Raw genomic sequence first — 118,282 nt, 5'->3', positions numbered from 1 at the left:
CACACAAAAGTTATAAACCAATAAATTTGGAAAAAGGGAGCATTTAGCGCTTCAAATGCAACAATGCGTAATTGGCATAACCTCTTCCGGATTATTGGTCTGTTGCAGTCAAATAGAAACCTACTTCAACTCCTTATTTGAAGGCTGAATAAACTTGTACGACATTAACCCCCATTTCACCTCACCTTGTTGTGGTGATCTGTAATGGTCAGTGGTAGGGCTGGGACGGGTACCCGGGTCGGGGGGGTACTGAGTAGGACCCGGGTACCCACACGACTACCAGGATCCGTGGTTAGTCACAGGATATATTGTTTATGACAAAACTTGTCTAAAACTCAATGTCACTAATGTTCCCATTTCTTTCTGACTATGCACGCATTCCTTCTGACTTTTATATGTTTGAAAAAAAAGATAAAACTTCATGCAGTCAGCTTCCGTGTATGCATGACCAGTTCGTTTTACACGTGTATGTAAATACATTTTGCCAGAGAAACAGTCAAACATTACCCAATCGGACAGTTTGTAGCTATCTCTTGAGACCTACAGCGGGTACCCGGGTAGGGTCGTGTACTAGCGGGGTGGGTACACGGGTAGTAAATTTTGACTCGTCCCAGCCCTTATGACCCGCATACCACACTGCCGAGTCCCCAGTCTCAGCTCGACTGTGTATAGCGAGCAATCAAGAAAACTCGAACTCAAACCAGACACCATCACCAGAGACCATGTAATAGATGGTCTCTGCTATCACTTATTTCATGGTCTCTGCTCAAACCAAATATAATCTGCCGAATGTCCTCTAATGTTGGCTGATAACACACTGAACATTTCTGAAAATGTATTCTTTTAAGCATGCCAGAATTTATTAACAGAATTTATTAACGGCTGCTACAGCTATCTAAAAAAAAGATGAGAAGTTATCAGGCAAGGTATTATCCGCACATTTGGTGTTGACATCATACTGATATAAGAAGAGAAATAGTTTACAAATATTATGTTGACACTTGTTAAAATGTGCCTGCATTAAATCTATATTAAAATTTTGACAACAAACACACCCCTCAGATATCTGGGGCCACCGGAGCTGAGGCCGGAGCAGTCACGTGATAGATTTCCGATCACGTGACTCCTCGTTTAGCTTGCACCAGTATCATGGATGATTACTTGGTTATGTGATGCTTAATGATAGCTAGTTTACAGTGAAGGGCAGTGAAAAATCTAAGGGTTAAATATGTCTCTATCTAAAAACGTAGTAACAACAATCCGAGAGTACAATAATGTAATAGACTACTGGATGCATGTTTGCATGTCGGAGGTATGGGAAGGTTCTGTGGTGTAGTGGTTATCACGTCTGCTTTACACGCAGAAGGTCGCGAGTTCGAACCTCGCCAGAACCTCTCTATTTTACACAAAATATTTTTATTTTCAACACGACAGTAAAGCGATGTTATACAAATAACGACTGATAAAAGACAATTGTTGTCTATATTTATCCGTGGTAGATAAATTATTACGTTTCCAATACGTTTGTCTATTTTTCAATATGAAGGTCAAATTTTAAAATTTGAACTGAGCCCGTCTTATTAGTCAGATCTGTACCGTATATATATATATAGGCCCTAGCCTTGGGTTTTCCCTGAATTTAAGCGCCCAGTTCGGTGCATTCCGCTATTCGCTCTTGAATCCACTGTCTTCATAGTAACGGTTTTCCTCAGGATTTATAACAGCGGTTGTGCTTGGCGAGGCTCCAGAACAATCTGCGCGTGTTTACAACGTCTCTCGCAGAGTGAAAGTTCGACACTACTAAAACAGGTCGCCCCGTAAGAACCGTTCTCTGACGTCAACTTTGGAGACACACCTTCCTTCGTGCGAATAGTATGGCAAACGTTAAAGGTAATTTTGTTCATTTATTTTGGCTACGTTTTTACATACACGTATGAACGAATGTTTATTTAATGCAACAGCCAGCAGAAGGACATGGCAGCTCAACTTCAGGAGTATATTGGAGCCATACACGTGTCGTAGGAGTGCCCCACAGACATGTAATGCGTCTTCCTCCGACCCGTTCAGCTCGCGCCTGCATATATTTCCGGGTTATAGCGAAAACGGCACCTCAGCAAAACGTCAATGGGCGAAAACGGCACCGATTGGCGAAAACGGCACCTCGACGCAAGGGAAAACGGCACCTCGACTCGAGCGAAAACGGCACCGTATTTTTTTTACCTTGGTCAAATAAATGATATTAAACTTACATTGTAACTTGCAAGCACCATGCTGGAGCCCCTTTCTGCCGACATACCAGAGAATGTCTACGTACATGTGTATATGAACATATTTACTTAAAAGGTGAGGTGAAATGGGGTTTAACGTCGCGTCCAAGATTATTGCACTTATATAGCGACGTGCATGTACGTGTGTGTGTTTGTGTGGCTGCTTGTACTAGTCCGGACTGATGCCGATTTATACCATGTCGCAGTTTAACATGAATACCCCACTCAGACACAGTATACTGACTCCGAGCCGACCAGTCCTTGTTTTAGCCCCTTAATGTCGAGCGCCAGACAGGGTAACAACAAGTGCCATCTTTTAACGTCTTTTGGTATGACGCGGTCGGGGATCGAACCCCGGACCTTCCGCTCTCCGGGCGGACGCTCTACCACTAGACCACGAAGGCGGTCTATTTACTTAAAAGAGTAAATACAATGTAAATCACTTAACAAATACTATGTAAATAAACCCTATATTTACTTATCTCTGAAAAGAGGAAATGTAAATACACCACTAATAAAATACCATGTAAATAAACCCCTATGTATTACTACAAAAATCGTTTTTATCGTTATTAAAAATAGAGGTGCCGTTTTCTCCAGAGAAATCGGTGACGTTTTGCTGAGGTGCCGTTTTAGCCTGCACCCATATTTCCACTATTATCGTGGATGAATAATTCGGTATGTGATCCCAGTTTATATAGTAAAGAAACTATAAGAATTAAAGATGTAATACAGACAACCCATGCAAGTGTAGACAATGCGAGTTTGTTAGTTATAACTATTAGTTACATGGTCTTGTGAGTGACGTCATGTTATTTAAGAAATAACTCGCGATCTTTCAGCCTTGTGTTTAGAAGTAAGTTCAATTGCTTGTTTGTTTGTTGTTTAACGCCGCACTCAGCAATATTCCAGCTGTATGACGGCGGCCTGTAAATAATCGAGTATGGACCAGACAATTCAGCGATTGACACCATGAACAACGATCTACGCTATTGGGATACGATGACATGCATCAACCAAGCCAGCGAGTCTGACCCCGCGATCCCGTTACTCGCCTCTTACGACAGGCATGGGTTGCTGAAAATCAATTCCAACCCGAATCTTCACGTGTGTTCTGAATAAGGTCAGGCAAGTCGGAGGTTGTTACATCAACAACGACGCACGACGTGGGGGTATGATCATCTTCCCGAGGCAAGGGAGTTACCTGACTGTAAAAGTCCAGTTTCCACCCTTGCTTAACTGGGCTGGAATTTCTGGGCTCGATCGTAGCGCCACCAGTGGCTATTACGAGTTATGCCCCTTCTATGTCCCTCCTATTTACCAATCAGATTCCACTTTTTCATATCACTTGCATTTTCTTCAAACAAAATGGCGGCGCCCAGTCAAGACGATCTGATCGATAATCAAGATCTATATTGTAATAAAACGGGTCTTACTTCGCAATCACGTGAGCACCTAGACTAAAAAACATTAAAAGAAAAAGAAGATATCTGTTGTCGCTGTGTTGGTGGTACACATGCTTTACAAATCCTGCAATCGACCGAAATCTGCACAGCAGCTGGCGAACCGGATGGCCATTTCGATACGCGAGTTTGATTGGACTATGCATAGACTCGTTTGTCGAGCCAAAATATAACTCCATAATTTCAGCCAAATTCGGCAAGTGTGGAAACTGGACTTTTAGAGTCAATGAACTCCCTTGCCTCGGAAAGATCGGATACGTTGACACCAGCCAGACACTTTAACTGGCCACTCGATGCTTACTGGTATGTTTTACACTAAACGTAAAGGTATATGGGTCTTGGTGCTTTTCAACTTTCCATCTGAATCATTTAAAACATATGACACGGCACTCTAGCTCACCTGGATATGTTGTCAAAAGTTAAAAGTGTCGATAACAACAACATCTTGATATACGTTGCTGCCAGCATTGCTATGCATAAATACTGAGGACAACTTTTTAAACAAATATGAAACAAGTAACTTAATGTCCACAGTGTTTCTAAATCTACAAAAATGAATATGCTATATGCCATGGTTGCAGTGTACATGTTGTACAAAAACTCATATACTGAACAACAAAAGTTCCTGTGACATTGAATAAGATTTAATGCAAAGTTATGTTTTTTACCAAATCTGAAACAATTTCGGATTGCAACAGATAAAAGACTCCAGCAAGTGTTCAAATGGTTTAATTTGCCATACTGACTTCAGAAAATGGGGATTTCATAAAAAAACATGAACATGCCAAAATGTCAATTTACAAATCAGTAGCGTGTGTCCACCTCTGGTTGCGATGCAAGCAACACATCTTTGTCTCATGGAATGGACCAGGCGTCGCACAAAGTCCTGTGAGATATTCGTTGGGGCATGTTTAGAAGTTCCTGGAGTGTCTGAGGAACACGTGGTTGACTTCGAAGGAGCCGATCTATCTCATCCCACATGTGCTCGATTGGTGAGAGATCAGGGGAGCGAGCCGGCCAGGGGATGACATTCACGTTGTTTTGTTGAAGAGAATGAACAAGTCGAGCAATATGAGGCCGGGCGTTGTCATGTTGAAAGGTTGGTTGGTTTGTTGTTTAACGCTGCACTCAGCAATATTCCAGCTATATGACGGCAGTCTGTAAATAACCGAGTCTGGACCAGACAATCCAGTGATTGATATCATGAGCATCGATCCACGCAATTGGGATCGATGACATGTATCAACCAAGTCAGCGAGCCCGACCACCTGATCCCGTGAGTCGCCTTTTACGACAAGCATAGTCACCTTTTACGGCAAGCATGGGTTGCTGAAGACCTATTCTACCCCGGAATCTTCACGGGTCTGTTGAAAGGTAATGCCTGGGCCATGACGACGCAAAGACGGTAGAACAACAGGGTCGATGATCTCGTCGCGGTAGCGCTGTCCATTGAGATTTCCCTCTACCACGATCAAACGGGTCCTCTTTATTGCTGTAATCCCACCCCATACCATAACGTTGCCGCCCCGAACCGATCTTCTTCCATGACACAGTGATTGACGTAACGTTCACCTCGACGTCGGTACACTCGAATCCGTCCATCGCTGTGGCTGAGGTGAAAACGAGACTCGTCAGTGAACAGAACTTGTCCCCACTGCATGGCCGTCCAGCGTAGACGCTGTCTGCACCACTGTAGACGTGCTTGACTATGGTTCCTGTCAAAGTGGGACGTCTGGCGTGTCTTCTGGCGACGATCCCTGCACATCTGAGGCGGCGACGTACGGTTTGTGAAGATATTCATCGAAGGCCAGGGATGCTTCTTGCAGTCACTGTTGCTGGCTGGAATCGATATCGTAGGTGTGTTGTTCGAATTCAGTTGTCTTGTCGATTATTGGTTACGCGTGGCCTGCCACTCCGAGGATGGTCTCTGACTGCATTCGTCTGTTGCCAACGTTGCCAACAACACAAAATGGTGTTTCTGAGGACGTTAAATTGTCTTGCAACATCACGTTGATTCGACCCTGCTTCAAGCATACCAATGTCTCGCAGACGCTCATTTTCGGACAGGCGTGGCATTTCGTAATGTTGAATAATCGTTTACTTGCTTTACTTGATTGTAAAATACACTAAAATATTGGTGTCACAGGAACTTTTGTTGTTGAGTATATGTATATATATTTTATATATATGGGCGTGACCAATGAGACACATGCCCCCTATGTGGAACACCTGAAACAAACTTACGTGGACAGTTGAGAGACGAAGACAGGTTATAATATCCCAAAACGCGCGATATATTTTAAAATATTACATTGTCACAGTGATATTGGTCCTTTATCTGGATATTTACGGATATATTCCTAGAGCAAGGTAAGTGCCTCATATTTTCATACAACTTTTGTTGTTTTTAAATACGATATTTGCATTTTGTTTTCATTCACTTACGGTAGCAAGGTCGCGAGAGGCCCCAACGGTGACTGATCAAATTGTTCCATAAACATATCAAGCTGTTGACATCAGTTGTTTTAAAGTGCTACACTTATGGTTATTATTATTTTAAATATATATAGTAAAATAATTCGATATTAGAACATAATATTTCTTATAAAATAATAGCTTCAGATACAATTCATCTGATCATTGCATCAGATTTTTTTGAAGTTATATTTACTGGGTATTTTTAACCGATCACCGGTAGATTGGTAGAAAATGTGAGTACAGCTGATAGCTATTTCCGGCTTAGTTTACGAGAACATGTAATAATTATTAATGCATACAAAACAATGCCTAGCAGAACATAAAGTAGGTGTCGCTTCGCACAGCGTAGCTAGAATAGCACCGAACCAGTCGAAATTATTGTCCATAATAAGCCAATTTTGAATCCGCGATGGAAAAGTCGACCCATATTTCATTACTTTCAAACTTTCAAAATCCTATCAGATTGGCGGATAGGAATGTTCACCTGATGTGACCCCTAGACATCTTCCCGAGGCAAGAGAGTTAACTGACTTTAAAAGTCCAGTTTCCACCCTTGGCGAACTAGGCTGGTATAACTGGGCTCGATCGCAGCGCCACCAATGGCTATTACCAGTTATGTCCCTTCTAAACCTCGCCTATGGACCAATCAGATTCCACCTCTCGTATCACTTGCGTTTGTTTCCCACAAAATGGTGGCGCCGAGTCAGGACGATCTGATCGATAATCAAGACCTATATTGTGATAAAACGGGTCTTACATCGCGGAATGCATCAAATCACGTGAGCACCTTGATTAAAAACATGAAAAGATTTAGAAAATATCTGCTGACAACGAGTTGTCGTAGCCCATGCTTTGCAAATCCTGCAATCGACCGAAATCTGCATGACAGTTAACGAACCGGATTTCAATTTTGGTGCGCGATTTCGATTGGACTATGCATAGACTCGTTAGTCCAGCCAAAATGTAACTCCTTAATACCAGCCTAGTTCGGCAAGGGTGGAAACTTGACTTTTATAGTCCGTTAACTCTCTTGCCTCGGGAAGATGCCCGTAGAGGGATCCTCAGATCTTCAGTCTGATAGGTATCGTATCTGAATAAGGTTGCTTTGGACCCGCGAAGATCCGGAGTGTACCGACGTCGAGGTGAAAGTTACGTCAATCATTGTGTCATGGAAGAAGATCGGTTCGGGGGCGGCAGCGTTATGGTATGGGGTGGGATTACAGCAATACAGGACCCGTTTGATAGTGGTAGAGGGAAATCTCAATGGACAGCGCTACCGCGACGAGATCATCGACTCTGTTGTTCTACCGTCTTTGCGTCGTCATGGCCCAGGCATTACCTTTCAACAGACCCGTGAAGATTCCGGGATAGAATAGGTCTTCAGCAGCCCATTCTTGCCGTAAAAGGCGACTATGCTTGTTGTAAGAGGCGACAAACGGGATCGGGCGGTCAGGCTCGTTGACTTGGTTGATGCATGACGTCGCATTCCAATTGCATGGATCGATGCTCATGATGTTAATCACTGGATTGTCTGGTTCAGACTTGTTTATTAACAGACCGCCGTCATATAGCTGGCATATTGCTGAGTGCGGCGTTAAACAACAAACGAACAAACAAACAAACCAACAAGATTTCTGTGTCATTTCAGATTACCTATGTCAGTTACTGGAGAAGGCATGTGAACACGGTGATGGTGGAGTCTCGGAGATTGTTTGGGCTGTCTACCGCAACAAACCATCAGCTTACTTTGATGATATCCAAAACAACAAGGACAACCTCATGGAGAAATACCCTAAAGATAAAGGAGGGGACCCGCGCTGTCCTCTAAACGGAAGACTCAAAGGTCTGTTCTTTGGAGTGACCCTGCGTGATGGCGCTCTGCCATGGAGTTCACCTTTCGGAGACACGAGAGTAACATTGCCCCTCAGTTCAGTCTTCTATGAATCTACTAACTTGTATTTCGCAGACTTCTTCTGTATGCCTACAGGTGCTGATACTCATTATGTGATCTTGGTGATCACAAAGAATGGCTCGGAGTCCGATCGGTTCTGTAAGCAGGAGCTGCTCGAATTGGATCCTTATGACAACATGTTCCTTTTCTGGCAGAGAGGCCGATACAAGGCACTTTCCCGACAGGGACTGTGGCTAGAAGTGTTCTATACAGAGGATGTGGATATATCGGGTTTAGCGCTTACACCAACTGCTGTGTTGGGACAAGGTCATAGCTCAGGAGGAATAGGCAAAGATCCAAGTTGTCGCGTGTGTAATGTCGGGCCTGACACCAGACCTCAACAGAGGCTGCACCTCAAGGAGCAAATTGCTGGCAGAGGTGATGGAGGAGCAAATCAGAGGGAGATGGGGTATGGAGGATCAAATCAGATGGAGGTGGATGATGAAGGATCAAATCAGAGAGAGATAGGTTATTGGGGATCAAATCAGAGGGAGATGGGTTATGGAGGATCAAATCAGAGGGAGATGGTTAATGGAGGATCAAATCAGAGGGAGATGGGTTATGGAGGATCAAATCAGTGGGAGATGGTTTATGGAGGATCAAATCAGAGGGAGATGGGTTGTGGAGGATCAAATCAGAGGGAGATGTTTTATGGAGAATCAAATCAGAGGGAGATGGGCTATGGAGGATCAAATCAGAGGGAGATGGGTTATGGAGGATCAAATCAGAGGGAGATGGCTTATGGAGGATCAAATCAGTGGGAGATGGTTTATGGAGGATCAAATCAGAGAGAGATAGGTTATTGGGGATCAAATCAGAGGGAGATGGGTTATGGAGGATCAAATCAGAGGGAGATGGTTAATGGAGGATCAAATCAGAGGGAGATGGGTTGTGGAGGATCAATTCAGAGGGAGATGGGTCATAGGGGATCAAATCAGAGGAAGATTCGATATGGAGGATCAAATCAGAGGGAGATGGTTTATGGAGGATCAAATCAGAGGGAGATGGGTTATGGAGGATCAAATCAGAGGGAGATGGGTTGTGGAGGATCAACTCAGAGGGAGATGGTTTATGGAGGATCAAATCAGAGGGAGATGGTTTATGGAGGATCAAATCAGTGGGAGATGGTTTATGGAGGATCAAATCAGAGGGAGATGGGTTATTGAGGATCAAATCAGAGGGAGATGGTTTATGGAGGATCAAATCATTGGGAGATGGTTTATGGAGGATCAAATCAGTGAGAGATAGGTTATTGGGGATCAAATCAGAGGGAGATGGGTTATGGAGGATCAAATCAGAAGGAGATGTTTTATGGAGGATCAAATCAGAGGGAGATGGGTTGTGGAGGATCAATTCAGAGGGAGATGGGTCATAGGGGATCAAATCAGAGGGAGATTCGTTATGGAGGATCAAATCAGAGGGAGATTCGTTATGGAGGATCAAATCACAAAGGAGATGGGTAACGGAGCGGCGAATCAAAACCGGTGAATCATTCAGATCAGATGAAGGTCAAATGATGATTCATTCGGGGATGGTTGAAGGTACTTTCCAATCTCACTCAAATGTTAGTCTTGCTGTAGGGGAGTTACATTACACTTTCACTGTACAGTCACCGCATGCTGACTGTTACGGATGATTGAGCCCAACCTTGCTTTTTATCAATATTAAATTCTGTGCCAACGTTGAACTCATTCACCAGATGAAGGAGTAAGCATATACTCCGGAGCGTTGTGTTCCTCATAATAAAGAAGTTGACATTAATTCGCTCTCTTATGTATATCACTTCTAAATGGCACTCAAACGCTTGACATTTATGTAGATCAACCCGGCATCGGTAATTACTATTCTACATGGTTGTGGTTTTTGCCTTATGCTTTTGGCCATTGTTTAACTGTACAGATTTTCTCGAAAACCGCCATGAACCATATACAGCGCTGAAACTTGGCATACACCATTAAGGGATAAATATGTGGATCAAGTTTTAAAATCAGCATGTCCCTTGTTTTTCATTCATAGTGCGAGGTGCCCAACATGGTGACGAACTATACAGTCAGTTAGATGGTAAAGGGTTATTAAAATAATGACAAATACGTACACCTCACCGTGAACTGACAGAAATAGTTTACTAACTTAGTGAATTTCACTGTCCACCCAGACACCAAAATGTGAGTAAACTTCACTACAGTTAGTAAATGTTTGCTAATTAGACTAGTAGATGGCCGATCGTAGATTAGTAAATTTACTAATCATTTGATGTGACTATCCATCTTTCAAAGAACTACTGGTAAATTCCCCTAATTTAATAAGTGATATTTACTAATATTCTCGTCATAACCACAATAGTATATTTACTATGCCTGTCGTGAGTTTTACTGTACACTTATATAAATCCTCATTTCTTGGTAATTCCGCGCTCGCTGTTGATAATTTGCTAAAATCAAAGAAAATAACACTGACACAACCAATACAGGTGGGAAATAACATATGATGTTTTATCGTTGAAATGGTCAGTTTAACGCAATTTCAAAGACCAACCACAGAACTCCGAGTGGGCTAACCTATTTTAGCCATGGCTAACATTCATTTTAAGAACCTAAGCACCTACTGGTAATCCAGGATAAGTTGAACTTACTTACAAAACGCGTTTGAGACAAGTAGGCGGGGCACAGAATTTGGGCAAACATATTTGGCCTGTTACAGGGTGATGTGCACGTGGTGGCCATGACGATAAAATTGACTACGCTCCCGTGGACACGTGTTGCTCATGTGACTATTAAGAGGACGGCGTGACAAGTCGATACCCGAATTCTCAAAAGTCGTTTCATAAATGTTAATCACAAACAAATGAACATGTCACAGCTAGGTAAGCATGGCCAAATTATACATTCTCAGGCTCCAGAATTGGCTTCTAATGTCATAAATGTTCCGCCATTGCCATTGCCAAGTGGTGTTTGACTGATAATTTAGTCAGTTGATACCCGGCCAAAGACAAAGGAGCCATTGTTTAAGTTAAGTTACACAATACTACAAAATGTTAATGGCAGTTAAGTAAAAAATACAAGTCCTGTTTTGCTCCGGCAAAATCAACTAACCTCCCTTCTTCATTGAGTACATCTCTAAATATAGAATTGTTCTGGATCCAGTGATAGTAGCACTAGCAGCTGCGCCACCATCATTAGATCCATCTCTAAATATAGAATTGTTCTGGATCCAGTGATAGTAGCACTAGCAGCTGCGCCACCATCATTGGACCCATCTCTAAATATAGAATTGTTCTGGATCCAGTGATAGTAGCACTAGCAGCTGCGCCACCATCATTGGATCCATCTCTAAATATAGAATTGTTCTGGATCCAGTGATAGTAGCACTAGCAGCTGCGCCACCATCATTGGATCCATCTCTAAATATAGAATTGTTCTGGACCCAGTGATAGTAGCACTAGCAGCTGCGCCACCATCATTGGATCCATCTCTAAATATAGAATTGTTCTGGATCCAGTGATAGTAGCACTAGCAGCTGCGCCACCATCATTGGATCCATCTCTAAATATAGAATTGTTCTGGATCCATTGATAGCAGCACTAGCAGCTGCGCCACCATCATTGGATCCATCTCTAAATATAGAATTGTTCTGGATCCCGTGATGGTAGCACTAGCAGCTGCGCCACCATCATTGGATCCATCTCTAACTATAGAATTGTAAGTGTCATAAGTGTTTCTTAATTGATTATGTTGTTGTTGGTAAATGAGTTGGTTTGTTTCTGATTTCTTACGTTTAGTTAAGTAAGTTCCACCTCTGGCTTTACCATTTGCCTGGTAGGCGATGACAAAAGTTGGCTGGGGGCTATAGCTTAAAGTTTAGTATTAGATAAAATTTTATTCTTATTCTAAGTGGTGGAAGCAGAGATGATTTTTTATTGTAAATGTTTTCATAAAGAGGATTAAAAACACAATCAAAAACAGGATTTGATTGATGTCATATTGAAATGATAATTTCAGATAGCATTGTGTAAGGCTCATCCGCTTCCACATACAGACTTCGAATGGAAGAAGTTATAAAGGCTCCAAGGCAAATCCTCAGACCTGCATGGTGGATAGTATCTTCTTTTTGTAAATTACTTTTACATGCTCCACCATAGACGATGGAGCCGTAATCAAGTTTGGAACGGATCGGTGACCTGTGCACGTGTAAAAGGGTTGTCTGATCCTCTCCCCACTTTGAATTAGAAACTACTTTCAACAAATCGAGTGCCTTCAGACATTTACCTTAAAGGTATTATATGCGGTACGAAAGTTAGATAGAGTCCCAAAAGTCCCCAAAACATCACCACTTTGATAGGCGCACCACTAAAAACTAGTTCACGGTCCTTATGTGGTTTATATGTTTTGCAGAAATAAATACAATAAGTTTTTGAGTTTCAAGGGGCCACTTGTGAATTTTATTGAGAATTTAGTTTAAGTTGTAACTGCATTTCTGTGGTATACATATTTTTACCACGAAAAGAAATATTAAGATCATCCACGAAAAGTGATCCATCTACTGAATCACTTAAAAAAACCTTTGAAAAACTATTTATTTTAATACTAAATTGACAGTCACAATACTGCATTGTGGGACACCCTGATCCTGATAATAATGATCAGACAGGGTTGTACCCACTCTGATATAAAATGAGGTAAACGACCTCTCAAGCCGCAATCATGTAAATACTTTAAAGTGTCATGGCTCCAGGTAGTATCATAGGCTTTCTCAAGATCAAAGAAAACTGATACTACGTGTTGTTTATTTACTATAGCATTTTTAACAAAGGATCTAATAGAACTAAATGATCAATAGTACTCCTATTTTGACGGAAATCACATGCCCTGTATACATCAGTTTCATCTCGCGATCTTTATTCGTGCTTTTAGCTCTTTTCCCACAGGGGACTATGGGGTGTTACATCATACCCGAAAGCCAGGTCAAAATTCAAGTCATGATTTCATGGTCCGTCTTGTATGTTGGAAGCCAATATCCCAATATCCCAATATGGCTGAATATTGTTAAACGTGGTATTAACCCGATTACTCCCATAATTATTCCATTTTCTTTATGCACGTTCTACAATCATCTACGATCACTATCTATAAGGAGGTATATCTAAATTCATCCAAATGTATATATGTATTAAGCCAGTCCTTCACTCTTCCTTAAAGATAAATGCTAAGCATTTCCTCTGTATGTATTTATATATGTAAATATCGTTTTAATGTCAACACTGATGCAGTGAACGTACCACAGACCTAATGCTAGGATAACATTTAATCTATGAAATGAACTTATTTAAAAAAAACCCCAGTTGTTAAATAATAGTTATAAAATATAATAAAAAGGAGCAAAGAGACGTTCTTAATTTTGCCAAATATTGGGCTGTATAAGACATAGTTGTCTCAGGGTCTGTATGACAGACACACCTGATGCTTTTAAGTATAATGTTTGAGTTGAGCTAGTTGAAACAAATTCTTCATATAACGTTTTCTTGTGATTGTCATCTTTTACACAGTGTCCTGAGCCAAATTATGATTCATTGTACATAGAAATTGTGGTGAATGTAAAAATGTCCTTTCATCCATACATGGGATGAGTCAGCTCTGGTAATAGTTCAGTGAAATTAGTAGGGTCTTTTATTTAGAAATGATCACATCATCAAATTAAAGATAAGTAAGTATAGCTGTTGTAAATATTAAAATATGTTAGTGATTAACCCAACCTTGAAAATATTGAAAGATGAGTGGTAACTATTTTTGTCATTATTTCAAATTAGAATGATAGCACAGCAGGAAAGCATGGCACATTGATACACGCATCTTGTTAACCAAATAGTTTCAATGTAAGAGCAACATGTGTATCGAGAGCATAGGTTTTGTGCGTGTCTTATCCAACATTACTTTCAGAACGTGTGCATATTCTGTTTATCGACAATACATGACATAAGACGATTCATCTGGGTAAATACGATTTACTTCAGAACTAGCATAGATTACTTTAGGTTAGGGGAAAATGTATGTAATTATCAGAACTTTGGATTTCGGTAAGCGTCGTGCTCATGATCAGGGGGTTGTTTGGTCGGGTTTAAAGGATTCGGGTCCTGGCTTGGTCTTTGTTTTCGACATGTAGACGACATTTCCAGGTTTGACGTATCAATGAACAATGAACAATTGCATACTGTCTGATGCAATTCTCTATTTTGACTTGTACTGTGTGTTCCCGTGCCTTTTCGGGTGAACAATTGGCTTGCCTTTGCATGTGTTTGTGGCGGTGCCACCAGTTTATCGGGATGAGCTCGCCTTTTTGCGAGCACCCAGTGTCATTATTGTTTGATGGTGAATCATGACACATGCTTCTGATGTTGTCGGAATCGTGCAGTTGGCTCTACTTTGGTCAAGGGTTTCTTATGATAATGGAAATGCTTATGCCGCTTTTGTTAACCGATAAACACGAGAGATAATGCCCAGGAACAGGTACCAAAAGACACCTCACCCGAACGCACCACCTTTGACGGCGCTCGCGCGGTGACAAAAAAATGGTGAAACAGGTTTCCCGCCTCTGCACACAAAAGAAACACAAAATAAATGCCACGACAATCCCAGGAGCAGAGAGAGAGAGAACCATCGGTAGGGCCGAAATGGGGGCAACACAGGTCCAAATTGCCAGAAGGTTTGGTTGTACACCATTGAAAGTAGCCAGGCTGATTCAACGGTACAGGCAGACAGGGAGGACACAGGACAGGCCTAGAACCGGACGACCCCGAGTGACAACACCACTGGAAGACGGCCAGATACGGCTCATTCACCTGCGAAACAGATTCGTAACGGCAACGGCAGCAACAGCGTTGGGACATCCCATTAGCCAACGTACAGTACCGAGGAATGGTACTGACTGCTCAACATCGACGCCTGAAACTGCGATGGGCGAGGCAGGTTCGACGCTGGCAAGTGAGAAATTGGCGTCGAGTGCTGTTAACTGAAAGTCGGTTTAACTTGTTTCGAAATGACGGCAGAGAACGAGTTTATGGACGCAGAGGGGAACGTTTGGCTCCGGCGTGTATTCGAGAGTTCCATCCATTCGGCGGGGGAGGTGTCATGGTGTGGGGCGGTATTTGTGGAGATCAGAAGACTGATTTAGTAATTATACAGGGAAACCTGAACGCCGTGCAGTACAGAGACCAAGTGTTGCAGCCAGTTGTGCTTCCTTTCAGCAGGGTACATTGTTTCAACACGACAATGCCAGGCCCCATACTGCAAGACTGACTCGGAACTTTCTAAACCAGCAGTACGTTGACGTTTTGCCCTGGCCTGCCCACTCACCCGATATGAATCTATTGAACATCTGTGGCACCATCTTGACAGACAGATTAGAGCACGCCATCAGCCTCCCGTCCACAGACAAGAATTGCAGCAGGCCCTGAGAGACGAGTGGCAACGGATTCCAGTCCACGTCATAAGAGTGAGTGAGTGAGTGAGTTAAAATTTAACGTCACATCGGCATTATTTCACAGAACTTTAACCCCCTTCGAGGATACAGCCACAAACAATCTCGGTTATTAATTGATTCTATTAATGTTAAAAAATTATTTTAAAGAAACAAGGTAACAACATCTTTGCATCAGCATCAGCCATTGTGTTACCAACGATTCAAACATGGCTTGGTAACCAACAGAAAGCGATGTCGTATTGGCCCGTAGCTAGATCATCTTATAATTCGACAATTTCGAGTAAAATGGATGTGTACTGGACATACTGTGAATAGCCTGAAGACACGAAAGAGAGTCTGAAAATATACTCTTCAAAAATAGAAACTTGACACTGACTTTCAAAATGTAATATAATGCGATTGTTTCAAAATAGGACACAGAAACCATAATTGAAACACTGTTTGAAGATCAATGTACACAATGTTCAGTGTCAGGTCTACCTCTGGCTTTATCAGTTGCCAAGGAGGTGAAGACAGAAGGCGATAAGGAGAAATATTTTCAAGGTGTAAATTCGCATCAGAAATTGCAGTTTTCAACCTTATTCCAAGAGGGGGAATAAGAGAAGATTTCTTTTGGTAGAGGTCCCCATATAGGGGTCGAAAAACGCAATCATATGCAGGGTTTGACTGATTTGAAGATAATTTGGTAATATACTGTAAAGATAATTTTAGACGTCTGAGTTTTAGTGATGGCTCATCAGCCTCTACATATAAACTGTTAATGGGAGAAGTTCTGAAGGATCCAAGGCAGAGCCGTAGTCCTTGGTGATGTATAGAATCCAGAATTTTTAGATTATTTTTGCATGCTTCCCCATAAACGATGGAGCCATAATCCAGTTTTGAACGTATGAGAGATCTATATAGTTGGAGGAGGGTCTTCTGATCACCTCCCCACTTTGAATTGGAAACGATTTTTAACAAATTGAGTGCCTTCAGGCATTTAGCTTTAAGGTATTTGATATGGGATTTAAATGTTAAATGGCTATCAAAAATAAGTCCAAGGAATTTGTCTTCCTTTACAATTTTGATAGGTGTACCATCCAAATACAGTATAGGGTCTTGATGTGGTTTACATTTGCGTAAAAAATGTATACAATTTGTCCTGGCTTTAGAAAATTTAAAGCCATTTTCTAGTGACCATCTTTGAATTTTATTAAGACATAACTGCAATTGTCTTTCAATTGAATGGATATTTTTACCACGACAAGATATGTTAAATTCATCCACGAAAAGCGACCCATCTATGGACTCATTTAAGATCTTAGACAGGCTATTTATCTTAATATTAAATAGTGTGACAGACAAGATATTGCCCTGTGGGACACCCTGATCCTGATTATAATGATCAGACAGGGTTGAGCCCACGTGGACTTGAAATTGTCTGTCAGTTAAACATATGGATATAAATTGAGGCAAACGGCCTCGCAATCCAAAGTCACGTAAATCTTTTAAAATACCGTGCTTCAATGTAGTGTTATATGCTTTTTCTAAATAAAAAAAGACAGACAGTGCATGCTGTTTGTTAACAATGGCATTCTTAACGAATGACTCCAATCGAACTAAATGGTCAATGGTACTGCGATTTTTTACGGAATCCACATTGAATATTTGTGATTAAATTATTTGATTCTAAGTACCAAGTTAATCTATTATTGACCATGCGTTTAATGGTTTTGCAAACGCAACTAGTCAATGAAATGGGACGATAATTGGAAGGATCAGTATGATCACGTCCAGGCTTAGGTATGGGAACAATGATAGCTTCACGCCAGGAAGAAGGAAATTCTCCTGACGTCCAGATTTTATCAAATATTATCAAAAGGGTTTCTACACAAGATTGTGGTTAATGTTTTAAGAATTGATAATGTATATCATCACATCCTGCAGCAGTATCATGAGCTTGCCCAAGTGCAGTATGGAGCTCATGAATGGAAAAGACTTCATTGTAATCTTCCTCGTTATCTGAATTAAATTTAAAGGTTTCTTTTCCTGCAGCTTTTTGTATTTTTGAAATTGAGGGACATAGACGAGGAAGAAGGTTCAGCAGGAGTTTTATCAATTGTATTTGCAATATCTGATTTATCTGTAAACAATTGATCCCCATCTTTGAGATGGTGGATGCTTGATTAGTACCCTTACCTTTGATTTTCTGAATCATGTTCCATACCTTGAACATAGGCGTCCGTGAATTTATCTTTGATACATAATTTTGCCAAGATTGACGTTTGTTTTGTTTGAAAGTGCGCCGGGTTTTAGCATTTGCAATTTTGAATTTATTGAGATTATTCACCATTGGATGGCGTCGGAAATACCTTTCAGCCTTTTCGTGCTTTCCTAGGTTGTTTGCAATCATTGTTGAACCATGGTTTACGTATGTGAGGATTTGAGGAGGACTTCGGAATATGTTCATCAGCTATTTTAGTAAGTTCATCAGAGAAACGTTGAATAGGATCTGGAACATCAATAAAAACTTCAGGTTTTAGTTTGTTAGAACAAAGGACTTCATATAAAGCCCAGTTGGCTTAAGTAAAATTCCATCGTGATGATGGAGGAACATCAGATGGTGTTACAGATTTTAAAATGGTAGGAAAATGGTCACTTGAACAGACTGACCATTCAAATTCATTAAGTAAAGTAGAATCTACAACTGACAAAGCCAGACAAGAGTATGTTCCAGTTGCAGGATGAAGATACGTGTTTTAACCATATTTGAAAAGGCATAAATCGTTATTTAAGAAAAATTCCTCTAGCAATTTTCCTTTAGTGTTGGTGACATTACTACCCCAAAGTGGGTTATGACCATTCAGATCTCCCATGATGACATGGTTTTGGAAGCTGGTCATACTGTGCCTGAAGATCAGACTGTCGGAGAGGGTATGATGGAGGGACATACAAGGAACACAAAGTAAAGACAATATTAAATGTTAGCTGTACTGCAACAGCCTGAAGAGGGGTATTGAGAGGAACAGGACTGTGCATTATGCCCTGCCTCACCATAACAGAAGATCCAGCAGTTGCTTAATCACCTTGAGGGGAAAAACAATGGTAAGAATCATACTGTCTTAAGTCAAAATTATCTGTGTTTTTGAGGAAAGTTTCATGTATACAAAATGCTGATGGTTTAAAATCTTGAATTATAAGCTGAAGGTCATTAAAATTATTTCGAAGTCCTTTACAATTCCATTGTATTAAATTAGCAGAGCGAGTCATGGAGGTTCAGTTGCAGATCGTGATCGAGGGGAAGGTCCTCTCCGTTGAATTGCCAGAGATGGTGTGGCTTCCATATCTAGAGGTTCAAAGATGTTATGAACCTCTACATTGATAGTCAGCGGGCATGGCACCTCCATGTGTTTGAGGGCCCTTAATTATTTTTTCTTCAATTTCTTCTTTTTCTCTGTTTGCAAGGTGATGAGGTTTAAGATATGTTGTCTCAGTTCTGGTTCTGATTCTGGTTCTATCACAGTTTGTGATTCACGGGTACAAGTTGCTGTTGAAATAATGGTCTGCTTGTCCGAGACCCAGGAGATATCGGTCTGACATGCACTGTCAGCTTTTTTGAAGTAGAAACTGCAGCTGAGTATGACAATGAAGAAGGGGTTTTATGAGATTCATTTGTCACTTATTGTTTTGCTTCTGAAAAAGAGATGTTGTTTGTATATTTTAGTTTGATTATTTTGGTCTGTTTCTCATAGAAGGGGCAGGATTTTGAAGAGGACAAGTGCTCACCACTACAGTCCGCACACTTGATATTATCTGTGCAGTCAGTACTGTCATGTTGTTGACTGCAACGGGAGCAAACCTGGGGGTGATCACTAGACCTGGCCCAAACTGTTGACACTTAAAACACTAGAGCGGATTTGGTACGTACACATCCACTCCGATGTTGAAGTAACCAGCTTTAATTGAGGTAGGGATTTTAGAACGAGCAAAAGTTAGAAGGTAAGCATTTGTTTTAATAATTTTGTCTTGATCTGTCCTGGTAAATCGTTTCACAGCAGTGACCCCTTGTGATTTGAGCTCTACCGCAATTTCTTCTTCAGACATGTGTGGGACGGTAATTATGACACGAGGTTGAGTGAAGTCATTTCATGTTTATTTCCATCTCAACGTAGACAATAAGGAAAGACCTACAACATGCAAATATCACAAGCTCACTAGGTTACAATCACTGAGCAACAAAATGAAAATATATTTCTATGTACTGTTACAACAGCATACTATACACCTACACTTGATGTTTGATATTGTAGAAAAGCACAAGTTCATTGACTGTATTTGAACATTAGGATGGACGGAATTGGAGATATAAATTGACAATTACTATTTTAAATGAGACCGAAGGAATAATGTACACAGAAGTTTTGTGGAAATATTGCAATTAATGAAAATGACAATGAAATTCGGCTATGAAACTACTTTGTTACAGTTGGTCTTACAATACATATGACTGCAAGGAAAAGGTATTTCTAGTTTACAGCATAATAAAGAAAAGCACCAACACAAGCTCGACAAAGTCAGTTTGCAACAATGGAATTACAAAATCGTAGATCGATATGGATAAACATCATTCATGACATATCAATGAACTCACCCCTAGGTGACCCATTCGATAGTTGGGACTATCGGTCCGAAAAGTCACATCAGTCACCACGGAAGTTGATTTGCCTAACAATAATAATGACATAAATACAGTACAAGAAAACGATATTCAGTTTGGCACAAGTGGTACAATCGCACATCAATAACGATGACTAACTTCGTCATAATAAAACAATCCTGAGAATTAAAACGTAAATATTATGCATTGCCAGCCATGGCTAAACTTGAGTATGTTTACATTTCCTATCATGGCCGCCGCAACACAATGCGTTGGCAAAGGGACGTAACTCATGTGGGCTAACACGCACTCGAGTGAAACAAAGGACTGCGCTTATTGCGCGAAATACCATTCACTGACAGCGATGCAGAAAACGCACATCATACTCTATATACTTGAAATGTGCATAGAAGACTAAGTAAAAGGAATAAGTATACATAGTTCTACTTAAGAATGAAATTATAAAGCGGTGCCAAATCATGATTTGCCATACTTCATCAGATATTGCGAAGTTGCCACTACGGACCAATGTACAATGTTCTATGATAGACGTTCAGGCTCAATGTATTGTGACGTGGTCTTCGTGTTTTGGCCCTAGTTCGACAAATATTATATATTACCCATGAGGGCAGAATAATCGTGTGATTGGTCAAGTGAAGCCACATGACATCACAGTGCTTAATTGTTGAGGAAAATATCATATGAATGCATCCATTGTTCATGACGTCACATACTTATTACATTACGTCATTTGACCAAAAGGTTGCCTCCGGGGAGGTTTATCAGGAGGTTTGATATTCATTCATAAAAATATCCCTGAGCATCAGAACTGTCTCGTCAGGTAACCTATTCCTTATATGTTAGATCATGAGTGAGATAAAAACTATCGTCACATCGGCACTCCCGGGCAAAATCGTGACGATAAGTTATACCTCAATATGATACATTCAGACTGTATAAAAACTTGTCGACGATGGACAGTACAATTACAATACTATTTTATTTAAAATTAGTGTTAGAGCAATAAAAGGTTATAACTATTATTTAACAATACAATATAAAACCGGGACAAGCAATTGAGTTAGGTCAACACACTAGGTGCCATGAGGACTCACACAACCTCTGCTACCTGCATGGTTCAGCGGCAGGATTTACACCATCCCTTTAACGGGTAATAGCCTCCTCTCCTTCACTAGGTATGCTGTTTTACGCTTCAGTCCGCAACATTCCAGATATATCACCGCGGTATGTAATTAATAGAATCTATATGACACAAACCAAAAAATGAAAAGCAAATGAAAGCACATGCAACAAACAAACCACGCCATCGGGGCGGGACCCCGTTTTGTCACCCCTTACATGCATAGGTTACAGGAAACTTATTCTAACGCAGGGTCCTACGGTGGTAGACGTCCGAAAAGAAACGGTAAGATGCCAGAGCGAGCTATGTATTAGACGTTTAGATTACGTTTTCGGTGACTAGACAAATGTCCTCACCGCTAAAAGAAACGCAAACCATAGAAACATAGGGAGCAGTCTGTACGTTGAGAATAGGTGTTTCCAAGTAATGACAAAGCCAGCAGTCAGTCAAGTGTTACCACAGAGTGTCCCCATTCTTATCACAATATGCTGCACGTGATTTCTAAACTTTACACACTGATCCTGCACGAGACAAATGGTACACCCCGAGTCATGTGTCTATAACATCACATGTGATGCGTTCATGAGCATCGGTTCACACAACATACCAGTATGTTCGTGTGTGCATCGAACCAACGTAATATCTCTTGAATATGAGTAAATCTTCATATATTAACCAACGTGTATGGTATTCGGGTTTCTTTTGTGGTGAGTTTATTTGTAATGATGGTTTAGTATTGTACGCTCTCATTTTGTCCCTGTCAAGGTTATGGTAAAGCACAAGACGTACGTGGATATATATTTTAAACCAAAATATCAACTCCATAAAAATAGTTTTCAATCATTAATGGAAACATGGTTAAATGAATAATTAATATATTTTTAAAGAAATAAAACAGTGACATAATAACTACAGTAGTAATGAAAATGAGAGAACCACATCACCAGGGACTGAAGGGACTGAAGGGACGGACGGGGTGGCATTTTGATTGGTTAAGGAGCGTGACGACACAGTACACAACTCAGTTATTTCAATGCGTAGTGCAATCAATATCTGGGAATCCGCGCGCTTAAAATAGGTCAGCGAGTCTGACGCGAGTGCAAATACACTACATACAACATGAAATATCTCTACATTATCAATAACATACATATGTGTCAGTGTTAACATTCAAGGGGAAATCAAATAATTAATAATACAGCGCATAAATTATCAAGGTCGCAAAACACCATGCCTGTTGAATGCATAAGTCTATCGAGGTCGGTGGGTTAAGCCAAAACAAAGCTTGTTTATTCAAGCGGACTATGTACTGTGTAACTTGGCTTTTGAGGTCGACTACATGCATAAAGTGGTGTCTTTATTGTGCTTGATTCATTTCACTTATAACCATGCCAGCGGGCGGTTTGAAAGTGTATTTGTCTAACATCTATTATAACCCTTAACATACAGCATCCTTTTCTCTGTTTGATACCAGTTTACATCACATTAAGAAGTGGCTTACTTCTCAAGATGCTTACACATTACAGCGACCATTGAGATATAAATGCAAGCAGAATCGCGTAGTGGCTTCAGGGTTTAAAGACAGATGGGATATGGATTTAGCAGATCTAATATCGCTGCAGGCAATGGCGGGGTTAAATATTTACTTATTGTAATTAATATTTTTACTCGGTATTTGTGGGTTGAACCAATAAAAACTGAAAAACCTTGATAATGTCACCAGAGCTTTGAAAAAGATATTTCTTCAGGCAGATTTACCTAATATTATTCGATCAGATAAAGGTAGAGAGTTTGACAACAGGAAAGTGAAATATTTCTTAAAACAAAAAGGTATCACTTATTATGTTACACAGAATGAAACCAAAGGGTGATTCGAACTCTTAAGACAACCATGTATAGGTACAAAAGACCTATCATTACTTAGATATTTTACAAGACTTGGTATAGTAAAGTGAGACATTATCTTGTTCATCATTGTTTGATCAGTTCTAAATCTTCAGCCAGTGATAAGTCCACATGAGAGAGATATCTTTGACCACTGGTTTCATCCACTGAGTGATTTTATTATCCATTTCATTGCGATCCATGTCAGGATCTAACTGTTTCATTTTCTCTAGAATAGTTTTGAAGAGTGGTCCATTTCCAAAGTAACCAATATATCTGATGGCTCTGACAAGTCTTTCAAGGAAAGTAATTTTCCAACTATTCTTTAATTTCTTTTCAACCCATCTCTCAGTCTTTCTTTCATCTTCCACTTCCATATGACTATACAGCGAATACTAAGCTTTCGGGTCCCGTTTGGATGGATTTGAGTGGCAGCCTAGATATCCATAGAATAGGTTCATCTCGCAATCTCCCATATGACTGTGACTCCTGTTCAATTGAAATGAAGTTACTTATTTCTATCAAAATTATACAGTTTTAGGGACTAAGCATTAGTCTGAATAGACATCACCAGTTTGGAATTTGAAATTAATCTGTTTACAGTTACAGGACACCTCTTAAGTGTCATGTACAAATGTGAAAGTGGAATCCCGTCAATTAGGCGGAAGAACCTTAAAACTTTAAAATAAGCAATATCGGCAAAATATGTATGCATATAGTATCTGGCAATATACACCAAGATAACCTTCTACAAAAATAAGTTTTAAAGCTGGTTGATATTCGTTTGCTTATTTGACGATTATATAACTTGCGAAAGTATTGATCCTTTTCGGTGGAGTCTACTATCGCCTACAGTCACTTTGGCTACATAAATTGTAGCATGGTGTGGTAGTTTGCCTACACTAATAATAATACATCCCTCACTGACAAATAGATTAGTCCACTCACTATCCGTTAACGTCGCTATATAAGTGCAATAATCTTGGACGCGACGTTAAACCCAATTTCACCTCACCTCACTATCCGTTACAGGTTAAAAATTTCAAACAACATATCAAGATGAAACTTGCAACTCTCGGATCGTGTTATGTTGTTACAATGTATTTACCTGAGTATCTCTCATGAGAAGAGAGAAGCCAGCATATAATTATGCAGGTACAGTGAGTAATAGGGATTTTAGCAATAAAATATGAAGGAAAAATCTATGTTTCACAATCAGCTACGAGATATTTAAAAAAGCTACCTGATCAAACCAAAGGCTTACTCACCAAGTTGTATAACACGATATGGTCCAAAGGAGAAGTCCCAAAAACTTGGAAACATGCTGCAGTTATCCCGCTGCTAAAGCAAGGTAAAGACGAAGCCCTACGAAACTCTTATTGACCGATCTCACTCACCTCAAACATGTGCAAAGCCATGGAAGCCATGGTTACGATAAGGCTCATGCATCACCTTGAAACTGGCAACCACATAAAACCTGACCAAAGTGGCTTCAGGAAGGGACACTCGTGTCTAGATCACTTTCTAAGACTGGAAAATGATATAAAAAATTGGGGATATTAGTACGTGAACTCATTCGAAGTCACAATTGTGATGACATTCAGCCTCCAGAAAGTCACTACAAAGGGTTACACCCTCCCTGGACTTTAAAAACTCCCAAAGTTGACACTGCTTTAACATCAGAAGGCACTAAAAAAGAAAACCCAACCCTACTACGATCAGTAGCTATCACTAAAATTCAAACTACCTGGGACAGCTGGGCCCATATATACACTGATGGATCCAAGAATCCTATCAACAACAGTGCTCGTTACGGGATCCATATCAACAGCTCCAAACCTCAAGCACATTCAGTTCGCTTGCCTGATGGTCAGTCAGTATTCACGGCTGAATTGGAGGCAATTCATCATGCACTCAAACTCATACCGGAACTTCCGGAAGCAAAGGCAGTCGTCCGATCAGACTCGCTAAGTGGACTTCAGGCCATCAGTGGCACAAACTCAAACTCCAGGTCAAACACAGTCAACAATATTCTATACGAATATACAAAACTATCGGACCAAGGGCAACAGGTGGAGCTGTGTTGGATCCCCTCTCACATAGATATTCATGGAAATGAAAAAGCAGACTCACTGGCGAAGCTAGCTCTAGACAAAGCGGATACACAGCCTATTCCCTTAAGTAAACTAGAGATAAAAAGCAAAATCAAAGCCTCCATAGCAGACAGATGGCAAGCCCAATGGGATGCTAGTAAGATCGGCAGATGGCTATACAAAATTCAACCCAAGGTCCAACAAAAGCCAAACTCTACTCAAATGAAAGAAAAATTGAAATTGCTATCTCACGCCACAGACTCGGTCACAAAAAGCACTATGACAAGGTTTGTTCATCTTGCAATCAGGCTAAAACCATTGATCACGTGTTACTAGAATGTCAAGACCATGCCCCAGCCCAGGCTAGGTTAAAACAAGAATTGCAGTTAGATCCGCTATCTGTCATAGATCTCCTTAAGCCAAGCGATGCAATAGCGAAGGCCAAAATAACTCTATTTCTGAGAGATGGACAGCTACTCGAACGTATATAAACAGAGCAGCCAAGGATAAAAATGAAATCATGTCAATATAAGAAAATAGAAATCATATCAATACAAAAATAGAAATTATGTGAACACCAAACTCACAATAGATATGTGTACCCTACTCACACACAGGAGTCCCAAAGAGGGACAGGTCAGCCGAAATTGCCTAGGCAGAAGGCGACCTCTTAAACACTTAATTCGCCGTCAGACCTGTGTACACTGGAAGTGTGTCGATACCGGGTACCTATGTTGAACTTGACCAGAGACTGCAGAGGCTGAAAGATTAGCTATCAAATGGACAGAAAAAAACCCCTTGAATTCCTTGATGCTGCTGATGTGCTATTTTAATGAGTGAGACATGGTCATATCAAGTGATGTCTTGATGTCATGATTTGTAATGTTTTTCTTGTTGCAAAGTATAAATAAAATTGTTATCACTTGCGAGGGCCATTTCAATATATAACCAGCCTAACCTATTTGCTACTGCTCCTGACTTCTTCTTTTTCCACATAACCACTATTGTGGTTCAGCATTGTGTGAGAGCTAAAACCCTGTTGTGATAGAAACCATGGGGTTGTTCGTGTAACCACCCCTCCACTGCTGTCGTGAGTTCATCATCGGATCGGAAATGACGTCCACGCAGTTCTTTCTTCGAGTTTGGGAAGAGAAAGTAGTCGCTTGGTGCCAGATCTGGTGAGTAAGGTTGATGAGGCAATACTTTGAACCCGTTCCGCTTCACTGTGGCAACCGCAAGTCGACAGGTGTGCACTCTGGCATTATCATGTTGGACGACGTTTGGCAAGAATAGCAGTCCGCAAACGGTCCAGGAGATCGGAGTAGTACACTCCTGTAATAGTCTTGCCACGTGGCAAGTAGTCAATGAGCAAGACCCCTTTGGTATCCCAAAAGATGGTTGCCATGACTTTGCCAGCCGATGGTTGAGTCTTAAACTTTTTGGGCCGGGGTGAAGCAAAGCCAGTCCACTGCTTACTCTGTTCTTTGGTTTCTGGGTCATAGTGGTGTACCCAGGTTTCATCACCAGTAACAATTCTCTCCATAAAGTTGTCTGCATCCCGACTGCATTGCGTCAAAAGTGCCTGACACATTGACGCACGTACAGCCTTCTGATCATCACTCAGACATTTCGGGACCCATCGGGCAGACAGCTTCCTCATACCCAGACGATCATGCAAAATGGTATGGACACTTCCCTCTGAAATGTCCAAGGTCTTGGCCATTTCTGACACCTTCGTTCGCCTGTCTTTGACAACCAGTTGTCTCACACAGCTTCACTGGTTTGGTCATTGGTCACCTCTACAGGCCTGCCAGGGCGTGGCTCATCTTCCAGGTTCACTCGACCCCTCTTAAATTCTGCAACCCAGAATTTTACCTGTGCATACGAAGGTGCACTGTCACCATAAACATCTGACAATTCATCATGTATCTCCTTTCGCGGTTTCCCTTTTAAGTAGAGGTACCTAATAACAGCCCTGTATTCAACCTTTGACGAAAATTTGGCACAATCTACCCTTGCCATCTTTATAGATCACGTGTGTGACTTCAAATACAATTTCCTCAGTGAAACTTTGTCTATGCACGTGACATACATTGGTGCACAGCACGTGACAAACATGCAACCGTTACGATCTGATAAATAGCTTAGGCTGGTTATATGTTGAATGGCCCTCGTATCAAGGTTTTTTTTCTCAGTCTCTCATAGTGGGTCCATTCATACTGAAGGTAATAGGAGCTCATTAGTGACAGCCACTTGTGCATAACATTGTTTGGATAATGCTGTAGGCAAAGTGCACTGTAGGCGATAGTAGACCTAACCTCCTTTTCCTATACTCAGCGGTTCCTGAGCCTTGCGCTTTCCTAATTATTTTGACTAAACTTCTTACCGTTATCATTGTCTTAGTTAATGGGAAATGCGTGCGGATCAAGTACGTGCCATCAATGTAAGCGACATTGTATGATTTCGAACTTATCACGAGAATGTGTTTATGAATCTTTGTCAAATAGTGGTGACATTTAATATAGGAATAAATACGCGAAATCGCGCATGCACAGAACGGAAAATCTGACAAGGCATTAAACAATCTGCATGCGCAGAACGATTGATTTCAGTACTTCCGCTAAGCGCTTTGAGTAGAGCGTCAAGCTCGGGCCTGTAATCTAACACGCGAGAACTGATCAATGAAATCTAAGAAGTAGAAATACCGGTAGACTCTGTTGCTTGATTGACAACGTCAACGAAATGACAGTCTAAGTATGACTAATCTGATTGGTCCACCAACACGTCATACAGTATTTTTAGTGCAAACGTAAAAATGCAGGTATATAAAACGTGTACGTGACTTCAGCATTAAACCAGCTTAACCTTTCAACATGGCAGAGGGACCCAACGCTGAACAAGGTATTTATGATACTCTTTCCTCATTACAGCTTCGACAAAGGAGAGAACGTACTGTGGTCTATCCACTCACAATCATTTTGCTAAGATGTATATCCTGGAACCTGTCCTTTAGATGATAATTTCACACACCCAAAATTGAGTTTCCGGGTTAGAATGAGTCGCCAACAACGGTTGATACGCGCATAAGGATAAACGTAGTTCTGTACAATATTGATTTGATTTCCGCAGTTTCTAACTCGATTGTTGTTTGAATTTGCGTATCGTTAATCCTGAACTGATGAAAACTATTTGACAGAACCATATCCCCTCATCGGTGGTGCACGACCGAATGAGATTACAACGCGTGGTGCAATATCGGTGAATCGCCCGCGCTTAAAATGAGTCAGCGAGTCTAATGTTACACTGCCTTGTCCAGATTTGTTGCTGTGTGAACACTGAACCATATACAGTTTATGTAGTATGTCATAGGGTTGTAGTTTTGAATATATGAGTTTCGTCATGCTTGGAATAGCCCAATTGTCACTCTCTGTGACATGTTATATTTAATACAATTTGAGTTTATCTATATGATTAAGATACGTATCACATATTTATATGATGTATTCTATCACCAGCTAACACATATGCAAGACGCTGTTAGCCGAGAGGCGTTGTGTACACAAGTGTGTTTTCAAGTTCAGGCTTGTTCAAGACAGACAGATATTTTATTTACGTCTCACCTCAAATATTACATAAATATATATATATATATATAATATTTAAATAAGCCACTCCTATTGGAGTTATGAGAGACGAAAACGTTAAAATATACAAATAAAGATTACTAAAATACAAATAAATAAAAGGTAAATGTACACACAAAAGTTAAACACACTATACAGTATATCAAATATCTCTCCGTATGTTTAAAATAGCCTTGCAGGCTTTGGCAGCAACGTGTCCAACAATAGGGCTGGCGAGAATAAAACACAAGTTAACATAATCATTTTGAAGATTAAAATCATGACACACATCAATATATTTTGTTAAAAGCTCTTTACGGAAATCATTATAAACTGGACATTGAAGTAGAACATGCAGCTCATCTTCCACACAATCTGTACGATTTAAACATACTCTCTCACTGACCAGAAGGTTATTATAGCGCCCAGTTTCCAGTTTTATCGGTGTAACTCCACATCTAAATACGGCGAGAGCTTTTCTGTTTTGTCTTGACATCGGGAGTTTATTGTAGTGTTCCACACTGAAATCTTTCTTGAACTGGTTGTATAGCCTTAGTTTATTACCTCCCTTGCCTCTGACACTGTTATCCTGATTTATTGCACTTTCCCACTTTTCTCAGAACTTTTTAAAAACTTCGTCTTTGACCTCCATGGCAATACATCTGTAGTGGTAATTATTTTCTGTGGGGATAAAAACTTCTTTTCCAAGGGTTTTATATTTAAAATGAACTCTAAAATTCCAATTCTTCTTATTGTTAAAAACGTAGTTGTTAGCCCAAATAAAAACTCTTCTTGACAGTCTGTGGTCTTGCAAGGAACTTAAACGTTTATAAAACTTAGACACGGTCTCCCATTGACGAACTATTGGCGGTGTCCATCCCATGTCTCCAGACACGGCGTTGTTAGGGGTGAATTAGGGGTTCGGATATTTTGTACAGCGTTGACACAAGATAGATCGTACTGTCCCCATATCGCAGAACCATACTGTATAGTAGACCACACCATCGAATCATAAAGTTTTGTATAGGTTTCGTATTGCATACCACAAAGTGCCTTGTATTTTGATACAAGGAGGCCAAGAGCTCTGTTGGCTGACTTCGCTACCGCTTGTCCCATGCGTTTGTAAACGAGGTGCTCTGTAAGTAGTCTCATCGGTCATATTGTATGGTATTCCCTGTACAAACTTCACTTGAGGTAACTGTTCACTGATCAGTTGATAGAGGGGTTGCCATTGAGTATAACACCAGATAATGTGATCAGGTCTAGGTTGAATTAATCCTTGCAGTAATAGGTTATACAGAAAATAACTTTTGCCACTCCCACTTAGACCAACTATCACTACATTAGAAGGGATTGTAAACCTGAAGGCTTCAGCTGGTAAATGCGGCGGCGGCGGCGGTGGCGGTGGCTGTGGCTGTGGCGGTGGCGGTGTAACTGGTCTCATAGGTGGGGGTGGCGGCGGTGGTGTTACTGGTCTAATGGGTGGGGTTGGTGTTACAGGTGTTTTGGGTGATAAGCCATGGACATGCTTTTTATGACGCAGTAAGACATCTCTTCTAGAAAATGTCTTGCCACATTCTGAACAAGATGTTGACTCCATGATAGTCTATATCCAACTAACACTGTTATGATACAAGGCTAGTTCTATAGCCCCTGAATTGTATCTATTGAAGACGTTCAAAATGTCTACACCATCATTGCAGACGGGAGGCATTCTTTCTCTGTCGTTTCAAAGCAGCTTTAACTCTATTGATCCAAGCTTGTAGTTCAGACACATACTTAACTTTCAGTTGCGACATATATGATGGGTTCAGCTTATTAGAATCTTTGTTGTGTTTATTTCTTCTGTAAGCTTTGTACAAGCTGGTATGATTATACATATTTGTCCCAGCTTGTTCTCAAGCCTTGACAATGGTCTAGCTCAAAATGAGACATACGATGCTGTCTGTTTCTTATATAGCTTGCAGGTCGGCCTCAGGGATCCAACTGTTAAATTTTGTAGGATACCCCATCCATTTGACCAATGCCTCCTTTCTCCAGGTTTCTTTCTCTTTTTCGACACTTACCTACCCGCCACATGGTGTCTGCAGGTTTATCCACTTTTTGTAACTCATTCCCATAAAATGTTCCTGTCACAGGATCATCTGTCATATCTTTCTCTAGGTACACGGGTATACCACCTCTGTAATAGCGTCTGTAAAAAAAGAAGGTTTCCTCTGTCCATTTCTCCATTGATAATCCCTTTGAAATACATGTTTCAAATGGGACAGTCTCAATTGTTCATCTAGTTTGAACTTGAATGGTTTCTTTCTTTGGCTGGTGTGATCTTCAGTTTTAATATATTTTTTCAATGGGTCAATGTATTGTTCTGTCCATACTTCAGCATCATTTTCTGTTGTTATGTCATTAGGGGCAGGCTCTTTTAATGATCTGTGAGGTCTATTATTGTAATCCTTTACCAAGTCTTGTTAAATGTCTAAATAATGATAGGTCTGTTGATAGGAAAAGTACCTATACATGGTTGTCTTAAGAGTTCGAATCACCCTTTGGTTTCATTCTGTGTAACATAATAAGTGATGCCTTTTTGTTGTAAGAAATATTTCACTTTCCTGTTGTCAAACTCTCTCCCTTTATCTGATCGAATAATATTAGGTAAATCTGCCTGAAGAAATATCTTTTTCAAAGCTCTGATAACAGTATCAGGGGTTTTATTTATCAATGGTTCAACCCACAAATACCGAGTAAAATGTTAATAACAATGAGTAAATATCTAACCCCATAACTGCCTGCACTGATATTAGATACATCTGCTAATTCTATATCCCAATCTATATTACTCCTTCTTCACGATATGATAAAACTTATTTGACCCAGAAAATGAAGCTGGATATTTAGGATTATGATAGATATCAGAGTGGTATGTTTTCCAACCGTCCGCAGGCATACTTGTAAGTGAAATGAACCAAGCACAATAAAAACACCACTCTATGAATGTGTTGACACAGCTGATACCCGCCCTGCTAGTTCAGTAGAAAATGTTCTGCTATCGATATATAGGCCGTTTATTTATATAATACTTTAAACAAGCAGGGTGTTTTGCGACCTTGATAAATATACGCTGTATTATTAATAATTTGATTTCCCCTTGAATGTTAACACTGACACATATGTGTGTTATTGATAATGTAGAGATATTTCATGTTGTATGTAGTGTATTTACACTCGCGTCAGACTCGCTGACCTATTTAAGCGGGCGGATCCCCGATATTGCACCACGCATTGAAATAACTGAGTTGTGTACTGTGTCGTCACGCTCCTTAACCATCAAAATGCCATCCCGTCCGTCCTTTCAGTCCCTTCAGTCTGCACAGCCTTGGTCTTTGACTGTGGTGTCGAAACAAATTCATTTACTTAAACTGAATGTTCATCTTAATTGTTATGGACAGTCACGGAGCCGTGATCCAGAGAACAGGATGTCATTAGGATAAGAATAAAGTAATAATAGGATTACCAGAAAAACGGGATAAAACACCCAAGCCAATAAGCTTTGCCCAGTAACACCAGAGTAAGTCAGTACAAGATTGAAAACTGCCCCATAATTATGTATGACAGACTAGTCGGGTAGTGCTATATGTATATATGAAAACAAAGTTATTAAAATGAAGAGCAAAAATGTTGAAAGTTACCAATAAACGTGTATATGTGTTATATCGTCACTGCATAAATAATGAATGTTTGTCATCAGTATTAACATTCAAATACGTGATATCTGTATCTACTGCACAATGGCCGCCTCCACTAGACGAACAAACATGGCGGACACGCCATGTATGTACTATAGAAAAAACTCTAGAACAGGTGGTTAAATTTTTTTCTTAGCATTTTCATGAATGCGCTTGCAATGTATATGTCACGAGAATAACGTCCGTTGTTACTTTTAGTGAAGGAAAACATTATTTAAGCTGTTTCGAGACTCGAAAGAGGTCGTCACATCGGTGAAACAATGACACACCCCCCGTCTACAGTGATATGTGCGTTAATATTTCGTGTCAGCTCACTGTTATCACAAAATCTTATACATAATACATGGAATTAAACGACAACGTCAATGAAATACCGTTAGCATCTGTATTTTAGCAAATTTGATGAAGCAAATGTTGACGATTATGCCCCGTTTTCTCCCATTGTGAAATGGTGGTTTAGCGGAATTATTGAACGCCCAGAATCCTTAATAATGGTGTTTAATGATAGGGTCTGTAATTGGTTCCGATATTTTGCCTCTGGATTTTATTCACATGAAAAGCCATTTATTTGGCATTTGTTTTCTTATCACAAAAAGAAATTAATCCTAAATATATCTAATAAATTTGGAAACATATTGGATTAATTTCAATCTAGTGTTTCTGAACTAGATCTATGTGTGTGCTTGTTAATATGTCAGGTCTGAAGGGGATAATAATAAAGAATATGATCATAATTAATTTGGTACAGTGGCATACACATCCATGAGTATTCTATATGATGCAATATAGCCACTGGGGAATCCTGTACAGAACAACATAAAGAAGTGTGCATACCATTATCATTGAAAAGTAGATTATAATCATCATGTTAGATGAAATAGCTGTGTACGAAATTATCTACAAATTAACGACTCAATAAAAGAAGTTAAGTTATATTATTGTTCAAGCATAGGATAAAACAGTATGATCATGATGGTAATACATAACATTAAAAGTGCAAAGAAATTGTAATATTTGAGGATGAAAACTGGAAACATGTGTACATTCCACTATTTATTTGTGAACTGTTTAACTAGGGGTGATGATTACCGGTACCAATGGAACCTGTCTTGACTCTGAGTACCACAGTTTTGGGGACTTAAAGCCAGTATCAAAGCATATACTGACATCATTCAGAGCATGATATACATGTAGATCTGACAGAAGTAATACATCACATACATGTCATATGATGTTATCATTTATTCAGCCAGTGGATAAAATGATGCATTGCTCCACACTCTGATGCTTTAACAGTACTTTTTCCATACATGGATCAACACACAGTCAGTGATTTTGCTTTGAATTGAGGAGAAATCAAACTGAACTTGCTGACCAATTTTGCATTGTAAATTACATACTAACAAGTTCCTATACAGTTTATGGCAATTTTTGTTTTTGCTTTTATTCAGGACATCATGTTCATCTGCTTTGCAAATTTTTAGATTGTTCAATTTGTAATAAAAAAAACAAGATGGAATTTTCTCAGATGTCTGATTGTTGAAAACCCTTTTGAGTTCATGTAGTTTGGTCAGTAGATACATGTTAAATTACAATTATTTTTAATTTGCTTGAAAGTTATGGTTATTTGTAACTTGCATGTGTGTTCCTTAGAATGCATTATTTGAATTTTGAGAATAAATAATATGTATCATCATAACTTGGTGACAACCCCCCCCCCCCCCCCCCCCCACACACACACACATACACTCCCCCACCCCAAATATCATGTTTATGACAATAGACAGATGCGAACATATCATTATTAAACTGCTCAGCTTTTTACCAAATATGTCTTTGATAAACTACAGCCCTTGAAAGTGTGTGATTCACACATTCTCTCTAGGTTTCATGACAAAATTAGTGGCCACTTTCAGAACAAACTGTTTGATTGTCTGGATCTCAAACGTGGCATTGGTATCTAGTAGAATTTCATGACACGGTGATTTTTCCATACCAACTAGAAAACCTGCAAATGTTGTAATTTATAATAAAGTGGTTCTGTTAACCTCATGCTTAAGTGTCTTCAGTTGAATAATTTGGCCACACCATGACTATTGTCGCGTGTTTATTTTTTCATCCTGTGAAAAAGAGAATACACATGGGTGTGTATGCCACTGTACCAAATTAATTGAAAATAATATGATTAACGTATTCTTTATTATGCCATTCACACCCGACATTTATACAAAAACACACGTAGTTAAAATACACTCGATTGGAATGAATCAATTATAAATTATAAGATATATTTATGATTAATTTCAATGTGTAATAAGAAAACAAATGCATAATAAATGGCTTTTCATGTGAATAAAATCCAGAGGCAAAATCTCAGAACCAATGAAAGACCCTATTATTAAATACCATTATTCCGGATCAAAAGTGTTTATTTTTTTAGTTATTATACTCCATGGGCGCGAACTCCGCTAAACCCACCACCCTACAATAGGAGAAAATGGGACATAATCGGCGACATTTGCTTCATCAAATTTGCTAAAATACAGATGCTAACGGTATTTTATTGACGTGGTCGTTTAATTCCATGTATTATGTATACGATTTCGTGATAACAGTGAGCTGATACAAAATATTAACGCACATATCACTGTAGATGGGGTGTGTGTTATTGTTTCACCGATGTGACGACCTCTTTCGAGTCTAAATATTCGTCTAGGTCAGTGTAGCCTTGGTCAGTGTAGAGCCAGCTCAGCAGGCTGGAACTGACCAATGAAATCATGACAGTCTAAGTATGACTAATCTGATTGGTCCACCAACGCGTGATACAGTATTTATAGTGCAAACGAAATAATGCAGGCATATGAAACGTGCACGTGACTTCAGCATTAAACCAGCTTCGCCTTTCAACATGGCAGAGGGACGCAACGCTGAACAAGGTATTTATGATACTCTTTCCCCATTACTGCTTCGACAAAGGAGAGAACGTACTGTGGTCTTTCCACCCACAATCATTTTGCTAATATATATATCCTGGAACCTGTCCCTTAGATGAAAATTTCACACACCCACACGTGGGTTTCCGGGTTAGAATGAGTCCCAAACAAAGGTTGATACGCGCATAAGGATAAACGTAGTTCTGTACAAGATTGATTTGATTTCCGCAGTTTAATCCTGAACTGATGAATACTAATTGACAGAACCACATCATCTCATCGGTGGTGCACGATGACGTCACAGGAAAAGACCGAATGAGATTACAACGCGCGGTGCAATATCGGTGAATCGCCCGCGCTTAAAATGAGTCAGCTAGTCTAATGTTACACTGTCTTGTCCAGATTTGTTGCTGTGTGAAGACTGAACCATATACAGTTTATGTCATAGGGTTGTTATTTTGAATATATGAGTTTCATCATGCTTGAAATAACCCAATTGTTTAATAATGTGTGGGAATTCCCACTGACTCTCTGTGACATGTTATATTTCATCCAATTTGAGTTTATCTATAGGATTAAGATACGTAACACATATTTATACGATGTATTCTATCACCAGCTAACACATACGCAAGACGCTGTTAGCCGAGAGGCGTTGTGTACACAAGTGTGTTTTCAAGTTCAGGCTTGTTCAATCATTGTGTCAATTGTATATGTTTTTTTTGTTATGAATACTTATTGTTCAATTAATATGTTTAATATATCCATTGCGTTTGTGATTGTTGTATGGAACTTCAACTCAAATAGTAATATTTACAAGTAGTACACAATTGATAATAGTGTGATTGATGTGAATAGTCCCACATGGTAACAGAGTAATCATACAGACTGATTCACACACATACACTTTTGTTTAAACTACAGGTAAAATTCAAATAAAATGCTGAAAGATTTCAAAACTGTCCTCACATAAAAAAGAACAAAGAACTGGTATATTCTTTATACATATTTTTATAACATAAACACATATATACAATACATATAACAATATGATATGTAGAGTCACATAATTACAGAAGAGTGTTTTAATGTACAAGAGTTTAATTATTATTAAATACCCTCATCATCATTATAATTATCTTGTTCATCATCAGATTGGTTGATCAGTTCTAAATCTTCAGCCAGTGATAAGTCCACATGAGAGAGATATCTTTGACCACTTGTTTCATCCACTGAGTGATTTTATGATTCATTTCATTGCGATCCATGTCAGGATCTAATTGTTTCATTTTCTCTAGAACAGGTTTGAAATGTGGTCCATTTCCAAAGTAGCCAATATATCTGATGGCTCTGACAAGTCTTTCAAGGAAATTAATTTTCCAACATTTCTTTAATTTCTTTTCAACCCATCTCTCAGTCTTTCCTTCATCTTCATACTGTTCTTTCTTTTCCAAGATCTCTTCCTTGCAAGTTTTTAGTGTTTGTTCCTACATGTGTTCTAGTCCTTTGATTTCCCTCTCTTAACCAGCTTAATTGGGTTTATTTGCATCAACTGGGCTCAGAATATCATTTTGGTTTGCATATTCTGTGTTATCCACTTTAACTCGTTTCTTCAAGGGTTGTCCTTCATTCTCTAGGCACCAGGTTCTTACATGACGTTGAAGGTCATGATTGTTTTCAAACATAATACCACACTCGTCACAGGAAGGCATGGTCTCGTCTTCTGACTCCACAGTGTTCTCAGCTAGTTCGGAGATATTCTCCCTTTGAGTATCTGGTGTGAAAACGTACGGAGACAAATTTTGTAATAACAAGAAGATAATAACATTCATGTGATGAGAGGTTCGTGTGAACAGCTATGAGATGCGTTTATCATTCTTTGCCTCAACCATTAGGTCATCCAAAACAATCATATTGTTGTTTCTAGCATCCAAGAAGTCCTCATCGGTCATATTGTATGGTATTCCCTGTACAAACTTCACTTGAGGTAACTGTTCACTGATCAGTTGATAGAGGGGTTGCCATTGAGTATAACACCAGATAATGTGATCAGGTCTAGGTTGAATTAATGCTTGCAGTAATAGGTTATACAGAAAATAACTTTTGCCACTCCCACTTAGACCAACTATCACTACATTAGAAGGGATTGTAAACTTGAAGGCTTCAGCTGGTAAATGCGGCGGTGGCGGAGGTGTTACTGGTCTAACAGGTGATGTTTTTGGTGGTAAGCCATGGACATGCTTTTAATGACGCAGTAAGACATCTCTTCTAGAAAATATCTTTCCACATTCTAAACAAGATGTTCACTCTATGATAGCCTATATACAACTAACACTGTTATGATGCAAAGCTAATTTATATAGCCCCTGAATTCTATCTGTTGAAGACTTTCAAAATGTTTACACCATCATTGCAGACGAGAGGCATTCTTTCTCTGTCGTTTCAAAGCTGCTTTAACTCAATTGATCAAAGCTTGTGTTTCAGACACATACTTAACTTTCAGTTGAGATGGGTTCAGCTTATTAGAATCTTTGTTGTGTTTATTTCTTCTGTTTGCTTTGTACAAGACATAATGGGACCAGCCTGCTCTCAAGCTAATTGACTGGGCAAGGGTCTAGCTCAAAATGAGACAACCGATACTGTTTGTTCTTTATATAGCTTGCAGGTCGGCCTCGGAGATCCAACTGTTAAACTTGGGAGGATACCCCATCCATTTGACCAGTACCTCCTTTCCACCAGTTCTCTTTCTTTTTTTCAACACTTTCTCTACCCGCCATATGGTGTCTGCAGGCTTGTCCACTTTTTGTAACTCATTCCCATATAAAGTTCTTTTCACAGGATCATCTGTCATATCTTTCACTGGATACACAGGTATACCACCTCTGTAATAGCGTCTGTAAACAATAAAGATTTCCTCTGTCCATTTCTCCATTGATAATCCCTTTGAAATACATGTTTCAAATTGGACAGTCTCAATTGTTCATCTAGTTTGAACGTGAATGGTTTCTTTCTTTGACTGGTGTGATATTCAGTATTAATAGATTTTTTCAATGGGTCAGGGTATTTTTCTGTCCATACTTCAGCTTCATTTTCTGTTGTTATGTCGCTAGGAGCACTCTCTTTCAATGATCTGTGATTGTAATCCTTTACCAAGTCTTGTAAAATGTCTATATAATGATAGGTCTGTTAATAGGTAAAGTACCTATACATGGTTGTCTTGAGAGTTCGAATCACCCTCTCAGCATAAGAAGCTTTGGTTTCATTCTGTGTAACATAATAAGTGATGCCATTTTGTTTTAAAAAAGATTTCACTTTCCTGTTGTCAAACTCTCTCCCTTTGTCTGATCGAATTATATTAGGTAAATCTGCCTGAAGAAATATCTTTTTCAAAGCTCTGATGACATTATCAGGGGTTTTACTTATCAATGGTTCAACCCACAAATACCGAGTATTTACAGACCGCCGTCATATAGCTTGAATATTGCTGAGACCGGCGTTAAACAACAAACATACACACATATATGCACGCACGCACGCACGCACGCACGCACGCACGCACGCAAGCACGCACGCACGAACACACATACATACATACATACATTCATACATACATAATGGTTTGGTTTGTAATGGTTTGTATTCCACACATCATAAATGCAAAGATATATGAAATTCGAACATATTAATACTTAATTAAAAAGAAAACTCCCGAAAAAACGCATTATTGACAAATGGAACTTCAACTCAAATAGTAATATTTACAAGTAGTACACAATTGATAATAGTGTGGTTGATGTGAATAGTCCCACATGGTAACAGAGTAATGATACAGACTGATTCACACACATACACTTTTGTTTAAACTACAGGTAAAATTCAAATAAAATGCTGAAAGATTTCAAAACTGTCCTCACATAAAAAAGAACAAAGAACTGGTATATTCTTTATACATATTTTTATAACATAAACACATATATACAATACATATAACAATATGATATGTAGAGTCACATAATTACAGAAGAGTGTTTTAATGTACAAGAGTTTAATTATTATTAAATACCCTCATCATCATTATAATTATCTTGTTCATCATCAGATTGGTTGATCAGTTCTAAATCTTCAGCCAGTGATAAGTCCACATGAGAGAGATATCTTTGACCACTTGTTTCATCCACTGAGTGATTTTATGATTCATTTCATTGCGATCCATGTCAGGATCTAATTGTTTCATTTTCTCTAGAACAGGTTTGAAATGTGGTCCATTTCCAAAGTAGCCAATATATCTGATGGCTCTCACAAGTCTCTCAAGGAAATTAATTTTCCAACATTTCTTTAATTTCTTTTCAACCCATCTCTCAGTCTTTCTTTCATCTTCTTTCTGTTCTTCTTTTCCAAGATCTCTTCCTTGCAAGTTTTTAGTGTTTGTTCCTACATGTGTTCTAGTCCTTTGATTTCCCTCTCTTTATCAGCTTCGTTAGGTTTATTTGCATCAACTAGGTCAAGAATATTATGGTTTGCATATTCTGTGTTATCCACTTTAGCTCGTTTCTTCAAGGGTTGTCCTTCATTCTCTGGGCACCAGGTTCTTACATGACGTTGAAGGTCATGATTGTTTTCAAACATAATACCACACTCGTCACAGGAAGGCATGGTCTCGTCTTCTGACTCCACAGTGTTCTCAGCTAGTTCGGAGATATTCTCCCTTTGAGTATCTGGTGTGAAAACGTACGGAGACAAATTTTGTAATAACAAGAAGATAATAACATTCATGTGATGAGAGGTTCGTGTGAACAGCTATGAGATGCGTTTATCATTCTTTGCCTCAACCATTAGGTCATCCAAAACAATCATATTGTTGTTTCTAGCATCCAAGAAGTCCTCATCGGTCATATTGTATGGTATTCCCTGTACAAACTTCACTTGAGGTAACTGTTCACTGATCAGTTGATAGAGGGGTTGCCATTGAGTATAACACCAGATAATGTGATCAGGTCTAGGTTGAATTAATCCTTGCAGTAATAGGTTATACAGAAAATAACTTTTGCCACTCCCACTTAGACCAACTATCACTACATTAGAAGGGATTGTCAACTTGAAGGCTTCAGCTGGTAAATGCGGCGGTGGCGGAGGTGTTACTGGTCTAACAGGTGATGTTTTTGATGGTAAGCCATGGACATGCTTTTAATGACGCAGTAAGACATCTCTTCTAGAAAATATCTTTCCACATTCTAAACAAGATGTTCACTCTATGATAGCCTATATACAACTAACACTGTTAGTAGTATTAGTGGATTTTACGACCGCTTCAGCCGTCGGCTATTTCGCAGTCACTGTTATGATGCAAAGCTAATTTATATAGCCCCTGAATTCTATCTGTTGAAGACGTTCAAAATGTTTACACCATCATTGCAGACGAGAGGCATTTTTTCTTTGTCGTTTCAAAGCTGCTTTAACTCAATTGATCAAAGCTTGTGTTTCAGACACATACTTAACTTTCAGTTGAGATGGGTTCAGCTTATTAGAATCTTTGTTGTGTTTATTTCTTCTGTTTGCTTTGTACAAGACATAATGGGACCAGCCTGCTCTCAAGCTATTTGACTGGGCAAGGGTCTAGCTCAAAATGAGACAACCGATACTGTTTGTTCTTTATATAGCTTGCAGGTCGGCCTCGGAGATCCAACTGTTAAACTTGGGAGGATACCCCATCCATTTGACCAGTACCTCCTTTCCACCAGTTCTCTTTCTTTTTTTCAACACTTTCTCTACCCGCCATATGGTGTCTGCAGGCTTGTCCCCTTTTTGTAACTCATTCCCATATTAAGTTCTTTACACAGGATCATCTGTCATATCTTTCACTGGATACACAGGTATACCACCTCTGTAATAACGTCTGTAAACAATAAAGATTTCCTCTGTCCATTGATAATCCCTTTGAAATACATGTTTCAAATTGGACAGTCTCAATTGTTCATCTAGTTTGAACTGACGCGCATTCTCATTGGCTTGCACCGTTTCGTGGCCTTCGAGAGGGCGACGAGCCTTGTTGAGCACTGTTGTAGGCTAGGGAAACATATCAGTGGTGAGGAATGAGAAATCCAGGTCTCTAGAAACAACCGACCAGGGCAGTACAGTTATGTTATGTCGCCTCAAAGAAAATGTGTTTCAGCAACGTTCAGGGCATGCATATCCTGTTGCAACGTGACGTTACGTCCCACCACAAGGACAACGGGTAGAACATGATCTCGAACGATGTCGTCCCGGCAGTGTACTCTAGTCAAATTGCAATTAAGAATGATAAGTTGTGTTCTCCCATGAGTTGTGATGCCACCCGATACCATAACACTTCCACCCCCAAACTGACGACGTTGTGTAACTCAAACGTTGCTAAAGCGTTCTCCTGGACGCCTGTAGATCATTTCGCGACTATAAGAGCTGTCCAGATGAAATCTGTACTCATCATTAAACAGTATACTGTCCCAGTTTTGTATTCTGAACCTAAGATGATGTCTACACCAGGCTAGATGAAAGCCTATTAGGCATATCATTGGTCGTCGAGGCTGAATGTTGTACCCCCTTAGCCGGTTGCATACGATTCTGCCACTTATTTTCTCAATTCAGGAATTGTCCGAGCTGTTAATGTGGCAGTTTGGTATCGATAGCATAGATCCTAATATGAATCACATAATATGATGATAGAATATGGTTGTCTTGTTGACGTGACGTCACACGTGGCACGTCATTAATGTTGCCCTAGTATTTGGATAGCGTCTCCAAAGAGATTTATGTGTTTTGATGAACATTAAAATGTCTGGCAAATTCCCATTGCTGTTTCCAGCATACCAACGGCGCGAAGACGTAAATTTTAAGCTAGCCGTGGCTATGCATGAGCGCTATTTACGGCTAAACAAACGTGTTTTATGAGCACCTGATAGCGAAACAATCATTGTGTGTTGTTCACATTAAACAACACGTGTGTGAGTATCATGCTCCAAACAAACACGCAGATATCCAAATTGTGCGCCGTGTAGGACATGCACAGTAAGTTGTGAATCACGACCTTAAAGTAAAGCTGATGTCTTTATTTTCATCATAAATTTATTTTTATTGAATTATATATGAAGCACAGGCTAAAAGCCTATGTGATACAAAAACATTGTGATAACTGTAACCTTTTTCGACAGGATTTAAAACTATTTTGGACATTATATATATTGTGGCTGTCATCGTTTCTGTAGTTTGTAATATAAGTGTGACAAGGTTCCAGATTGTTGGACCTTCCCCATGTATTTTATTGTTTATGTATTAAGACGAAGATCCGGGTTAGAATAGGTCTTCTTCTTGCTCAGAAGTTGTTCGATAAAAGTTACAAGAATTCAAGGCCTCGGTAAAGCTTTCAAAACGTTTTGAGGACATTTCCAAATTAGGAATTTCCGATACAAGTCACTATATTTCTTTTGACTTGTTCCGTGTGTGCCCGTGTTTTTTTCAGTGGTACAGTTGACTTGCCTTTGCTTAAGTTTGTGACGGGAGCCAACAGTTTCGCGAACACCTGGTATTTGAAGATCCGGATTAGAACAGGTCTTCAGTAACCAATGCTTGCCGTAAAAGGCGACTATGGTTGTCGTTAGTGAGTGAGTGATTGAGTTGGGTTTAACACCGCTTTTCACAGTATTCCAGTTATATCGCGGCGTGTCAGCTTAATGTGGGAGGAAAGCCCGCAGTGATGCAGGTCTCAGACGTTTACCACTTCGGTGAAATCCACGAGCAAGGGTATGGTGCTGACAAACCTAGAAACATAATCGGGGCGAACCGGGATTCGAACCCACAATCATAGGTTTCTGGCGTGCCCAAGGGACGTAGCTCTGCAACACAAATCGCGACGCCTTAGACTTCTGGGCCACCCGTGCCCCCGGTTGTCGTAAGAGTGGGTGGTCAGACTTGCTGACTTGGTTGTTGCATGTCATCGTATCCCAATTGTGTGGATCAATGCTCATGATGCCAATCACTGGATTGTCTGGTCCAGACTCGATTATTTACAGACCGCCTTCATATAGCTGGAATATTGCTGAGTGCGGCGTTAAACAACAAACAAACCAAACCAAACCAAATAGGTTAATTTCCGGCGGATTTTTAGGTACATTTTCGTTACAATGGGCCTTTATTGCATATAAAACATCTTCTTGTAGTACAAATGCTGCAACAAATATTACACGGGGAAACAATAAGATGATTTTGTATATTCAGAAACAGAAAAAAAATCGCCTGGGAATCACTTCTTATATGTCTTACCCGTTATCGACACTGATTGTTACCAATATTTTTCATTGCAGCTTATTTGGCAAAACTACTCGATAAAGCTATAGAACACTGTCCAGGAGAGAATTTGGAAGCAGCCGATGTTTTGTACCGCAATCAACCTAGACGCTTTTTCGACCACCTTGTAAATGACACCATGAGGCCTTACACAAAGGACGGAGGAGGGGATCCACGCAATCCTATGAATGGGAACCTTGACGGTATATTCTTTGGGGTGACCTTGTATAACAGTGATCTACCAAATGTGTCACCATTTGGAGACACCAGAGTGAAGGTTCCCCTGGGGCAAGTCTTTGATGAGGCAGCCAGGCTGTACTTCGGGGATTTCTACTGTGTGACTGTGAAAAGGCCAACTCACTACGTCATATTGGTCCTGACAAAGCCTGATACAGAAGCGGATGTCTTCTGTCAGCAACACCTCATTCGCTTGAATGAAAGAGATAACACGTTTCTGAAGAAGGAAGGAGAGACCTACGAAACGCTCAACCAGAAGGATATGTGGGTTGAAGTATTCTATACGAGTGAAGTGAACATATCAGGGTTCGAACTGGAAAATACCGAGTTGGCTGCGAGGAAAGGTATCACAGGAGGCATACCCAAACCACCTGGCTGTAACATATGCAATGTTCCCATACACGAGGGACAATGACCTTGCCACACGTTACGTAAAACCCGACGGACATGGTCAGTCAGGAAGACAGCCTGGAGACAGCCAGAAGATCGACTCGTGTAAGACCCTACAATCTTCAATACCTTTTTGAGAATGTAAGCACTGAAGTTATTTGTACAATTTGTGAAAACTGTATCTGGTATTCCGACTGCAAGGGCGACCGCGAGCAGGATGTGCCGCTCGGTGGAATCTTGTCCAAGGTTCTTTGTGTATGAGCCGGAATCTCCGCTCACCTGTATTTTGTGTGTACGAGCCGGCACCTCCGCTCAACTTGTTAATGTTATGTATAGTATGTATCTTGATTATTTAAAAGTTCTATTGATATGTTATTAATGTTATACGTGGAACCATGAATTATGATTCGTCTGTGATTGCTAATGTTTTATTCAAGTCATTTACTGTATCATCGAACTTGTACCTGAAATATTGTTTGAATTGTCTCTCTATATTTGTATTTTGACATTGCCACAAATAAAGACTCCAAGGGACACAGCCTTCTCTCTGTTTTAAGGTGAAAGAGAGTGAGTGTGCTGGGCTTATATCACGGCTTGTCAGCTTGATGTGGGAGGAAAGCTGATAGCCGAGTAATCATCCCACAAGTTAATTCGCCTTCTTTCTTGGTCATTGTGACGTGGCAAACGGGACCACGCCCAAGCGGTCCCAAGCCAATATACGAAAGTTCCATGAAGAATGTAATCCGCATGATATGTTTGTAGAGGAAGTGTGACTTAAATAGACAACAGTCAAGTCACTGCAGTCCTGTCTGTCATCACAATAAGGGTAACATGTTACACATGAGTGAGTGAGTTGGGTTTTTAACGCCGCTTTTAACAGTATTTCAGTTATATCACGGCATGTCAGCTTCATGTTGGAGGAAAGCCTGAAGTGATGCAGGTCTCAGACGTTTACCACTTTGGTGAAAACCACGAGCACGGGTATGGTGCTGACAAACCTAGAAACATAATTGGGGCGAACCGGGATTCGAACCCACAATCATAGGTTTCTGGCGTGCCCAAGGGACGCAACTCTGCACAGACGACTGGTCACTCTTGCCCCCTGTAACACATGCAATTTCAAGCTCAGAAGCGTATAATACTTACTGAAAATACATTATATCTTATCGCGGTGGCTTTTCTAAATACACAATATCAAATAAAGCAAGAATATGATATATGTATGACGACTTTACACCCCGACATAATAATGCTTGCAATAATGAACTCATCTGCATAGCACAGCTTAATTCAAATAAAATGAACATTATTATTCTATACTTTTGTAATAGGCGCCCTCTGGCGGGCTGCCCAGTGACAGGATTGTAATCGGAGAGTACTAAGTTCGAACCCTGTTCATATAATTTCGGACTTTGCGTTGTGTTCTCCTGTGATCAGTCATGAACAGTGTACTCTCTCGAGGTTCTATGGTTGGTCAGGTTCTCAACTTTGCTAAAACAAAACTAAGACAAAATCATAAATTAAATGATTTATTAAACTTAAAAAAATGCACAAATTAACAGAAATCAGAAAAATACAAAAAGAAAGCACTCACACATAGGTAAACTTTTAGCCTAAATGTCTTTATTGTTAATTGCCTAATTTACTGCCTATTTTCTCCTACACCTACTTCTCCCCCACACCACTATTCCAATAACTATACTAAATAAATACCTTACAAAACCTACATTTTAACTTATTTCTTACTCTCCAATCTATCTAAATCCTTATTTCTACATGTTTTTCCTGCAACTTCTTCTCCCCCACCCGACTATCACATAAACTAATCCTACACCTAAAACTAGTCGTAAGGAAAACCTTATTGCCTAGAGGGATGTTCCCCCGTAGTGGGTGTTGTGGACTTACTTGTCGGGATACCCGAAACTTCAGACAACTAATCTCGGTCGTATCAGGCTTTTATACCCACGGAGCTAACCATATTCATAGGTCACGGGTCATACAATCTTCTAAGCTTCTCATTGGTCAAATGATAATTCCTAACATAGCGTGCTCGGCGCCACCTATAGAACCGGAAACACGCTACGGCAGGAAGACATGCGGACCTCGCAACCGTCACAGGGAATTCCAATGGAATTTTACTGCCAAACGTGAGTAATAAATAGATTAACTGACTACAAGATAACGACTTCCACCAGCCCTGCTGAAGCACTACAAAGCCCTATAACTTACAACCCGTACCGTACATGAAACTTAAACTTGCCGCCATACTACCCGATAAATTACGATCTATTTTTAGCCCAACTACCACACTTTATATGTCTTACTGAGAAAGACCTACCTGAAGGGTGGGAAAAGACGTAACATTGCCTTGAAGTTTGAGTGAGTGAGTGAGTGAGTGAGTATGGTTGTCCGCCGCTTTTAGCAATATTCCAGCAATATCACGGCGGGGGACACCAGAAATGGACTTCACAAATTGTACCCATGTCGTGAATCGAACCCGGGTCTTCGGCGTGACGAGCGAACGCTTAAACCACTAGGCTACCCGACCGCCCCTCGAAGTTAGAAGAACGTTCAGACCAATTTGAGATTAACACCTGTTTGACATTTTAGTGCAAACCTTAGAGAATCCGACAAGTTAGAAGATTTGGATGACTGCACGTTATACTCACAATTAAATAAGAAATTAACATAATCCATGGTAATACAATCTCAGAGGTGGAGTGAGTGAGTGAGTTAAAATTGTAGGTCCATCGGCAATATTTCAGCCATATCTAGACGAGAACTAATAAATTGATAATAAATATATTTATATTGAATAAAAACCTCTCATCGATGGACAGCATTATAACTAGACCATCACAGTTTCGATTTAAAACTGTTTTAAGAACATTTAAAAGAAGAATTAATTAATCAACAACACAATATAAGAATTGGCTATTGATCGCCGTCAACCAAAATTAGGCCACCATACTAGGGACATATGGGACTTACGGTACTGAAATCTACCTGTACGGTTCCCCAACAGGATTTACATCCCTTCAGCTGCATGCGTTTGTCCGTAAGTTCAGCCATCAATGTAAAACAACAAATATACTACTTTTAAAATTCTGGGATGCCTAGAATACTTTGAATGACGTGGAACTGTTTAGGGGGATGATAATTTTACGCTACTTCAACCCCCCTCGAGGGTAAAGCCACAACCAATTTACCAATAACAACACACTTTGTACATCCAAATTTTTGAACTAATTCTATTTCTTTAAAAAAATACAATATTAAATGAAAATTAACATGACTAAAAAGGTTTTTGACTGTTTTCACTCTGAAATATTTATCCCTTGTGATGAAAAAATCAATATAGTCAAGCAGGATATGCTCGACAGTGATTCTTTCATACAGGGGATACAAAACAAATGTGTATATCGCGAATAGGCAATACGACATCATCTTAGGATGACCTCTTCAAATCGGGACTGACAACCCAAGTGGGTGTAACCTATAGCTTATTTTCATGTAATGTATTTTACCTATATTCGATTTTTTTTTATCTTACATTTAATTACAAGTTTATGATTTCTATTGACAATGGAAGGGGTTTATAATCACTGTATGGGATAAGAAGTTGTGTTACAGATTTGCTGAGTGCTTTCCAATTTTGGCAGCAGCAGAATCGGCCACTGTGTTACCACTGATTCCAGCGTGGCTGGGTAACCAACAAAGGACGATGTCATATTGAAAGAAAATCTGAAAATATATAGAACTGTTCATGTTTAGACTGGTTATTGATATATTTTTCAGCTCTTAAAATGACATTTACTTCTGCAGTGAATATGGAGCTTTTATCTGGTAGTCTTGAGGACATTGTTCTGGATCATCATCCTTGGATCCATCTGTAAATATAGATTTTTAAGTGCTATATGTGTTTCTTGATTGTGATTGTTTGTAAATTAATTGTTCTTGTTTGTAAATTAATTTGGTTAGTATCTGATTTCTTTAGTTTTGTTAATGTAAGGAGGTGATGACAAATGTTAGGTGGGAGCTATATCATGAAGTTATTATCAGCAAAAATGGCAGATTTGATTCTTATTCCAAGTGGTGGAATAAAAGATGATGTTTTATTGTAAATATCTTCATAAAGAGGATTCGGGGGCACGGGTGGCCCAGTCGTCTAAGGCGCCGCGATAAGCTGTGCAGAGTTGCGTCCCTTGGGCACACCAGAAACCTATGATTGTAGGTTCGAATCTCGGTTCGCCCTGATTATGTTTCTAGGTTTGTCAGCACCATACCCGTTCTCGTGGGTTTCACCGAAGTGGTAAACGCCTGAGACCTGCATCACTAAGGGGGCTTTCCTCCCACATTAAGCTGAAACGTCAAATATATGTTAACTTGTCTCAAGACATTATACAGGCACGTGCTTAAGTAACTTCACCATTATTAGAATCAAAATTAACTTTCTTTTCTCAACTTACTTTTCCTATTGTTTCTGATTTCTCTGAAACTCAGTGACATAATTTGATGATGAAGAAAGTTTGGCTAGTTTCACCAAGTTTATTTGCAATGTCAGATTTATCAGTTTTTAATTTATCACCGTCTTTAAGATAATGGTAAGACGATTTGGGTTTTCAGCACATAATATTTGATAAAGGGACCAGTTGGTCATCATCACGTTTTACAGCTTTTAGGACAGTACAGGGAAGAGATCACTTCCACAATGTCGTCATGTACAGACCATTCAAATTCATTGTAAACATCTGGAACTGTGAGCGACAGATCAAGTGCAGAATAAGTTCCAGTAGCAGGATGTGCATAGGTGTTTCAATCATCGTTGAACACATAAATTATTATCAGAAACAAAATCTTCAATGATTTGCCCTTATGGTTGGTACTTGCACTTCCCCATAGAGTGTTATCTCCATTTATATCGCCCATGATGATACAGGGCTTAGGGAGCTGATCATATAACTTCTGAAGATCAGACTGTCGAAGAGCAGATGAAGGTGGGATATACAGAGAACACAAAGTAAATGCGAATAGCAACAGCCTGATGAGCAGTATTTAAATGAACATCACTATGAATGACGTCCTGCCTGACTAAAATAGTAGAGTCTCCAGTCCCGTTATATCACGGAGGAGAAAATGAATGCTGACAATTGTACTGCCTTAAGTCAACAGTGTCTCTATGTTTATGATTCCATAAATCTTGTATTAATAAGCGTAACTTTTTAATATGTATCCTGAGACCTCTGCAGTTTCACTGAATTAAAGGATTTGATTTCCTCATTGTGGTGGAGTAACGAGAGATAGACTTTTTGGAAGAGTGGCCACTTGTATGACCATTAGTGCTCATGTGAGGGGATACCTCCTTATCTAGATTCTTGAGCAACCCATACTTGTTGTACAGTTGCACAGGATCTTTGAGTGCCTTTGGTTCTGTTTATTGTCAACGTTATAGGATGATATAGCTTTTGGGGTTGCTTCTGTGTTCCGTTGATGTGGATGCTACTGCGGTTGGTTTTGGATCTGCAACTTGGATTTCAATATGAGAAACTTGCTTTGGTGAGTCTCCTATTGTCCATGACAGATCTGTACGATTTGTTTATTTGTTCGTTGTTTAACGCCGCACTCAGCAATATTCCAGCTATATGAAGGCGGTCTGTTAATAATCGATTCTGGACCAGACATCCAGTGACTGACATCATGAGCATCGTTCCACATCCGATCCCGTAAGTCGCCTCTTACGATAAGCATAGTCCCCTTGTACAGCAAGCATGGGTTGCTGAAGACCTGTTATACCCCGGATCTTCTCGGGTCAGATCTGTATGATAATAAATTGATGCTGTTTTAACCGTTGTAACTGTCCTCACTACAGAAGCATAAGAATATTGTGTTGTGCTGGCAGGTGCGACTAATTTTGCCTGTTTCATGGCATCAGTGTAGCTGATCTTTTGCTCACATCTAATATTTGTACAAGGGATTGAAACTTATATACCAGTCAGTTGAAGATATGATCACCTTGCTGACAGCTGGAGCATTTCAGAGGCTGAACATGTATTTTCATCATGATCAATTTCACAACATCTGAAACAAGAAGCTTTACGTGTACATGAATTCTGACAAAATCCAAATTTCTGACATTTGAAACAAGGAGTAGGTCGTGGGATTTATAGGGTCTTCAGATCTGTCATAACTCTAACACAGACAAGCAGACTTTTGGAAACTAAAATGTCAGTGTTTTCATCCATTAGCACAAAAAACAGTCAATATTGATCATTATTTGTCAACAATATCCTGCTGAACCACATGTATATCTGCAAATGTTTCTGTGAAATCTTCAGTTGTTCATCTTGATTCATATGAAACATTCCTGGCAGCCTTGCAAAGTGCAGACAGTAAGCAGTGAGGGATAATGCGAATTTGACACACCATCCCACCACTGTCTGATCTTATTTGCCATTTATCCTGGAAATGGTGTTCATACTTCAGCTCTTTGCAGCTTGGTGCACCACAGTCGGGCCCAGTGCATATTTCGTAAGACACATCTGCTGGTCTTACTTTCATCATGGCTCACAATCACTCTGGTTCGAACCGCAATGACAAGGAGAGACTTCCAGAAGCTGAGCTTTTCCCATCTGATAAAGATGTTTCGATTTCACCGAATTTTAATTCTTGGGCGCGATTTCTTGTTAAATCACGAAATTAACTACCTTTATAAATAAATCATTTTGCCTTATGTAAAGCCATTGAAGGTATTTGTGGGGAAGTGAAGGATGTTTCATGGCTCCGGGCTGATCTTTTTATGGTGCACGGAGACAGCGGGCTATCAATCTTTTAAAATGTACCACCTTTGCAAACACGGAAGTTGCTGTCACCGAACACAGAACGTAAAACTCGATTCGGGGGATCATCCGCGACAGAGCCCGTTATCTGGCAGAAATGTCAGAAGAAGACATTCTTGAAGGATTAAAAGGACAGAGTGTCACGTCAGGGAAACGTTTCACCAGAAAAGATAGGGAGAACATTGTTCCCACAAATACTTATTTGTTCACCTTCTCTCTTTCGACCATTCACCAATCTATTGGACATGGCTCCAAATCATGCGTTCTTCCGAATATTTGTCACCGCTGTGGTGGCAATCATGACGATTCGGACTGTACAGCAGACCTCAAATGTGAAAATTATATGGGTCAACATACAGCGTCATCCAAGGACTGACCTGACGTGGACACACGCTGACCACCCGCTGCCTATGACTACAACATCTGACAGTCAGACAAATCATTCCATCTGACCATGTGAAATGTCTTCATCTTCTCAAACTGTGACTAAGACAAAGGCCCAATCTACACCAACTCCTGAAATTCCAGCTACTGTCAAACCACCAAATGAAATGTCCAAGAAACAAAAGAAAAAGGACAAAACAGGAAAATTACGACTAAGATCCCCACCCTCCCTGAAACATCTGTAGATGTTCATAACTTCTTTGACCCTCTCAAGATGGATGTTACTCCATCTTCACACCACAACAACATTACGTGAGCAATCTCCTGTAGAACCACCATGAACCATTCAAATATACTTCAATGTAATTACAGAGGACTTAGGCACAATTGTAATGAACTGCAGTTATTAACAACATATTTACATCCATCAGAAATTTGTTTACAAGAAACGTTCTTAAAATTACAGATAAATTTAATTTAAAAAACTATAGTTCATATCATTCCTTCTCTCCTCCGGGCGATAAAGCTACTGGAGGTACTTCTATTTTGGTGCGACACGGCATTTTTCAACGTAACACAAATCTGCAAGCGGTTGCAGTAAGATTTACTCTGCATTTTGCCTTCACACTATGCTCCTTAAACCTTCCTCCTTCTTCGAGTCTTCAGCAAAATGATCTACAAAAACTAAACGACAAACTCTCAAAGCCCTGTTTCATCATGGGTAAATGGGCATAATCCTTTATAGAGAAGTTCAATAATGAATCGAAAGGGTAAAGTGATCGAGGATTTTGTTTCCGATAACGATCTGACCCGTGAAGATCCGGGGTAGAATAGGTCTTCAGCAACCCATGCTTGCCGTAGAAGGCGACTAAGCTTGTCGTAAAAGGCGACAAACGGGATCGGGTGGTCAGGCTCGCTGACTTGGTTGATGCACGGTCATCGATCCGAAGTGCGTGGATCGATGCTCATGATATCAATCACTGGATTGTCTGGTCCAGACTCGATTATTTACAGACCGCCGTCATATAGCTGGAATATTGCTGTGTGCGGCTTAGACAACAAACCAACCAACCAACCGATAACGATCTATGCATCTTTAATGATGACTTAGACACTTACTTAAAACCTGCTACTAGTACATATTCATCTTTAGATCTTTCTCAGACGGATTCAGTTTTGTTAAGTGAATTAATGTTCATGGTCAGTCCACGGTGACATATGTGGAAGTGATCATTTCCCCACCGTGCTTAAACCCATTTATCCTACTGATGATCTACCTTCACGATGGAATTAAATGAAGACTGATTGGATTTTAATCAATCATTATGCAAAGATGAATTACAACCTTCGTTTTTTCATAATGTTATTTACCCATTTCAGATGTTTTCAGATCAGCTGAATGAAATTGCTGATGAATCAATTCCTAAGTCCTCTGTCAACCCATGTGTTCGTAAACCATGGTTTGATGATAATTGCAAACAAGCTAGGAAATGTCGAAAGAAGGCGGAGAAATACTTCCGTAGACATCCTACTGTCCATAACTTAAACACTGTCAAAATTTCAAATGCTAAGGCAAGACATCTATTTAAACAAAATAAACGTCAATCATGGAATTATTATGTCTCTAAAATATATTCGCGCACCCCTATGTCCAAGGTATGGAACATGATTAAAAAGATCAAAGGCAAGGGATCAAATTCTACAGTTAACCATCTGAAGGATGGCGATTTTGTTAACTGAGAAATCTCATATTGCCAATAGATTTGGGTAAACTTTATCTCTACATTCTTCTTAATCTAATTCCGTTCTTGAATTAAAATAAAATATCAGCTCCAACAAGAAAAAAGAGAGTTAATTTTATATCTGATAATGTTGAAGGTTACAATGAAGTATTTTCACTCCATGAGCTATATACTGCCTTGGGACAAGCGTTTAGAATCGTTGATTAAAAATTCCGTTGTAAATAGACAACATGCTTACGATACAACATGTAAACATGGTATTTTAAAAGATCTCCATGATGTTTGATTGAGAGGTCGTTTGCCTCATTCTATATCTAAGTTTTTAATAGACAGGCATTGTTTAACCCTGTTTGATCATTATAATCAAGATCAGGGTGTCCCACAAGGCAGTATTTTGTCTGTCACTTTATTCAGTATTAAAATTAACAGTTTGTCAAAGGTTTAACTGATTCAGTAGATGGATATATTTTTGTGGATGATTTTAATATATCTTGTTATGGTAAAAACATGCACACCATAGAAAGGCAATTACAATTATGTCTAAATAAAATTCACAAGTGATGACTCGAAAACGGGTTTAAATTTTCTAAATCAAAAACCAACGGTATTCATTTCTGCAGAAAATATAAGCCGCATAAGGACCCTGAACTATTTTTGAATTGCACCACTATCAAAGTTGTAAAGGAGGCCAAGTTCTTAGGACTTATTTTTAATAACCACTTAACTTTCCTTCATTAAATACAGTAAAGCTAAATGTCTGAAGGCAGTCGATTTATTGAAAGTAGTATCTAATTTCAAGTTGGAAGGGATCAGTCAACCCTCTTACAGTTATACAGGTCACTGATCCGTTCAAAACTTGATTACGGCTCTATCGTCAATGGTGGAGCCTGCAAAAGTCATTTACAAAAACTAGATACTGTCCATCATCAGGGCTTGAGGTTTTGCCTTGGAGCCTTTAGAACGTCTCCTATCCACAGTCAGTACGTAGAAGCGGATGAGTCTTCTCTTAAACATCGTCGTCTAAAAGTGTTTTTACAACACATTGATAAATTATATTCTAATCCAGCTTTTGAATGCATATTCAGTCCTCCCAAGGAAGACATTTACAATAAGAAATCAACACTCACTCCACCACTCGGAATCAGAATAAAATCAGCCATTTCGGCTTCTAATATTAAACTCCAAGATAAAGCTCCTACTCAATCTTTTTCATATCCTCCCTGGCAAATGGTAAAGCCAGAGGCAGACCTTACATTAACCAAACTTAAAAAATCAGATACTCACCAATTAATTTACCAACAAGAGTACAAGCAATTAAGAAACACTTATGGCACTTATAAATCTATATTTACAGATGGATCCAAGGATGGTGGCGCAGTTGCTAGTGCCACTGTCATTGGATCCAGATTGCTAGATAACAGTTCCATATTCACAGCAGAAGCAAACGCCATTTCTACAGCACTAAAATATATCAATAACCAATCTAAACATTATTTTTTCAGATTCTCGTTCGTGCCTTCAGACGATTAAATTATGTCTTCCAAACACCTGCTTTTAATCCAAATTATTGAATTAATTAATGATCTTGCTATCATATGATATTGTCTTTTGTTGGTTATCCAGCCATGTTAGTATCATTGGTAACACAATGGCCGATGCTGCTGCAAAAGCAGCACTCAACAAATCTGTGACACCACTTCTTATCCCATACAGTGATTATAAACCTGTTATTAGATCTTACATCCGTGATCTTATGCAAAAGAAGTGGGACACCCAAATAGTTATCAATAAATTACTTGAAATTGAACCACATATCGGTTACACCTACTTGAAGTGTCAGTGCAGATTTGAAGAGTTCATTATGCGATGATGTATTGGCCACAGCAGATATACGCATGAAAAAGGTGAGGATCCTCCATTTTGTATCCCTTTTGATGAAAGATTGGTTGGTTGGTTTGTTGTTTAACGCCGCACTCAGAAATATTCCAGCTAAATGTCGGCGGTCTGTAAATAATCGAGTCTGGACCAGACAATACAGCGACTGACGTCATGAACATCGACCCACGCAATTCGGATACGATGACATTTATCAAGCATATGTTGTATATAGTACCTTTCACCCATTGTAAGTGCATTCAGTTAAATTTTGCATCCCCTGTGTAATTTATTCTGTATTTTCAAGGGTGTAAGTAAATACATGTTGAGTGGCTCGTCCACGGTCTAAGGGAAATCACTCTGTCAGTCCTCTGGAAGTTGTGCCGCTTAGCGCACTGTCAAATTGAATGCGCTTACGTCATTTGCTGACGTCATTGGCTGACGTATCTTTGTCAGCCATGTTTTATCGAACATAAAACAAACGTGACCCAAATTCTTTGTTGTTTTCAGGTATGTATGATAATTAACGGTAGAGATAAGACCACAACATAGGTATTTATGTAGATAAGAACATGTAGATTTTAAATAACCATATTTGGCTGTATAGATAATGTTGTAATTAGATAATTACTTGCTTAACGTTAACGCTTCGCCCAGTCAGTGTTCACGGACGACATGGTAGCGAAGGACAGTCAAGGTCATTTGTCGTTTGAGTACTCACACAAATATATATGATGTGTATCGCTGTCAAACATGTACACACACTCCTCAGGCAATGTTTTCAAGCAAAAGTTAGGATAAAAAGCTAGATTTGTCCACACCTCGCTGATCGTTCATATTTGAGGTCACGTGACCTCCCACATTTTCATGTACATCGTTTGGCATACCTTCGTTGTATATTTTGTAAGAACACACTCCAAGCATATAGCATAATCATTGTAAATATAACTTTTCTGCATTAAAACATTATAACTGGGCTGAACCAAAATAAGTTACAGCACATCCCATTTCATAGCATAGCATGTCTCAGTTAAAGGGAGGTAATTCTTGTTGTCTTGTTTACACACTGATTTTGCGACACTTCACAATGTAATGCAGTTTGACTCAATACTCATTTATAAGATAATCTGTAATCTCTTAGTTTTCATTTGTAATAACAAACTATTGGAAGTATAATTCATTAAGGTATTATTTTCACACATAACATATGCCAAGTATATAATTAGTTCACTTTTATAGAGTATTTGATATTTATGCAATGTTGTAATACAGTATGGAAATTTAGCATCTTACTGGTGTTATGGTTACCATGAATGCATGGATTTATCTTTTATGGTTTCTTGAAAGTTGATATTTATGTTATCAACTAGTTTCCATTGCAAGTTGTGTTGATGGGTCTTGTCATCTAATGTTGACATTGAAAATATAAGTAACCAAGAACTAGTTGGGTATTATAATACTTTATTGTATGCCTAGTATAGTTAATGAGTGTTGATATTTTATCCGTTGCGCCACACCAAGTTGAAAACTTGAAGTATAAACATGTATAAACATGACGTATCTTTGTCAGCCATGTTTTATCGAACATAAAACAAACGTGACCCAAATTCTTTGTTGTTTTCAGTTTTCAGTCATTCTGAGTGAATGTGACCTGGGTAACATTTGGCGAGCGTGCCAGGATCAGAAGATTCTACATTACCCAGCACTGAACAACATGGCGGAATGGGAAATCAAGTCCATTATATATGGGTTGAGTCCAACCCGACTGGGTGAGATCCTCGATCGACTAGGAGTAACAGTCAAGTCTACCGAAGATAAAGGACAGTTGTTGACAACAATAGAGTCCTACATTACTGATTGCAAGACAGATGAGAACAAAGGGGCTACCAAGTTAGGCCTACTTCTGACATTCTGTAAGGAAGACAGCATGCCTGTAGACACTGATTCTGGAGTTCATCGTTCCCAAACTCAAGCTTCTTGGAGGAAAGAATTCAAGGTACATGGACAAATCAACGGAAAACTGGGAATCAGCTTTGTTAATCTGGTTAGGCAAATAGATTCTGGGAAACAACAGGGCTATTCTGACACAGAGATTATTGATGGAGTTATCAGAGCAATTAGCACTACAGATCCGTTCCGTGGGTACCTGGAAGGAAACGACAAATTATCCATACCTGTACTTCGTAAACTGTTACGATCATACTTTCAAGAACGAGGAGCTACAGAGCTATACCAAGACTTAAGCAATGGGGTACAGTCACAGAAAGAAGAAGCCCTAGACTTTGTTCTGAGGATGCTTGATCTCGGCCAGAAGATTCTTTTCTCTTCACTTGAAGAAGGTGCTGATGTGACATATGATCCGACCTTGGTTCGTCAGGTCACACGAAGAAGTATACTGACTGGTCTCAGAGATCCTATATTGGCTCAGGAACTGAAGAATTCATTTGGTAGGGACCCAAGTGATGAAGAGATTGTTACTCTGGTTAGTAGTGCAGTTTCTTCTCTCAGCGAGCGAAATCGCAAAACCAAATCAGCAAGTGTGAGAGGAATTCAAGCAGAAAACAGATGTGAAAACCCAAGTACACTGGTCAAAGCCTGATTAAGGAACTACAAGCTGAAGTGGCTGCATTAAAGATGAACAATACTGCTCAATCAAGAATGGCGCAACGGAGACCCAAGAGATTATGCGACAGTTGCACAAGTACTGGCAGGAGCTATTGTGATCATTGTTTTGCCTGTGGTTCAAGTAAACATCTGCAGATTGGGTGCAAGAAGCGAAGGCAAAATCGTCGGTCGGAAAACGGGAGCGAGTCAGTGATGTCAGGGGCCCTCTGACTCGTGTGGAAAAGACCCTGAATGTTAGCTGTTGTCAGTGTGAAAAGAACCTTGAAGGATCTAGATATCAGAGATGTTCTAAATGCCATACTACTCCCTACTGCTCCTACAGCTGTCAAGCTGTCCACTGGGACCACCACAAGAGGGTATGCAGTGCCATAAGTGGACTTGAGAGCAAAGCTAACAAGATAGATATGGGTGACACAGCTTCACTAACACCAACTCAGAAGCAGGAACTGGTCAGGCTAGTTGGTAAACAGTGCAAGGTACTCTGCCTATTCAATGGTATAAAAACAGAGGTCTTATGGGACACTGGTGCGCAGGTATCGATAGTATCACAGTCATTTCTCGACCAAAACTTCAGAGACAGTGAAATCAGGGACATTCATGAACTTCTGGGTGAAGACCTGATAGTCAAAGCCGCCAATGGGGGAAATATACCATTTCTGGGATGGACAAAAGTGCAATTTCAGTTGTTGAGGGGGGACCCTAACAAATCCCTGAACGTTCCAGTTTTAGTCACAAATCTTACAGATTTTGATTGTCCAATCATTGGTTCTAATGTGATAGAACAGTATCTTAGTGATACTGATGCAGATAGTGTTCATGTGATACAGTCTGGTCTGCCGACAGTAGCTAAATCTAAACTAAATGCTATTGTAAATCTATTGAAAGAGGAGAAATCTGATATATTGTTTGAAGTTTTCAGCAGCAAGCAGGGTATCACAGTTAGTGCAGGACATTGTATGCGTTTGAAATGTCAAGTCAAGTCCAACCTCAAAGAACCGATTACAGCTGTGTTTGAACCAAGTAATGATAACTCTTTCCATGAAGATTTATCAGTTTCAGGATCACTACTCCACATCAAGAGAGGCACTAAGGCCAGCATTCCAGTCACTCTGATGAACCATTCTAGTCGGGACATACAAGTTAAGAGTAAAACACTTCTTGGAACCATCCAACAAATACAGTCAGTGACACCACTGAAACCACCAGACAACCTTGAGACCCCACTGCAGGAAGCAACTGAACGTGCATCAGATGATCCTCCATCATCACAGATACCAGTTACAGATGGAGAACTCTGGCATCCACCAGTGGATCTTGACAGCACAGATCTATCTGCAGAAGAGAAGGGGCAGGTACGTCAAATGCTGTATGAGGCATCAAATGTATTTAGTCGAAGTGATGATGACATTGGCACTATTACTGAACTGCAAATGGACAATCGCCTAACTGATAGCACACCAGTACAGAAGAGTTACATGTCTATTCCTCAGCCACTTTATCAGGAAGTTAAGACTTACCTGGAGGATCTTTTGCGCAAAGGGTGGGTGACCCCATCGTCATCACCATATTCAAGCCCACTTGTGTGTGTAAGGAAAAGGGACTCGTCGCTGAGACTATGTGTGGACTTCAGGGCTCTGAATCGTAAAAGTATCCCGGATAGATACCCGATAATTCGTGTTCAAGATGCATTGAACAGATTAGGTGGAAACAGATGGTTTACTCTCCTGGATCAAGGAAAAGCATATCACCAAGGATTCATCCGAGAGGAGTGTCGACCATACACAGCATTCACCAGTCCCTAGGGTTTATATGAATGGACACGCATACCGTTTGGACTCAGTGGGGCGCCAGGTGCATTTCAGCGATTCATGGACCAGTGCCTTCATGGACTTAGAGATAAAATATGCATACCTTATCTAGATGACATAATCTGCTTCAGCAAGGATTTCTCTCAACACATAGAAGATGTTAGGGCAGTATTACATCGCCTACATGAGCATGGTAACTCAAAGCTAGGAAATGTAACCTCTTTCGGAAGCAGATACGATATTTAGGTCACATGGTATCTGAACAAGGAATAGGAATGGACCCAGAGGATAAAGCAGCAGTTTTGAAGCTGAAAACGAACAACCCATCAACTGTTGGTGATGTCCGTAAATTGCTTGGATTCATAGGCTACTACCGAAAGTACATTCCTAACTTTGCCAGACGAGCCCAGTGTTTATTTGAACTGTTACGGAAACCCGAAACAAAACCAGCAAAATCTGCAAAGAACAAGTACAAATCTAAGAAAGGATCTGGTCAAGTGTCATCCAACTACAAGATTGAATGGACTAAGAGACATCAAGATGCAATAAATGATCTCATTGATGAACTCTTGAGTGACAGAATCATGTGCTATCCTGAATGGGATAAAGAATACATACTCCATGTTGACGCTTCACAAGAAGGTTTGGGTGCTATCCTGTATCAACAAAGAGCAGATGGGCAGTTGGGTGTTATTGCTTATGGTTCAAGATCGCTATCCCCAGCAGAAAAAAATTATCATTCTCATTCTGGAAAGTTGGAGTTTTTAGCTTTAAAATGGGCAATAACTGAAAAGTTCAGGGACTATCTATACTATTCACCCAACTTTGTTGTCTATAGCGACAACAACCCTCTGACGTATGTATTAACAACAGCCAAGCTGGATGGAACCAGACATCGATGGGTAGCTGAGCTAGCAGACTATAACTTCTCTATAAAGTACAAGCCAGGGAAACAGAACAATGATGCTGATGGACTAAGTAGAATGCCTTTAGACTTCAATGAATACATGTCCCAATGCACAGAAGAAGTAAACCCAGATGTTATAGGTACGTCTATTCAGGTAGTGAATGCTAGGGAAACAAATGAGGTAGCATGGATATCTGCAATCACAGACAGTTACAGCAACTTAACAGGTCTTGACTCATCAGCTGATGATTCAAAACCCTTCCAGTGCTTTACAACAAGAGACATTCGACAAGCCCAGAGGAATGATGATGCTATTAGTCCAACTTTACAGCTACTGCGCCGCAAACGGAGTAGGAGAGAAGGACGGGATGTTGTCCATGACAAGGCCAACCCTGAATTGAACTGTTTACTCAGAGAACTCAATAAGCTCATCTTTGACAAGAATGGTATATTGTGTCGCAAAACTTCAATCTTTGGTCTTCAAGAGAGAATTCAAATGGTGTTGCCAAAAGTGTACAGGTCATTGGTGTTGAAAGAACTCCACAATGACATGGGTAATCAGGGTATCGAGAGAGTGACTGACCTAATCAGGGAGAGATTTTACTGGCCCTTCATGCAGCGTGACATAGAAAGATATGTGACTAAAGAGTGCAGTTGTTTAAAGGACAAACCCACCGACTTTCACTCAAAGAGCTCCGTTTACTCCTATCAGAACAACAGCACCATTCCAAATGGTATCGATTGACTTTGTACATCTTAAAAGAAGTTCTGGTTGATTTGAGTACATATTTGTGATATCTGACCATTTCACAAGGTTTGTGCAAGCATATCCTACACGAAATAAGTCTGGGAAAACTGCAGCTGAGAAAATATTCAATGATTTCGTACTTCGCTTTGGCTTCCCGGAGAAACTTCATCATGACCAGGGTAAGGAGTTTGAGAATGAACTATTCCACCATCTTCAGAAGTATTGTAGGATGGCTCGCTCACGCACAACTCCATACCATCCACAAGGAAATGGTCAAGTTGAGAGACTAAACAGAACGCTGTTGGGAATGCTTCGAACACTACCGCAGGAAATGAAGAGCAACTGGAAGGATCATATGAACAAAGTAGTTCATGCTTACAACTGCACCCGCCATCAGTCCACCGGTTTCTCTCCGTTCTACCTTCTATTTGGTAGATCACCCAGATTGCCTATAGACCTTATGTTCGGTCTGAACCAAGATGAAGAAAGTAGGGATCCAAGGAAGTATGTGGAAAAATGGAAATACTGCATGAAGGAAGCTTACGAGATGGCAAGCAAGAGTGCAGAGAAGTCCGCTATCAAAGGGAAAAGGAACTATGATCGAAAAGTGAGAAGTTCTGTTCTACTACCAGGTGATAGAGTACTTGTCAGAAACTTATCTGAACGTGGAGGTCCAGGAAAATTACGAGGATATTGGGAATCAAGGATCAATGTTGTAGTCAGAAGAATGTCGGACGATAGTCCTGTATATGAACTGGAAGCTGAAGATGGAATCGGTCGAAATAGGGTGTTACATAGGAACCTACTATTGCCGTGTGACAGTTTGCCGGTTGAAGAAGCTGTCATAGCTCCAACACCTAAACCTAGGAAACTATTACAGAAAAGAAGCGTGTTGGACAACCAGTCAAAAGGTAGCAGTGACAGTTCTAGCCCAGACAACATAGCAGTTTGCAGCACACCCTCTGGATCAGATAATGATGATAAATCATCACATGTTGGCAGCGAGTCAGATGAACAGAAGGAGGAGCATTCCAAACAAGTTTCATCTGAAAGGGAAACTGAAGAAGAAAACAACTTGTCAACATCAGAAACTGAACATGGAACACAGTCAGACGTTAATGCGTCTGAAGGGACTGTACAACTAGACAGGCCGAGTGAAACAGTAAGTGACTCTGAACTGGCAGATGATGAAGAGGAAGTTGAAAGACTTGGACAACGTTGACGCATCAGGAGAACACCAAATATTCTGACATATGACACTATGGGCAATCCAAGATATGCACCAAGAAATGTTCGATTGCAACCTGTGCGCGTAACCATGTCACCAGCAACAAGATTTCTGTGGTTCTGTCCAGCAAACCCATATCAGAACTTCAGTTCTTTTCTACAGAATTGTCACAGACCAGCGATGTACCCTATATGGTACAGATCAGCTATCCAGTGTTCCATGTGAATAACTCGAGAAACAGTAATGAGTTGTCTGCACATGCAGATTATCATGATTAGTCAGATGCTAGCTAGTAATATTTGTGCATAATTTAGAGATATAGTTAGCAATGCAAGTTTGCGTAATATGTTGTGAATGAGTCAATGAACATTATGTGTATGTGTATGGCACATCTACCAATGTTGTAGTTATATACTATACCGAGGGTTTTGTATTGCCTATTGGCCACATGGCAATGTCAGTTATCCATCAGATTAAGTCTTTAATGATGTCAGGTACTGCGGTTCCTTTGAAGGTGAACACATATGTTCATAACTAATGTATCACATTAGTAGTTCACAGCAGATGTAAATACTTGATGTTGTATTCTCATTAGCTTATATTATGTACCCAGTTTGGTCTGTTCAAGAATTTTGGGTCATTTTTTTATGGGGGGAGGGTGTTGTATATAGTACCTTTCACCCATTGTAAGTGCATTCAGTTAAATTTTGCATCCCCTGTGTAATATATTCTGTATTTTCAAGGGTGTAAGTAAATACATGTTGAGTGGCTCGTCCACGGTCTAAGGGAAATCACTCTGTCAGTCCTCTGGAAGTTGTGCCGCTTAGCGCACTGTCAAATTGAATGCGCTTACGTCATTTGCTGACGTCATTGGCTGACGTATCTTTGTCAGCCATGTTTTATCGAACATAAAACAAACGTGACCCAAATTCTTTGTTGTTTTCAGGTATGTATGATAATTAACGGTAGAGATAAGACCACAACGTAGGTATTTATGTAGATAAGAACATGTAGGTTTTAAATAACCATATTTGGCTGTATAGATAATGTTGTAATTAGATAATTACTTGCTTAACGATAACGCTTCGCCCAGTCAGTGTTCACGGACGACATGGTAGCGAAGGACAGTCAAGGTCATTTGTCGTTTGAGTACTCACACAAATATATGTGATGTGTATCGCTGTCAAACATGTACACACACTCCTCAGGCAATGTTTTCAAGCAAAAGTTAGGATAAAAAGCTAGATTTGTCCACACCTCGCTGGTCGTTCATATTTGAGGTCACGTGACCTCCCACATTTTCATGTACATCGTTTGGCATACCTTCGTTGTATATTTTGTAAGAACACACTTCAGGCATATAGCATAATCATTGTAAATATAACTTTTCTGCATTAAAACATTATAACTGAGCTGAACCAAAATAAGTTACAGCACATCCCATTTCATAGCATAGCATGTCTCAGTTAAAGGGAGGTAATTCTTGTTGTCTTGTTTACACACTGATTTTACGACACTTCACAATGTAATGCAGTTTGACTTAATACTCATTTATAAGATAATCTGTAATTTCTTAGTTTTCATTTGTAATAACAAACTATTGGAAGTATAATTCATTAAGGTATTATTTTCACACATAACATATGCCAAGTATATAATTAGTTCACTTTTATAGAGTATTTGATATTGATGCAATGTTGTAATTCAGTATGGAAATTTAGCATCTTACTGGTGTTATGGTTACCATGAATGCATGGATTTATCTTTTATGGTTTCTTGAAAGTTGATATTAATGTTATCAACTAGTTTCCATTGCAAGTTGTGTTGATGGGTCTTGTCATCTAATGTTGACATTGAAAATATAAGTAACCAAGAACTAGTTGGGTATTATAATACTTTATTGTATGCCTAGTATAGTTAATGAGTGTTGATATTTTATCCGTTGCGCCACACCAAGTTGAAAACTTGAAGTTTAAACATGTATAAACATGACGTATCTTTGTCAGCCATGTTTTATCGAACATAAACCCAAATTCTTTGTTGTTTTCAGTTTTCAGTCATTCTGAGTGAATGTGACCTGGGTAACACATATATAACTGGAATACTATTGAAAGCGGGGTTAAACGCAACCCACTTACTCACTCACTCACTCACTGAGGAGCCAATGGTTAACCATGAAGTCACCTTAACACGTAGGTTGTTACTGCGAATGCATCAAACATCACATGTCAATCTGAATATGATGGTTAATCAAACATGAATCACCAAGGGAGCTAACTCTTACTTCATTATAATTCTGTTTTTTGAAGGGCAGTTATACCCAGACATAATAGGGCAGTTTATGAACTAGTAATAAATAATAATTAAATATGGAAAATTAGTGCCGTTAGTTTTCTTAAACAATTAATACACAAAGACATTTGACCACTTAATAAGACTGAATAACAAATATTTTCTTCATACTGCATACTGCAACAGGAAGCGATTATCATAGACTGCACTTGAAATGAATAAACGGTCACCAACGTAAAACACATGAGAGGGATTTATCAGATGTATAAGCTATCTCTGGTAGAAACAGTGGTTGACAGCATGAACACTGAACCACGCTCTGTAAGCACTCACTCCTCAAAAGGACCAGTGAAGATTCCGGGGTAGAATAGGTCTTCAGCAACCCATACTTGCCGTAAAAGGCAACTATGCTTGTCGTAAAAGGCAACTAACGGGATCGGGTGATCAGGTTCGCTGACTTGGTTGATACATGTCATCGATCCCAATTGCGTGGATCGATGTTCATGCTGTCAATCACTGGATTGTCTGGTCCAGACTCGATTATTTACAGACCGCCATCATATAGCTGGAATATTGCTGAGTGCGGCGTTGAACAACAAACAAACAAAAACACTCCTCAAAAGGCTTTTACAAAAAGCAAGGGGTACTGGGTCTGATCCCAACACTCAATGAAACAGGTGTTGATGAATGAATCGATGTACTAGTTGAAACAAATACACTAGGGGTGACTAGCTTGAGACTTAGTAATGGCTGAAGGAGAAATCATAAATGGCGAGAAAGGTAGAGATAAAAAAGTATTTGTGTGTGTGTGTGTTGTGTCGTGTGTCGTATATTCTAGGTATATGACTGCAGCCCATTACTTGTCGAATCTGATAATCCAGTGATTGATACTGCGAGCAACGACCCACGTCGTCAATGTATGCTGAAAGGTAGTTGCCGAGCCTGATCACCCGATCCATTAAGTCGTTTCTTACTATACTAGCCAATTGCTGAAGACCAATTCTAACCCGGAACATTCAGGGGTTATAATAGCTCGTACTTTATCTACCTACACGAGGGTGACACTGAGTTTGCCTCACACATTTTGAAATCATCTCTTGTCCTTGAGCTAAACACAGAGAATATTTTCAGATTTAATTAATAACACTACTACTACTACTACTACTACTACTACTACTACTACTACTACTAATTTACTAGTTGGAATGGGAGGGGGTGTTTTGATTAACGTGGAGCCTTCTCATGATAGAATAATATTGTATTGTGCACTTGGGCACACATTTATTTGTCTGGAGCATGTCAAAACAAGGCATTCCACAGTTTTCGTAAACGAGCCAAGGATGTTGGACAAAATCTCAAAGCCAGAGTTGATTTTGTTGATGGCTCTGTACTGCTAGACGGTGCAGATATTAGTGTCAACCGAACGAAGTAACATATCAAATCGGCTCATACTCAAAAAGGAGAATCTCTCTGAACGGCCACTGCTAGGAATGTATGTGCAGTGTGTTGAGAAGATAAGCATCCCTGCAGAGTAACAGTGTATGCTGCCAGGAATACAGCCCTTCTGACAATGTTGATAATGCAGAAGGCTGGGAGTCTTCACATTCTTTGAAAAGCTCTTGGTGGGTTCGACTAGGCAGCGCTTCCCGGGAGAAGTCCCCATTCGCTGTCTGGACTTCGTGTAGATTGGGCAAAGGCCCCGAGCTGATGATGAGCCTTTCCAGCCTGACTGTGTCAGCCTATCAGAATACCTCAACTTACATTGTAACTTAATCCCCGCCCACATATTACACAGAAATCAATGCACTTCAACAGCACAGTATATTACAACTGTGCAACCAAATCATACAAATTATTTTAGCGCCAAAATAGTCAGGATCACATGATATGGAGATGAAGAAAATGGTTCCATGTACAGCAGAGTGTGAACATGATAAATCATACCATAACCAAACAGTTTAATTCAAATGAAAGGACAGACTGTAATAGACAAAGGACATTTCTAAGACTATGGTGGATACAGCCACTATGTTTTTAAAGTATGGGAACATCTAAAATGTTATGGTTAGATGTTGGTTAGATGTTGTCCAACTGTCATCAAATAATTTCCTTTGTTATATGTTGTCCAACTAAAATAAAACATGCTTTGGTTGGTTCGACGTTGTCAAAGTGTCATAAACATTGCCCTCTTTGATCAGAAGTTGTCCAACTGTAATACACATGCCTTCTTTGGCTAAATGTTGACAAACTGTTATTAACATGCCTTGTTTTGGTTGGATGTTGTCTAGCTGTTATTAACATGCCTTGTTTTGTTCGATGTTGTCCAACTGTTACCTTCTTTGGGAATAAGAGATGGATACAAAGCACATTTCTGGGGTGAACGACGACTACGTATCTTTTTCCGAACAAAAAATCCTTGAAGTTTATTTCATGATACTGTTGACGCAGTGAAGCATGGTAACTATTCTCCATCATCTACATATCTACATCATTTACATATTTTCGAGATGTCACACAGCAGACAGCAGACAACTGCCGATTTGGAGAATATTACTTCCTGGAACACAAAAATACCCGCATAGTGTTGTGCCCTTAAACTTACAATGGTCTTAAGCCTACAATATTCATGAGTGGGCGGAGCTTATGTGACCACGTCATATGGTGTGCCCTTAAACCTACAATGGCCTTAAGTTTACAATATTCATAAGTGGGTGGCTTATGTATGCACTGCATCTCACCTGAACACGGAAGTGCATCGGACTTCTGCCGAGTTGTAACAGCATACAGCATATGCCGGCACTCCATTGTTTGCGGTTCATTCACTATAACCTAAACAACCTGTAACTTCTGTGTTAAATATGAAAACGATCATAACAATGAATCCCTGTGAAATGAACAAAGCGAACTGTATATTACAAAGTGGTGTTGAAAGATTGTGTATTTTTTAGGCAAGAATGTTACGGTAGGAGATTTAACATCTTTGATTGTCACCTTTCTTTCTGTCATTTGATCCTGGAAATTTAATACTGGAAACGTGCTGAATATATTAAAAATAAAAATAATTCTAAAATGCATTTTTTCTATAAAAAAATTCACACCAGTACGTCATAACAACACTGTTGTTGAGATGCTGAATGTTGAAGCATCTTGCGAAAACAAACATAAAACCTCAATCTGAACGAAGACATATGGAACCTCTTAAGTTTAGTACCGTTTACTATAGGCATCCTAAATATTAATGATATTTGTTTGCTTACTTGTTGTTTTTCGGCGCACTCAAGCTGCATAACAGCGGTCTGTAAATAATCGACTCGGGCCAGACAATCCGGTGATTACCATCATGAACATGTATCTAAGCCATTGGTATACGATGACAAGCATCAGCCAAGTCAGCGAGTCTGACCACCCGATCCTGCTGGTCATCTCTTACGTCAAGTATATATAGTCGCCTCTTACGATAACCTTTGGTTGCTGAATATTCTCACCAGAATTGTATACTTGTGCTGAATAAAAACCCTAAGGGCAATATAAATTGTAGTGAATATAGACCCAATCTAGACATTATATAGCGTATTGATGTTTTATGAAGGATGAAGATCGACCCCATAGGCGTTATAAACAGCAGCGATGTTTTCTTGAGGATGAAGAGAGTAGTGATGTTTTATTGGTAATGAAGTTAGACCCCATAGGCATTATACGTTGTAGTGATGTTTTATTGGTAATGAAGTTAGACCCCATAGGCATTATACGTTGTAGTGATGTTTTATTGGTAATGAAGTTAGACCCCATAGGCATTATACGTTGTAGTGATGTTTTATTGGGGATGAAGATGGACCCCATAGACATTATAAACAGTCGTGATGTTTTATTGATATTGATGAAGGACCCTCATAGGCATAAACAGTCGTGATGTTTTATTGATATTGATGAAGGACCCTCATAGGCATAAATAGTAGTGGTGTTTTATTTATGATGTAGATGGAACCCATGGGCATTATAAACAGTAGTGGTGTTTTTGTGAAGTTAAATATGCACCCCATAATCATTATAAACAGAAGCGATGTTTTATTGAGGATGAAGATGGACCCCATAGGCATAAATAGTAGTGATGTTTTATTGGTAATGAAGTAAGACCCCATAGGCGTTATGAATAACAGTGGTGGTTTAATGGGCTGATGATAGACCCTGTAGGCATTATAAATAGCATTGAGGTTTTATTGAGGATTGAGTATGGAAGCAATAACCAAATAATATCAAGTATCATATTTCAACAATATTTCTTCATGTGCAACAATGAATGTCTTATGAAATATTGTGTAACATTGTTTCAATACAAAACAGTTAAATTGCGTCGGACAAAGTCTCACTATGATCCTGTATACGTCTTCTATGGTATTTCTTGTGCCATTCAAATTTTTCCATTTGTAAAAAATAAAAACCTTAACTTTCATAATTCCATAAAAACAATCCCAATACGGTTACAAACATCAACATAAAGCACTAGAATATTCAAGTCTGCTGCATCTGAAAACAAGAGTCATCAACGGATGACCTGTCACCACTCTCCCCTGGTCCCCAATTGAATTCTAAGATCAACACAAAATGAAGTTATGTGTTTTATTATGTTAGATCTTATATCCAATATTGTTTTGTGGTAACAAAACGCAATAAGTTTAGTAGACTGTTTACAACATCTCAGCCAGTAGCCTCAGTCTCTGAAACCATATGACTCCGGCCTAATGCATGTTTGTGAAATAAATAAATAAATAAATAAATAATCACAGCTTACGCTAGTATTGTTTGTACGCTGGAGATCTGCTCCAGGAACCAAATGCATCTCCAAAATCTCTGATTTTTTTCCTGTCAGACACAAACATACAGACACAAACATACAGACACAAACACGCAGATATAATGATGCATCATTGTTTATGGCACTGACGTTGTCTACCAACTGTGATGCACTGAAACACTCGTCAACTAATGGCGAATATAATTCTCAAAAACAGTTTCAGCTTTCTATTCCTTGTGGTTCAGGAGCAAAACAATTTAAACCTTTTTTCGTGATTTGATTCGTTTTAAAACTGTTCACAAATAAACTTGAAATAAAATCACAATGATTTTAACAAATAAGAGGTTTTGATTATGAGGAACACGCATACCAAATTTCAGCCTCATCGGTCAAGAAATAAAAGAGAAGGTCTCAGAACACAATTATTTTCATCCTCTGCAACAGTGACATCCCAACTACAGGGTTACTGGGGGTCATAGGGTCATGTACCTTTTAAGTAGTCTGTCATTAGAAAGAGACCGATCTTTGAATTGCGAAAGGACACTCACTCTTGCCTTAATGGTTGATTCAGCTTTGACAATGCACTTGCTATCTTACACCTTTGTGAAATTCTCAAATATACTGGCTAGCTATGATTAATACCAACAAATTTGTTTTTATTTCTGATGAAAATGTCAGATCATAATTAATGCAGTTTATGTCTTGCTAGAGAAGAAACTATGTTACATGTTTTCTTGTTCTTTTCGACAGTTCTTACGTCTTGGGTAACATATAGCTGCTCACATGTGTTTGTATCAAACTGGATAATCAGTTTGTATTATCTGGAATAAGGCAAAATACTATTACTGATCATGTAATTCATCTTAATTTGTTATTTACCAAATGTTTAATTTATAAGTGTAAATTGAATTTGAAAAAAAATATCCAAACAGATTTTATACAAATAGGGCATCACATCATATATTGTTTGAGGATAAAAATTGTGTCACTTGAATACCTGGAATTGTATGTAATAGTTTTTGCTTCAGTTTTGTTATATATTCTACATGTAGTACAGAATGAATGAAAGTGTTGTGTGGATGTGTGGATGAAAGTGGGGAAACAATCAGAATCTCTGTTCATATGGTTATTTTTTATCCAGAAAGAGGATTGCACATTCCTGAACATAAGAAGATATTGAGAAAGGAAACCAACTCAAGTCTAGAATGATTTGGCAAGTCCTAATTGCCTCAGCCCTGGGCCTGATTAATAAACACAGTTCTAGGCGCCATTTGGATTTTAGTATATATATTTATATCATAAGTATGTTAACTCTTTTTCTGGGACAACATGTTAAACCACTCCCTGGAATCTTATCAGGGTTTCTGAAATTAAAAAATATAGTTGAAAAATATCTTGTAGTTGATCTACTTTTGCCATACGCAGAGATTGCCTTACCTTTGCATATAACAAATAGAGAAAGATCTATTGTATAAGTATAGAGTTTGATGACAAGAAGTTTTTACTGTGTTGGGTATAAAAATAATAGCAAAAACATGTCAATGTTTCGATTAGGGCTACTAATTCGCGTAACTTTCAATCTGTCCGAAGTCGAGGCTCGCAAATACAGTACAGCACAATCTTCAAAAACACATAAACTACATGTTGTATACCTGATTGTGCAAATTGTGAGTGAAACATCGTATCACGCAATGACAGCCGAGACAGCTAGCTCACATAATGAGTGAGTGAGTTGGGGTAAACGCCGCTTTTAACAGTATTCAAGTTATATCACGGCGTGTCAGCTTGTTGTGGGAGGAAAGCCCGAAGTGATGCAGGTCTCAGACGTTTACCACTTCGGTGAACTAGCTCACATAAGCTCCACCCACTCATGAATATTGCAGACTTAAGATCAAGTAGGAATATATGATACTGCTGTCTACTTTGTCAATGATGGAATCGACCGTTTAATATTCGGGGGGTGCGTGAGATCACACACACACACACACACACACACACACACACACACACACACACACACACACACACACACACACACACACACACACACACACACACACACACACACACACACACACACCACATGTTCCTTTCATACGACTAACTTCACATGATCCCTGAACGCCACGTCTCAAATCCAAGACGACTACTTGAACATTGAACTGGCCCGCTATGCCCCCTGATATCTGTTAGAGCATCTGTGGGATGTTCTCGGGCGGAGAGTGTACGCCAGATACACAGCACCCGCCAATGTGGCCCAGTTTGGGGTAGCTCTTCAGGCGGATGGCGGGCAATACCAGGGGCAACCATACACAAGTTTACCAACAGTATTCAACCAGGGCGCGGTTCATGTATATCCAGTACTGGCTCACTAGAAAATACTGCTTCCCTGAGCTTATACCGCCGCGCCAGCTTTACTTGGCTATGCTTAATAGCTACGCTCGACTGGTTCCCGTTGTTGAGAGCAGCGACCCCAAGCGGAGGAGCTAAGTCTAGGTGTGAGCGTCTGGGTTACTGTGTATTCTGCGTCGTGTATACTTGATGAACAGAAATAGTTTCTTAAAACACGAATGCAATTTTGTACTGGTAACATAAAAAACTGTAGCGGATATAATCAATATGGAAGATTCTCCCTTACATCTAATATGCATTGATGGTAAATATTATTTATTGCAGATAATCTTGAAACACTACTCGAGACGGCCAGAAGGCATTGTTCCAGCAGGGATTTGGACAAAGTGAAAGGTCTTTACCGCAATAAACCCCGCGACTATTTCGACGAACTTCAAAACAATATCATGACACCACAATTGAAGGACAACGGAGGAAATCCACACTGCCCCATAAACGGAACACTTGAAGGTGTGTTCTTCGGGGTGACGCTGTGGGGCGGTTATCTACCAACTATATTCCCATTTGGAGACACCAGAGTGAAGGTTCCCCTGGAGCGAGTCTTTGATGAGTCAGCCAGGCTGTACTTCGCGGATTTCTTTCAGCCACCTCAAAGTATCAACCACTTCGTCACATTGGTTCTGACAGAGTGTGATTCAGAAGCGGATCGCTTCTGTCGGAAACACCTCGTTCGTCTGGACGAAGAGCAGAACGTATTTCTGAGGAAGGAAAGGGGCAAATATAAAACGCTCAAACAGGACAAAGTGTGGGTTGAAGTGTTCTATACGCATGAAGTGGACATATCGGGTCTGAAGCTGACTAAAATGTGATGTGATGGGGGAGAAGCAGTAGCTCAGGAGGCATACCTAAAACATCTGTTGTAGAATATGCTGTGTTTAAATCTGATAACACACCAGTATTTATTTCGCAAATGTTTTTATTGTAAATGGTCGTCATAAGGTCGAGATTGGTCTCTCAGCAGTGCCATATGAATCACCTATAAACACTATAATGGATGTTTGACTATAAAAACTGTACAAAAACTGATCAATATTTAATTCTTGTGACTGATATCAATACCATATGTGATGTACGAACTAACATTTTCGCCAGTTTAAATAATATTTGGGAAATAAATATATTTTCGATTTTAACGTGTCTGTCGTTTGCAGAAATGTGAATTAAAATCTGTTAATGAGAAAGTAGGATTGTTCATACATATGCTATTTTTTGCTTAATGAGTGAGTGAGAGAGAGAGAGAGAGAGAGAGAGAGAGAGAGAGAGAGAGAGAGAGAGAGAGAGAGAGAGAGAGAGAGAGAGAGAGTGTGTGTGTGTGTGTGTGTGACATTGTATGGAGTTCAAAGTAGTCGTCTTGGATTTGAGACGTGGCGTTCAGGGATCATGTGAAGTTATTCGTATGAAAGGAACATATGGTCTTTCGGGCTCATTCAGACACAAAGCCAATTGAAAAAGATATTTTGCGTTTGGATAAGTGTGTCCATGGCCATAGACACACACAAATTCTCTTGGCAAGTGTATGACATCCTTCGTATGACGCTCTCTTAATACTGCCCTATCGCGGAACAGTGAAAAACAAATTTGTATGGCTTCATGCTATAAGTATTTCAGAGCAGTTTCCTAAAATGTGAAGAAGACATATTAGATTTGACCTTCCTTATAAAATTAAAGACACACAGACATTTTATTTAGTAGCAAAAGGCAAGTGGCTCACAGTACAATGAAAATCATAGAACAATTTGTCATGTGGAAATAGTTGCAAGAAATATTAAGATTTACTACATTTAGTATAAAAAGAACACGTTTAAGAAACAAAACTAAACAGTGAATATGGTTAATATTGTTCTAATTTAATACATTCACCATTGTCTGTAACCATTGGTACATCTGAGATTGGGTAAATATATATTCGTAAATGTGTAAACAAAGTAAAAATAAACAATACATTCACTTTATATTCTCATCAGAATCACAATTCCTACGTATGACAGCTTACTGATCAACACAATATAATTTACGGATATAATTAACATTAAAGTTAAATTTGTGAAACACCCCAATTAACGCCTTATCATGTAACTTTGTGATGTACATTTCTGTTTCAAATGATGCTCTGATATCTGAATAATGTGTTAAACAGTTTGAAGTACATATTGACTGGTGCCAGTTTTGAATATAAATATCTTTAGCTGTTGGCGCAATTATACATATAAACAGCTTTTCGTCACCAACATTTTGTACAAGCCATACACAGCTCATCTGTGGGACAATAACATTTATAGCTAAAATGGTTAGAATTATCATTAAACCGCCCGCTTGTTATCAGAAATGAGCGGACCACTGTAACTTGATAACGACCTCATATTGCTTGACGACGGGCCACTATCACGCCCGTTGTTAGGTGACGCCATAGGGAGTCGGATTTTGACATCTGGTTTGTTCTATGACGTTTCAATGTTTCTTGTTTGCATTTCCAAAGCAACAAGTTTACAAAAGAATTTTTTTTAAATTCTCAAACTCACTATTTCTATTTCTAAACCTATCCTTGTTCTAAGTGGCATCTAATAAAATAAGACGTTCACGATATATCTTTCTCGCAATAAGAACTCTGGCGGATAATTTAGAAAATATGATATCAGATAACAAACACGAACAAATGTATATATTCACACTGACCTTTGTACAATTTATCTTGAGGCATTGAAAGGACTATAGCCAACGCGGGGCTATAACACAGGGTAGTGGGTGTGAGCATGTAGTTGTTTGAGCAGCCGTGCATGCATAACAGTAGTTGTCAAGCAAAGGTATACCTTAATAAAGAAACGTTCAACTTTATATCTATACTAGGGGCGGTCGGGTAGTCAAATGATTAAAGCGTTCGCTCGTCACGCCTAAGACCCGTGTTCGATTCCCGACATGGGTACAATGTGTGAAGTCCATTTCTGGTGTTCCCCGCAGTGATATTGCTGGAATATTGCTCAAAGCTGCGTAAAACCAACTCACACAATCACTATAACTATGCTAAACAAAAAAAGAAACGTCGGGCTTTTTTAAATCAAAATTATATTTCATTGCCATGTAAACTATCATATAATAGTCCATAGCATGCACTGCTTTGTGAGAAGATATTAACAGAAATCGGTCAGTGAAACATCCGTGGAACGATGTGGCTGACGTTAATGTGGAAAGTAACATATTATCAGAACCGTGTGTAGCCACCGTCTGCTTCAATCAGAGCTCTGTATCGGCGTCTCATTGACGTCACTAATGTCTGCATTTCTTGTTGTGGAATGTTATTAAAACTCCGCAAACAAGACAGTTTCAAGTTCCGGGATGTTCTGAGGCTGATTCTGACGTTGTCTTACACGTCTGTCAAGGAGTCCCACAAATGTTAAATTGGATTCATGTCCTGACTTTTGGTTGGCCAAAGCATGACATCCACGTGGTTAGCCTGCAGGAAGTCCCGTGTGATGCCCAAACCATTACAGATCCAGCACAAGCGTCAACATAACGTTCACTCCTCCGTCTGTACATCCGATGTCGACCGTCACCTCAGGAGAGTGAAAAACGGGATTCATAACTAAAGAACACACCCTGTCAGGTACTCGAGTCCAACGCAGATATGCACGAGCTCACGCTCAACGTTGACGTTGAGTAAGAACTGCCCCAAGGTATGGCCTCCTGGCTCTCAGACCATGCCGTCGTAACCGAATGCGAACAATTTCAGCACAGGTTCTGTTGTTATGAGTTCCTTGAGTGGTCTAGGCAATAACAGTTGCTGGGAGGAAACGATTGCGTAAATGTGACGTCACAATATAGCGGCCTTCAGCTGGTGTTGTCACACGTGGACGTCCACTTCTCGGACGATCAGTGGTCACTCGAGTTGCATTGTAACACTTCCTCGAACGTTGTACTGACGTCAAACACGCACCAACTTGTAATGTAACGTCTACAGTACGCATTCCTACAAATCATCTTCAAATCTAGACTGACAACCCAAGTAATTGTAACCTGTTTGTTGTTAACAAATTTGATATAATTTGTTAATACCTACTTGGGTGTCCCACTTCTTTTACATTAGATCTCTGATGTTACACCTAATCATATTATCGCAGTATGAAATTAGAATTGTTGTCCTAGATTTGTTGATGACCAATGATTCCAACATGGCTTCGTACCAAAGAAAAAGACAATGTCATATTTGCCAGTAGCAAGGTCATTGTATTATTCTGTAATTTCACGTGGACGTTGATGTTAACGGGACATATTCTTAATGACCTGAAGACTGGAAAGGAAGTAAGAAAATATCACGTACTCTTTATGTTTAGATTAAGCGTTTATATATTTGAGAGCTGTTTGATTCTGCTTAAGTAGTCTTTAAGTACTCTTGATGATATAGTTTTGGATCTAATGCTCCACCATTCTTGGATCCGTCTGTATCTATGGATTTGTAAGTTCTATAAGTGCTTCTTTACTCGGTATGTTCTAGCTTATAAATTAACTGATTTGTATCCGATTTCTTTACTTTGGTTAACGCCAGATCGACATGTGGCTTTATTTACTGCCACAGAGAATAATACACAGTCTGAGTGGGAGATATAATTGTAAGGTTAATATTTGCATCCGAAATGGTGGTATTTATTCTTATTCCATGTGTTGTAATAAGTCCAGGGCCTTCGGGTATATATTCTTCATATACGATAGGACATGGAATAGTATTGCCCCACACTATGGTTCAGTCTCCTTCTATATCATTGGGGGCACGGGTGGCCCAGTCGTCTAAGGCGCCGCGATTCGCTGTGCAGAGTTGCGTCCCTTGGGCACGCCAGAAACCTATGATTGTGGGTTCGAATCCAGGTTCGCCCCGATTATGTTTCTAGGTTGGTCAGCACCATACCCGTGCTCGTGGGTTTCACCGAAGTGGTAAACGTCCGAGACCTGCATCACTTCGGGCTTTCCTCCCACATTAAGCTGACACGCCGCGATATAACTGGAATACTGTTAATAGCGGCGTTAAACCCAACTCACTCACTCACTCATTCTATATCATTTCCCGACACATTTTTGATTATGCAGTGTATCCTATATATTTGTCCTCTGATAAATAGGTTGGACCATCCTTGCCGTCGTAGCTTCGTATCTGAAGAGACGTTTTTATCTCCATTCCATCACTAACTTAGCACATTATTTGTCTTTCTTTACATAAGTGACGGTAGACGAGTCGAGTAAAGGCGATGGAACCACTTGTTTTAAGAACAGTGCTATTTGATGTAGCAGCTACTTTTGGCGTCATTCTAATAGGACAAAAAGCGAACCTATGGCGGCTAGTGGGTTCATGATACTTTCATAATAAAATTGATAATATACGCTGAATAATCAATGTTTATGTGTGGCGGTACAAAGTTAGCATGGTGTATTAAATGTACATTATGAATGGTCATATACAAGGTATGTGTGTTAATATCCAAGGAAAGCGTTTGGACAACCGAATTTTGGATTTAATCATATTGGGATGTATGACAATATGCATCGGAGAACTAATGCAGTCTTGACTTATTATTGCACCCGCTCTCTACTCGATTATCATAATATCTGAAGCTTGGATCAAGGCACACAAGAACCCAGGCAGTAGTTCAGTCATGGCATAACAAGTAAATGTTATACATTAATAGTAATATATTAAGACCTGTCAACGATAACTAGCAACATATTTTTTGTCTGTTAAAACTAGTTTGAGACCATTTACAAGAGGAAACTATTTTTCAACAACACAAAATAAAAATATATATCGTCAGCAACCAAAGACCACCATACTACGTTTGCCAGGAAGATGCGACGTGACGTTAAGTCCAATAACAACTATTAGATAAGGATAATCCTTGACAGACGTTATGAAACAGTAGTTATGAATTATCGCCTAGCCTAATAACAAACGCATTGCTATGTTTTGAGTGTACTGTATATTTGATGTACGTGTTAACAATAACAACTTCATCTTCTAGTATTCAATGTTGATTCATGTCCTAATCATGAATGCCCAGTGGATCAAACTGCCGACTCCGATCTGCCCAGTCCGTATTGATCCCCTTAATACCGAGCGCCAGATAGGGTAAAAAGCAAGTACTGTCTTTTAACGTCCTTTAGTATGATACTTCCAGTGGATGGAACTACCGAGCTTCTGCTCTCCGGGCGACGCTCACCACAGAGACGGTTTAACGACGAACAAGTAGATTGCATGGCAGAATTCCCACTGCATATTTAAACGTGTTTTTCGGACAAGGGAATAATGCAACTCGGCTCCGTTACCGAATGGATCCATTAATATAACCGGTTTAACCACAAAAGGAATGGTAATTAAACGAACAATCACTTTCACGTTTTGACATTGTTTTTTGGAGCCAACAGCGGGATGACTCGGCACTGGTATCAATCGTTTCGCTTGTTTGTTGTTTAACGCCGCACTCACCAATATTCCAGCTATATGACGGCGCTCTGTAAATAATCGAGTCTGGGCCAGACAATCCAGTGATTGACATCATGAGCATCGATCCACGCAATTGGGATCGATGACATGCATCAACCAAGTCAGCGAGCCTGTCTATCCGATCCCTTTAGTCGCCTCTTACGACAAGCATAGTCACTTTTAAGGCAAGTATGGGTTGCTGAAGACCTATTCTACCACAGATCTTCACGGTCGGCACTGGTATCAATTTTAATCTATTTCTAAAACTTTTTTTCCTTCAAAGAAAATGGTATTGTGGTATCGCATTGTTTTTTGTAGCTTACAGCTGTAACATTGTCAACGGACACATCTGTCTTAATGTATTTATACCACTTCCATTTACTGATACATAGATCATGGCCGTGGGAGGGACTCGGACAGGTACTTCTGCCTATTGACTGTTATGGAAACTGCATTTACTGACGTGGTTTGAATTGTTCCTCAAGCAGCCTTAGCTGGATCGGGTGGTCAGGCTCCCTTGGGTGGTCAGGTGACCTGTCAGAGTGTGTGTTATCGCTCCCCGACGCCGTGGGATGTTGCTGATAATACCAGTCACTGGATTGTCTGGTGCAGACTCGTTTATGTACAGGTCGCCGTACAATACTGGAATACTGCTGAGTGCGCCGTCAACAACGTCTAAAATGACCGGGTTTAAGGAGTACTAGTTGTACACGTCTAACGGGCCGATCATTGTCTGTGAGTTGTTTGTGAAGTCCATTCCTGGTGTCCCCCGCCGTGATATTGCTAAAAGCGGCGTAAAACCCTACTCACTCACTCACTGTGAGTTGTTGCTGTTTATGTCACCAGACAAACATCAGGCTTACTAGACAAGATCAATAGCTAGTGTGTGCGTGAGAATGCGCCATACGCTACATTGGTATGATAACAATGCCACTGTATTTTGTTACGTCATATTCTGCAGGGTTGTAATTGTCAGTGTTATATCAATGACCTAGTTTAGAGTTCCTGGAACGTTTGCGGTTCGTAGAATCCGTAATCAATAGCCAGTGTAGGCCGGAGTAGACAGCGTGGCTTGAATAACACACACACAACACAGCTAGTATAACACTGGAGTGACTTTCATACGTCCGTGGGCTCACGTGGGTGTGAGCAACGTACAAGTAGTTGTGCAGTTAAAAAAATATACCAGCCATATCACGTTGCCAAGATATGATCGAGTATGGGCCAGGTAAACAAAGCAAATGAACAACGATTCGTGGCCTTGGGCTCAATGTTACACAGTCAACCAAGTCACTGATCATGAGTGAGTGAGTGAGTATAGTTTAACGCCGCTTTTAGCAATATTCAAGCAATATCACGGCGGGGGACACCAGATGCTTCACACAATGTACCCATGTCGGGAATCGAACCCGGGTCTTCGCGTGACGAGCGGACGCTTTTACCACTAGGCTACCCGACCGCCCCTCACTGATCATGACCCCGCGATGCTTTTTAGTCAGGTCCTACGACAAGCATAGGAAAAGGGGCCTATATATTCTTACCCCAAATCCCAGTGGCGTGTCATGTTGGTGCATGCATGATGGTTGAAATAGATTAACATTTTGATGTGGGTGAGTGAGTGAGTGAGTGAGTGAGTATGGTTTTACGCGGCTTTTAGCAATTTTCCAGCAATATCACGGGGGGTGGCGGGGCACCAGAAATGGGACTTTACACATTGCTCCCACGTCGGGAATCAAACCCGGGTTATCGGCGTGACGAGCGAATGCTTTAATCACTAGGCTACCCGACCGCCCCCATTTTGATGTGTCTTTTAAGACTTGACTTTGTGCATATGTAATCAGCATCGATGTTATCTTTGTTAAGTCCTTTCTGATCGTCCCTTCTCTACCCTTTGAACTTAATAGAATAGAGCGACGTCATGTGGATATCCGGTTAAAGTAGTTCCCACCAAACGTGTTCTGTTTGTGTGAGGCGACAAAAAGGGATCGGGTGGTCAGGCTTTGTGACTGTTTCATCTAACCCCGACAGCGGGGAGCGTTGCTGATTTGTATGCGCCAGTCTGTTATTTTCAGGACGTCGTCATATAGCTGGAATGTTATAGAATATGCCGTTAAACAATAAACAAATAAACAATAAGTAACAAATCATGATTTTCAAATAAATATTCTTATTGCAGAATATCTACGGCAGCTGCTACATGAAGTAGATGAATACTGCGATGGAGGGATGGAGGAACATGGGTAGATGCTCTGTATCGCAAAAAACATCCTCTTACTTCAGAAATATTTAAAGAAGACGCTGTAACATCATGGACCCTCACACGTGGACAATGGAGGGGCACACAATCAGTGTCCATTCAATGGGAAGCTGAAGGGCCTGTTTGGGGCGATCCTGTGTAACAGTGGTCTGCCAGACAGGCTGCCATTATGATGGTTTTTGTATTTTGATGCTTTACGCCGCACTCAGCAGTACTCAAGCTATATGTCGGCGGTCTAAAAATAATCGCATCTGGACAAGATAATCCAGTGATTGACATCATGAGCATCGATCTACGTAATTGGGATACGATGACATTTGTCAACTAAGTCAGCGAGGCTGACCACCCGATCCCGATAATCGCCACTTACGACGAGCATAGTCGCCTTTAACGGCAAGCATGGGTTGCTGAACACCCGAGTGACAATATCACTGAGGGACGTTTCTGATGCATCAGCATTTCTATACTTTACCGATTTTCTACTGCAAGCCGTCACGCAAACACATTCATTATATGAACTAGGTTTTGACAGCGACTGGCTCATAGCTGACCAATCTTGTAGGAAGAACCTGATCAAAACGAATCCGTATGAGAATATGTATTAAATTTTGAGAAAAAGATTCTTTACTGGTACATACAGAACACTGAACCGATCTGGAGTTCACTTGGAGGTCATATATACAGAGGCCATGTCACACAGGGTTCTCTCCCTTACAGGTGCCCTTGGTCAAGGTCATACCACGCCAGGCGGAATTAGGAAGAAGAATGTGCCATAGGCAAAAAAAGGTAACACGTTCCAAAATGAAAACTGTTTTGAAAAGATGGCGACTCCCTCCAGGAACCGGTACAACTGAGACGCAGTGAGCTTTACATGGTATTCTTACTCCTGGGTCACTTGTTGCGAATGGGTATTTTGACAGGCCTCTGAGTTGTACCTTTGCAAAAGTAAGGAGCTTTCTTTGTCAGACTTGAACTGTCAGCTATACATATTTGGAGAGTTATGGAATGTGGCAGATATGTTAGCTCAGTCATGTTATTTTTTACTTTGTTCTTTTTGATATACATATGACCTACGGAGATTCTGGAGAACAGCTGATTTTGTGTCATCTAGCCCAGATGTCGAGGATCGTTTTGCCAATTTTTCAACCACTGGTTTGTCTTTCCCAGAGTAAATGCCAGGCCTCCTTGCTATAGCTTGGATATTGCTTGTTAAGGCCCAGAGTAAATGCCAGGCCTACTTGTTATAGCTTGGATATTGCTTGTTAAGGCCCAGAGTAAATTCCAGGCCTACTTGTTATAGCTTGGATATTGCTTGTTAAGGCCCAGAGTAAATTCCAGGCCTACTTGTTATAGCTTGGATATTGCTTGTTAAGGCCCAGAGTAAATTCCAGGCCTCCTTGCTATAGCTTGGATATTGCTTGTTAAGGCCCAGAGTAAATTCCAGGCCTCCTTGCTATAGCTTGGATATTGCTTGTTAAGGCCTTTAACTCAGTCGCAGACCAGGTGCTAATGTCATTGATCCGACAATTCCATGGGAACTACTTTTTCCTTTTCCTACTAAAATGCCTATACCGTGTAAATGGATTTCACTTACGTCGGTCGGTTCGAATCCCGGAATCCCCGATTATGTTTCTAGGTTTGTCAGCACCATACCCGTGCTTGTGGATTTCATCAAAGTGGTAAACGTCTGAGACCTGCATCACTTCTGGCTTTCCTCCCATAAAAACTTCATCTAAACAACTGTGATGTCGAGACGCTGTTGGAGCGTTGATGCCACGATCGACGATAGTGCTGCCCTCGGACATTTAACATTTCATGAGGTAATAATCTATAACATAACCATTACATGGATCTATTAATAGAACCGGTTTTCCCGCTCATAAGAAAATCTGACTCACAATCATACATAGGTCTGTTTACACTTGCAAGTTAGACAACAGGCAATAAACTCGTGTTACGGTGGTCACACGTAGCTTCTACTCACTGTTCCAGCAACATGGCCAGAGGAGGGCACCGGGATAAAGGTAGTTATACAATAATCAATGTGGTTGATTTCCGCAATTTCTAACACGTTTGTTGTTTGTATTTGCTCATCGTTATTCATGAACAGTATAGGCCTTTCAATCAACTGACACAGATAGCCAAGAGTTTCGTTTGTGATAACAGCTGTAATCTCTTAGTATAAATTGGAATTGAAGAATATGAAAAAAGTAATTTACACAAAACTATGCGTCAAAACGAAGGCTAACAACTGCCGATTTGGGGATATTACTTCCTGGAACACAAAAATACCCGCATTGATAACGTGGGTCGTGACATAGTGCAGCTGGAATAAGTCATACTGCTTTCTACTTTGTCCTTCCAGAACATTCATCTCCGTTCTCTCTCTCTCTCTCTCTCTCTCTCTCTCTCTCTCTCTCACACAGACACACACACACACACACACACACACACACGTGTCACCTCACCTCACTGCTTGAATATAGGGTTTCCAACAATGGCCTAGTCAGAAAGTGCTCCGTTTCCTGGAACGTTGCATATTCGTGGAACATGTCGTTAGGCTCGAAGTCAGTAGAATCAGCTGCCTGATATACGTCTCTTGTGGGAGGGAGAAACAGTGTTGACAGAGATATATAGCTAATTTGTGCATCACAATCTATAAGAATAAATACATAGTAAATTTATCCAATTGCGTTGTAGACTCTTGCTATATGTGCACACCCTTATACTTATAATTATCAACTAACGGTCAAGGCTTGGCGACAGTCTAGCGGGTTTTTATCAACAGTTTCTTATTCCCGAACCAAAGTTCAGTTGGCTAGCCTAGTGGCTGAAACGTTTGCTCGTCAAAGTAAATAATTCAGTTCGAGGGTTATTGTTTAGTCCAGGCTGGCTGAGTCTGGATATATACCAAGTACCTGTAATTGTTAAGAATAACGGTCAAGGCTTGGCGGCAGTCCAGCGGGGATTTTATCACAATTTCTCATTTCTTGAACCAAAGTGTGCTGGGTTAGCCGAGGGGATGAATCGTTTACTCGTCTAACTTAAAATTTTGGTACGATTTCTAGTTTTGTTTGATTAGCGTAATCATAATTAAGACAATAAATCGGGTGTGACTCTTTTCCAGTGTAATAAGAATACATTTATTTGTTTAAAAAAGGTAATTCTTTACCTGTTACTTTTTCACATGTCACATGAATATCTAACATATCTAACAGGGCTACACAAATATATATATATATATATGAACCTTTTGTAGCTCTGATTATGAAAACTTATACCAGTATATAGAATGCACTTTTGTAACGAAATTTTGGTTAGAATTTGAAGTGTACCTAAACTCGAAACTTGCAAATGATATTCATATTACCATTCTAGATATCTTTTCAACCATATAATTGTTCTTGCCAATATAATAGAAAAGTTTATCGCAACGAAAAATAGAAGATTAAAAAGTTTGACAGATCTACCTAATATTCTTCATCAGTCAATCCAAGATATATATTTTCACATATCTGATCAAGTTTAAAGATACCATGAATTGCTACACTTATATACCTCATATGTCAATGTTACATTTATGTCCACTGAATTGAAATATTTTATAAAAAAAAGAAGGTAACCACATCTTCACCCAACGTTGCCATATCATTCAGTTTCATTTACAATGTCTTTAATAGTTTTCTCCACTAACAGATGAAAACAAAAAAATAAAATATATGTACATGTATGTCTATAAAGGGTCAATCAGCATGCGAGTTACAAACTGGTCTTCTCCTTGCAGCCTATTTGCGAAAGTTGCTACGTAAAGCCGAAGAACACTGTGATGGAGACGACTATGACCAGGTGTCTGAGCTCTACCGAAACAAGCCATCCTCCTACTTCAAAAACATTCGTAGACACCACGGTAACATCATGGTACCGTATGTTAAGGACGATGGAGGGGATCCGCGCTGTCCAATAAACGGGAGACTTGATGGTCTCTTCTTCGGGGTGACGCTGTACGGGGGTGATCTTCCAGACATGTCGCCGTTCGGAAACACCAGAGTGATAGTACCACTTGATGAACTCTTTGATGATACAGCAAACCTGTACTTTGCTGATTTCTACTGCAAGCCTTCACGCAAACACATCCATTACGTGACCTTGGTACTTACAGATGCGGGATCACAAGCAGACCGTTTCTGTAGGGGACACCTCATCAAGCTCGATCCGTACAACAACAATTATTTGTGGAAAGATGAATTTTCTGACACATACATGACACTGGACCAATTTAAAGTGCAGGTGGAGGTCATGTATACAGAGAGTATTGACATGTCCCATCGACATCTCACCTCTATTCCCACCATTGGTCAAGGTCACAGCACGCCAGGAGGAATAAGCAAGTCTGAAAATTGTGACATATGCAATGTCTGGTGATGACGTTTTAATGGATTGGTGGTGGTCATACTTGAAAGTGATAGGACCGAAATATTTCCAACTATGGCAACTGAGCTGAGTGATCAGCATTCCTGGATATTGCTTTAACCCTTATGGTCGATACCCAAGACAAAACGACTCTGAAGTGCATAGATTTAAAAGTGCCATGAAAATCAACAGAGGGATACAAATTTGAAAAATGTCACCATTTTATTTATATTTTTTTAATTATATATTTAAACAAAGTCAGTGTGATAGTGCAACTGGAAGTGAGGTGAAGATAGAATCTATTTTTGGTCACTGTCGCAAAACAAAGACTTTCTCTGAAAGGACGAGCCGACCAATTTTATTTTGGCAATACATGACACTGATTTTTTCCAGAAATTAGGATTGATACAAATTGACACCATTTCGGAAAGCATCACAATCCTGTTATAAGGATGTTAAAAAGAATTACAATATGTCAGTATTATCCTTGGTTAAGGGTTTTGTCGATTTTTTTTACATTAAATGGATAATCAGCTTCCTTTTCTAATTTCATCGAATTTTGGGATTCACACGCTGGTGTATTATGATTATGCTTTATCTCGCCTGATATACTTTATTGCCTAATATGTATATATGGGTAAAGATACAATATGTGTATATTGATATTTATATCACATCATGTAAACGGAATAGGTTTGATGTATATATAGCTATATATGTATGTGTCTGTTTTCCAATTTTTATTACTTTCAGATTTTAGATATATATATCAAATAAGTATATTTGATGTTTGTAATATTTTTTAATTTAATTTGTAAATAAAATAAACAATGAAAATCTAATTTCTATTTTTCTTGTCGGGCAGGCTGATTCCAAGGAAAGGGTTTTAAGCTCTTTTTAGCACTATTCAAGCCATATTCTGCCTGGGATATTTAGGATGGACACATGTCCTCATTTTCGGGTTGTGTTGGGGGCCTCGCAATTCGTTGCGTCCCTTGGGCATGCCAGAAACTTTGTCTGCATCATACCCGAGCTTGTGGGTTTCACCAGAGTGGAAAATGCCGAGACCTGCATCACTTCGGGCTTTCCTCCCACATTAAGCTGAGACGCCGTAATATAACTGGAATACTGTTAAAGCGACGTTAAACCCAACTCACTCACTCACTCACTAGGGTTGAGGAGTCAATGGTTAACCATGAAGTTACCGAAGCATGTAGGTTATTTCTGCATCAAACATCACATGTCAATCTGAATATGATGGTTATTCAAATATGAATCAAACAAGTGAGCTAACTCTTACTTCATATTAATTCTGTTTTCTGTTTATCTAGATATAATAGGGCAGTTTATAAACTAGTAATAAATAATTAATAAATATGGGAAATTAGTGACGTTAGTTTTCTTAAACAATTAATATATAAAGACGCTTGACCACTTAATAAGACTGAATGACAAATATTTTCTTCATACTGCAACAGTAAACGATTATGAAAAATCATAGACTGCACATGAAATGCATAAACGGTCACCAACGTAAAAAACATGAAAGTAATTTATCAGATGTATCTGCCATCTCTAGTAGAAACAGTGGTTGATAGCATGAGCAGTGAATGTGCATACAATCAGCCACGCTCTGTAAGCACTCAATCCTCAAAAGGCTTTTTACAAAAAGCATGGATTACTGGGTCTGATCCTCACACTCAATGAAACAGGTGTAGAGGAATGAATCGATGCAATAGTTTAAACAAATACACTAGGGGGTCATGAACCGACTGTAAGTACGGTAACGATGACTTCTAATATTCCAGGAAAGTTATTTTACTCCATTCCTAGAATGCGAAATCGAAAGCGAAAGTAACATTTCTAGGATCCACGAAAATGTCAAGGTTGTTGACGAGCAGTTAACAGTTGGATACGGCAATACAGACATGTTTGCACACGAGTGTATTGGGATAATAATAGTGCCAACGTATACGAATAACAAACATTACTAGTCCAGTCACCGTATGAAGAAGGAACTAGAAAAGGAAGTAGGTTGAGACTGCGTAATGGCTGAAGGAGGAAGCATAAATGATGAGAAAGGTAGAGATACAAAACGTGTTTCTGTGTGTGGTGTGTGTGTGTGGCGTGTGAGTGTGTGTGTGTGGCGTGTGAATGTGTGTGTGTGTGTGTGTGTGTGTGTGTGTTGTGTGTGTCGCCGCACTCATCAATATTCTAGGTATATGACTGCAGCCCATTACTTATCGAATCTGATCATCCAGTGATTGATACTGCGAGCAACGACCCACGTCGTCAATGTATGCTGAAAGGTAGTTGCCGAGCCTGATCACCCGATCCATTTAGTCGTATCTTACTATACGTAGGCAATTGCTGAAAACCAATTCTAACCCGGAACATTCAGGGGTTATAATAGCTCGTACTTTATCCACCTGCACGAGGGTGACTCTGAGTTTCCCTCACACATTTTGAAATCATCTCTTGTCCTTGAGCTAAACACAGAGAATATTTTGAGATTTAAACAATAACCTTTCTACTACTGCTACTACTACTACTACTACTACTACTACTACTAATTTACCAGTTGCAATAGGAGGGTGTGGTTTGATTAACGTGGAGGCACTTCATGATAGAATTGTATCGTGCACTTGGCCACACATTTATTTGTCTGATGATCTTAACTTAATCCCCACCTACAGATTACACAGAAAGCAATGCACTTCAGTAGTACAATAGATTACAACTGTGCAACCTAATCTTACAAATTATTTCTAGTGCCAAAATAGTCAGGATGACATGATATGGAGATGAAGAAAATGGTTCCATGTACAGCGGAGTGTGAACATGATAAAGCATACTATAACCAAACAGTTAAATACAAATGAAAGGACAGACTGTAATAGACAATGGACATTTCTAAGACTATGGTGGATACAGCCACTATGTTTCTACTGAATGTAAAGTATGGGAACATCAAAAATATTATGGTTAGATGTTGGTTAGATGTTGTCAAACTGTCATCAAATACTTTCCTTTGTTAAATGTTGTCCAACTAAAATAAACATGCTTTGGTTGGTTTGACGTTGTCAAAGTGTCATAAACATTGCCCTCTTAGATCAGATGTTGTCCAACTGTAATACACATGCCTACTTTGGCTAAATGTTGGCAAACTGTTATTAACATGCCTTGTTTGGTTAGATGTTGTCCAGCTGTTATTAACATGCCTTGTTTGGTTAGATGTTGGCAAACTGTTATTAACATGCCTTGTTTGCTTAGATGTTGTCCAGCTGTTATTAACATGCCTTGTTTGCTAAGATGTTGTCCAGCTGTTATTAACATGCCTTGTTTGGTTAGATGTTGTCCAGCTGTCATTAACATGCCCTGCTTGGTTAGATGTTGTCCAGCTTCCATTAACATGCCTTGTTTGGTAAGATGCTCTCCAGTTGTTATTAACATGCCTTGCTTGGTTAGATGTTGTCCAGCTGTCATTAACATGCCTTGTTTGGTAAGATGTTGTCCAGCTGTCATTAACATGCCTTGTTTGGTTATATGTTGTCCAGCTGTTATTAACATGCCTTGCTTTGTTAGATGTTGTCCAACTGTCATTTACATGCCTTGCTTGGTTAGATGTTGTCCAGCTGTCATTAACATGCCTTGCTTGGTTAGATGTTGTCTAGCTGTTATTAACATGCCTTGTTTGGTAAGATGCTGTCCATTTATTAACATGCCTTGTTTGACTAGATGTTGTCCAGCTATCATCAACATGCCTTGTTTGGTTTGATGTTGGCAAACTTTTATTAACATGGCTTGCTTGCTTAGATGTTTGCAAACTGTTAATAACATGCCTTGCTTGGTTACATGTTGTCCAGCTGTTATTAACATGCCTTCTTTGATTAGATGTTGTCCAACTGTCATTAACATGCCTTGTTTGGTTAGATGTTGTCCAGCTGTCATTAACATGCCTTGCTTGGTTTGATGTTGTCCAGCTGTCATTAACATGCCCTGCTTGGTTAGATGTTGTCCAGCTGTCATTAACATGCCTTGTTTGGTAAGATGCTGTCCAGTTGTTTTTAACATGCCTTGCTTGGTTAGATGTTGTCCAGCTGTCATTAACATGCCTTGTTTGCTAAGATGTTGTCCAGCTGTCTTTTACATGCCTTGTTTGGTTAGATGTTGTCCAGCTGTTATTACCATGCCCTGCTTGGTTAGATGTTGTCCAGCTGTCATAAACATGCCTTGCTTGGTAAGATGTTGTCCAGCTGTTATTAACATGCCTTGCTTGGTTAGATGTTGTCCAGCTGTCATTAACATGCCTTACTTGGTTAGATGTTGTCTAGCTGTTATTAACATGCCTTGTTTGGTAAGATGCTGTCCAGTTATTAACATGCCTTGTTTGACTAGATGTTGTCCAGCTGTCATCAACATGCCTTGTTTGGTAAGATGTTGTCCAGCTGTCATTAACAAGCCTTACTTGGTTAGATGTTGTCTAGCTGTTATAAACATGCCTTGTTTGGTAAGATGCTGTCCAGTTATTAACATGCCTTGTTTGACTAGATGTTGTCCAGCTGTCATCAACATGCCTTGTTTGGTTTGATGTTGGCAAACTTTTATTAACATGGCTTGCTTGGTTACATGTTGTCCAGCTGTTATTAACATGCCTTCGTTGATTAGATGTTGTCCAACTGTCATTAACATGCCTTGTTTGGTTAGATGTTGTTCAGCTGTTATTAACATGCCTTGTTTGGTAAGATGCTGTCAAGCTGTCATTAACATGCCTTGCTTGGTTAGATGTTGTCCAGCTGTTATTAACATGCCTTGCTTGGTTAGATGTTGTCCAGCTGTCATTAACATGCCTTGCTTGGTTAGATGTTGTCCAGCTGTCATTAACATGCCTTGTTTGGTAAGATGTTGTCCAGCTGTTATTTACATGCCTTTGTTTGGTTAGATGTTGTCCAGCTGTTATTAACATGCCTTGCTTGGTTAGATGTTGTCCAGCTGTCATTAACATGTCTTGCTTGGTTAGATGTTGTCCAGCTGTTATTAACATGCCTTGTTTGGTAAGATGCTGTCCAGTTATTAACATGCCTTGTTTGACTAGATGTTGTCCAGCTGTCATCAACATGCCTTGTTTGGTTTGATGTTGGCAAATTGTTATTAACATGCCTTGTTTGCTAAGATGTTGTCCAGCTGTTATTAACATGCCTTGTTTGCTAAGATGTTGACCAGCTGGTATTAACATGCCTTGTTTGGTTAGATGTTGTCCAGCTGTTATTACCATGCCCTGCTTGGTTAGATGTTGTCCAGCTGTCATAAACATGCCTTGTTTGGTTAGATGTTGTCCAGCTGTCATTAACATGCCTTGTTTGGTAAGATGTTGTTCAGCTGTCATTAACATGCCTTGTTTGGTTAGATGTTGTCCAGCTGTTATTAACATGCCTTGCTTGGTAAGATGTTGTCCAGCTGTTATTACCATGCCCTGCTTGGTTAGATGTTGTCCAGCTGTCATAAACATGCCTTGTTTGGTTAGATGTTGTCCAGCTGTCATAAACATGCCTTGTTTGGTTAGATGTTGTCCAGCTGTCATTAACATGCCTTGTTTGGTAAGATGTTGTCCAGCTGTCATTAACATGCCTTGTTTGGTTAGATGTTGTCCAGCTGTCATTAACATGCCTTGCTTGGTAAGATGTTGTCCAGCTGTTATTAACATGCCTTGCTTGGTTAGATGTTGTCCAGCTGTCATTAACATGCCTTGCTTGGTTAGAAGTTGTCCAGCTGTCATTAACATGCCTTGCTTGGTAAGATGTTGCCTAGCTGTTATTAACATGCCTTGTTTGGTAAGATGCTGTCTAGTTATTAACATGCCTTGTTTGACTAGATGTTGTCCAGCTGTCATCAACATGCCTTGTTTGGTTTGATGTTGGCAAACTTTTATTAACATTGCTTGCTTGCTTAGATGTTTGCAAACTGTTATTAACATGCCTTGCTTGATTAGATGTTGTCCAACTGTCATTAACATGCCTTGTTTGGTTAGATGTTGTTCAGCTGTTATTAACATGCCTTGTTTGGTAAGATGCTGTCAAGCTGTCATTAACATGCCTTGCTTGGTTAGATGTTGTCCAGCTGTTTTTAACATGCCTTGCTTGGTTAGATGTTGTCCAGCTGTCATTAACATGCCTTGCTTGGTTAGATGTTGTCCAGCTGTCATGAACATTCCTTGTTTGGTAAGATGCTGTCTAGTTGTTATTAACATGGCTTGCTTGGTTACATGTTGTCCAGCTGTTATTAACATGCCTTCGTTGATTAGATGTTGTCCAACTGTCATTTACATGCCTTGCTTGGTTAGATGTTGTCCAGCTGTCATTAACATGCCTTGCTTGGTTAGATGTTGTCCAGCTGTCATGAACATTCCTTGTTTGGTAAGATGCTGTCTAGTTGTTATTAACATGCCTTGCTTGGTTAGATGTTGTCCAGCTGTCTTTTACATGCCTTGTTTGGTAAGATGTTGTCCAGCTGTCATTAACATGCCTTACTTGGTTAGATGTTGTCCAGCTGTTATTAACATGCCTTGCTTGGTAAGATGTTGTCCAGCTGTCATTAACATGCTTTGCTTGGTTAGATGTTGTCCAGCTGTCATTAACATTCCTTGCTTGGTTAGATGTTGTCCAGCTGTCATTAACATGCCTTACTTGGTTAGATGTTGTCCAGCTGTCATCAACATGCCTTGTTTGGTTTGATGTTGGCAAACTTTTATTAACATGGCTTGCTTGCTTAGATGTTTGCAAACTGTTATTAACATGCCTTGCTTGGTTACATGTTGTCCAGCTGTTATTAACATGCCTTCTTTGATTAGATTTTGTCCAACTGTCATTAGCATGCCTTGTTTGGTTAGATGTTGTTCAGCTGTTATTAACATGCCTTGTTTGGTAAGATGCTGTCAAGCTGTTATTAACATGCCTTGTTTGGTAAGATGCTGTCAAGCTGGTATTAACATGCCTTGTTTGGTAGGATGCTGTCCAGCTGTTATTAACATGCCTTGTTTTGTTAGATGTTGTCGAAGTGTTACCTTCTTTGGGAATAAGAGATGGGTACAAAGCACATTTCTGGGACGAACGACTACGTATCTTTTTCCGAACTAAAAATCCTTGAATTTTGTTTCATGATACTGTTGACGCAGTTAAGCACGGGAACTTTGGAAACTATTCTCCATTATCAGATATATTTTAGGGATGTCGACAAAATAAAGGGTGTAAAACAAACATCATAAACTTAAAGAAACAGAAAACCTAAGATTCCTCAAGACAAATTTAAATTTTGATATAATTTATTCGTTTGCCCTCACCAGTCTACAAGGGTTGACGCCGCACTCAGCAATATTCCAGCTATATGACGGCGGTCTGTAAATAATCGAGTCTGGACCAGACAATCCAGAGATTAATATCATGAGCATCGATCCACGCAATTGGGATACGATGACGTGCATCAACCAAGTCAGCGAGCCTGACCACCTGATCCCGTTAGTCGCCTCTTACGACAAGCATAGTCGCCTTTTATGGCAAGAATGGGCTGCTGAGGACCTATTCTACCCCGGGTCTTCACGGGTCAGTTTACAAGGGAAAAAGTTTTTAAAAAACATGTCTTGAAAGTTGTTATTCGTGTTTCACTTGGTATTCATAAATATCTAGGGGGATTCGACATATAATTAACCTTAGACTTTTTAGATTTTTATTCAAATATGACTTCCCTATGTTTAGTCTACAAAACGAATAAATTGTATATAATTTACTAAGCAAAATAAATTGACAGTTCAATGAACTGCTCATTTAAGAACGTAACATGCTGTCTTGTCTAATATCTATATGTTTACCCCTTTCGCCGTGCTATCACTGACTTCAGTGATCCATTCATCCATTCATCACTGTTGTGCCTATTTTGTCATCTCATACTACGTTTATAATTGTCAGTACTGCACCGGATGTAACCATGCTGCAGCTTGTGCATTTCCCATTGCAGAATATCTGAGAAAGCTGCTGCGTAAAGCTGAGGACCACTGCAGTGAAGGCAGTATTGATACTGTGTCTACCCTCTATCGCAACAAGCCGTCATCCTATTTCGATGACATTCGGCAGAACCACAATAACATCATGGAACCTTATCTGAAGGACAATGGCGGAGACCAACGCTGTCCAATAAATGGGAGACTGAAGGGTCTTTTCTTTAACGTGACACTTAGGAATGGACATCTGCCAGATATGTCGCCTTTTGGAGACACGAGAGTGAAAATGCCACTGAGCGAGGTTTTTGATGATTCAGCAAATCTGTATTTTGCTGACTTCTACTGCAAGCCCTCACGCAGGCGTGTTCACTACGTCACCTTGGTTCTGACACATTCAGGATCACAGGCAGACAGTTTCTGTCAGACACACCTGCTGAAGCTTGATTCGTACACCAACATTTATTTGCGAAAAAAACCATACTTATCTGGCACATACGAGACACTGGACCGTCCTGCAGTTCACGTGGAGGTCATGTATACAGAGGCCGTGAACATGACACACAGGGTTCTCTCCCTTACTAGTACCTTTGGTCAAGGTCACAGCACACGAGGTGGAATAAGGAAGACTGTGGGCTGCAGCATATGCAATGTTGGGGATACATCTTTGAATGAGATGCTTCGCAAGCTACTGGCAGCATTTAGTCGCGAGGGTTCCTTCTAGAAATACCAATCGGGTGTTTTGCTTCATGATCAGACAAGCGCATGAACGCCAGATCATACACCAAATTATCAGCGATAATAGCCTGTCATTAAATGTAAGACACAAAGCTGATCTCATTTTGGTTAAATGTAATGTTTAACGAACTCATCCATACAACAGGGATGTGAACTCTGGCTGGATGCAATGTTATTTCTAATTATGTCTTATTGACTCGGCAGCAGTTATTGATGCTCATGTCATGAAGAAATGTTTCTTATGCTTCTGTTAGGCTGCTGTGTTGTAATATACAATAACATACCAAATATGGTATGAAATACATAATAACATTCACCTAGTCAAAAGTGACGAGAAACACACAGCTGATATTTTGTGTAAATGGCAATGGCCACCTGTAAATTGTAATATTTGCTTGCGGCACCATGGTTGGCAGTCATACGGTTGTTGCACATGTTGCCAACAAATTGCTCTTGTCATCAGTGACCGACCATTTGATTTTCTAAGGGGGCCTGGAATTTGTTTCTTCTCTATAAATTCTTCCAGTCCTACCATAATTTTTCTCTCTCACTTTCGGGAAGGTGGGGTTACCCTTGTGTTTAAAGCGTTTACGCGTCTTGCTGAAGGCCCGGGTTCGAATCCCGCATGTGTAAAGCCTATTGGTAGTGTTCCCAGGCGTCTTATTGCTTGAATATTGCTAAAGGCGGTGTTAGACCATACACACTCGCGCACGCTCAATTCTATTTACTTTTACTCTTGACTAACTCCAGATTGTTACAAAATGCATCGTTTTTCAAAAGAATTGATAAAATAATGCTCCGTAGAAATATAATTAATTTTTCGCAACCTGTTGTATGTGTGCAGTGCTTGGACTTAACATAGTCATTTCTTGGAAGTCACAGTGAGAAGGGATTTCATGGAAATGAGGTGTCTGCAGGAAAAAGGATACCTCCTTTTTCCCAATCAGTATCAAGCATTCCACTACTTTCTACTCGTATTTCATATTGTGTGTGGTTTCTGTTTTTATATTTACATTGTGCTTATGTGCGCCGTGCATTTGAAATAAATTTTTACCCCTTACTTTCCTCTACGTTCTTTATCATATTACACATATGCTGGAACAAAATATATGTACAAATACATTACATTACATGCTATAGAAAGAATAAAGACACCGTGAATGCTCAAGCGGTGTTTACTGATGGAAATATTCAACTGTACTGATGGGCTGAAGAGAAGATACTGGCAAATCACTATGTCTATATCAGATATGGTTGGGTGTTGTTGTATTTAGATGATCTGGCGTATGAAATCCATTTTGTTGCATCGAAAAGACAAAACATCTTTAAAGATTTGTATGCTCTGTCCCGGACCTTATTGACAGTAAATGTACAGCTGAAGGAGGAAGCATAGATACTGCAAAAGGAAACAAAAGATGCCAGCATCTATTGACGTGCATCATAGTTATCTGTACATGAATTATTTTTCATTTTCAAATTGTAACAACACAGGCATCCCGGATCTGAATAGTACCCCAATACTTGATCCTTGGCGTTTCAGCTGACTAAGTGGAGTTGATGTGAGCATATGGCTCACCCTTTCGTCTTTCATGTGATTCGATTAATCTTGTAAATAGCCTATAAAATCGCATTTCCTTCTGGAGACCAAACATTGAACGCCCCAGTGAATGGAGACACTTGAATTAAGCAAATTGGAACTATGCTGATTACAACTGCAAGTCTGTACAAAATGTATTTTTCAGTTTAAGATTACGAACTCATAAAAGGTCCAATAAAATCCCGAGTTCTTGATGGATGCTATATTTTTGTCTAATTTGTTGAGCACTGGAAGAACAAATCGACAGCTACTTTATTAATTAGTCCAACTAATTTTTGGGAAATTCACATGGGTCCACAATTTGTTCTAAACAAAAGATGAATAATGCCTTTAACCAAAAGTTTCAATGCTCATAAGCATGTCCTCTTCGTTTCTGGGAATGCCAACTTCATTTAAAGAAAATTCAATCAACATTTTAATGGTAGGCACAATCATGCAAATTCATCTGATCAACCACTAGGTGTCTGGAGACCTTCCCCTAGCAATGGTTACATACTATAAAATGACCATTTAATCGAATATGGTCTCTGTGTATAAATAATCCAAACTGTATTTATAACTTTTGTAGATTCGCATTATCATGTGTATGTTTTTGTATTCATTCAGGTTAACTTGTAATGGTGACATGGGGTATTAAAAACCGATGTGGGCTTGTCCTGCTCCGTGCAGTGCATGGTGGAACACACATGCACAGACGTCGCTATATAATAGTATATCGCGACGTGTCATCTCACCTCACCTCACTGCCTTAATATGGTGTTACCAACAATAGCCCAATCAGGAACGCTCCACTTCCTGAAACGTTGCGTATACGTCGAACATGTCATGTGAGGCTCATGTGAGGCTCTTGTCAGTAGTATCAGCTACCTGATATACGTCTCTGGTGGGAAAGGAGAGACAGTGTTGATATGGATATACAGCTAATTTGGGCATCAGAATCTAAAAGAGATAGCTTGTACATTAGAATAAGAATACGAATATGTACATTGCAAATTTAAGTGAATGTTTAGCCCAGGTAGACAGAGGTTAGATATATATACCCCAGTAATTGTAGTTATCAAGACTGTCAAGGCCACACACACACACACACACACACACACACACACACACACACACACACACACACACACACACACACACACACACACACACACACACACACACTTGATGTATTGTAGTATTGTCTCAATTTATCGAAAAAAAGGAAGGTGCACTGATCTGACTATATGATGTAAAGGGGATAATGCATGTTCAGAGGGCTTCTCTAATCGGTGTTGTGTTGGTCTATGTTCACAAAAGCTTAACGTGTTAGTATTAAGGAAATATAAACAGTGAGTTTAGTTTAATGCCACTTTGCAAACGTCTCTCAGAGACATCCTTGCATGACGTTTATCACAGTTTGTTAGCGTAATATGGGAGGAGGCCAACGTTACACATGTCGAAGACGAACAATAACAATGAATAGGTTTTCATTATAGCTGTTGCGCCGGCCATATGGAAAATCGAATTTGAAACAAATTTGGTTCTCATCTTGGGTGGGAAGAAGTAAATGTCAGTGTCACTGTTCCACTGCTTCGAGTTGTTATGCAGTGTGTTGAGAAGATCAGCAACCATGCGGAGTCCTTCGCTTGGATAGAGACGGCTGGCCTCAAAAGTAAAACAGAAGGCTTTCTGTTTCCTGCTGAAGACCAGTCACTTCCACTCGAAACCGTCAACATATAATTTGGCATCAACATGTAAATATCAAATGTAGAATATGCAATGAATTCAATGAGACTGTCAACAACAATGTCAGTGGATGCCCAGCTTTGGCACAAACACAGTATCTTAAGCGACGTGATGGAGTGGCTCGATCATTTTATTACCGTCTTTGCCATGCTTGTGGCTTTGACACAGAGGTCTATCCATGGTACAACCCGGAATATATAGAGGGCGTCATGGAAAATGATAAATACAAAATTCTTTGGAATAGGTCCGTACACAGCCTCAGACGTATCCAGGTCAAAAAACCTGATCTTGTCCTATTTGATAATTTTTTGTCCCTTTTGACACTAATGTCATTAACAAGATTCAGGAAAAACATGGCAAATATGCAGACCTCGCTTTCGAAATATCACGCTTGCATCCCAAGTGCCAAGTTGTCAGACTCCCCATTGTTCTCTGTGCCTTAGGTTTGGTACCTCCCAATCTGTTGACTGACATTGGGAGAGTGCCCTGGTTTGCTACCAGGAATACAGCTCTTCTGACAACCTGGGTAATGCAGAAGGCTGCAGTGTTGGGGAGTCTTCACATTCTCCGAAAAGTTTTGGGTGGGTTCGACTAGGCAGCGCTTGCTAGGAGAAGTCCCATTCGCTATCTGGGCAACGTGTAGACGGGCAAGGGCCCTGAGCTGATGTTGAGCCTAACCAGCCCGGACGTGCCAGGATCACCAAACACCTCTTTGCTGCATTTCTTATTCTTATATGTAAATAGTAAATATAATACTAATATTTTGAGCATTGTGTCTATTTGATATATGTGTTATCAAAGATTTAACAATTGCACCTATTCAATACCGAATCATGTCTGAATCAAGAACATGCGTCGTAGTACAAGGTATTAGAGACTTGATATGTTCGATTACGACTTCGAGACAAATGAAGGAGTCGATAAGTGCTTTTTAGGTCATGAACACATTTTGTCAGGTCATCCAGGGAACCAGACATTCGCTTCGGGAACATGGGATATGATTCAGCCACGCTCCCGTGAATATGTAGCTTTGGCTAGAACCACGTAAACGTAAGCAGCCATTATATATGGTGTCAAAAGCATCTTTTGTATAGAAAGAAGTCGGATAAGAAAACCGATCGGAGAGATAGGTGATACCTTACACAAAACGGATAAAACAGTAAAGCAGCGTTTGGTTCAGATCAATCACTTAATGAGTAAGTTAGTGAAAATATGAGTGAAAATATGCGACTTTTTGTTACCTCTGGTTTGACTTGTGCACATCATGCATGCAACGGTTTCTACGTCAATAACCGACTCCTAGCATACCATAATATACTTCTTGCATACCACTAAGTAGTCTTGATCCTACCTCGGATACTTCCTGCATGGGAATCATACACTATCTAGCATTACACTGGTTACAACCTAAAATGCCTTTCTTATACCTCACAGAAAATAGAAGTGAAAATGAAAGTAGAAATTCAAGGAACCTTGTCATTGTATACGCTCGAGCATTATGTCAGTTATCTCAATACAAAGAATCCGACCTATTGCACAACAGTACTCTGTTTCTAATAATAGAGCCAACATATGCACAGAACGGGAATCGGCAACCATATTGCAATCATGGCTGTGGGAGGAAGCACCGATGCAGGAAAAGGTATGGATATACTTATGTCCAAGATGACTATTACAGTATTTTCATAGCATTTTGTGTGCTAAAGGAATCGCTCAAACTACCTCGTCTGACATATTTTGTATTTCTGTTGTATAATGCGGCGGACAGATATGCAGTCGGTATTGAATGGGATATAATTTCTCATCTGTGAGAGTCACAATAATTTGAAATACTTTACGTCGATGTTAACATGGCTTCCATGATATCTATACTAAAACATAATTTACATATTCATTTTACAGAATATCTTCAGAAGCTGTTAGATAAAGCTAATGATCACAGCCAGAGTGGCACATCTGAAGATGTATATTACCTGTACCGGAATAAACCCAACAGCTACTTTCAGGATATCAACAATAACTACAATGGCATCATGAAAAAGAGACTCAAAGACAGTGGAGGTGATCCACGCTGTCCAATCAATAGCAGACTTGGCGGCCTCTTTTTTGGGGTTACACTACACGGAGGTGTTATACCAGATAAATCGCCATTTGGAAACACAAGAGTTAAAGTTCCGCTGAGTGAGGTGTTTCATGGCACATCAAATTTGTACTTTGCCGATTTCTTTTGCAAACCTTCACGCAACCGAATACATTATGTTACCTTGGTTCTGACAAAGGCTGATTCAGAAGCAGATATGTTCTGTAGAGAGAACCTGATCAAACTCAATGTCATGAACAACTTGTACTTGCGAAAGCAAAGCCTGGGGTATTCAACACTGAAACGATCCAAAGTGTTTGTTGATGTGTTCTATACAGAAGATATAGACATATCAAACAGGATCCTCAGTTCTACAGGGATATATGGACGAGGGCAAAGTGTTGGGGGAATACCAAAAGCTGGTGGGTGTGGGATTTGCAATGTCGGAGTCCAACCCAGCAGAAGATATGTACATCACGTGGAATATGACGATCTTTTTGACTATGACGATCGTTTTGACGATGACGTTCGTTTTGACGATGACGATCTTTTTGGATACACAAACAATCCTTTTGAGGACTATTATGATGATATGGGTATTGGCTATGATTTTGATGATTACTATTGATACCTCGATTGATGGGACTATATTAAATAATCTTGAGCAGATTCAATGACAGATCGCCCGAGTAGGTGCTTGTATTAGTATAATGTGTATATACTATGACATGTCTTTAGAGTAATGTGTCACACTGTATATATATTTTTTTTCGTACTGACAATATTATTTTATTTCACTATCAGATGAGATACACATGTAGAGTTGCTTTTTAGCTCATGGATTTGATTATAAATGTGTGGCAACATTAGTCTAAAAAGGTACTGTGTTTAATGCATGTTGGTGTGGATTTCTGAAATCTGGGATTGTAATCATTTCAAGATACTGTTTTACCTACAACGAATGAAACCAGACAAATTGATTCATGTGAAAAAAATAACGTAGGAACCATTTTGCATTTTATAATTAATTAATCATGAAACATCTATATAATCATCAAGTCACTGTCTTCTTTTTACCAACAAATATGAGGCAGAAAATGACATCCAATATCCACTTTGTCACACAAACCCATTACAAATACTAAACTGTGATAGAAATATCTAAATAGCTAGAAAATATGTGTGTGTGTGTGTGTGTGTGTGTGTGTGTGTGTGTGTGTGTGTGTGTGTGTGTGTGTGTGTGTGTGTGTGTAATGTTTTATTGACCTCGATATTGGGATTTTACGAGCTGAACGCTCATGAAGACTCAAGATGGTGTTTGGGGTGTGCTGGAACAGTTGGCTCATGAATTGCAGTGTAAGTGTAAATGTTGTATCACTGCAATGAATAACATCTCTCAATGTTTGAGTGTCTGGTTTTTACCAATATTCCATTCTTGTCTTTTATTTAGTTTTTGTGTGCCTTAAGTATTAACCATGTAAAATATTGTTATTTCCATATACATGTATACATAATTAATTGTTTGCTTCAAAGTGTACTTCTGACATTGTCATTGTTAACCTTATTATTCGATTCTGATGTTTGAAGCTCACATTGCACGTTCTCATTGTTGCGTCTCACCAAAATATTGAATAAAACGATTTGGTTTGATTTGTTTTGATTCATCAATACAGCATCAATGTCACAGATAAAGGGAGCCAGTCTCTCATGTTAACAAATTGCTTCACATATATGTCATGTATGTTATGACATAATTATTTGCTGTCATTCGTTTTGATCGTTATGATCGTTTTAATCGTTTTAATTATTGAATAAATGGTGATCTATGTTGATTTGATTTGATTCATCAATACATCATCAATGTCACAGATAAAGAGAGCCAGTCTCTCACGTTAACTATATGCTTCATTTAAATGTCATGTATGTTATGACATAATTATTTGCTACCACAACAACTATCCAAATCAAAAGCAAACTTTGTTATGGACTCTATGTCAGCGTTTCTCCAGTCACTTGAATGATAGAGCTGAAACGTACTTGTTTATACTCATTGACAAATACTTGTATGTTACTTTCGAGAACATGATATATAATGTGTAATGCAGTGAAGTTTTCTTCTGATAAATGCCACGTATCAAGGTAACTCTACCCGCCTCGTATCAAGGTAACTCTACCCGCCACGTATCAAGGTCACTCTACCCGCCACGTATCAAGGTCACTCTACCCGCCACGTATCAAGGTAACTCTACCCGCCACGTATCAAGGTAACTCTACCCGCCACGTATCAAGGTAACTCTACCCGCCTCGTATCAAGGTAACTCTACCCGCCACGTATCAAGGTAACTCTACCCGCCACGTATCAAGGTAACTCTACCCGCCACGTATCAAGGTAACTCTACCCGCCACGTATCAAGGTAACTCTACCCGCCACGTATCAAGGTAACTCTACCCGCCACGTATCAAGGTAACTCTACCCGCCACTTATCAAGGTAACTCTACCCGCCACGTATCAAGGTAACTCTACCCGCCACGTATCAAGGTAACTCTACCCGCCACGTATCAAGGTAACTCTACCCGCCACATATCAAGGTAACTCTACCCGCCACGTTTCAAGGTAACTCTACCCGCCACGTATCAAGGTAACTCTACCCGCCACTTATCAAGGTAACTCTACCCGCCACGTATCAAGGTAACTCTACCCGCCACGTATCAAGGTAACTCTACCCGCCACGTATCAAGGTAACTCTACCCGCCACGTATCAAGGTAACTCTATCCGCCACGTATCAAGGTAACTCTACCCCCTATGTCAAGTATATTTCTTCAGTAACAGATATGAACGTTTTTACACAGGCACTTCACCTCCGTGATAAGTGTATAACCAAACCCACAAAGGGGGTGTTTTGAAGATTTCACACTCTTTTGTAAAACCAAATGAAAACAGTAAGTTTATGACAAAAGACCATGTCTTTTGTGTATCTGTCAATTGTTTTGTATAGGAGTTGCAAAGTTTAATGCTTTTTGTTGTGTACCTGAGTTTTATTTTATCATTGGGTTAATTAACTTTCCAAAGAGATACATACCTGCTGGAGTTAAAATGGTATTGTTCTGGGTACACACACGGTAAGATGTTTCATATCCATTTACGATCTTTATTGATTATGGGCCGTGTGGTAGCCTGGTGATTTATCCATAACGCCGAGTGACCCCACACGTGTTAAACGTGAAAATCCTAATTCCGATGTCTCCACATGGTATTGCCGGAATTATTGCGAAGGATGTGTAAAGTCAAAGTCACTCACTCACTTATCTTGTGGTGATCTGGGATTCGAACACAATTACACTCATACGAACACTTCAGTGAAGAAAACTTATACCTAAGCAAGACATGTAAGTGTGTTTTTTAGTTCATAAACGTTGGAATTGAATGACGTTTGGTTTCTTAAACAGTTGACACACATAGATTTTCGGCCAATTCATAAGTGAGTGAGTGAGTATGGTTTTACGCCGCTTTTAGCAATATTCCAGCAATATCACGGCGGGGGACACCAGAAATGGGCTTCACACATTGTACCCATGTCAGGAATCGAACCAGGGTCTTCGGCGTGACGAGCGAACGCTTTAACCACTAGGCTACCCGACCGCCCCCCAATTCATGAGTGAAATATCAAGATTTTCTTCATACTGCATAAGGAAACGTCTATGATAAGTCATTAACTGCACATCGACTGCATAAACGGGAAGCAACGTAAAACACACGCAGGTGATTGATCAGATGTACCGAACTTCTTTAGTGGAAACAGTGGGGGACAGTATGAGCAACGATCCTAGCCTTAGGTACATACAATGAGCCAAGCCCTGTAGGCACTCAGTCCTCATACGTCGGCTCTAACGACAAGCATGGCGTACTGGGGGCGTAGTTATGATAGATGTAATGGTCTATAAAATCACAAGGGGGCTGTATCTTAACTTTGAATGAAAATCGGGTCTTCATGACCTCTAATTATCATGAAGGTTCTCTTACTACATACTTAGAATGCGAAATCGAAAGGGAAAGTAACAGTTCTAGGATCAGCATTGATGTAGGGGACAAAGGGATCTTGTTTACACATAAGCGTATCCAGGTATATATCGATCCAACATGACTACTCAATTCACTTTGTGAAGAAGAGCTTGGAAAAGCAGTAGCACAACAACTATCCTATCCGTCATGGCTGAAGGAGGGAGTATAGATGTCGAGAAAGGTAAAGGTGTTAGTGTGTGTGTTAATGTGTGTGTGTGTTAATGTGTGTGTGTGTGTATGTGTTAATGTGTGTGTGTGCTAATGTGTGTGTGTGTGTTAATGTGTGTGTGTGTTAATGTGTGTGTGTGTGTGTGTGTGTGTGTGTGTGTGTGTGTGTGTGTGTGTGTGTGTGTGTGTGTGTGTGTGTGTGTGTGTGTGTGTGTGTGTGTGTGTGTGTATAATCAATATAATTAACTGATAGCTACAAAACTCAAGGTCACAATTCTTTACTCAAAAAGCAAAGATTTCATTTGTAGATATTTTTAAAACATTTTAAACAACACAAATTCATTAAATATAATTTACAATACAAATATAATGATGCTTGAACGGATTGCTTTTCAAAGAATGTTACACACTTCTTATGCTTTATCTTCCTGCTTCGCGAACACCTGGAGTCACAAATCAACTGACACATGCATATCATTGTCATCCCTATTTTGCCTTTTACGCCCTATGGAGTGAGTGAGTTGGGTTTAACGCCGCTTTTAACAGTATTCCAGTTATATCACGGCGTGTCAGCTTTATGTGGTAGGAAAGCCCGAAGTGATGCAGGTCTCAGACGTTTACCACTTCGGTGAAACCCACGAGCACGGGTATGGTGCCGACAAACCTAGAAACATCATTGGGATGGCCCTTTGGAATCGAGACTGATTATTCTATGGCGTTGACGTTTTGATATTACAAACGTCATCTCATCTTAAGTTTCTAATTTTCAGTACTGCACCGGATGTTATCATGGTGTTCATTTTAAATTTCCTGTTTCAGAATATCTAAAAAAGCTGCTCCGCAAAGCCGAGGACCACTGCAGTAAAGGCAGCTTTGATAATGTATCTATCCTCTTTCGCAACAAGCCGTCATCCTATTTCGATGACATTCGGCAGAACCACAATAACATCATGGAACCTTATCTGAAGGACAATGGCGGAGACCAACGCTGTCCAATAAATGGGAGACTGAAGGGTCTTTTCTTTAACGTGACGCTTAAGAATGGCAGTCTGCCAAATATGTCGCCTTTTGGAGACACGAGAGTGAAAGTGCAACTGAGTGAGGTTTTTGATGATTCAGCAAAACTTTACTTTGCTGACTTCTACTGCAAGCCACCACGCAGGTCCCCACGCAGAATCACGCGCACGCGTGCTCACTACGTGACCTTGGTCCTGACACGTTCAGGATCAGAGGCAGACAGTTTCTGTAATATGCACCTGCTCAAGCTTGATTCGTGCTCCAACAAGTTTTTGATAAAGACATTCTCAACATACAGAACAAAGGACTGTCCTCGTGTCCACGTGGAGGTTATGTATACAGAGGCCGTGAACATGACAGACAGGGATCTCTCAAAAACTGGTACCTTTGGTCGAGGTCACAGCACACAAGGTGGGATAGGGAAGACTGTGGGCTGCAGCATGTGCAATGTTGAGGATATATCTTAGAATGAGTGTTTTGCTTCATAATCAGACAAGCTAGGGATACATCTTTGGATGATTTCCTTCGGAAGCTATCGGCAGCAATTAATCGCGAGGGTTCTTTCTAGAAATGTCCATCGGGTGTATTGCTTCATAATCAGACAAGCGCATAAACGCCATACTGGTACCTTTGGTCGAGTTCACAGCATACAAGGTGGGATAAAAAAACCTGTTGACTGCAGCATATGTGATGCAGGGGAATAGGGTATTTGGATGAGATCCGAAAGTCAACTTTCCCTTATGTCGAGCAGCTCCAGACCTGGTGTTTTCACAACTTTTGAGCTACAATCGAGCTTGCTTTTCTACCAAGATTACAAACAGCGTCATATGAATATGTCCTAGAAGTTGTTTGATCAAGGTTACAACATTCAATGCCTCAGTAAAGCTTTCAAAACGAAATGTGGAGGATATTTCAAAATTTGACGCATCAGTGAACAAAATGATAATCGATGAATTTTCACTATTTATATCATATGTTCCTGTATCATTCAGGCAAACAATTGACTTGCCTTTGCATGTGTTTGTGACGAGTGCCACCGGTGGGGCAGAAAACGGTTATCTATTTGTAAACACCTGGTATCATCATTATTAGATAGTGATTCATAAACACATGCTTATCGGACTCTGCTTTTGGCCGAGATTTCTTATGATTATGGAAAGAATTTATCGCGTTTATTCAAAATTGTCACTGAAATCTTCACTCCTGAATTGAAAAGCTGACATTTGGAGCTTTGTGTCGATAATCAACTGCATTCTCTAAGACAATATGTTCAAACATTTTGATTACATAAATGTATGCCTAGACAAAGTGTACATGTCAACAGTACATGAATTGCCCTGTAAGTGTGAGTGAGTGACTGAGTATGTTTTACGCCGCTTTTTAGCAATATTCCAGCAAAATCATCTTTTTGCATTTTACAAACAATATGGGAAAAAGTATTAAACATGCAGTATTAGACATGTAAAACATAAGTACCATGTATATACATTTATTTTAATATATAATAATTCGCTTTGAGTTGTACGTCTAGAATTGTACGTCATTAACTTTCACATTCGATTCGTGTTGATTGTGTAGTGCACACAGCACATTCTTATTCGTGTTGATTTTGTAGTGCACACAGCACATTCTTATTCTTGCATCTCACCAGAATATTGAATAAAACGATTTGATGTGATTTGATTCATCAATACACCATTAATCTCACAGATAAAGAGATCCAGTATCTCATGTTGAACATATGCTTCTCTGATATGGTATTATGTATTGAGACCCGTGAAGATCCGGGGTAGAATAGGTCTTCAGCAACCCATGCTTGCCGTAAACGGCGACTATGCTTGTCGTAAAAGGCGACTAACGGAATCGGGTGGTCAGGCTCGCTGACTTCGTTGATGCATGTCATCGATCCCAATTGCGTGGATCGATGCTCATGATATCAATCTCTGGATTGTCTGGTCCAGACTCGATTATTTACAGACCGCCGTCATATAGCTGGAATATTGCTGAGTGCGTCGTTAAACAACAAACCAACCAACCAACCAAATTATTTATTGTTTTTGATCAGATATGATTAAACAAAGGTTGATTACCAGCCAAAGTAAATCTAGGTAGGGAAAGTTAATCCCCACTGAGCGATACTTCGTGTTGTTGTTCCGCTGGTAGTGAGGCACCAGGCGGGAATCTGAGTACAGAACTTTAACTGAGAAAACTTTGACAGCTTATAGTTTTGTGTCATTGCTCATTCTCCAGGTCGTAATATGGCTGGAACACAGTCGTTGTGTAACAAATCATGAAACCATGTACACATGAGTGTTTCACGATACAAAGGTATTCCTCCTGCCAATTTCTGTAACACTATGAGTGATTTCACAACTGATATTTTAATATCTTTGATCATTCCTCATTGTGACTGGAACACAGCCGATGCGACGTGAAATTGAAACTCTCCCACCAACTTATTTCTCGGTATACAATGCTACAGGACATGTTCATCTCCCTGACCGATATACTCTACATATGTCTCTGTGGTTATTCGACCGCCTACGTGGCCTAGTGGTAGAGCGTCCGCCCGCTCGATCCCCGGCCGCGTCATACCAAAAGACGTTAAAACATGGTACTTGTTGTTACCCTGTCTGGCGCTCGGCATTAAGGGGCTAAAACAAGGACTGGTCGGCTCGGAGTAAGTATACTGTTAAACTGCGGCATGGTTTCTCAGTGGGCTAGCACTATAAATCGGCATCAGTCCGGACTAGTACAAGCAGCCACATACACACACACAGACACACACCTGCATGCACGTCGCTATATAAGTGCAATAATCTTGGACGCGACGTTAAACCCAATTTCACCTCACCTCACTTGTGGTTATTCGTTCTGGTCCACTGGTCCATTAGGGGGCACGGGTGGCCCAGTCGTCTAAGGCGCCGCGATTCGCTGTGCAGAGTTGCGTCCCTTGGGCACACCAGAAACCTATGATTGTGGGTTCGAATCCCGGTTCGCCCCGATTATGTTTCTAGGTTTGTCAGCACCATACCCGTGCTCGTGGGTTTCACCGAAGTTGCAAACGTCTGAGACCTGCATCACTTCGGGCTTTCCTCCCACATTAAGCTGACACGCCGCGATATAACTGGAATACTGTTAAAAGCGGCGTTAAACCCAACTCACTCACTCACTCTGGTCCATTACATCCATAGCGGTTCATTAGCACTGCAAAACAGACGGGGATGGTACACTTACGGCGATATCTTGTTCAATATTTGTTTAAAGGCGCCAGAACAGGTCTATTAATATATCCTTGTTGGCAGTGTAAAAGGCAGAGCCGCAATTGCTTACACGTTACGTTATTCACGCTTCGCGTACCGTGAAACAAACTATGCACTCTTTCTGTATGTACAAACACCGTGTACTCCAGTTTATTTATTCGCATTTATTCAATTCTAATGTAATGTAGGATAGGTCGGCCTAACCCGATAGGTCCAGGAAGAACCTACAAGTACGAGGCGACTACATGGATCGCTTGGTCAGGCTGTATAGAGATGCTGGTAGCAGCTGTAACACGCTTAGTAATAGCAGCAGACGGGTAACAATAGTTTCTAAATGTTAACAAACAACGAATGACTTTAAACGTATTGGTATCTATTCATCGGACATGAAGTAATATGTCGCTGTGTTTTATTAACACTTGGCAGTTTATTGCCTGTATTATACATGAACCTCAATCAAAGAGGTTTTACCACAGCTACCCAAATCAACAGCATACTACAGCATGCCCTCTTTGTTGGCGGATTACCGGTGAAGTCGCTTGACAACAACAGCTAAAACTTCCTTGTATATACGTACTTCTATGTTGTTGTCAAGTATATTTCTTCCACAAGCACTTCACGTCTGGGATAGGTGTACACTCAGGAGGTGTGTTTGTTGTTTGTTGTTTAACGTCGCACTCAGCAATATATCAGCTATGTAAGTCGGTTTGTAAATAATCGAGTCTGGACCAGAATATCCAGTGATTGATATCATGAGCATCGGTCCACGCAATTGGGATACGATGACAGGCATCAACCAAGTCAGCGAGCCTGACCACCCGACCCCGTTAGTCGCCTCTTACGACAAGTCGCCTTTATGGCAAGAATGGGTTGCTGAGGACCTATTCTACCCCGGGTCTTCACGAGTCAGACTACAAGGAAAAAAGTTTGTTAAAAACATGTCTTGAACGTTGTTATTCATGTTTCACTTGGTATTCATAAATATCTAGGGGGATTCGACATATAATTAACCTTAGACTTACAGGCCACAAAACGTAAGAAATGGAGCCTGGCCACCCGACTCTGTTAGTCGCCTCTTACAACAAGCATAGTCACCTTTTATGGCAAGCACGGGTTGCTGAAGACCTATTCTACCCCGGACCTTCAGGGGTTATACTCAGAAGGAACTCTTTTATGAAAACAAGTGAAAAATGTAAGTTTATGACCATAAACTGACCATATCTTCTTGTGTATCTGCCAAATATTACGCGTAGGAGTCGCAAAGTGTTATGTTTTTTGATCGGTTCAATTTATCTTCCAAAGAGATATGTCCCTGTTTGGGGTAAGATGTTACTAATAAAGGTGTTTACAATGCATTTATGGGTGTTTTTTTATCGATGAAGTGCGATTGGGTAGCCTGGTGGTATATTCTTCACGCCATGGGACCTGTTTTCGATATGTGAATAGCCCACGTAGAATGTTTCTGAAAGCAGTGTAAAGCCAAGACACTCACTCACTTGTCTTGTGTTAATGTGGGATAATCTGGGATTCGAACACACTTAACTCACAAGAACAGTTGAGTGATGGGCATGTATACCAACATGTGTGGAGAGTAAGGCACTTTATGTGTCTTAGTTGATAAACGTTGGAATTGAGTGACGTTAGGTTTCTCAAACAATTGATGCACATGGAATTTTGGCTGACTCATAACACTGAATGGTCAAGATTTTCTTCACTCTGCAACTGAAAACGTTTATGAAAAATCACAAACTGCACATGAATTGCATAAAACATGGTCCATTAGACTTACACAGCGGAGTACATGCACGTGAGTGTGGAGGTGTGTGTGTGTGTGTGTGTGTGTGTGTGTGTGTGTGTGTGTGTGTGTGGCTGCTTGTACTGGTCCGGACTAATGAGGATCTCATAGTGCTATCCCACTGACATGAACTTAATGAAGACCCCACTCATACACAGTATACTGACTCCGAGCCGAATAATACTTGGTTTAACCACTTGATTCCGAGTGCCAGTCTGGGTACCAAACAGTACGATCTTTTAACGTCCTTTGGTAGACCCTCGACCTCGCTCTCTCCGGGCACACGCTTTATCACCTGGACCACAGAGAAGTCGAATGAACAAGGCGTAGTTGGAATAGATACAAATAAATACAAAGGGGGCTATATCCTGACTTTAAAAGATTTTGGTCGGGTCTTCATAACCTCTAAATTTCCTGGAAGGTTCTCTTAATCTATACTCAGAACGCGAAATCGAAAGGGAAAGTAACAGTTCAAGGATCAACACTCATGTATGACATGGGCTAATGCAATCATGTTTGCACACGGGTGTATTGAGCTATTTATTGTGCCAACGTATACACACAACAAACATACCTACCCCAGTCATCCCTTGAAGAAGAGGTGGAAAAAGAAACAGCTACATAAATCATCATGGCTGCAGGATGGAGCATGACCGACGACAGAGGTAAACGTGTGCGTGTGTGTGTGCGCGCGTGCGTGCGTGTGTGCGTGTGTGTGTTGTTGTTTACGCCGCACACTTCCATATTGTACCCAAATGACGTTAGTCCGTTAAGGATCGAATCTGGACATGTCAAACCAGAGATTGATGCTACTAGCAAAGATCAACGCCGTCAGTGTACGCTGAAACGCTATCAAGCGTTGTTGTGGACACATTCTAACCCGGAATCCAAAGTTGGGTCAATGGATTAAATATAAATTGACTAACACTCGTAATAAGTCATTGTGCACATGTCTGAGGGTGACACAGAGTTTGTCTCACACATTTATATATATATATACAACTATGCAACCTAATCTTTAAAGTTTGGTTTCGTGGTAAGATGGTCAGTGACACCCGCTTTAGAGATGAACAATATAGTTCAGCGTACAGAGGAGTATGAACATAAGTTATACCGTAACCAAACAAATATATACACAGGTAAGGACATACTGATAGCGGAGATAACATATAGGCAATGGCTCCGTTGTCTACAACTGACTTAATTGTTAGGTGAACACAACTTTGAAATGACGGAACTTATTTTCTCCCCTTCAACACGCTTTAATGACAGAACAATTTCACAAAACCGTGTGTTGCCAGCGGGATTCGAAGTCCCCACCGAAGGCTAACTAATATAGTCCTCTGGTACGGCGACATGGAAGAAATCATGTGAAATTAACAATGACATATTTACTCAAATCTGGACGAAGAGTTTATCCGTTTATAAACTGGTATATTTTTCAGAGTTTTATTATGTACATTAAACGTGCATGTGATTTGGTAGCTTTTCTTTAAAATTACTCTTTTCTTCATCTGGTCTATGATTGCTCATAATAGTCCCGTAAACATGGGCACATGATATACATGTAATTGTTTAATGTGCTCGGGTTGGTTCAAAATGAATCGTATACTTGCCCCGGGACGTGCATTTTAGTATCGCGACGCTATTTTAGTGCAAAAATCATGGGCGCGACGTTAAACCCCATTTCACATCACCTCACATGCACTTCAAAACCCAGCCGCAAAATAAAGGGATGCACGTGTCAAGGCACAGGGAACATATACATCAGCACGTGCATCACTCAGGGGGCACTCACACAGTGTGTTCACAGTTAAGCACAGAGTTTTTGAATATCTTGAATACAAAAATAAATGTTGTTTGAACATGCTAAGGTTCTTTGAATGTTCCTACCTCCATGGTTTAAGGAGGTAGGAGCACTCGGACTTTGTTGTCTAATCGTTGACACGGTTAGATAAGGGTTCCCGACGTTCAGGACCTCGAACTCCAACTAACCCTTTCAGCTACACCAGGTTCTCAAACATTATGGTTAGATGTTGTCCAATGTTGTACTGTAATAAACATGCCTTCCTTGGAAACTCGACATAGATCTAATGCACTTTAGCTGGCATAACGTATCTCTATCCAAACTAAAACATCCCTGAAGTTATTTTTCTGATCCTTTGGTCGTAGTGGTGAAGCATTGTAAACTTGGAAACTATTCTCCAATTTTTTTATTTACTTACCTGCATACTTCCGTAAACTAAAATAATTACTTTGTTTTAAGATGTTTACATTATCCACTGGTTTGAGTCAATAAAACACATTCATTGAATATAATTCATTTAGCAAATATATTGACAGTTTAACGGACTGCTAATCAAAGAACGTAACACGCTTTTCAAGCTATTTCCACATGTTTACCCTCTACGCGAACACCTGGTGTCATCACTGATTTTCAGTTATCTATTGATATAATGATTTTCTTCACTATTTTCCCATTTACGCCCGATGGAATCTGCTTTGGTGGATAATCGAGACTGGTTATTCTCTGGTGTTTTATATTTCCGAAAGAAAGCTATGACGGCTACAATGGTGCGAGTAGGTGCGTATGGTTTTATCCCGCTGTTAGCAATATTCCAGCAATATCACGGCGGAGGACACCAGAAACGGGACCCATGTCGGGAATCTACCCGGGTCTTGGACAGGGCGAGCGAACACTTTAACCACTAGGCTACCCGGCAGCCCGGCTACGATGGATGGGTCCAGTGTGTGTATATGATACAATGGATAATCTGTTTCGGCAGATTCTCTGCCGTTTACCGTTTGAATTTACAGCCACCAATGTCATCTCATCTTACGTTTCTAATAATTAGACCCGTGAAGATCCAGGGTAGAAAAGGTATTGCTTGCCGTAAAAGGCGACTATGCTTGTCTTAAGAGGCGACTAACGGGTCAGGCTCGCTGATTTGGTTGATGCATGTCATCGTATCCAAATTGCGTGGATCGATGTTCATGATGTTAATCACTTGATTGTCTGGTCTGGTCTGGACTCGATTATTTTCAGACCGCCTTCATATAGCTGGAATATTGCTGAGTGTGGCGTTAAACAACAAACAAACAAAACAAATAAATTCTAATTATTAGCACAGGATGTTATCATAATGTACCATATAAACTTCCCATTTCAGAATATCTGCGAAGGCTGCTCCGGAAAGCTGAGGAACACTGCAGTTTAGGCAGTTCTGAAGCAGTGTCTACTCTCTATCGCAACAAGCCATCCTCCTATTTCGATGACATCCGGTTGAACCACAATAACATCATGAAACCTTATCTGAAGGACAATGGCGGAGACCAACGCTGTCCAATAAATGGGAGACTGAAGGGTCTTTTCTTTAACGTGACACTTACGGATGGACAACTGCCAGTTAAGTCGCCTTTTGGAGACAGGAGAGTGAAAATGCCACTGAGCGAGGTTTTTGATGATTCAGCAAAACTTTACTTTGCTGACTTCTACTGCAAGCCCTCACGCAGCCGTGTTCACTACGTCACCTTGGTCCTGACACATTCAGGATCAGAGGCAGACAGTTTCTGTCAGACACACCTGCTGAAGCTTGATTCAGACACCAACATGTATTTGCGAAAACCATACCTATCTAGCACATACGAAACACTGGACCGTTCTGCAGTTCACGTGGAGGTCATGTTTACAGAGGCCGTGAACATGACACACAGGGTTCTCTCCCCTACTGGTACCTTTGGTCGAGGCCACAGCACACAAGGTGGGATAAGGAAGACTGTGGGCTGCAGCATATGCAATGTAGGGATCTTTGGATGAGGTCCTCCGAAAGCTCCTGGCAGCACTAAAACTAGGGTACCTCCCAGAAACACCACTTTGGTGTATTGCGTCATAATCAGACAATTCCAAACGGAAAGGAATATATACCGTACTATTAGCCTGTAATCGAATGTATGATACAATGCAAGGGATACCTTATAGCTTAAAAGCGCTGTGTATCAGACCCATCCGTATAACAGATTTGAGAACTAGGGCTGGATTGGATGTGTGATTTCTCATTGTAATTGTACCCGACGGCAATTATAGATGCTCATGCTATGAAGAAATGTTTTTTATGCTTCAGAATGGCTGCTGTGATGTAATATTTATTATATTCTTCAGTGTGAAAGACTGAGTTTTCCGAAGTTGAGAAAAGTGATATTTTCTTTGCAGTGAACATTACACTTGATATGTCACTGCAGTGAACATAACACTTTGAAGGAACTATTGTCATACAAGAGTTACCTCACCTTAAATTGTCTTCCTTTGTCGTAAGTGACTAGCCCGTACACAAACTGTAGACGTTCTTTTTATGTTAGGTCCACATTTACAAGGCAAAATAATGATAGACGGTCGTTGATGGAGTTAATATCACTTCTTGCCGTTTGTTATTCTCTCGAAAATGTTTACTTATAAACCGTAAATTTCTCATTTGACACAATCGATACTGCTCATCTCGCAAAGTGCCATTTTTGTTACTTGACCAGCATGTATTCTTTCGCTTCCAACAGCGGTCTCCTAGTTTTCAAGAATCTTTTTTGTTAAAGATGAAATTGTATATAATCATATCTAAATGTATGATTAAGGATTTTTGCGACCCTTAATATTTTTTTAGACTTTTGTTTATATTTTGTAATATTTTTCAAATACGAAACTACTTTTTAAGTCGCAAATACAAGGGGTGGTGAACCGTTCCTGTGTGTTAGGTAGGGAGAATGTACGTCTCAAGGTTTTATATTTGTAACGAAATAATGTAATTTTCTGGTAGACAAGTACACAAAAAGTATATAATAAATAGGATATTTCATGTGTCGAGTGAAATATCACATGGTTCTCTCATCGAGTGACGGGGAAAAGGGGATATTATGTGAAAATATGTCCTTTCCCACAGTCACTCGATGAGAGAAACATGATATTTCATTCGACACATAAATACTCTATATATTCCACCATGATATTGAAGAATGCTTGATTCTTATTGGTTAAAAAGAAGTTTCCTTTTTGCTAGGGAAACACCTAGTATAGCCTTTTCACACAAAATATGTGCGTATGAATACATTGATAGCCTACATATCGATTCATAAAGAAATGGCTGCCGATCGATCACCACAAGGAACTGTAAAACGTATCGATATTTCCTCTAATACGGGCTTGGTCTCTAATGTCTGCTTTGGTGATGAGATTACAAGATTGTACGAAGGTATATCTTTTTCATACAAATAAAAGGTTTATGAAACAGTTAGGGACATGTTCGATCGTCATTGAAAAAACTGACAGTGAAAGTAGAATATGACATTATAAAAATGTGTTTGAAGAAACTTGAATCATGACAACATGTTGTTTACAAACCTTTTTATGTTAGATATCCATTGCTATCTCCATCAACCACCATCGTAAGGATATGGCAAGAGGGGATTTGAAAATCCATCAGAGTAGATACCTCTTGTTTAAACATTTGAAACCTTGCGCTAAAGCGCCCGGTTCCAAATTAAAACACGAGGTATCTACTCTACAGCGGGATTACATCAAATTTCAAAACACAGTAGGTTTATCTCCTGAATAACATTCACCTACTCAAAAGTGACGAGAAACACACAGCTGATAAAAATAACAATGATCACCTGTATTTTTTATTATATTCTTGAGGCATCATAACTGGCAGTCATGTATGGTCATGTGATAATGATGTAATAAAAATGACATTGACCTATTCAAAATTGATGAGGATTACAGAGCCGATCTGTGTAAATGGCAATGACCACCTGTATTTTTTAATATGTTCTTGATCATCATGATTGACAGTCATGGTAGTTGTGTGTTGCCAAGACATTACACTTATGACCGACCATTTGATTTTTTAAGGTTTGATTTTATTTTGAGGCAAGATATTTTCTCTCTTCAATCTAAGAGGGAGTGTCATGTAAAACTGACATGTTATAATAAAACATAAAGTGCTTTTCCGTTTTGCATTTTCAGGGAGGGTCATGAAAAAAGGACATGGGGAGAGCCTTTTATCAATGTCAATGTTAAAAGGAAAACAAACATACAAACAACTTGACAAACAAATAACGGGAAATCTCCTTTGAAAACTGCCATTTCACAATTCTTCCATGCATGTCATTATCATTAACATATGTACATTACCTTGTGTTTCACAAAACATGTTACACATATGTAATACTGCTGTTTAAATATATGTTTTTTGTAGTATGACCGGAAGTATATTTTAAATATATTCACTATATTTACTATATCATATACATCCATGATGAATGTTCTGTGTATGCATTCTTGTTTCTTAATCACATTCGGGTTCAAAGTGGTCCCCATCAACCTCTTGGCGACTTAATAGATCGACTGGTCAGGCGTGGTTTCTGGTTAGGCAACGCGTCCTTGTATCTCAGTGGTGTATCTCAATTGCGATAGTCGTAATATCAATCACTGGATTGTCTGGTCAATGCGCGTTTATTTACAGATCGCCGTCACACAGCTGGAGTATTCCCGAATACGGCTTTAAACAGCAAATAAATGAAAGCAGAACAAACAAACAAATCATATGGATTCATTCTTAGATCTACACACAGGAACTATGTGGCATATTGTGTGATAATAATATATAAAAAGTCAACGCCATTGAATATCCAGGTTCGATTCAAGCCGAAACAGATCCCATTCGGCGTAAAGGGCCACTGAATGGACCACTTAAAATTAGTGACAGCACCAGGTGTTCTCGAAAAGGGTAAGCATGTCCTCATAGGTAGCTCCCGCCAGTCACACAATTTGCATAACAAAATATTTATTGCCTGACGCCGCATAGCAGTATTTAACACTAAACCGGCGTTAGCTCGTACTACTGTTCGGTGTAGAGGTACAAGCAACATAATCACGAGAACCGCGGTGAACCCAAGTCCTACTAAAAAGAATAATCTAAACAGGCTATTTTTCTGTGCTGAGGTGAGAGACCCGTATTCGTGGTAGCCAAGTATCTATATCACCAATGATTCCATATCTGTGTTGTACATAGAAAGTCGAAGTGAAAGTCGAAATTCAATGAAACGATAATGTCAGCTATTTTTGTGTATGACAAAACAGCCCGATTGCACAATTGTGTATATGCCTTTGTAACGCAAGCCTACGCACAGGACAGAACTGTTACAGCCAGTCCTCTTTTATAGTGGTGCGAAAACACATGACCATGGCTGTTGGGTGAAGGTCAAATGCAGGGAAAGGTATAGTTTTGTGCAATATACCAGTACTCAGCTAGAAGACCAAAATAGACGTGTTCGTTCCTGCTGTTCGTAGAATGCATGATTGAGTGACTAATTCGTAGCTGGCAATAAAACAGAATGTTAGAATTGCAATGACTTACATTTTTAGTTATCATACCTATATATTCTCTCTTCAATTTTGTATACATGTTTACTACACCTTCCAAATGGAATTTAACTATATTATTGTTGTTAGTGAGGCTTTGACAATAACATTACTGACAATGATTGTGTTAACCACATAATCAACCAACCAATCATAACCCCTTGTAGAGCAGATATCCTTCACTTATATGACCTCTGAAGAATATTTGTCTGATATACGAGTGGTCCACACTGAAGCTCAAGGTCATCCAACGTACACAATAACTCGAGTATTTAAGATTAGAAATTGACGAATCCTGGTATACATGATCTCTAGGGTGGGGTTTATTTACAGTAAACAACCTCATTCAGAAAGTATTTGTCAATAGGGAGACGTCATACTTGTGAGCCCCATCTAAATAGAGGATTAACCACTGTGTTCGGTTGTTACCGAAATATCTACACACGAGTGATTAATCTGTCACGATTAGAACGAGGCTTTATCTTTTTTCTCCCATTACAATACGCCATAAAAAGCCGAGCTCGTAGTTGAAAATTTCCCGTGTTCATTAACCACTCGGGATTCCCCCAAGCCTCGTTTTCGAATATGCTCAGTGAGACAACTGCACCATAAACAGGTAAAAAGGATCTAGCGAAGACAACCCACACGAGTTTTCCCGTGACAGGCAAGCCACATGTTCGCAATCATGTTATGTTTTTTGTGAACTATTAAAAGCTGATGGGAGTAACGTTTTGAGAATTTGTAATGTGATTTGATATTTGTTAATGGTTTTGGATTACTCGGCCCATAACTTTATTTACGTTTGTCTCGCCGTGACTATCATTCTCAATGCGCAACACTACATAGACCCATCTTTTTAGTGTATGTAAATACGTTACTCATTTATTTGTCCTCTAGAAACAAATGTTATAAACCCAATTAAGACGAAATTAAATATTGTCTTAAATATTGTGAAATATTGTTAACGAAAAACAAGGGCCCAGGGAACTATCAGCAGGATTGATCAGGCAAGATTCTATAAATACCAACTCAG

General features: G+C 39.8%; 8 protein-coding genes and 1 non-coding gene across 11 annotated transcripts; all 9 read left to right on the top strand.

Moving 5' to 3' along the window:
* The first annotated feature begins 1,321 nt into the window (after window positions 1-1,321).
* Window positions 1,322-1,394, top strand: Trnav-uac. The gene has a single exon. It is a non-coding gene; the product is annotated as a tRNA-Val (tRNA).
* Window positions 1,395-1,639: 245 nt separating this feature from the next.
* LOC125383699 (trophinin-like) lies at window positions 1,640-10,398 on the top strand. Its single transcript, XM_048402427.1, has 2 exons — window positions 1,640-1,890; window positions 7,857-10,398. Exons 1-2 carry the CDS (start codon window positions 1,875-1,877, stop codon window positions 9,323-9,325), a joined length of 1,485 nt encoding a protein of 494 aa, XP_048258384.1. The 5' UTR covers window positions 1,640-1,874; the 3' UTR covers window positions 9,326-10,398.
* Window positions 10,399-28,083: 17,685 nt separating this feature from the next.
* Window positions 28,084-45,162, top strand: LOC124141411 (phytanoyl-CoA hydroxylase interacting protein-like). 2 transcript variants are annotated; one of them, XM_048402426.1, is made up of 2 exons: window positions 28,084-28,287; window positions 44,019-45,162. In XM_048402426.1, exons 1-2 carry the CDS (start codon window positions 28,260-28,262, stop codon window positions 44,651-44,653), a joined length of 663 nt encoding a protein of 220 aa, XP_048258383.1. In that variant the 5' UTR covers window positions 28,084-28,259; the 3' UTR covers window positions 44,654-45,162. The 2 variants fall into 2 exon arrangements, with proteins under 2 accessions (XP_048258383.1, XP_046365372.1); XM_046509416.2 differs by lacking the exon at window positions 28,084-28,287 and adding an exon at window positions 35,577-35,688.
* A 27,501-nt stretch (window positions 45,163-72,663) lies between these two features.
* Window positions 72,664-73,086, top strand: LOC124141479 (phytanoyl-CoA hydroxylase-interacting protein-like). The gene has a single exon (XM_046509511.2). It carries the CDS (start codon window positions 72,664-72,666, stop codon window positions 73,084-73,086), a length of 423 nt encoding a protein of 140 aa, XP_046365467.2.
* Window positions 73,087-82,863: 9,777 nt separating this feature from the next.
* LOC124141412 (phytanoyl-CoA hydroxylase-interacting protein-like) lies at window positions 82,864-85,601 on the top strand. Its single transcript, XM_046509417.2, has 2 exons — window positions 82,864-83,018; window positions 84,779-85,601. Exons 1-2 carry the CDS (start codon window positions 82,991-82,993, stop codon window positions 85,414-85,416), a joined length of 666 nt encoding a protein of 221 aa, XP_046365373.2. The 5' UTR covers window positions 82,864-82,990; the 3' UTR covers window positions 85,417-85,601.
* A 1,676-nt stretch (window positions 85,602-87,277) lies between these two features.
* LOC124141414 (phytanoyl-CoA hydroxylase-interacting protein-like) lies at window positions 87,278-95,189 on the top strand. Its single transcript, XM_046509419.2, has 2 exons — window positions 87,278-87,486; window positions 93,412-95,189. The coding sequence occupies exons 1-2, from the start codon at window positions 87,453-87,455 to the stop codon at window positions 94,113-94,115; spliced, it is 738 nt and encodes a 245-aa protein (XP_046365375.2). The 5' UTR covers window positions 87,278-87,452; the 3' UTR covers window positions 94,116-95,189.
* A 3,794-nt stretch (window positions 95,190-98,983) lies between these two features.
* On the top strand, window positions 98,984-109,908 carry LOC124141415 (phytanoyl-CoA hydroxylase-interacting protein-like). 2 transcript variants are annotated; one of them, XR_007222866.1, is made up of 3 exons: window positions 98,984-99,096; window positions 99,357-100,784; window positions 109,863-109,908. XR_007222866.1 is itself a non-coding variant. In XM_046509420.2 (2 exons), the coding sequence occupies exons 1-2, from the start codon at window positions 99,027-99,029 to the stop codon at window positions 100,160-100,162; spliced, it is 876 nt and encodes a 291-aa protein (XP_046365376.2). In that variant the 5' UTR covers window positions 98,984-99,026; the 3' UTR covers window positions 100,163-101,184. The 2 variants fall into 2 exon arrangements, 1 of the variants encoding a protein (XP_046365376.2); XM_046509420.2 differs by lacking the exon at window positions 109,863-109,908 and having other exon boundaries at window positions 99,357-101,184.
* LOC124141416 (phytanoyl-CoA hydroxylase-interacting protein-like) lies at window positions 103,615-106,458 on the top strand. Its single transcript, XM_046509421.2, has 2 exons — window positions 103,615-103,776; window positions 104,583-106,458. The coding sequence occupies exons 1-2, from the start codon at window positions 103,743-103,745 to the stop codon at window positions 105,245-105,247; spliced, it is 699 nt and encodes a 232-aa protein (XP_046365377.2). The 5' UTR covers window positions 103,615-103,742; the 3' UTR covers window positions 105,248-106,458.
* Window positions 109,909-110,323: 415 nt separating the features above from the next.
* LOC124141419 (phytanoyl-CoA hydroxylase-interacting protein-like) lies at window positions 110,324-115,831 on the top strand. The gene is made up of 2 exons (XM_046509423.2): window positions 110,324-110,503; window positions 113,009-115,831. The coding sequence occupies exons 1-2, from the start codon at window positions 110,470-110,472 to the stop codon at window positions 113,653-113,655; spliced, it is 681 nt and encodes a 226-aa protein (XP_046365379.1). The 5' UTR covers window positions 110,324-110,469; the 3' UTR covers window positions 113,656-115,831.
* The last annotated feature ends 2,451 nt before the right edge of the window (window positions 115,832-118,282 follow it).

This window comes from Haliotis rufescens, unplaced genomic scaffold (assembly GCF_023055435.1).
Source record: "Haliotis rufescens isolate VD_foot unplaced genomic scaffold, xgHalRufe1.0.p SCAF_26, whole genome shotgun sequence".
Taxonomy (NCBI): Eukaryota; Metazoa; Mollusca; class Gastropoda; order Lepetellida; family Haliotidae; genus Haliotis; species Haliotis rufescens.
This window is presented reverse-complemented; position numbering and strand designations above follow the sequence as displayed.

Excerpts from the sequence above, each read along its gene's own strand:
- LOC124141419 (XM_046509423.2), top strand. The coding sequence starts at position 110,470 with ATGGCTGCAGGATGGAGCATGACCGACGACAGAG. Across the intron at positions 110,504-113,008 it reads GAGCATGACCGACGACAGAG|AATATCTGCGAAGGCTGCTC; the intron begins GTAAACGTGTGC and ends TTCCCATTTCAG.
- LOC124141479 (XM_046509511.2), top strand. The coding sequence starts at position 72,664 with ATGACACCACAATTGAAGGACAACGGAGGAAATCCACACTGCCCCATA.
- LOC124141411 (XM_046509416.2), top strand. The coding sequence starts at position 35,613 with ATGAAACGTGCACGTGACTTCAGCATTAAACCAGCTTCGCCTTTCAAC. Across the intron at positions 35,689-44,018 it reads GGGACGCAACGCTGAACAAG|CTTATTTGGCAAAACTACTC; the intron begins GTATTTATGATA and ends TTTTCATTGCAG.
- LOC124141412 (XM_046509417.2), top strand. The coding sequence starts at position 82,991 with ATGGCCAGAGGAGGGCACCGGGATAAAG. Across the intron at positions 83,019-84,778 it reads AGGAGGGCACCGGGATAAAG|CCTATTTGCGAAAGTTGCTA; the intron begins GTAGTTATACAA and ends TTCTCCTTGCAG.
- LOC124141414 (XM_046509419.2), top strand. The coding sequence starts at position 87,453 with ATGGCTGAAGGAGGAAGCATAAATGATGAGAAAG. Across the intron at positions 87,487-93,411 it reads AAGCATAAATGATGAGAAAG|AATATCTGAGAAAGCTGCTG; the intron begins GTAGAGATACAA and ends TTCCCATTGCAG.
- LOC124141416 (XM_046509421.2), top strand. The coding sequence starts at position 103,743 with ATGGCTGAAGGAGGGAGTATAGATGTCGAGAAAG. Across the intron at positions 103,777-104,582 it reads GAGTATAGATGTCGAGAAAG|AATATCTAAAAAAGCTGCTC; the intron begins GTAAAGGTGTTA and ends TTCCTGTTTCAG.
- LOC124141415 (XM_046509420.2), top strand. The coding sequence starts at position 99,027 with ATGCACAGAACGGGAATCGGCAACCATATTGCAATCATGGCTGTGGGA. Across the intron at positions 99,097-99,356 it reads AAGCACCGATGCAGGAAAAG|AATATCTTCAGAAGCTGTTA; the intron begins GTATGGATATAC and ends TTCATTTTACAG.